This window comes from Cuculus canorus, chromosome 1 (genome assembly GCF_017976375.1).
Source record: "Cuculus canorus isolate bCucCan1 chromosome 1, bCucCan1.pri, whole genome shotgun sequence".
NCBI lineage: Eukaryota > Metazoa > Chordata > Aves > Cuculiformes > Cuculidae > Cuculus > Cuculus canorus.
Window position 1 is genome coordinate 99,423,330 of NC_071401.1, and position 144,179 is coordinate 99,567,508.

The 144,179-nt window shown below is 41.3% G+C and overlaps 1 protein-coding gene and 1 non-coding gene across 3 annotated transcripts; one reads left to right on the forward strand and one right to left on the reverse strand.

Annotated features, from left to right (window-relative positions):
* The first annotated feature begins 33,972 nt into the window (after nucleotides 1-33,972).
* On the forward strand, nucleotides 33,973-98,336 carry CYYR1 (cysteine and tyrosine rich 1). 2 transcript variants are annotated; one of them, XM_054056199.1, is made up of 4 exons: nucleotides 33,973-34,133; nucleotides 36,584-36,689; nucleotides 87,208-87,365; nucleotides 90,433-98,336. In XM_054056199.1, exons 1-4 carry the CDS (start codon nucleotides 34,061-34,063, stop codon nucleotides 90,564-90,566), a joined length of 471 nt encoding a protein of 156 aa, XP_053912174.1. In that variant the 5' UTR covers nucleotides 33,973-34,060; the 3' UTR covers nucleotides 90,567-98,336. The 2 variants fall into 2 exon arrangements, with proteins under 2 accessions (XP_053912174.1, XP_053912175.1); XM_054056200.1 differs by having other exon boundaries at nucleotides 33,976-34,133; nucleotides 36,587-36,689.
* A 1,410-nt stretch (nucleotides 98,337-99,746) lies between these two features.
* Nucleotides 99,747-99,861, reverse strand: LOC128851022 (U5 spliceosomal RNA). Its single transcript, XR_008448313.1, has one exon. It is a non-coding gene; the product is annotated as a U5 spliceosomal RNA (small nuclear RNA).
* Nucleotides 99,862-144,179: the final 44,318 nt, after the last annotated feature.

A 144,179-nucleotide genomic window follows, 5' to 3' on the forward strand; every position in this document is an offset into this window, starting at 1 on the left:
ATAGACACAAAGCAAACTACCCTCCCTCAAGCAAGTGAGAAAGCAAGAAAAAAGGTTTAGGATTAGCTTCAAGAAGATAGTCACCACTCTTCCCACACAATTGTCACTGTGGAAAAAGTGCTGGATGGTAGGACTCCAGGTTTCAGGCATAATCAGGATACTAAAATGAGAAAGACACAGTAAGTTGGAACATATTCTGGGTGAACTATAATATCCTATTTCTCAAAAGACTAATGTTTGTATTTTGGGGGTTATCTATTTTGAAGTTCAAGGCATTATGAAAGAACATTAATTGAGTCCAGAATACTTAATCTCTGCAGGAGGGTACAGGAGTCATGTTTATTTCCAGCTAAGAGAAATGTAGTCTCATTATGACTGAAGATCAACTGGTCTCAGATGTTGTGCAGGAAATATCATTTTATTCCAAGCTTTTTGGACAGGTTAGATTAAAATTTTTTTAATACATAATATTTTTTGAGTATTTGAATGCTCCCGAAGACTATGAGGCATATTCTTGCCTTCTAATTTTCTTTATTCAGATTTCAAAAGAGATTGAACTGTAAACATAATGGATTTATCAAGGCTTATGTTGGACCCTTCAAAAAATTCCACCTGACATTTATTCCTTGTATTGTACTAAGCAGTGACTCAGCTAACATTTAGCAAAACAATTCTTTCCTTTAGATTTATTCTAATTTCAGAATTACAGGCCATCAGCCATTGACTGCTCACGTGTGACAGGCTGAATGTCTTGCTGATGTTTAGTGGCCTGCAGTATCTCCAAAGAGTAAAACATGATGACATCAACATTACTGTGATACAGTTGACTGAGCTGAGCACTTAAGCATCACAAGCTAGAATCAAGGGCACACAGTTTTCACTACAGCAAGGTCAGTTATCACTAATAATCTTTCCTAGAAGTTCACGTGTTATGAACTCTTTCATAGGGATCCTAGGGTTTGATTCAGAAAGATCAAGCTTTATCATCCTGAGACTTTTCTTTTTAAAGTGAGAGTCTAAGACAAGTGCTTTGGGTACCTTCTCTGCTGTGCCACATGTATATGTATATAAGGCCAGTATAAATTATGCCCTTGCTGCAGAAGTGGTACTAAGTAAGGCAGAGGGACTGACGGGGGCATGGGAGATGTATCCAATCCTCTACCGCCTCTGGGGGGCAATCTGTAAAGGAATATAATATTAGCCATGCTCTGGGAGTACAAGAGAGAGGAAGTTCCTCACAGCTTTAATGATTTTTCTCGTGTTCTCTTGAGGAATATGTTGAAAAGTAGAGGGTTGCTGTCCTTCTTGAGAATCTCCCTTGTATTCAAGCAAGTTGTTTGAATTCTTGCCTAAGGAGGAAAGGCGTAGTATTTAGTATTAGGTTCTTCTTTTCCTCTGTGTTTGCCACATTGCCTGGGTATGGATAGGTTATATTTTATTTGGAGTTTTTAAAATATATATTTTTTGATGCAGCCTAGGATACAGTTGGTTTTCTAGGCTGGAAGCACACATTGCTTGGTCGTGTTGAGCTTCTCATCCACCAGAACCCCCAAGTCCTTCTTTTCAGGGTATTATCAATCCATTCTCTGCCCAGCCTGTATTTGTGCTTGTGATTGCCCCAACCCAGGTGCCATACCTTGTATTTGGCCTTGTTGACCTCTAGGGTGTTCGCACAGGAACATTACTCAAGCCTCTCAAGGTCCCTCTGGATGGCACACCTTCCCTCCAGCATGTCAACCATGCTACACAGCTTGGTGTCATCAGCAAACTTGCTGAGGGTGCCCTAAATCCCACTGTCCGTGTCTCTGACAAAGATGTTAAACAACACCGGTCCCAATACCAACCAATGCAGAATGCCACTCGTCTCTACTTGGACATTGACCGCAACTGGAGTGTGACCATCTAGCCAATTCCTTATGCACCAAGTGATCCATCCATTAGATCCATGTCTCTCCAATTTAGAGATCAGAATGCCATGTGGGACAGCATTGAATGCCTTGCACAGGTCCAGGTAGATGATGTCAGTTACTCTTCCCTTATCAACCAGCGCTGTAGCCACATCGTAGAAGGCTACCAATTAGTCAGGCATGATTTGCCCTTAGCAAAACCATATTGGCTGTCACCAATCATCTCCTTATTTCCCATGTGCCTCTGCAGAGTTTGCAGGAGGATCTGCTTCATGATCTTGCTGGGCACAGAGGTGAGGATGGCTGGCCAGCCTGTAGTTCCTTGGGTCTTCCTTTTTCCCCTTTTAACAATGGGAGTTATGTCTCCCCTTTTTCAATGCATGGGAACTTCTCCAGACTGTCATGACTTCTCAGATAAGATGGATAGTGGTTTAGCAACTTCATCTGCCAGTTCCCTCAGGACTCATGGGTGCAGGCAGGTCCCATGGACTTGTGTACCTTCAGGTTCCTTAGATGATCTCAAAACTAATCCTCTATACTGGGCAGTTCTTCAATCTCCCATTCCCCATCTTTGTCTTCTGACTTGGGTGGTGTGGCTTGAGCCCTTGCTGATGAAGGTTGAGGCAAAAAAGTCATTGATTACCGCATCCTTCTCCATATCCTGGGTAACCAGGTCTCCCATTTCCTTCAGGAAGGCACCCACATCATGGCATAAGAAACTGGGGTTTTTTTCTAGGTTTATTTTAAAAGAATAACTAAAGGGGAAAAAAGGTGTTAAAATAATTAATCTAGAACTGTATGTTTCACATGGGATTCATAGAGTTTCAGAACTGAAACCAAAAGCAGCAAGACAAGCTGATTTAATATAATGAATTCCAAACAGCATTATTTTCTCTCTGAATTACAGCTCTATACTTCAGCAGATTAAGAAGAAATCTATAACTGAAAAAGCATCTCAAACATTAAAAATGGATTACGAACTCTTATATCCATAAACTGCAAGGTTTCACATTTTAATCTGACTTGAATTTTGGTGAAAGCCTAGAAACTTTTGCAATTTCCTAAATCTCAAGGGATTTGGGACAATAAGTATGGAAGTAGTCTTCTGTACTCTTAATCTCCTTTCTTATGACAACTAATAAATTTGTTGTGTTTTGATTTGTATTCTGTGAGGGAGTTCAATCATCCAGATGTATAGTGATTCTTTTCTTGTTTTCAACCAGTCAAGGTTGAACCTGTTAAACCAGCAGCAGCGACAAGCGCTATATTCACTATGAGTCAGTAGACATCAGCAGATTTCCCTATGACAGCACATTTATGGGTGTTCTGGAAGGACTGAAGTTTGCATGGTTCTAATTCTGTGAAATATGCCATTCTAGGAATGGAAAAACTGGTAACATATTCTGAACTTTCAACCCAGTACATGCAAAAATAATAGGACAGGAAAGAACATAGGCTCCTCTTCTTCCCTGCTGAAAACTCTTTAGCCCCGGTGTTGTGGAGGAACTGTTGGAACGGGTCCAGAGGAGGGCTACAAAGATGATCAGAGGGCTGGAGCACCTCCCATATGAGGACAGGCTGAGAGAGTTGGGCTTGTTCAGCCTGGAGAAGAGAAGGCTCTGAGGAGATCTTATAGCCACCTTCCAGTACCTGACGGGGCTACAGGAGAGCTGGGGAGGGGCTGTTCACCATGAGAATGGTGAGACTCTGGCACAGGTTGCCCAGGGAAGCTGTGGCTGCTCCATCCCTGGAGGTGTTCAAGGCAGGTTGGATGGGGCCTTGGGCAGCCTGATCTAGTGGGATGTCCCTGCCTGTGGCAGGGGAGTTGGAACTAGATGATCTTTAAGGTCCTTCCAACACAAACTATTCTATGATTCTGTGATTCTATGTTTCTATATTTTTGAGACATTGATTACTCTTATTGTCTCATTTGGCAGGCTGTCAGTGAAGACTTACATTACTCTTGTTATGGACAGAAAGCTAGAACAGGTGATCTTTGTACAGAACATCTATCAGTACCTAATATGGGGTGACATTCACTTAGACTACTTTTTGCTCCAAATGTTGAAAGAGTGCTGCTTGAAGAGTTACATTTTAGAGAGTGCATTGAGAAAGCAAGGTTGGAAGTCACAAACTCTGAGTTCTGTTTCTAGAATGGTCATTAATTTTGCTTATTATCTTAGTCATGTAGTACTTGGTTTGTCTATTTTTCTGAATACTTACTTGTGTAACTCAGAAAGGCAGTATAAGACTAGAGTATTTTTGAGATCTCTGCCTAGGAAGTGATGAAAAACTTGTAGCTATTGTTAAGGCCTACTGGCCTACTCCTGCTTCATTGCTACGATGCTTTGAAATTCCAGTCTGCTCTTTTGTGGTCCAACAATCTGTTATTATAGTGGAGGTACATAATAATTCTTTTGAATCTGTAGGGTTGTATTTACCATTGTGTAGTTGCCATGTCAGTCTCCAAGTAATTAATAAGAAAAAGGAGGAAAAGTAGCTACACTATTATCTACCTGTGTTCCGTACACTACTGTCCATGTGCTTAGATTCAAAGGCACACAAGCCTCTCTGTACTGGTAGGGTGGAGTTATTTGGATCCAAAATAGTAGACTAGTGTTCGATTCCCACCAGCACAGCTTCTGTCCTGTGCATGCCAATATTTTCTCCTATATTTCCCATGAAAAACTCTTTCAGATTTATTGTTTGTCACTACCCGGCAGCCTGTGATGCCTAAGCAAAGCCTACCAGTGACAAGTGCTATTTAAAAGGCAGGCTAAGAGAGTGGCTTCTGATGCTTGTTTGCAATACCCACAATAAAAGCTAGTTAAACTAATTTAAGGCAGAAAAATTTTAAGAGATCTTAAAAGGATTTAAAGAATCATAATTCAACACTATAATTCAATATTATGGTGGCACTTAGGATGAAACATGTTCTGCATATTGGTCATTTTCATTTGCAATACAGCAATGGCTCCAGGTGCGATGCACTAGCTTGCTAGTTGAACATTCTATCTGAATAAAGACCATAGTTACATACAGAACAAATTAACAAATGGGTTTGCACAGTTTCTGATGAGACTGTTGTGAGATATCTTTTGGTTTTCTCTCTCAATCACAAAGCAGACTGTCCTCACACCAACTGCCTCAAAGTCAGCTCATGCTTCCACCTCCCTGTTCAAAAATAACAACTTCCTCCCACTGACAATTTAACACTGCCTTCCCTTTCATACCTAAATAGCCCTGCATGCTTGTGAGTTTTCTCTGTTTTCCTACAGATCCTCTTCCATCCTTGACCATCCTTGTTGAAGTTCTTCATAATAACCTTTTGTAGGCATAATAGGGTATGATCCCTTATTCTAACTATGGGAATTTAGTTAATGGCTTCATAAGTTTTTCTTTAATGAGTAAGGAATTGATTTCATGTTCCCTGAAATGCAACCTGTTAGGAAAGTAATAAGAAACTTATTAATGTGAGCGGAAATGTTGCTATCTATTTCCTCCCTGGACCCACCCTGAAAGATTCAGTGAGTGATGAAGACTGGCAATATGTGGGTGTTCCCTGTCTAACAGAAGGAATCCACCAAGGGGAAAAGGGCGCCATGCCGAGCTCTCAGAATAATAGGGGAGCATATGTGTTTTTAATGTGGAAGCTCCGTTAGGCATTTTCCTCTCCACAGTACCATGTTCCATGCCAAGCACACAATGAGTAAACAAACAAAGCATGAGTGTGACTCAGCACTAAAATCATGCAATGATCCCTTAAGTGAATTTCCCTAAGTTATAGGAAGGGCCTGTATGGAGAAATGTAGTGCAGCTTAGCAAATGTTCTCTTCATGTTTACATGTTTAGGCTTTGCCTGAAGATATTCTCAATTATAACATTTGTGGTTGCTTTCCTCACTCAGACATCTGTGCTGCACTGTGTTTTTCATCCAGCTGAGGTTGCACTTCATTCACTGCAAGTTAGCTATTAGGTCTTTTACTATTTGGATGCTTGTCACTCCCTTAACAAACTTATTGCATTATCAGATTACAGACAATATTCTACCCACACAAAGACTTCACTTTAAACCATTATACACTTATTTGATTCATGGAAAGATTAAAACATAAAGTTAGAAATTGCTGAGCTATTGAAATATGCCCTATGAAAACCTTTTCCTTCTCTCCAAGGAACGATAAATCTGTGGGGAAGGGAGAAGTTATTCTGAAAAGGGTTTAGCTTTTATGAAGATTAATATTCTAATAATAGGCTGTTGCCTGTATAATCACAACTGCAGGAGATTTTCCTTTAGGCATCTCTGCCCTACTGTCAAAGAATTTTATTGATGAATACATTTTATTGTTGGTTTCTGTTGGGGGAAAACCTCTCACATTGCTCTGCAGCACTGATTCCAGGCATGGCTCTGCTGTCCTTACACGCATGCGTGAGCATACACGTCTCAGTGATAAGGCACAAACTTCTGTTTACGTGTTTAATGGCTGAAACATTGGCAAACATGTTGGATTTCTCTTAACATGTGCAGTGTTTGCATGATCTATACAGAAAAAGCACACTTATTAAGATACTGAAAAACAGCCTAGTTGGAATTTCCCTAGACGGTTTGAAGTTAGACATTGAAAGACTACTTTTCTTTCCATATGTATGGTTTCAACAGTTTAATGGCAAAAAAATTTTTTGCAAATCATCCCTAACTTTGAAATTGCTCTTAATATAGAATGTTTATTCAGAAAGTTGGCCCTGGGGAGCCACCAGGGCAGTCTCAGCCTGGGGCATCAGCCACCTCCCTGGGGATGGACGAAAGCATGTGGCTGTGGCTGGGTCCAGACTGGGGCACCCACAGCTGGGCAGGGCAGCACTGTGAAGAGCTGGAGGCTGATCCTGCTGTGGCATCACTGGGGCAGGGGCTGATGGCCCTGGGGGGCTGAGATGGGGTCCTGGGCCATGGGCAGGTGGGGTGACCCAGGGGGCTGGGTAGGGACAGTCAAGCCTAACAGTGTCCGGAGGGCCTGGACATAAACTTCCTGGGTGGCAACCACCAACGTGACTTATCCAGTACCTCTCTGGATTTGTGTTTGAGTGGTTTTAAATGGCAGAAGTGGGAGTGAGCTGTCCAATGGCTTCTTCCTGCAGCAGGCCAGATTTTGAACCATTCGGTAAACTAGTCCAAAAGGCTGTTGTAACCAGCCTATATTAAATGAACAGGCACGATCCTGGCAATCCCAGTTAATTCTAAACTTTTATCAGAAGGAGCAATCTTTTCCTAATCATTGCAGTATGACTCAGTTTTCTGCATTTCATATCCTTTGGAATAATTTTGAAGAGATTTTACTCCCACTAAAAATAGAATTATGGGGCTTTTTCAGCATTATTATTCTCACAATTCTCCTTTTGACATATGCTGATACTGTATTTGATACAACAACAGCTTTGTGATAAAAGAACATAATAGTAGCTCTAGCATTGCATTTCTTCAGCAGCCTATCACAGAGCTCAGGGACCATGCTAAAGCCATAGCACGCAGACCTCTCAGCTGGAAGAAATTGTCATAGCTCCTCTGATTGGCAATTAACTCAAACTGAAAACTCGACTCTCGAGTTTTAGAAATAATGGAAGAAACATCCATCAGCTTTCTTCATCTGTAGAAACACTGATGTCCTGTTCATCTACTGACTTATGATCTTTCATGAATATGCTGCCTGTCCATCTTATTACTAAAGAAAGATGCTGAAAGGCTTTCAGACCTGTTTGAAACCAGGTGTTACAAATGAGATATGTTTAACGAGTTTTCTTAATTTGGTTGTTGGTACTGCGACTGGAGCTTGCTCTGCTTAGTGCACTGCCAATAAGAGAAAGGTAGTATTTCTATCTTAATTACACAGCTGGGAAACCAACGTAAAGGTCCCCAAAGCCTCCAGTGCTGGGGGAAAACAGATAGGAAATCCAACCCTGAATCCAACCCAGAGGCAAAAGAACAGCATGTTGTTACAGTGAGAACTGCGTTTCCTTCTTCCCAACCCCCCTTTTCACAGTTATGGAAGAATCAAGTGAAGAAAATGATTGGGATGGCTCCTGAATTATTCCAGGGTGCTGAGCAGATGTAATAAAACAAACCAGAAACTTTGTGGTCTGATAGTCTAATTTAGATAGATACAGGGATTTGTGTCTGGCTGTCCTGTGCTGTCAGCATGAGGGAAAGGTTTCATATATCTTAGTCTGTAACCCATAAAATACAAAAAGATAATGCAGTAGAAAAGGATAACAGCATGCTGTCAGATTTGAACTGGCTGTTAAAAGTAATTTTGAAATAAGTATTGTACAATCTTTGTGATTAATAGAAATAAGGGGAAAAGACAGCTTAAAAAGGACTTCTCCGGGAAAGTTAGAAATTCAGCTCTAATCCTTCTGGGCTCTGTGGATGACTTGGAACAGCCAAAAGTGTATTTAGCAGTGTGTGTTTTTACTGCTTTTAAGCCAATCAAATAAATATACTGAAACTCAATTAGCAATATTATTCTGTTATTGCTTTGTCATTGTCAGTGTTTTGCACTAATCAGTGTCTCCTCAAAAAAAAATCTTCCTTGAATCTTGGAATAAGTCCTTCCCGTGCCACAGAGACTTGACTCCACTATTTGTCAGATCCAGCACTCTCCTTCATCCTTGACATTAGAGACTGCACAACTGGATCCAAGCAATGCACAACTGGATCCAAGCAATGGAATCCATTACATATATTTCTGAAAACCCCTGCAATGAAAGCAATCCTGTTTATTCCGGTGAGACTATTTACCTGAGCAGGGAGCTAAAGAACAGGACCCTGTTGGGGCAGACGCTTTTCTCAACATAGTTCTTTCTATGTTGTTTACTCTGTGAATGCCCTATTTTCTTCTATTAAAACAACGTACTTCCTAGAAACTAAAAAGATCTGATTGCCAAAGAAAGCAGCAGTTAATAGAGAAATTCACGATGGGAAGAGCAAACATCAGGAGGAAACTCATCTCATTTTTCATTGTGGAAGGTTTTCATTTTAAAACCATAAAATGTGGTGAATTGCTTTGGGAAAACATAAGATCCATATTGCACTTGTGTCTGCCTGTCAGCATTGTTAGCTATTACAAACTGATTTTATCATTATATTTTTTCTAAGAATTATTGTTTCTGCAACCATAAGTGCTTTACTCCTGTCTTTTGAAAATAATTCGACTCTGTTAAAGAAGTCAAGGAGCATTAAGGAATTTGCACTCCTATTTTAAAGCACATGGTGTATAAGCTTCAGCAGATCATTTCAGAATCTGTAAATTCGCCATGAATTCAAGTAAATGCCTGAGGAATTCAAGTGAATGCTTGAGAAATAAAGTGTGAGGGTGACTAAAGATAGCAGATCTGGATTATATTTTTTGAAAAGAACACTCAAAATATCCCAGATTTTTCAGATAGCTACCGCATGCTTGGGAGCTTATTATAGGTATATGCCACAAAATGATGCTGGACAAAATACAAAACCAAATTGTTCAGTAGGAACACTGTCTTTAACCCACATCAGAAAAATGTGGTATATTCGTTATGTCTCCCTGAGGTTCTGACATAGTACACCAGCCTACACGCACTTATTTCTTAAAAAACTTATTGGACATTATATTTTTAATAAATGGAACACACGGAGGTAATGTATTTAGGCTTATGAAGTTTGCCTGAGCGGACACTATTCTGTATTTTGGTCAAGAAATTAGAATTATTCAAAATCAATTCAGTATTCACCTAAAGGATCTACACTGGCTCAAGTGACGTTCTCTCAAAACATAATTGTAAAGAAGGACAAGATATTGCTGGTTCTCTCTGAAGACTTGTCTATCACTAACCTTGGGTTTGTGCTATTTAGCATTTGAAGAGTAACCTGTAACGCTCTATAAAAATCATTGCTAACAAAGTTTGCAGTAAACACAGGTGCTAGGACAGCGGCCAACATAGGAAAGGATGAAATCACTGATTCAGTGTCATTTGGATAAGTGGGAGGCAGGCTGGCAAACCACCTTCCTCTGAGTATGGCATAGTGCAGCCACACATGTGGGAGTGGGGACTGGAGCTCACACTGCTGTGAGAAGGGATTTTCATAGGTAGATTTAGAAGGCCATGGTATTGGATGATCAGCTGAACATCTAATCACGCGACTTACACAGCCAATGAAATCCTTGACTGTATCATTAGGGACAGAAAGGAATACGAGATACGCCTGATTGTTGCTTTTTGCCTTAATGCTCAGTTTTGGTATCAATGATATCTGCAAATCTAAGGTGGTTCTTGCTGATTAGAAGAAAAAAAAACTCAGGCTTTACAGTCAGAGAGCCAATTACCTTGTAGATATTTTTTAGATTTAAAAAAGGGAAAAGCAATGGGTAACTTAATCACAGAATCACAGAATGGTCAGGGCTGGAAGGGGGCTCTGGAGATCATCAAGCCAAACCTCCCTGCTAAAGCAGATTCACTTAGAGCAGGTTGCACAGGAATGCATTCAGGTGGGTTTTGAATATCTCCAGAGAAGGAGGCTCCAAAGCCTCTCTGGGCAGCTTGTTCCAGCCCTCTGTCACGCTCACAGTTAAGTAGGGTTTTTTTCATGTTGAGGTAGAAACTTCTGTTCTCCAATTTGTGCCTTTTGCCCCTTGTCCCGTTACAAGGCACCATTGAAAACAATCTGGCACCATCCTCTTGACATCCACCCCTTATATATTTATAAGCATTGATAAGGTCCCCTCTCAGTCTTCTTCAGGCTAAACAGATGCAGGTCTCTCATCCTGAGAGATGCTTCACTCCCCTAATCAACTTTGTGGCGCTCCACTGGACTCTCTCCGGTAAGTTCCTTGTCTGTCTTGAGATGGGGAGCCCAGAACTAGACAGAGTACAGGGGGAGGATGACCTCCCTCAGTCTGGTAGCCACACCCTTCTTAATGCACCTCAGGATACCATTGGCCTTCTTGGCCACGAGGGCACATCACTGGCTCGTGGTTAACTTTTCCATCAGGACTCCCAGGTCCTTCTCCACAGAGTTGCCTTCCAGCTGGTCTGCCTCAGACCTGTGCTGGTAAATTGGGTTGTTCCTTCCTAGGTGAAGGACTCTACACTTTCCTTTGTTGAAGTTCATTAGGTTCCTCTCCATCCAACTCTCAGTCTGTGCAGGTCTCACTGAATGACAGCACAGCATTCCTGTGTATCAGCCACTCCTCCTACTTTTATACAAGGCTGGGCCCAGTACCGACCCCTGAAGAGCACCACTGGCTACAGGCTTCCAACTCAACCCTGTGCTGCCTATCACAATCCTCCAAGCTCTGCCATCCAGCTAGTTGTCATTCCATCTCACTGTTTACTCATCTAACCACACTTCCCAAGCTTACCCGTGAGGATGTTATGGGAGACAGTGTCAAAAGCCTTGCTGAAGTCAAGGTAGACAACATCTACTGCTCTCCCCTCATCACCCAGCCAGTTACACCATCGGTAATGTCCTACATGGAAAAGTGCAGGGGATGCAGGGTCATTAAGGCAGCGTGGTGCCCTTTTTCTCCAGCCGGGTCACACCCTGCAGGCTCCATCAGGGCAAGCCCAGCCTGGCTCCGACACCAACATCCCCAAGGGCAGAACCAACAAACTGTGCAGTGACTGCACACAGAACCTGGTATTTTCCACTGCAGGACAATTGCAATGGCTAGCAACATTCCCAACTTTCTTTCCAAAATATGATGTGCCAATATATGGAATTGAGCAGGAGAACCTCACTCAGGATTACTGATAGCAGAGTAGAGTTAGGTGTCACACGCATAACATCACATAAGGAACAAAACTGGGCTTAAGGCAAGTCATAGCCTCTCTGCAGTCCTATCTGATACTGACTTTTCGCTGCAGCCCATATGGCAGTTCTGGTTTCTCCTTCACTAGGTAAAATTTGGCTTCTGATGTGGGCTTCCTTTTAAAGTACAGTGGTGTTATCTGGGCATTTGCAGTGTAATTGCTAACAGGCTATTTGAGCACTGGCACAGTAACAGACCTTCCACACAGCAGTGGTAGGCACAAACTCTTGCCTCTCCTTTCTATTCAATTTCTGTAAGCCAACAACGCCGCAGAATGAATTATACCACATAATAATCCCAAATTGAGCTCAACACTTGCAATATTTGGACTACAAATTCTGTTAATAACCTTTCTATCTAAACATATGACAAGAAGATCTGCTTCTATAGACAACATTTTTCTGTATGTGAAAATGAAATCTCAAAACTTATTGTCAGTGAAATACCCTCAGATAGGGAAGTCTGTCCGATCTCCTATTCCATATAGGTCATTTTAATTAATCTCACTAGAGATGTCAGGCACTCTGTGGCTGGCTCTGGCTGTTTATCAGATCATTTTGCATCTCCCAATGAAAATTTTACAAATTAAGAGACAATGACCCTTAGAAATTTACCCAAAGGTGAAATGAAAATACACGGTATTGTACATTTTATATGAGAAGTCGGTTTACAACAAGCTGTGAACAGGTTCCAGAAACGTGAATCTCATGTTCTAAGTTTCTTAATGGCTACATCAGAAGAGCATCAAGAGCAGACACAATCTATATATCTGCTGCCAAATTATGTTTACCTCAACAACACTCCAGTCACAGAGCCACAGTCATGGATGCAGAGACACTCCTCCTCTCCTTCACTTTCTGTCTTTCTCTCGCTTACCATTAAATGTTTCCACAGAGAATATGGCTGTGATACGAGGGTCCAAGACACCTAATACAGCCCTGCGTAGAGAGGTCTGACAGCTTGCATCTCTTAGAATTATTTGTTTACAGAATTTCTGTGCTTTTCCCTTTCCATTGATGCAGCTGACGTAGAGGTCCCACTCAGATGTCATGAGACACCCCACTGAGGCCACCTGGCTCATAAGAACTTCTATGAAGACAAGAAGCAGTAACATGTGTGCCAGCCACATCATCTGTGGGCACATCTTGTCTGCCAAATTATCCATAACATGAAAACAGGTTTTCAATTTAATAAGGAGCTTTGCAAGATATGGAGTAAAAGGATTACTCTTTCAGTCTTAACAGACAGGGTAAACAAAAGGTTGAAAGAAGGATGAGAGCAAATTCACTGATGGACAGGGAATGCCAGCCTAGCACCCTCAAGGTCTTTGAATGCCCTCTGTTCACTGGGTGTCAGGTCCTTGCAAACCGTTTGAGTTCCAGTCCAGCCTCTGCTCAAAAGGCTTCCTGTTAAGGGCCAGCTGTTACAAGGAGCAGATGTAGATGTAAAACTGGACCATGTGTTGAAGGGAAAGCTGAGGTTTGCTTACCTCATTTAGTGTCACAAAAATAAAGTTACAGGGATAGATTTACTTGGCTTTTATCAGTAGCTATTTCTCCTGTATTTCAACTTCAAAAATAGCAAAGACAGTAGAAGTATACAGGTGAAAAACAAATCTTGTGATTGCTGGAAGCTCTACTGAATATCAGATAGAATATCAAAGAGTTTGAAAGGTGATGTTTTCTATGTTTTTTTTTTTACAGTTGTCCTTAAATTCTGCTTGATTTGTACCTTAGCTTATGATTCCATGAAGAAAAAAAGACCAGTAAGTAAGTTCAGCATGAGAGATTATCTTTTCACATTTGAGCCAAGTTAATTAACATGAATTGAGAACACGCATTACTTTCTACTGATAGCATACCCTGGAATATATAAAACCAGAAATAACGTGTTTTTTTGGTTGGGAGACAGTCTAATAGTTGTTTATTTCAAATTCCTAAGTGAAACACTCAGAGTGTAGAAATTTTAATAGAACCTTGCTGATGTATTCAGAACACGAGATGCTGAAATTAAGTAGGTGCTAACAAAAGCAAAACAAAAAATTTGTTGAAATCCTATTTTGCTGTAATAGCTCATTTTCTTGTCTCTCATGCAGTCACAGTTTCATTAGTTCTGCAATGCAAAGAATCATCCAGGCAGGATCTGAATCTGTAATGATAGACAGGATGGAAGGAAAAAACTAAATGTTCTTAATATATAAAGCAGTCTAATTTTGGTCCAGCCTTGGAGACCATCCCAGATGTAAATAAAGAACTATACAGAATTGCAAGAGATTTTTTCCTGTGACTTAAAGCCAATATCCATTTCTTCATCCAAGAGATGTTAAATCTGCAGATTTTTTTTTTTTTTTTTTTTTTTTTTGCAACATGTTGCCTTTGGGTGATATCTCCAAACACCACCACAACTACTTCTGTGGTGTCAGGTAAAGGAAATTTTCCAGGTCAGATTTTTGTATGCAGGGTGACTATTAAGCTACCAATGAATTAAGTAAAGAGGGATTTCCATAGCATACATAACAAATTATTACTGATACTACAAGGAAGAGAAGTGTTGGGGAGAAACTGACATTTTGTCGTTCATGTTTCTGGTTTTCCTTCAGCTTTGCATGTATCCTACTGCTATTAGCTGCTGTTGTGTTGTTGCTGATGGGTTTTTCACACAGGCTGCAATCTTGGTCTTTGCTTGCAGCAGCAGCCATTGTATTTCTATACTTTTTCATTATTTCTGAGGTCAGGAGACTGCAGATTTGCATGCCTTGCACTGTTACACAAAGCATGCATATTGTCTAGAAAAAACAGTTGACACAAAAAAGAAGATATTGTCTTGTAACTCTCATGCAGATAAAAAGAGCTGAATTCTTCTACATTAATTACACCAGTGTTCAAGGATGAGAAGTCTCCATGGCAACCTTATTGTCATATGGCATGCATAAAGCTCCAAGTGTCCTATGAAACTACTTTTTACCTTTTTAAAGTACTGAAGGACAGGTGAAAAGACATACTAAGGTGAGCTTCAGTAAAGATCAATATATAGCCATGTCCATAAATAACCAGTATAAATCTGAAGTCTTGTGGGATTTTTTTTGACCAGTCTTTGCATGTGCAGAACTTTTATTCATGACAGTGATGTTTGGGATCCGCATGAGGACTGCAAGGTGAGCCATGTCCTTGCATAAGGAGCTTCCTCATTCTTCTTATTAACTGCATCTCAGATTATCATTGTAAAAGCAGAATACGTATTGTAGGACCCTACCATACATTATAACAGGGCGCATATCTGTTGGGACACAGAACTTACCAGAGACAAGTCAAAGCAGAAAACTAAACATGGCCACTTATCTTCCCCAACAGCTTTTAGCAGCATCATTTTTATTGTTGCTGGCAAATAAAGTCCTGTGGGCTTGATATCAGTATTGGGCAAACATACGGAAGCTGCACTGAAGAAGTCAAAATCTGCATGAATACTCTGAAGTGCATCGAGCGGACTGAGTACACAGAGAAGCATCACAGGCTCACGGTCTGTTTCCTCTCAGGAACACTTTCAACAAAATTTCCTCTTCTTCCTCCACAAGAAGGAAGCCCTTCTAGAGATTAAATTGCTAAAGTCTTCTTGAAAGAAGAAAGTCCCCTCATGGATTAGTAACATACTAAAAGGCAGGAAACAAAAGTTAAGAGCAAATGACATTTTTGCGAAAGGAGGACGGTTGCAGGAATTGGTGCTAAGACCTATGCTGTCTAACATATCCTGAATTGATCTAAAAATGAGTAGAGTGCAGTGTCAATTTGCAGATGATACTATTTTTTTTTTCTGGGCAAAGGTCAAAGTAAAGGAAAAAAATCAACTGTGATAGACCGCAGAAGGTTCTTAGAGCAACAATGGATAAATAAAACAGCATATAAATTTTACTGTTGGTGATGTGACTCACAAGAGGAAAAACAATCCTCACTTTGCATACAGAATGATGGGCGCTGAACTAGCAATTACCATTCAGAAGAGATCTTGGAATTATAATAAATAGTTCTATGAAAATGTCAGCTCAAAGCCTGGCACTGGTCAAAAAAATAAATAGAACAGAGAACAAAAGAACAAACATCACTAGGCTGCTGTTTAGATCTAAATAGTAGCTGCATCCTCAGTAGGATGCATAGCCTTTGTCTTCTCCAACTCAAGAGAACGCAGTGCTATTTAAAAAGTTGCAGCAAAAGGAGACCAGGATGGTTAAGGTTTGGGGCTTCCGTACAAGAATAGATTAAGCAGACTAGAACACTTTACCCTGGAAGATAAATGATCTTTATGATATCTATAAGGACATGATAATGCAGAGGTAATTAAAGGATGATTATTCACCGTTTCCCAGTATAAGGACAAAGGGGCATCAAACAAATCATAAACCAGATTCAAAGCAAACAAAAGCAGTCACCTTCTTATACAATGCGTACCTCAGGCATAGGATCCCTTACCACTGGGAGCTGGGAGTGCCATAAGTTTTCTTGGGAGTTCAAAAAGAAATTCAGATAAATTCATACAAAAACCCCACATCCTTCAAGGATTATCAAACAAAACAAGTCTGAGTCTCAGACTGAAGAAGCATTGCAGAGTGGGTTTGTCTGCACCCCTTGTTAGCCACAACCAGAGACAGTCCTGAGCAAAGCAGACATCCAACCTGGCCTGAACCAGGCATTTTTATGTTAAAATATTATTCCTCCACATTAGAAGTAGGGGGAAGCTTTCAGCAAGCTTTCAGCAAGCTTTCCTCTGTAGCATAGATCTGTGCTTCCTATACAGACAATCAGGCCATCCCTGTCTCAGTTTTGTGTATGCTTGCCTTTAAGACATACTAGCCTTTCCTAAAGAGTCTTGATCTCTAAGCTGTGAATCCAGTCTATTCCCTTTCTGAATGATGAAGGATATTCTTGATCTCCTTGTGCAGTTCTTGACGAAAACAAGGGAAGAGGTCTTCTCTTTCAACTTCAAAATTCTCAACTTGCAAGCTGAGAAGCCAATCCCTCATCTATTCCCTCTAACTAGTTACTGTTAGTGTTGTACATGCTATTCCATAGCAAACACTTGGGAATAAATAGTCAAAAGCAAGCTGCAAATATACTCTTTGTATTGTCTAAATGTTTCTCTAGATATGACACGATCTAGATTTGGAGAAGCAGATGGATTAAAAAATCTTGTCTTCCTGATCAATATGAAAGGCCGTTTTCATCTTCCCAAGTTTCTTTGCAGGAGCTTACATTCTTGATCATGCAATACTGCACTTAAATAGAGAAATGTACACAATGCATAAGGAGGATGGCAGCTGCATTCTGCAGTTATAGATTGCTACAGAGATCGTTTCTTTTTCTCTCTTCCCATTCAGCATCTGTATGGACTCATAGTGTGGTCTCAGAGTGATAAATTGCAAAAAACATTTATGATTTCTCATTTTTATATTCATTGGAAGACTATGAACTGAGTGACTGAACTGTAAAATGGGTGAAAAGCTGACAAGAACATTGGACTCAAATAATAGTACTCAGTGGTTCAAAATCTGGCTAGGACCTCATTACTGTCACTGTTAATCGGGGCTGAGTACTGAGACCAACTGTTTGACATCTCATCCTGTGACCTGGGCCATATGACAAAATTACACTTCCTGGGTAGCACCCAACCAACGGTATATAGCTCACAAGGCAGAGCTGCATGCAGAGAGATCTCAACAGGCTGAGAGAATGGGCTGAAATGGGCTGAAAAAGTCCTCCTGAAGTTCAATAAAGACAAATGCAGTCTTCACCTGGGAATGAACAATCCCGTGAAGAAGCATGGACTGAGAACTCACCATTCAGAAGGCAGCTTTACAGAGAAGGACCTGAGTGTGCTGGTGGCTGACAGGTTGAATATGAGCAGCAGTGTACCCTTGCAGCAACGTAGGCCCACTGCGCCAGGTTAGAAAAAGTGTGACCAGCAGGTTGAGAGAAGCGATGTTCCCCCTACATACAGCTCATTCAAGACCCCAGCAGGAGAACTGGCACGAGAGACCAACATACAAGTCTGGGGACAGGTTACTAGGATGCTAAAGGGCTGGTGCACGTTATACAAGGAGTGGCTGAGGGATCTTGGTTTGTTCAGGCTGGAGAAGACATGGCTACAAGATTGCCCTCTTTAGATATCTTCTCTGCTTTGTAGAAAAGACAAACTCAGAACAAACAGAGGTGCACAGCAAAATGATGGGAGATAATGTTCACAAGTGACAACAAGGGAATTTCCAGCCTCAAGGCAAAAAGATCACAATTATAGTGTTTACACAGTGGCCCAGGTTGCCCAGCAACTTTTCAGAACCTCCATCCTTGGAAATACTTGAACCTTAACTGTACAAAGACAATCTGATCTGACTTTGAAATTAACCCCACCTAGAGAAGGGTGTTGAATTAGACTTGTGGTACCCAAATACCTGTGTACTGAACAAGTTGGCATGAAGCTGCTTATGCAGCTGCTCAGAGAATCTGTAAGTACTGTCTCCTTAAGGTGTCTTGACATCTACCAAGGCCCCCAAAACATAAAAACCTCACAACTGGCAGACCTATGCATTCTTTGTGGCACAATTTGTCCTGCAAGGAGCAGAATTACTATATGGCTGCTGCCATTTTAAAGATGTAGGGGGAGTTTCCTTCTCACCTGTGGATATTTATAGCTAGAACACTGTATCTGAGGAGAGACTTGAAAAGTTTTATTTTAATGCTTTATTGTCTGTAAAATCTTTTTCATGTAATTATTTTTGTGTAGTCACTCTTTCAGGTAAAAATACCTTATTTTGCCCTTTTTGTGCTTTTAGGTTTCTTTTAATTATTGATCTTTCATGTTTGGGTAGAAACCAACAATTCTTATCTTTCCTTCAGGAGACTAGGAAGGCTCCATCTTTGGTAAATACATATTTATTCATACTTAATAGAACCAAATTACTCCCACTGGAGCTATTAGTCTATCAGCTAAGTATGTAATTAAGATTTTTTAAAGCATATTATGTACTCAGCAGACCAGAATGACAATATAGAAGTTACTCTAGTCTGTCTGGTAAATAGGCAATTATACCTTTTCTTCAAATATTTATTTACTGTTTAAGACAATCATTCAAGTCCATTAAATTTTCTACAGACAGTATTCCTGTTCATCTTTGTGTGTAACAATGTTTCATTTATTCAACTAAATTGAACGTATATTCTGAGTTGTTGTGGGGTGTGCATGAAGAAATTTATGTTCTCTAACATGTTGTGAAAGTCTTGGAAACATAAAAAAAAATTGCATCTTAGGTGCATCACTTACCTTCTGCCTGTTGCTACCCCCTTGGAGCTTCTCCAAGCTTCCCAAATCCCTACCCTGAATCATATATCAGCGTTTTGAGAGTTATTAAATTCACTACAAAAATAAATTGCCTTAACATGACAATGAGATACAAAACCATGGTATTCCCGTCCTGACTAAGAACAGGATAAACGTGCAATACAGCCAATAAGAACCGGATGTGAAAGCTTTACACTATAGGAAACGGAACATCCCAGCTTTTTCATATGTTTTCAGGATCATTCCATGGAAGCTTTTATGAATTAAGCTTATCTTTATTTAGCAAATACTTACACACTTGTTTCCTTCCCCTTAAGTCAACTAACATTAAGGATGGGTTTGAGCACCCTGCTTAAGCAGGTTCTCAGTTTATATAAATCTTGAAAACATCAATATTGAAGAGTGATCTCCTTTAAATAATTTCTAGAGACTTCTGAAATGTGTAATTCATACATTTCTGAGTTATGCATGCAATTTAAAAGGCCTTAAAATGCCACTTAAATAGTGTAATTTTCTATAAAATATGCATTGTAAAAGGACCAGTCCATAAGCAGTGATCTGCAGAAGTAAACAATCATCTGGTAAAACTTACAACTTTTATGTGTCGATCCAGCAATGCTTTTAAGCACAAGGTTAACTTTACCAAACAGGTAGTGTCATACTAGTGGAAGTAATGAAACCATTCTAAAACTATAAAAAAATCAGGCTTTTTCATCGTTTTATTTTTGTACAGAAGAAGAGTATGCCCAAATTGATGAATGCCCAGATTTGTAATATCCTTGATACCTGTAAATGGCATACAACAATTGGACAAGTCATTCACTGTCAGAAGGAAGAAAAGCAGTTATTTTTGACAGACAAGTAAAATACCATTGTAGATTTTTAATATTGCTCTCTCTGAGCTTAATGAACTGCATTTTTACAAGGATTTTTTTAAGGGTTTTTGTGGAATGCAGAATTTGGGCGAGAAGCATTTTTGAAGCTATGGGGATGGTGCTGGTGGTTTTTGTTGTAGAATTTGAAGAAAAGACTGAGCAGGAATCCTTGGGCTCAAAGTAATGTTTTTGGTTTTTTTTTACTCAGCAGAGAGAATGGCAGCTTTTGTAGGAAATAGACCTTTAAAATCCAAGCCCATTAAAATCTGTAAAATGACCTCTGTTCTGGAAAATGTGGATGATGTTGATTCTCTTTCTTCTGCCAAATAACAAATGGCCTTGGATATTTTCAGCTACGTTCCAGCCTTCCAATGTGGATGCTGCCGTGAACTATACAGTCACTTACACAGTATATTAGTAAAGACTTCTTTTATCCTGGTATAATAATGGAGAAAGCAACAAAAGAAGTTTTAAAAGCCTTGTTTTTACATTGTCTGTTGGCAAGAGATCAAGACTTCTCTTCTGTGAATTTTGGTTATGATGTTTCTTACTACAGTACAAGTTCATCAACAATCTTTGTGTTATCAAAAAAGTCTTCCTTTCTTTTACTGCCATGCTGACAACGCAAAAAACATTATACATTTAAATGTATTACTTATTGATTTATTATACCTGGAGGATTTGAACCACAAGATGTAATTCCCTTTCTAGTGTAGATTTTGTTGATGGTTTTCAATGTATCTCACAAAATTATAGTGAACTAAGCACTCTGTGGGTAGCTGTTATTTCCAATTTAATTTATGGTTTGTTAAACAAAGAATATAAAGGTTATGGATCTCACAAAGGAAATCCTTGCCACTGCTGAGAATAACACTCATTTTTAGCTTTCAACCTTCTGTTCCTGTTACTCTTTCTATTTCTCATTATGCCTTCCAAAAAGTAATTGGGATTTGAAGCTCTGGTGCACTCCTCCTAGTTTATGAGTTTGCATTTATGTTTTCCTGTAGTTTGTACCTTCCACAAGCTTTGTGCATAAACATCATGAGCCAGATCCTCATTTGTTGTGTTTGGTCTAACTGCTCAGATTTCAGTCGCTCTGCAGCCATTTACAACCACAGAGGCTCTTGTCATGAATTCCAAACATAAATAGCATGTTTCAAATATCTTTCATGAATTTAAAAGGTTTTTAAAAAATCTTAAAGCTAAAGCAGGATTTACCTAATCCTCGAGAACGTTGCTTTTTTTTATGGGCATTTTCCACTGTTGTTTTTTTTTTTTTATTATCCCAGGTGCCACCATGCCCTGTGAGGAAATCTCTGTCAAACAGGAATTAGAATTTCTTGGTTTCCTGAAGAGGTCACTCCTTGACTGCTTGTCATATGGACATAGACACTGTTGACCAATAGTATTGCCTTTAGGAAGCCAAAACAGTATTTCTTTTTAGAGTTATGGTTATGAACACATGTATTATATGTGCCATCTTATGTTTTAATGTTTTAATAAAACTACCTGTGACCAGCTGGTGTAACACAGTGGTTATAATTAACACATTAACTTTATTTCATAGATAGAAATATTTTCTGTTCTGAATAAAGAAAATATCAATCATTGCATGATAACTGTCTGCAAATCCTAATTTTCATTGACAATCATTTTATTGTAACTAATGATATGTAAACTTGGGCATGGGCTGTGAAACATCTTCCAGATTACTTGTATTCATTACTGCTTTCTTTTTTTTTTTTAAATCATTGTTACAGTACTAGCTGAATATACAACCAAAAGTGCAAGACCTTTGGAGAAGATTTTCAAGAGAGGAATTGATTAAAAATGACTTTTCATAGCTTCAGTTTTCCAAGTGATTTCCCTGAAGTGACCCTCATTGGTCATCAGCCAGCTACAATAATTATCTCTGATCACCATAAACAGGTGAATGGAATTTTAAACTTGTGCTTTATCACAGGAATGTCCAACAGGAAGAGTAATAATGAATACATTGTAGAAGGCTGGCATCTTAGACAGACAAGGACTCCTGACGGAACAAAGGAAATGGATAAGGATATGGTCATTATATATGTTGTGCCTTACATAGACATCTGGCCCAATTTTGTTCTTAGAAAACCATTCAGCCAGAAAAGTTTTCTAAAAAACAGGAAGAAAGTGTTAACTCAGAGCAGTTTCCCAGTCCTCCTCACCAGGCAATCCCACTGATTTCCAAGCCAGGACGAGAGAAGAACAAGAATCAGGAGCAGAATGGGATCATGGGTGCATAACAAGGTGGCTTCTTCCAGAGGAAGTTGTGGTGTAAGGTGTCTGCAGGACTGAGCTCAGTTATAGCTGTGCATATTGACATAATGCCACCGGTTTTCATGGGAATTTCTTCAAGCTAGTACAGCTGCCTAGAGTCTAGGCAGCTCTCTGGTAAGTGAATTGCATTATTGCATTGATATCACAGAATCACAGAATCACCAGGTTGGAAAGGACCCACTGGATCATTGAGTCCAACCATTCCTAACACTCCCTAAACCATGTCCCTCAGCACTTCATCCACCCGTTCCTTAAACACCTCCAGGGAAGGTGACTCGACCACCTCCCTGGGCAGCCTGTTCCAGTGCCCAATGACTCTTTCTGTGAAGAATTTTTTTCTGATATCCAACCTGAACCTCCCCTGGCGGAGCTTCAGGCCATTCCCTCTTGTCCTGTCCCCTGTCACTTGGGAGAAGAGGCCAGCTCCCTCCTCTCCACAACCTCCTTTTAGGTAGTTGTAGAGAGTAATAAGGTCTCCCCTCGGCCTCCTCTTCTCCAGGCTAAACAACCCCAGCTCTCTCAGCTGCTCCTCATAAGACTTGTTCTCCAGCCCCTTTACCAGCTTCGTTGCCCTTCTCTGGACACGCTCCAGAGCCTCAACATCCTACTTGTGGTGAGGGGTCCAGAACTGAACACAGTATTCGAGGTGCGGTCTCACCAGTGCCGAGTACAGAGGGAGAATAACCTCCCTGGACCTGCTGGTGACCCCATTTCTGATACAAGCCAAGATGCCGTTGGCCTTCTTGGCCACCTGGGCACACTGCTGGCTCATGTTCAGCCGGCTGTCAACCAGCAGCCCCAGGTCCTTCTCTTCCGTGCAGCTCTCCAGCCACTCTTCCCCCAGTCTGTAGCACTGCATAGGGTTGTTGTGCCCCAAGTGCAGGACCCAGCATTTGGTCTTGTTAAACCTCATGCCATTATGCTATATGCTTATAGTAAAATCCAATACCTATCAAATCTGGCACATGAACAAGCTAGGCACTCAAGAGCTGTAGAGACACAATTTTCCAACAGATTTTTAGCCATCTAGCATCAATAGATGGATATAGAGTTACCCGATGTCCTTTCCTCCTCCATCACTCACCTTCCTGTGACCCTAAATAAGTCTGCACAGCATGTTACTTTCATGACATGGTGAGGACAAAGTCTTGTGCTGCAACAGTTTTCACAAACTGACCTATTCTGGTGTCTAAATGGGATCTTCAGAAAGATGTCCCTATGGGTGAGGGCTGAAGTATTTAATAAAGCATTGCCCCTGCTGCATCCAGTGCATGTGGATTAATACAGAAGGAAAGACCTCACTTTTTTCCTCACCTTTATAAAAAATAGTTACTAACTGTATACTCAGTAATCCATTGTGTGATCCATTGTAACAAAATCATTCTGGGTAGATGGAGGTAAATCTGAATGTACGTGGAGATGCCTTCTCTTCTGATTACATTAGTAATCTCTTGGCTTAACTCCTACAATCCATTTTACCAAGTCTTTCATCACTCTGAAAGGATATTTTTTTCATTTTCAAAGCAGAATGTATATGGCTTGATTATAACACTCCCCCCCTCCTTATGATTATATGCCTGTGGTGTTCCAGCCCCTTGCTTTTCAGTTCCACATCTTGTGTCACCACATGATTAGCTCTGCAGAGTACAATTAACAGCTGTTGTGCTGCTCACAAGGGTGACATTGCATACAAGCTGTCTCCTAATTCGAAAGAAAAAATCTTAAAAAAATGTTAAGAGATTGAAAACGTTTCACCCCCAAAGTTAAGGCATACCGTGCAAAGTGGGCCATTGAAAATGGATCACCTGAACTGTTACGGTAGCTGGCCATGAAATCTCTAGAAAATGTTTTCCTCCTCAAAAATTATTCCTTACACAAAAGCCCCTGAGCCTTGATCTCTGTAGGAGAGATCAGGACCTCTAAATACTCAAATGTCTGGGAAGAATAAAGAAGGTGCATTTGCCACTTGTTAGACGTGTTGTTATTAATGGTATATTTTATTTAACAGGTCCTTGATTCCAGTAAGATCTTCTTATGGCAGAAATTATTGTGAGGTGTCTTTGGGGCACTTCTCAGAAAGACGAGCTTTAATCTTCCATTTATTAATCATTGGCACTTACTTCTGTCTTTTTTCTCTGTCTGTAGCCCTAGGACTTAGAGACTGTCAGTTCTCAGGGTTTGAGGATGAAGCCTGTGGCTGTCACACATAAGGGCCAAAACAGACTGCCACCACAGAAGACCATGAGGAGAGTCATTGACAACTGCTGTTTCCTTCTTTTAATCCAGTGACTCCTATGAACATTGCCTCCTAGACTTTCTTCATGACGAGCATCTTGTGCAGCTCATGTACTCTGTTACTACTGAAAGGCTTGTGAGGATTGGAAGTGAGGGTTACGTCTCGGGGTTACCCACCATCTACCTAACAGAATAACAATAACATGAAGAGGATAGCATTAGGCTGTCCTTGTCCTCTTTCTGAAATATCCTTCCACTCTTCTGCTTTAATACAGATGATATGTACGAATTCTGCACTGCACTTCAGTTTCCTTCCTCCATCATCGCTACAACTCCAAATGGCTGGGGTTTTCTGTATGCTCGTTTATCAGAACACAGGCTCATTGTCTATTTCTATAAAAACATATGCAAATATATATGTATCTGTGTGCATGTATGAATGTAAAATAAATCACATATACATACACAGAATATATATATATATGCACATATGCATGCATTTAGTGCATTACTGGGAAAAAAGAGCAATATGTTTATAGTTTTTATATGGGGCTATAAAATCTCCCTATTTTAAGACAGAGCAAAGCTGTAGTTCTTGAAGCAGCTTTTTTTTCTTTTATGTGTGTGACCAGAGTGTGATGGTATGGTTTTGTTTTAACTTTTCCACCAGAACCTGTTTTTAAAACCAGTTTTTCTAATATTTCTAGTCTTGTATTCGGGATATCATTCACAGCCGAACTTGAAGGAGCAGCTCAGGATCATTTAGATTCAAACCTTGCTTCTGCCACTGACCTCTCATAGTGGATTAGAAAGCCATGTAGCCTCTCTACCTTATTTCCTTACAGACCAGAAAGCAGAAACCCACTGCAAGAATACTGACAATATTTTTATTCTAATTTCCTCTACTTCATGTGGATCGATACAAAGAACATTTGTATAAAGCATTTAAAATAGGACACACAAGTTGTTCAGCTGAGTTTTTTGGGAAGCTGAGAAACATCTAGTAATTGTGAGGATGTGGTTTTTTTCCCACAGTTTATTAATACAAATCACTTGTTTCTATTGCCAGTTCTGATGAACTAGCAAGCTGCCAAGGTGCTAATGAGCGTACAGTCTGAATAGAAATTCCAGTGCCACTAGCCATGATGATTAGGAACGTTGCTGAATATAGATGGTGATGTCTTGACCCTTATCTGTGCCTCCAACTTGAATGAGTTCTACCCTGCTCCAAAGCATTTGTCATCTTTAACTGAGAAGTTCAGAACATGTTGTTTTTGTTTTTCAATGAAAGCACGTTGCCACTTCTGAAAGCATCCTTATATAAGACAGAGAAATAGCCAATTATTTTCTTCCATATCTTAAAGCTGTTCAAAGAAGAACAACTGCATTTTTACAGTAATTCAAATACTGAAGCTAGTGACAGTGGCTGCCTTCAGACATATAACTTTGAGTCCTTTCATATCAGCAGGATTGTGATTATGGTAGTCGGGTTTCTTTCTTTTCCCCATCTTGCCGACTCCTCATCTGCTATGGCTGTTCACCTTAACAATTTATGTAAGAATTTTGAGTGTATACACATGGGCCAGTAGAATTCTGAAAGACAAGGTGCTGACTCCAGCTAACAGGGACTGGCTTCTTTCTTGTGTGAGAACTAAATAAAACAACGTTCTCAAATACCACTCTCCTGTTTCAATCCATGGAATAGGAAACTGATGGGAATAACCAAGGCCCAGCAGCATAGAGTGTCTGCTGGGCTAGCACGGTTCTGCCACCATTTCCATGAGCAGCATGTCAGACTGCAGTCCTTTCAGACTAGCAATGCCTATATTGCCTTAGGCTTCAAGAGGAAAACTCAAGCTTTCTCCAACGAAATTGTTCCTGTCAAGTTATGCAATGTTTGCAACAGCAAGAGAGCCACATGTATTTTGTTGCAACCATGAGGATTAAAAGCACATAATACAAACTGTGGCCTTTTAAAAATAGCAAATGACTATCTTTGCCAACCAAATAGGTAGGAACATTGCACTGTGTGTTTCAACCCTTATAACTGTAGGCCAGGGACTTAAAGATCAGCAGAATAACTATTTCCTCCCTCCTAAATACAACAAGCTACAGTTCCTACCCAGAGTACTCCTCTTCACTTGCCACCAGTCCTAGCTGGTTTCTGCTACTTGCTATTGCGTCTTTATTCAAGTAAATAAGCGTATGAATTTGCAACCCAGTTTGCCAGCAGACTGAAATGAATAATCTATAGTCTGATGTTTGTTTCTATAAAACGCTTCCCTATATAGATCTGTTTAACAAAGAAGGAAAGTAAATTTAGAGACATATTTTCACAAAGTTCTCTGAAGGTCACAAATACCAGTTGAGCATCAGTAATTACAATGGACACTGAAAAGTGAACATTAGGGTACTCACCCAATGTGCCGGATGCTACAGGAAAAGGTGACATTTGGCTGTTTGCACTGTACATTTTTTAGGGAAAATAATTTCAGCAGGTCCTTCGTATAAGGGAGGAAATATCCCCAAACTCAGAGATCTTCTTACCACCCCTTCATCCTGCTGTTATCATAGGTGCTAAATAGCAAAGATAAACTGAGATAATACATGATATGTTGGGAAAACATAAGAAACAGCAGACTTTGCAAATGTACCACACTAGACAGAGCTGTTCTTCGGATTCTAAAGCATCCTTCACCCTGCTGATCCAATGAATCTTTCATTTACCTATCCCCAGCATGAGCTTTTAAAGTCCCACAGAACTGAATGATAGAGGCATTGTGACTGTGCTCTGAATGATTCTGTTTAAAACTGGAAAAGCATTCTGTTTGGAGCAAAAAATTGAAGTTCATTGAGGTCAATTTTCTTAAGTGCAGGTATTCATCTGCTTCTTGTAGATAATTCTTTAGTGATAGCCTCTGCCATGTCTTCAGAGGTCTTGCTTTGTTCGCATTGAATGAGACAGAGGCCAATGCTTCCTATAAAGTTTACAGGACAGTAATATTTGTAAACAATCAACTTTATTAAAGAGAAGATGATACTTAGTAATTTCTAACTATTTTCCACAAGCATTTCATATAATTTAAAAATTCCAGGCAAAATTCTTAGGTGTAGCATCCCTGAATCAACTTGAGAGAAAGCTCTAAGTCATACTCATGGTTCCCTGAATCCTGGGCTGCTGGATTTTTCGTAAGTCACAAAACTAAGTATTAGAATAATGCTAAATCTTGGCTACTGGTAACAGCCCCTGATGAACTATGGGGATTTACTGCTTTCTAGGGTATATCACTTTTCCTGGCACTGAGATAATTTGGTACTGAGCTCTCCGTACTATCTCAATGCTTTCCAAATGTGATTGAAGGTTTGGCTGATGGTTTAACATGCTCTGTAGAAGGAACATGAAAAATAACAGTAGCCAAGACAACTGTACTACATTTTAGCTTGGTAATCTCCAGCTTGTTGCTCTTTTCCTCAGATACCTTCCTCACTAACTGTCATTCTAAAAAAGGATGTTGTTCTTGAAAACATACCATTGTCCACTAGAACCACGTGCAGGATAAAATCTGCAAAATAATCCTCCTGAAATTTTCTCCAATTAAAAGAAAACAAAATTAGAGGATTACTAGTCAGATGATAAGGTAGCTTTCCTAGTACATTTTACTCTGCTAGTTAACTCGCTTCAACCACTGATTTTATGTCATAGATGAGTTTTTAAAGGAAATAAAAATCTAGTTTGGACGATTTTTATGTTTCTGATTTTGATCCTGTCAAATCATACACTCTCAAAAGCAATATAGACATTTAAGAACAACTATTTCATTTCTCAGATTCTGAACTCTTATACTGGATTATGAAAAGAAAAAAAACATTGTTTAGGAGGGAGGGGGTTTGGAAGAGAAAACAAACAGAAATGCCTAAACCCAAGACTGCTGTGGTTAGTGAATTTTCCCCAGATGTTGTTACTGTTTGCTAAGCTTCACCAAGCACTACTGATTAGTTTATTAAATAAATGTTTCACTAAGGAAACCAATAAAGCACATGAGTGCCTGTATTTTTAAATAGCATTTATGAAGTCTGAATGAAATTCAGCCTCTCAGCAGATGCCTCCTGTCAGCATGAGTTTATAAATCACTGTCTGGTGCTCTACCAGAAAGGATACAATGGTTTTGAAACAATCCTTGCTCTTAAGAGAAGTAATGCCAAAGGTGTTGGACTGTTTTCCTTCCTGTAGGTACATACATGAAGATGGTATTAACAGGGAAATTTCTAACTTGGAAATAATTAAAACATCCACCTATCTTCTCTGCTGCCTCCAGCTTTTCTGTAGGCAAAATACAGGCAAAGATTTCACTAGCTTTTACACAAGGTTACAAAATAATGTATTTCTACATTTCTACCTGTAGAATTATTGTGTTCTGTAGAATATAACCACTATACTGCGGAAATTATATCCACTTTAACATAGTAGATACAACTGAAGTGGCCACAAAGTATGTTGTTTGCTGCCTAAGAATAATGGCATTCCTGCATTATGTTTTTTGTGATCTTTATTTGTCAACAGGCAGGAGCGCTGAGTACATGCCTTATGTGATAGAGACCAGCACACTGTGCAGAGAACAAGACTGTCTCGTGGCCTTCTAGCAGCTCTGTGATAAATTCTTCAGTGTCAAAGATACTGGCAGAAATCAGAAACCCCAAAGGAGATAATAAAGTGGCTTGTAGCAAAGTAATCATACGGCAACATTACTGAAAAAGAAAGCAAGTATGCATTTTTCTGTGTTATAGCCATTAATGGTGTACTTGTAACCCTATGGCAATACTACAATAGATTTAACATGTGCTAATGGAGCAGTCAGGAAAAGACATGGCACTCTGTCAAAGACGGACAGAGTTTGATATTGAAAATCCATTTTAAATATTTCATTTAGTATTCAGGCCATCCTCAGTAAAAGATTTAGCTGAAAGAGCATCCCAAAGTGGCAATGAAACCTATTAGAAGTGCAAAAAGATTTCCATTTAAAGGAGGAGAAAAGCTTAAGTCTTTTTGACTAATGATGAGATAAGTAAAGGGAGATGGGAGGGAATCAGGAATTAAAACCCCAGCCCACCTAAGAGTGGAGTTGTTGGGAAGCCTTCCATTAACTCCAACAGAAGCTGGAGTATGCTCTCTGTCAGCTAATGTTGGTTGTTCTTTCATACTGGAGGAAAAAGATAAGTTACTAACTGAAATGTACAATGAAATTGTATTTGCCGTCTGTAGTACAGTGTATCTGTTTTACTCTCTACTGCTGGACACTGACATCAGGAACCTATAGGAAAATAAGGGTGAGATTCACATTTCCCCCAGGTACCAGAGCAGATACAGCCACCAGTCCTGAGAACCACGGCACCCGAATCTGGCAGAGCCAGGAGGAGAAGGTGGTACTCAGAGGTAGCTAACACTCCGAAGATGAGACTAGCCCTCAGTGTCATCAAAGGATAACATGGGGTAGAGATGAAAAGATACTTTCCCAGTCTTCTCTCTTTCCAGAACCAGTGCTTTGCCCAATTCAACAGTTTCCCTGCTGTCGAGGCTCTTTAGGAGGTGCTCTAAGGTTGGTTCGTTAGTTATATGCTTGAAAACACATAGAAGACTTATCATTGCTCACATTCAACCACTTAGCAACTGGAGTTCAACAAGAGACATCTTTGGTATGTAGACAAGATATCCTGTTAATTGTTTTGAAGTGATTTCTCTAGAGGTAGTCTAGAGGTAAAGAAGTTTAAATGCGTGTCCTAAAGACACGCCTTTTTCTCTATTAAGTTTCCTCTAGTGCTCTATGTGTGGTAATTACTGTTTCTAAACTGCTAATTAAGCTTCTGGAGACAGAGATGTCTCATTATAAGTGAGTTTCAAAACACCAGTGTACCAGGAGTGGGATTTTCTCCTTGAACTGTGCCTGAGGATTAGCACTTGTACACTTAACATAATTTTATCATCCTGCATGCTTTTCAAATCCATCTTTAAAAAAACATTTCTGATAAGATATGATTTTGCCATCATGTGCTGCTGACACAGAGTTTTCCTTAAAGTACTGTTGTGGCTTGAACCTTAGCGGTAATCTTTTTTCTGTTCTTTTCTATGAAGCAGTTTTCCTTTGAAGTCTCATTCCAAGAACAAGAAATAGCTTTTGGTCCCTGGAGGCCCCCACCTCACCCCGGCACCACCAGACGATGCCACTCTGACATTGTTTTCGCTTTTCTCAGCCTTCTACAAATGCCCTCCCTGATGCTAGGAGCAGTGGTGAGAGAACAGAGATATTTCTCTCTGGTAGATGGACCTTTCAATCATTTGTCCAAAGGACAGTATTTGGGAAGTAATTATTAGGGTTGGGACTGTTAGAGACGTTCAAAGGACTTGTCCCCTGCTAACAGTAAAAACTAACAGTTAGAGAAGGTCCAGAAGCTTGTTATGTGCAAGTCAGTACTGAGGTCATATGTGCTACCCTGGCTTACAACTACAGGGCAATTTTACCAGGCATTTTTGGGAAATACTGAAACGTGACTTGCTGAGAGAGCTCTGAAGGGGAGGGGACTGCAAGGGAACAAAAGCGGAAGAACAGAAAATAAATACCTAAAAAGTAAATACCAGCTGTCTTTTTCTAAGACAGTCTGGCCTGGTGATTCAGTGTGATTAATTAAAATTAAAAACCTGGAGATGTCAGAGTTTCTGGGATTCACCTACAATATTTGAGTTTCCATTATCTGGTAAATTCTTTTCCTTTGTTATCCATGCTATCTATTGACAAAACCATATTATTTTTTCAGGGATTTGTTCAGGGGCAAACTGTGGTCTATGACCAGATGAAGACACAGGGAGCAGATGCAATTTCTTTGAAATTAAGTTACTCACCTGGTCCAAGTTCTACTCTCAGCAGATGACATATAACTGAAATTACCTCTGATACATTTAATTCAGGCTGTTGCATAAACTAAGGGATACACACTGCAGCATTAGTTAAAAACACAAGAAGCTGTTTTTCTTTGCTGAGGGTCAGGTTCTGGCCTATATGTGAAAAAAACACTCAGCTGTGCGTTGATAAAACAACTGGCTCTCATGTGATTTGGCATGGTGGTTCAGGGGGTTTCTTGTTGTTGTTGTCAGTGTAGAATAGCTAAATCCTTTAAAAAACATTTAATTGTACACTTTTCTGCGTCAGCCTTCCCCTCTCAGCTGCCAGCAGCAGGAAGCCCTTTATGAGCAGAAACACCTGTGGATGTTTCTCATTTTTGCGTGCATACTTCAGCCTTCCAAAGGGCATTCCTCAACCTGCAACTCCTCATGTGAAGTCAGAGCTAACCCTTTTTGTTTTGTGAGACCAAGGAGAAGTATTCTAGCCTCTGGGCCCTGTGTGTGGGAATTCTTGCACAAGGTTAATTATGAGAGCATTTAAACAGTCTAAACTTCAGTCCAAGTATGGTTCTGGCCTGGCCATGGAAAATCATAGAATCATAGAATGGCTTGGGTTGAAAGGAACCTTTACAGGTCATCTAGTCCACCCTCCCTGCAGTGAGCAGGGACATCTTCAAGTAGATCAGTAGAGCCCCATCCAACCTGACCTTGAATGCTTCCAGAGATGGGGCATCTACCACCCCTCTGGGCAACTTGTTCCTGTGCTTCACCACCCTCAGTGAAAAAAAAAATCTTCTGACTATGTAGTCTAAATCTCTTCTCTTAGTTTGAAACCATTGCCCCTTGTTCTGATGCTACAGACACTGCTAAAAAGTTTTTCTCCATCTTTCGCATAGGTCCCCTTTAAATATTGAAAAGCTGGAATAAGGTCTCCAAGCTTGGAGTCTTCTCTTCTCCAAGCGGAACAACCCCAACTCTCTCAGCCTCTCTTCACAGGAGAGGTGCTCCAGGTCTTTGATCATTTTTGTGGCCCTCCTCTGGACTTGCTCCAGTGGTCCATTTCCCTCCTCTGCTGAGGACTCCAGAGCTGGACGCAGCATTCCAGGTGTGATCTCTCCAGAGCAGAGGGGGAGAATCACATCTCTCGACCCGCTGGCTACATTTCTTTTGATGCAGCCCAGGAATCTTTACTACTGGGCAGCACAGATGATGCCAAAAACGCTAGCAAATAAAGCTCTCTAAGACTCGTTTTGGAGTTTTAGAAAGCAAGTATCCTTTATCAGGCCTGGGCAACATGTGGGAGCAATCTCCTTCCATCGTGGGCAGCAAGACAAGAGCCGGGATAGCATGGATTTCTCACTTACATGCATATGGATAAATTCTCCCAGAAATCTTATGCATATTCTATTACTTTCCAAACACTGGAGGAGAAGGACCTGGGGGTGTTGATTGACAGACAATTGGACATGAGCCAGCAAGGTGCCCAGGTGGCCAAGAAGGCCAATGGCATCTTGGTTTGTATCAGAAACGGCGTGGCCAGCAGGTCCAGGGAAATGATTCTGCCCCTGTACTTGGCACTGGTGAGGCTGCACCTCGAATACTGTGTTAAGTTCTGGGTCCTTCGCTACAAGTAGGATGTTGAGGTTCTGGAGCGTGTCCAGAGAAGAGAACAGAGCTGGTGAAGGGGCTGGAGAACAAGTCTTATGAGGAGCGGCTGAGAGAACTGGGGTTGTTTAGCCTGGAGAAGAAGAGGCTGAGGGGAGACCTTATTGCTCTCCACAACTACCTGAAAGGAGGTTGTAGAGAGGAAGGTGCTGGCCTTTTCTCCCAAGTGACAGGGGACAGGACAAGGGGGAACAGCCTCAAGCCGCACCAGGGGAGGTTCAGACTGGAGATTGGAAAAAAATATTTCACATAAAGGGTTATTGGGCACTGGCAGAGGCTGCCCAGGGAGGGGGTTGAGTCACCATCCCTGGAGGTGTTTAAAAGATGGGTAGACTAGATGCTCAGGGGCATGGTTTAGTGGCAGAGAGGAATGGTTGGACTCGATGATCCAAGAAGTCTTTTCCAACCTGGTGATTCTATGATATAATGAACTTCACAGCAGACTAATCCGTTGCTGATTTGGAGCTGGCTCCAGCTCTGCCTGACCAGGGAGAAAGGCTGCAAACAGAGGGGACTGCAGAAGAGACACAGACTGAACACAGGACATTATCATCTCCAAACGATGAACAGTGTCTGGAAAAAAACAGCCTGAAAGAAAACATGCTATGAGAGAAAGAAAACACACTGACAGAGGGAAGTTCTGTCTAACTTTCAAAGGTCACAATTACTTAGATGAAACTCTGCTTTAGCTTAAATCAAAGACATCCCACTTTTTGTGATCGTATACTTATTTTTGTGATAGCGTCACTTATTGTGATAGCTTCTCGCCTGGCAGAGAAGCTCGATTGCGGGGGTCCCATCCCTGGGCACGGCGAGGCTGCGGCTGGAGCCCCGGGCAGCCAGTCTGGGAGCCGCCGGGACTCGCCGCCCCGATTCACCAGCCGCGGCTCCCCCCGGGCCGCGGGAGGCAGGCGGCGCCGCTCCCCACGCCCCCTGGCCGGTCCCCGGGCGGACAAAGGCGCCGGGAGGCGGGGAAGCGCCACGGGCATCCCGGGAGTGCGGCTCCCGTGGCCCGGCATGGAGCCGGCGGGGCGCCCGGCCGCGGGGAGGCTGCTCCCCGCCGCCCTCCTCTTCCTCCTGCTCCTCGCAGGTCAGCGGGGCCGGGGGAGGGGGGCGGGGGGCCGCGGGGCTGTGCCTTGGGGGGGATCGAACTGGCAGCAGCACGGGGGTCGCTAGTCCACTGGCTCAGCAAAACCTTGGGAGAGGCTCTCGGGGTGTCCCAGACTTGGAAAAGGCTCTCCAGGTATCCTAGACCTGGAAGAGTCTCTCCGGGGTGTCCCAAACTTGGAAGAGGTTCTCTGGGGTGATCCAGACTTCTAAGAGGCTCTCTGGGTGTTCCACACTTGGAAGAGGCTCTCTGAGGTGTCTGAATCTTGGAAGAGGCTCTCCTGGTATCCTGGACCTGGAAGAGGCCCTCTGGGTGCTCCACACTTGAAAGAGGCTCGCTGGGGTGTCCCAAACTTGGACGAGGTTCTCTGGGGTGTCCCGGACTTGGAAGAGACTCTGTGGGGTGTCCCAAACTTCAAGAGGCTCTCTAGGGTGTCCCAGACTTGGAAGGGGCTCTCCTAGTTGTCCCAGCGGATCTTTCCTGGGCAGGTTGCTCTGTGTGCAAGTCCCTGTTGGGCTATGGGAAGGCTAATTGTGCTCTCTTTGGGAGAGGTGCTATGAGGTGTCCTGGCCCCGTGCCCCTGGGCATCGTTGGGGCACCCCTGGGTACCCCCAGCTTTGGTGAGCAAGTAGGAATGCAGCCACAGACCACTGCTGCACTTGGTTCTTGTCGAGTAGCTGTGCTTGGCGGGCACATTAGAGGCACAGTCAGAGATACAAGCACTCCTGCCAAAAATGGGCAACAGTGGGAATGACTGGAGCCACTGGCATGGGGAGTCTTGCAAGGGAAACAGTGCAAAAGCCTCTCCATGGGGAGTCCCACATGCAGGCATGGTGGTCACCCCATGGTGCTGCTCCTTCACAGCAGGGCCCCTGCCAGTCGTGGCTTCCCCTCTCCTGGTGACTGCCACCCGTCTGGCTGCCCAGGTTCACTTCAGACTGATGAGTCAGTTGTTCCACTTTTTCTGTGCATGTGTGTTTCTTTAGTTCAGGGTTAATTGCACAGGTTTAAGGCACAACTGCTTGAGCTGACCCATGTGCTGCTTTGCACAGCCCTCTCCAACCCTCACCCTCAGCTGGTGCTTGTCTTCAAGCAGAGACCAAGCATGAGCAGGCTAAGAGAGCTCACCTGCTAAAATCTGATTAACAAGATTGAGGTTTTAGGATGGAGCAGCAGCAGGAGCCTCTCACTCTTCAATAAGCATCCAAAGGAGCCTCAGTATGAGATGGGAAGTTGCAGCTAGAGGTAGGGCAGGAATGGGAGCCTGGCAACAGCTGATATGCAGTAGAGTTGCCTGGATCTTAACACACCAAAAGCTGAGGCACCACAGATGAAGGGCAGTAATTGGAATGAGAGAGTGGGAACCCCTTAGTGTAATGTGCTGCCAGGGGAACAAGCCACAGTGTATTGAGAATGTAGAAGCATACTTTACCATCTTCGTTTTCAGGTCTCTGCCGTGGAAAAGAGGTCATCAAGGGTGATGGTGTGTGGGACAGGCTGTCTGTTTGGATTCATCCAGGCTGCAGCTGAGATCCTGGCAGTGGGGAAGGAGAGCCTGGGATGAGATGCAGGAAGCATGGGATCCCCAAGGACATTTTTACAGTGCAGTGGCAGTATCCAGAGACTGTCCTGTATTATTTATTTCGTTGGGAGGAACTGGCATAGGGGTTTGGAAACACATGAGTTGCAGCACCACAGGAGGTCGATAGCTTTAAAATAGCTTCTCACAGCAATAAAAGGATACATGTTCTTTCATGCCTCTTAATTCTAAAGAGCTTTCTTACTGTTGTTTAACTGTTTGCACTGTTGCTCAGTCCAGCGGAGCATTGTGGCTGGAAATGTTTGTGTCCCTGGCTGGGCAGGTCTTTGGCAGAGAGAGCACCACTGGCCCCTGTGCTGGGTGCTGCCATGTCATGCTGGCCATGGCACTGGAGCAGAGTGAGGCAAAATGCTGCCAGCTGGCAAGGGATGAGGGAGCCCCAGGCAGCTCTAATTTATACCCTGGGTTGGGCAGGCACTGGGGTAGGTAGCCGGTAGCCAGTTGCAGGACAGCTTCTTTCTCTCTTGCAGCTCAGTGAGGCAGGCAGCCTGGCTACAGATGTCCATCTGGACTTTTTGCTGGAATGGAGAAAGGTGATCTGTGGTGTCTTGACATTTCAAAATGCTCTTTTTTATTTTAAATGATTAAATATGAGAAGGAACTGGTGTGACCAGCTACAAAATACCCATACACAAAGCGCCTAACTCTGACATTCTTACCAAAATACAAAGGGAGTGGGAATGGGCTGTCATTTGGGTTACAGGGTCAGGTTGTGCCTCGAGTAAAGTCCTGTGGTTGTATGAAACTGTTAGATTGCATTTTCTTTAAAGCTGTGCAGTACAGCATTTTGTTGTTGCTGCCATTTGACCGCATGAATGTTATTTTTATTCAGCAGAAGATTGTCTGGCTCAGTGTGATAATGACTGCAAAGCTTACTGCTGTGATGGGACTACTCCCTACTGCTGTTCGTATTATGCCTACATTGGGAATGTCCTTTCGTAAGTATGTTTGTGCTTGGGGAAAAAAAACTGATGTCGTGTATTCATGGACTTGATGTAAAATTGAGTTGTGGGAAACTGTTTGGGCAATAAACAGTGGCAGCGTTTGTGGTTTTGGGGATTTGGTTTGGTTTTTTGCTTGCTGGTAACAAACATTGGTATTCCTCTGAAGTGTCATGTTGCGTATGTTTTTGAAGCATACCAGACAGCCTGCTAAAATTGAGGTTTATGTCCTTAGCTTGTGTACAATTACATAACTTGTGGACATAAGCTTTAGAGCTGGTGAGAACTTTGTTTCAAGCTTTTCAGATGGAAAGGACTGTGAATAGAAATTGTGTGGGTTTTGTTGAAACACTTTGTTACAATACCTGAGTGAAACCACTATTCAAATGAATTCAGTTTGAGATTCATTTTACCTTGACTACTTTTTTTTTTTTTTTCCTTTTTATTGGCTTGTTTGGTTTTGTCAAATGGCATTTTGGTTGTTGGAAGAATTTGTTGAATGGATTCTAGGTGAGGGTAGTCTGACCCTGTAACACTGCAATATGAATAGCATGTTTCACAGTGCTTAAAAAAACACAGCAGGTGAAATGCAGTGGGTATGACTACTGTTCTATTTTTCTATACATGGTAAATAAACTGTTGATTTAGAACATAGGCTCTGCGTCAGTGAGGAAGAAGAGAAGCGTGCATGTTAATGGGCCTGACTCTAGGTTCCAGACTTAAATTAAGTGACAATCTGTAAGTGTTACATTCACGTGCAAGGACAAACCTAAACAAAGTATAAAATGTTGTTCTTCAAGATAGGGCATTTTGCCATCTGTTTCACCAACCTCACTGATAATTTCCTTAACCTTTAACATGCAGGCTGGGATGTATTTTTGGTTTGTATTCTTGACTAAAACCAGGAAAGGAAAAAGAGATATGTCATATGGACTACTCAGTGCTTGGGGAGGAGTGAGTGGGAAGGTGGTAGTTGCTCTTTCTAAAAAGTCTTCTCTGTTGCAGGTTTTGGTTTAGCCGTGGTACCTGGGGAACATGCCAGTGTTCCTTTCAGCATATTTTGTGGTACTTTGAAGGATTAAGCAGAGGAATGGTATTTTAACACAGAATTGATCCACAGTTTTTAAAGCTGATCAGACACTTCCTAGGCTAGAGTAAATAAAATTATAATAAGGCATCAGAATCCTTCGTCTGGAAATAAAAAGGCATGTACCTAAGATTGATTACTGTTAGAGAATGACAAGTGATTTTTTTTCCCCACTCACTTAGGGGATGTCTGCTTTGATATTTTTTTTTTCTCATTCCAAAATTGCTTTCCCATTTACATGCGTGGAAGGAGGTGCAATTTTTTAATATCTTATTCCAGATCACATCATGTGGTTAGGAATGATACACACAATAGCATAGGATGTCAAGTCTTCCCATAGAGCAGCAAAGCAAGTGGATTTCATGTCCTACTTCCGTGTGAACATTCGTGACATTTCTCTTAGCCTAATGTCTGTTTTGGAAAAGAGGGATCAGGGGATTCTTTAGAGTGACTGCTAAAATGTTCAAACCATGCCTTCAGCGCCAGGTTGACACCTAGTCTTTTGTGTGTTTATTTAAGAAATGTAAATGGCTGTTGAATTAGAGGTGAGTGCAAGAAGCTCTGACACATTGGAAGGGTTTGTTGGTATCTGGATGGTTTTGAATACTGGAAAGACTCTTACAAGTGCTGTTTGCCACAACATGTCTTGAAGGAGTCATTTGATTCTCCTAATTTTTTATGGTTAGGTACTCCAATTCATGTACTCGGAAGACCAGTCAGGAGTCATTATACTCCCCTGACTTGACATTTTGCATGATTGAACCACAGATTTTTTTTTTTTTTTTTTTTCCCTAAAAGCTGTTTTGGGCATGTCATCTTTAAACATGTGTAATCTCATTTTGAAACCTTCAACCCTTAATGAGTTGACCATCTGTGCTGGTAAACTGTTCTCTAAGTTCATTTACTAACATTGCTGGGAAATTTTGCTGGGAAATGAAGGTTGAAATTCCTACTGTCAGCTCTTAACTTATCTGCAAGTTTGAAACGTGGCCCTAAATAGTTATCATGACAGCTCTCAACCTTATCACTGAGCTGGGTGAACTCTGTCAGCCTGACATGTAAAATTTGGTTTGTTTTGCTTTGCCCTGCTCAGGGGTCAATTCTTTGGCCTTCCTTTGAGATCCCTCTAGTATTTTCATTTCCTTCTTGGAAGTGCGGCTAGCAGGGCTGAGCACAAGGTTTTGACAGAAGCCCTGCTAGCATTATTTTTTCCTGTATCTTTCTTTGAGTATCTATTATGAAGCAACTATCTGAGATGATCACAGAAGACGTAAATGAACTTCACAGTTTGTGCCAGCTCTAAGTTCTCAAGTTGTGGTCTTCAAAGGCATGTCTGCTGCTTTAAGCCTTTAAACTGTTCTTTGCTAGAGGTGCTACCTTGCTGTTTAGTTGCGTTGCAAAAGATTTTATAGTGACTTTAACTATAATCCATAAAAATTACCTTCCCTTTTCATTATTTGGCACTCCGTTGGTCTTTTTTTAATGTCTGAGCTTTTCCTGCAGAAGTTACATGTTGCCTCACCCCAAAATGACAAACTGAGGAAATTGCATTGGAAAAAGACACAATCCCTGGAATCTGGAAATGGCCACTGGTGACCTATCTGTTCATGTCTTTATATTAACAAATGTGTATTGAAATCTTTTAAATAACCATTTTTAATCCAACAAACTGTGTCCTGATAAGTCCACATAATGCTGTTCTTTAAATATACTTCTTTTCCTATGTCGTCATTTTTTATCCTACTGTCTGCACCAAACAGTGGACTTATCTGTATAAGAGCTTTCAGAAGTGCCTTTTTACTATCTCAAACACTATTAGTAAATCTCAGTATTGTATTGGCTCCTCTGCTTCTTTAGAGGTGGCCTCTGCTTCTTCATTTGTTTGCCACTGATTTCTCTCCTCTCTCCATTCTTTACAAATCCACATGTCATTCTGAAGTTTCTGCTCTTTATCTACTCTGAGGTGTTTTTTTTCACAAGTGTAACTCTTTCTTGCAGTTTTGGAAAAGCCTTTTTGGCGTGCAGTTTGTTCTTTTTAAACAGTTCTTTATTTTGTTTCATGCCTCTCACTCTTGTCTTTCTAGACCCATACGCCAGCAGTTGTGCAAACAGACTCTAAACACCAGACAATAATGTATATACTGATGTTAAAACAAAGTCAGTGTGACTAGATGATAATCATTGATGCTTAAGTTGCTTGTAGCTTTTAGGTGATTAATTAACTCTCTTCACTCATTTAAATGAGACTCAGCATTGAGATATTCCATGTAGGGTTTTAGAATTTTCTATTTTAAGAAATCATCATCTTTTTAGGACACCAGGGAACATTTTACTTTAGTCAGATGAGGTTTTCAGCAAACATCCTCCAGGCTGTGTGCATCTGTGATTAGCCTGTTTTTCTTTCCACACATGAAGAACAGATGCAGATGCTCACTCTAGTGGTAGGATTCCAGGGCCTATAAGAGAGGTTCCAATAATGCCATCTTTAGTTAGACAACAGGTACAACCTGTAAGCATTCAAGGTTTGTGACTGAGTCATCTGTAATCCCATGAGCATCTCTAATGTGAAGTAACACATCCTTCCTACTCCTTGCCCCCTTCATGATACTCTTTCAGAGCAAGTCATTACAGCGTTAATGTTCCAGCAATATTTTCCTTCCTACTAGTTTTCAGTAGCTACAGCCTGTCATTATGTCCTCTGATGCATATGCATTTCCTCCTGTTTATTTGCTCAGCATCTAGTGCTTAATAGTTAGCTCTTCTAAAAATGTTTTTTTCTTAGACAAATTTATGTTTGGACTTGTGGCACATAATGGAGCTGTGTCTGTTGGATGAACGAAAAGGTGCAGGGATGCTTGAGTGCTCAGACTATTCCTCCTGCCCACCTTTTCACTCACCACCAAAAGTAAGCTTGGAGGTGCCCTTCCCAGCCTACAGCATCATCCTAGCCCTTTAAGTCAAGAAACTCAAACTGCCCTCCTCCTCAGAATTTATTTTCTCAGCAATTGTGACTGACCTTTTATCATGTTCCCTGTACTGCATCTACTTCTTCAGCTTGCTACCAGGCTAGGGACTGCGAGAACTGCAGCGTGTTTTCTCTGTGACAGATGTTCCAGGTTTGCCCATAACAACAGTATCTCCCTAACTAACCAGCCAGAGGCATTTTGCCCTCTGTCACTCAGAGGAGTTGGAGACATCTGGTTATTGCCTTCAGCTGCAGCCTCAAACCCCAGAACTCCTCAGAGGAGGGAGTTGATACAAAAGGAGTTTCTTCTGCAGAACCCAAATTTGTGTGGTTTTGACAGTGTTCTTTATGTTCACTTCTGAGAGGCCCCAAATTGCCTGGCCCTCATTCTTATCCTGGTGGATTTTCTGTGAGCTAATTTCCAGCTTAGTCTTCACCACCACATTGTATCTAGTGTTTATTGTGGCCCACAGGTAACTTTTGAGCCACAAAGCTACCTGGAATGCTGAGATGTCAGTAGTCGCATGCTGTCAGGGGCAGGTCTGCATGCTACCTTTTCTCTTTCATGTTACTTCATGGCCAGCAGCTCTGAATAGATGTGAAATGATCCCAGATGAATAATGGAGCAAAGAAGACAAATAGTTCAGCTGTAATTTCAAATTAATACTGCTGGGCCAGTTGAATATTCAATAGAAATGAAGGGACTTGCACTCAGATTTGGCCCACAGTGTTTAAGAAAACTCGCTGATAAAACATGCAGCCCTGGTGGTTAGTCCATATTTTCCTGGGTAGATCTTTAAAGGGCCATAAACTGGAATATTGGCTTAAGCAGAAGAAGAAAGGTAGGATGTTGTGGTGCTATATTGCATTGCAGAGTGTATGAAGTTTCTTGGTAAATGTCTTCAGCATGACTTACTCTAAGGAAACTTGTATTTAGAAATAAAACAAAACGTGATTCTAAGGACTTCAAAAGTAACTGGAGGAAAAGGTAAATAAAAACTTCAGAGACCTGGGTTCTCATTACAGGTAGTGCATGGTGATTTGCAAGAGAATAAGTTCAATCTTACCAGAAGTAGTGAGGAAGCAACAGCCTGTTCAGTGACTGCTGAAACATCAGGCGTTATTTACATGAACTTAGTGTATTTTGGAGGGGGTGAGATTTTTTGGTGTTTTTTTTGTTTTGTTTTAAGTCTAGAGGTTGCACAATGTGTCCAGGAAGGAAGGAAGGCAGATAAAGAGAATGGGAGGAAAAGAGGCAGAGAATATTTCTAGCATAAAAATCACATCCGTATCTCAGCCTGCAAAACTGAAGAAAAAGCTCCATATAGTGTATCTAAGTGTGGCATTTCATATGAAGTACTTTATATCCCGTAGTACTTTTGATAAAAGCAGCTGACCTCAGAGAATCCCTTTCATGAACAAAAATGGCAGCGTCCCTTAAGCTGATTTACTTGATATGAGAATATTGGATGGAGGGTGGGTATGGAGGAGGAGTGCACCCAAGGACACAATGAACATTTTAAGAGTTAGGAATATGGAGATGTAGCCTCTGGAGTTGTTGGTGAATCACAAAAAAAGAAAAAAAAAAAAAAAAATCAGGAAGTTTGACATTCGCTGTAGATTCCAAATGGTTAAAATTAGATACTTCAGGCATCCTACAGTAAATATGTAAATATGTAAAGCAGCATATGGGTTTGAGCTGAGTTCTGTGTCTGCTCTACAGTTGTATGGTAATCTTAAAATAAAGTTCTATTCCTTCAAAATTTCCCATGATTGAAGCACTTTGGGAGAAAAATGCAATTTACCTGGTAGTTGCCATTTTGCGTCTCTGGCTCTGTGACTTCTGATATGATGCCAGAGGTGAGCCAAATGCCTGGTTCAGTAATTTTTCCATTTGGCTTGAGCTGTGGCTTCTGTTCAGGAGAATCTCCCTGAATGAGCAGAGGGAGCAGAGCCTGAGAATCCTTGTGCTGAGTGCTGGGAGCTGGCTATAAACGTGTCATCGGCAAGGACAAGACTCTGCTAATTAGACTGAAACCATTTCCCTTTCATTCTGTCTAAGAGGTGAACAGCAGTTCAGCCTTTTAATCCATGATTTTCAACATCTGGGCTACCTGTGGAAGCATGCTGCCTGCTTCAGCCTGGGAAAACCTCCACAAAAGAGGTATCCAACTCTCTGTGCAGGGGGTTGATTGACTACAGCTTAGAGAAAGATCTAGGACCATGTTTTCATTGCAAGATCTGCTGGAGAGAGTACTAGTATTCAAAATGTGACCTTTGCGAAGTGTTTGAACTTCCATTTGCTTTTTTTTTCCATGCCTATTGTCCCAGTTTATATCCTTCAGCAGTGAATGTGTGATCAGATTTATGACCAGAGCAGTATCTGCTCTTGAGAATGGCTGTAGAGGAAACCCTTGTCAGCACCAGAATTAAAACACAAGTTGCCTGTTCTGTAGTCCTTTGTGTTTTCATTTCTAACCCTGTGTTGTGACAAACAGTTCAAAATGCGAAAAAACTGTTTTGCTTGCCAAACAGCAGCTCTCAAAAGATGGCTACTGCTTCAAGTCTCCCACCTCTTTTTTGGGAAGTGTCTGATTAACTGTTTTGAAAAATTTGGGACTGTAATAGGACTGAGTTCTTTTGTTTGTTTGATTGTTTTTGAAGTTCAAGGGGTTTTATTTTAGTATGTAGCCATAAGAACTAGAATACTTTTTTAGTGAAAACTGGAAATCTTTGAAAACATGCAAGTTCAGTTGTTTGTAATTAGAAAGGCTTGCGAGGTTTTTTTGCTAAAACTTGAGTTGTTGACATCTCTGTGGATCATCTGTTCATCATTTGGAAGATAGAATTTTGCCTGAAAATGGAAGCATTAAGGTATAAATCACTGAAATGCTGTCTGTGGCTTGCAGAATACTCTTAAGGGGGAAAAATAAACATTCATAAAGAATTCATTGAAATTAGCTTGCTTATATTGCACTGTTTATTTTGAAAGGGGGTTTCAGTGAAAATTAGAGATAATTTTGTGTTTATCACTTGCTGTGGTCTGTTTTGGAAGGATTTTCCCATAAGGTTCAGACATGTATAAGATAAATGTTTTCTTAACGCTTTATAAGACTGATGTGAAGACTGAGCCTGTGTTGATCACAAAAATACTGTCCTTTCTTCATAGAAGTTTACCTTTTATCTGTTATATTATACCAACATCCTCCCCTTTCCCTTTTTTGAGTGGGGGAAGGGTCTGACTCTGAATTTCATGAGAATCTGTAACTTTGTTCAGTTGTCTGAGAAAATTCAGATAGTCTGCTAGGCAGCAGTTCAGCAAAGTAGATAAATGCATTTGTAACTTCAAGATGGTGAGTAGATGCAATGGATAGAGTCCTCATCCTGTTGAAATCAATAAGCTAATTACTTCAGTGGGTACTGCATGCACTTTGCTCTAATGGGTCAAGTTATAAGCTCGAGTACTTTGTTGAATCAAAATGTTGAAGAACCTCAGTTTTTTCTTTCTTCTTTTTTTTTTTTTTTATCACTGTGGTACCTCCCACGTTCACTGCCATTTTGTGCTCCCTTGCTTCCAGTTCAACCACTGGATAATAAGGTGTATCAGTCTTAGAGGGTCAGGAGATACACTGGATGAATCCCAACTCAGCTGGCTCATCCACTCCTTGCACATCCAGTGCATACATGCCTCACCTACCTCCAGCTGCAGAATTTCTGTTTTATTTACTAATTCTGAGGTTTCACTGAACTGGTGGGATTCTTGGAGGGTTAGTCTGTTGCATTTTATACTGGTTGCTCTGAAGTAACATCCCAGCAAGTCAGAGCAGGGTTATTAACAAAGCTACTTCTGGGTCAAAAGCTGTGCAAGAAGACCATTTGATGCTGTGCATAGTGTAATTGCAGCCAGTCCAAATAAAACCCATAGCACTAATTCAACATTTGAACAATATTGTCATAGAAAGATAAACTCTTATTCTTATCTTAATGCATCTCTTTAAGGGACAGAAACAAAGTTTGGCATATAGAAGTGAGTTATTAAAAATTAAGGGAAATTAACTATTCACAGGGCAGCCACAAGTTCCTTTGAGATTTATAACCACAACTAGATGGAAATTCTTTGGTTAATATAATCTTCAGACATTCAATTAAGTTTTCTCAATGATTTGTCTCTATTTAAAAAAGGAAAAAGTTGCGACATTTACTTTCAGAATCACTTCTGCTGTCATAACTCCCCCTTTTTTTCCCCTTATAATGGATTATTTTTGTAAAATACAGGATTCCTCCTGGGACTTACTCCACGTGTAAGTATTTAGTATGGGATAGGAAGGCACTAATACCAGAAATTGGGCAGGTATGTTTCATCATCTTTTCTCCCTCTGTTGGCTCATCCACACAGATAAGCGATTTTTACTGCTGTCATTAAACGGAGTTATTCCTTTAGCTCACAAGGGAGGCTTGGTTTAATGCTGAATGTTCTGGCTTTTCTCTTTTTATTGAGGCCCATGGTACTGTTTGTCACAAGCAGAAGGTACTAAGGATCTGCAGCTATTGTTGAAACATCTGTTCATCAGCCAAGATGCAGTGAACCTTATTTTTAGATGCGTTGTGGAGTTGTTACACTTCTGTTGAAGCATAAAGGGACTGTACAAACTACCTCTACTCCAGTCCTTCATACAGTTCATGGTCAAGGTGATCTAATGAAGGTATAATCGGGGTACTTCTGCCCTGTAGCTATTCCCAGCTGCTAAGAAACCCATAGGGCAACGGTGTTAGTAAACCAGGAATAGCATATAAAATGCAGTTCCGAATATGTGTGCTTATATTATCACATTAACTGCAGTTTTGATGTCTGATACTCAGTACTATTTATTCCTGTTGTGCCTGTGCATTTGACTTTTTCTTGCCAGCAGCCGTAAGAGAGAGCCTGGGATGTAAGTAGTCTCCTTTTCCCTTTCCCCTTCCGCTTCCTTCATCACTGGAAGTCCTCCCTGTAAAAGGAACAGAAGAGAAATAATACTTTTGAGTAGGAGGGAAGTACTTAGCTTTGGAGAGCAGCATGTCCCACCATAGAGAGGGAGGCATCACCTTCTCCAGTAGATGCCTTGCTCTTCAGAGGACAGAGCCCCCCAAGTGCAGTTTGCAGCCCTCTGAGTAAGGTAAGAACAACTGGGGAGAACAGAGACGTTGTCAAGGAGAGGGCAAGGGACTGAGCTGCTGCCTGCTCTCATACACATTATGTATATACATGTGTATATATGCTTGTAGCTGTATATATACACATAATTATTATCTTACAAGTAATTTTCTTTTGAAATTCTACTTTGCTGTTTTCCTACAACACTAAAATTATCTAGAGGACCAGCTGTCATTACAATCGTGTTCTACTATCTGTTTTGTTGGAACACCATGTCAGTGGTGTCTGTCAGCAGCTCTTGGTATTCAGAGTTCAAGGCACCGTGGAGCCTGCAAGACCCCTGTGCCAGGCATGCTCCAGGCCACTCAGCCTCTGCAACTTTGGCTGGGGTGGTGAATGGGGAGAAGGGAGAAGTGCGGCAGAGTACTTGTTACTGCATCACATCACCTCTGCAATAGACCTGTAGAGAAAAAGAGAGGCAGAAATATTCTGATAGCAGGCTGAGGAGAATTCAGAAATGGAAGACAAGCTGCAGAGAGACCCAAAATTAATTACTTGTGTATAAGTAGCACTTATAATATGATGCTGTTTAAACGGTACATGACAGCAGCTCTTAGTTCTTTTGTCTGGATCAAATCCTTCAAGTCCCTAAGCTTTTGGGCCTCTTCTCACCTTCTGCTTTGGAAATGTAAACCAAGAGGACAGAAAATAAGCAGCCAGCATAAATATAACACAATTTTTTACTGTTGGGACTAATGCAATTGTAGTACTATTTTGTACAAGACCTTGTCAAAATATATCTCTTGGAATCTCTAAGATTTTCCTGGAAAAGTGACAAGAATTTTGTTAGTGCGTTACTTTGTATAAAGAGTAGAGCTTCTTTGTAGTCATCTTTGCTTTCCACTTGTGTAGCATATTATCTTCCAAAGGTTTCAGAACACTTGAGACTGTCACTTGTTTCAGCCTTATACTCACAATACTCTGTCAGTCAAGGCAACATTTTCTATGCATCCTGTTTGCCACATAGTTTGTACTCCTGCTTGTGATGGCTCCTCAGTTCTAAAACCAGTACAAACTACCACAAATAAAGATTAATGAGGTTCAACAAGGCTGAGTGTAAGGTCCTGCACCTGGGTCAGGGCAATCCCCGTTTTCAGTACAAGATGGGAGATGATGTGATTGAGAGCAGCCCTGCAGAGAAGGACTTGGGGGTGCTGGTGGATGAGAAGCTCAACATGAGCCGGCAATGTGTGCTCGCAGCCCAGAAGGCCAACCGTGTCCTGGGCCGCATCAAAAGAAGCGTGGCCAGCAGGGCGAGGGAGGAGATTCTGCCCCTCTATTCCTCTCTTGCGAGACCTCATCTGGAATACTGTGTCTAGTTCTGGAATCATCAACGTAAGAAGGATATGGAGCTGTTGGAACGGGTCCAGACGAGGGCTACGAAGATGATTGGAGGGCTGGAGCACCCTCCCTACGAGGACAGGCTGAGAGAGCTGGGGTTGTTCGGCCTAGAGAAGAGAAGACTCTGAGGAGATCTTATAGCGACCTTCCAGTACCTGAAGGGAGCCTACAGAAAAGCTGGAGAGGGACTATCCATAAAGGCTTGTGGTGATAGGATGAGGAAGAATGGGTACAAACTGGAGAGGGACAGATTTAAACTGGACATTAGGAAGAATTTCTTCACCACCAGAGTGGTGAGACACTGGAACAGGTTGCCCAGAGATGTTGTGGATGCTCCGTCCCTGGAGGTATTCAAGGCCAGGTGGGATGGGGCCTTGGGCAGCCTGATCTAGTGGGATGTCCCTGCCCATGGCAGGGGTGTTGGAACTAGGTGATCTTTAAGGTCCTTTCCAACCCTAGCTATTCTATCGTTCTATGATTAGTTATTTGGATTATGGGTAGAATGTTGATTAGTTGGAGCCAAAGTTTGATGTCTGAATATAGACACTGAGTAGTCCATGGATAAGTATATTCAGATGAAAACCTCTTGGGATGGAGAATGACCTTGCATGTGAGGAGTCCTTGTGTGCCATGTCAAGCACAAAGGCATTCTCAGCTGTGAGTGAGAAGCCTTACTGTTAATCTAACCTAAGTAACTAGTGAGCTTCCCACAAACCTGTTTTGTCGGAACATCACGTGCAAATGTTGCAGTCTTTTAAGACAACAGTTATTTTTCTCTGTCTTTCTGTTAGCTGACATCTCTGCTCTGGGGCACAGCTTCTTTGGCACTGCAGTGTGCAACCACTTGCTAAGCTACACGGTCCTAGTCCCCAAAGACCTCAGTGAGACCATGTCTTATGATAGCTAATATATTTACGTGGCTGAAAGCTAATATTGTTTGTTCAGTCCAAGTGGTAGCCCTGTGTTTGGCTTGGAAATAGATGGTCTGTTTACATAAACTGAGATTATGAAAATGGATGACAGGATCGGCAATCTCCTTACCTTGCATTGCTTTCCTCCAGTGGCTCCTTTCAGGGATAATTTGATATTAAATTCCAGTGAAGAGTGAAAGAATACACCTTCAAGGGGATGGATGAAAAGTTATGGTTCTCATTCTACGTTTCAACAACATTTAAAATTGTCTGAAGTAAAGCACAATACATCTTTGTTCCTGAGCCTTCACAATTGTTGAACGAAACTTAATGATTGAATTAGCATATTTTCAGAAATGTAATATAATGTCAGCTTGACAATAATGGTTTCAAAATTACTATATGACGGGGTGCTGTAAACATAGTGGCATGTCTGCTGTACGTTTGGAGTAATATGCTACATTATGATAATGTGCTGAGATTGGGAGTGGAGCTATGGTATTCACTGTCTGTATTTGGTAAGCCTATGTTGTTGCTATCTTCTAACATAATTTATTTTTCATTAAAATTCCATATTCTCCTTAAGGAAAAGAAATTTTCCAGCATGTTCCTTGTGCCTCTCCTCAGCCATCCTTTTTTCTGAAGTAGTTGTGTTATGAAGCGTGATCGGCTTGTGCAATAGCCTCTATAGCACGGCTGCCTGTGCTAGCAGGGTATGTATATGGTGACCTGGGAAGGTCCTTTCACATTAGCCACAGAAATAAGAAATTGTTCTTGTTTGGGCATGAGATGATCAAATATTTTGAAGCTCTCAGCAGGCTGGTAGGTACAGAGTTTCTCTCCTGTATTCCTCTGTAGCTGCAGACTGTCAGCAGCTACTCACAAGCTGACCTCCAGGCTGGTGTCTATGCAGCAGATGGTGATCAGTATTTTTATCTAGTGGAGAGAGTCACCTCTGCATGTGAACCGGCCCCTGCACTGCTAGGAAAACAGCCCTGGCTTACAACCCTCCAATCTGGCAAGTTACAAAGCAACTTTGGGATTTTGAGCCTGAATCCTTGTTTAAAGGAGAGCGGGGTTTTAACCTCCTACAGAGGAGGTTCTGTTCTGTCTATCTTTGAGTAGTTATCCAGAAGGATTCCCTAGCAGGCATCTGAAGAGCCCTGCAGAGGGCTGGGAAGCCATGCTTGGGGATCCCACTTAGGCCTCCCACAAGAGAGTCTATTGTGATTGCCAGCCTGAGACTTCTCCCTGGGCTCTGTGCTGAGTGTCCACTAGATCATGAGGTATTTTTAGAGTCCAGAAAAATGATGCCTGTAGTTTATTTCCAGATCACTTGAAATCTGTTAGGCACAGGTACATTCAGGTATCAGTTAGGTTTCTGTATACTGGTTTATTTTCCTTCCAGAGTTTTGTTGTCATAGCAGAACTACTTGTAATCCCAAACTTGAAACGACTAGGGTATACTCTTATTAAAGGTTGAGTCATCTCTTTCCTTCTTTATTTGGAAGTTGTCATTGCTTAAAAGGTGGGGAGGTTAATCCCCAGAGGGAGGCTTGCTAACTCATCCAGAAAATCACCAGGACTCCTTCTCAGGAGCTTCCAGCTGCCCAAACTGCATTGGGAAGAAAAGGGCTCTGTTAAGATGGGAAAACTGCTGCTTGATACTCTATTGCTATGCCTTGTCCTATACTGGGGTTTAGAGGATGATTGTTCATGGCATTTGTGCTGCATAGTTGAAGGAAAAGGGCAGGTTTCACCTTGGTAGCTATGAACTCTTCCCCTGAGTGCGCTAACTCAGTGGGCCCCAACACTGCTGCCCATTACTGGTGGACACCTGCATTTCATCCTCCGTTTTTTTTTCCCAATGTGCTATGCACCAGGGAGGGCACTGTTTCAAGTGCATTGGTCCAGCCTGGTGCTCAGCCTTTGACGGGCAAGGAGAGGGTGGCTGGATGAGCCCCCCAGGAAAGGCTGAAACCTCGACAGGGAGGATGTGGAGGCCTTGCAGGTGGTGAGAACGTTTTTGCTGCACCACTGCCCTTTGGACCTTCCTAGTAGGCTCCCAATGCCACCCCACTGGGATACAGACCTTTTGTTGGGGGAAAATGCAGTCTCTCTTTTAGCTAATATAAAAGCAATTAACTGTTCTGAGACCAGTAACTGGAAAGCAAGTTACCAGTTCGCAGCCAGTGTTTAAATCTGAAGGATATATGCCTCAAGTGAGGATTTTCACTTTGGCTTCATTACGTGTCAGTAATTTAATGTATGGTGCAGTTGCTCATAGGGCTTTGTAATGAGATGTGGTTATTTTCCAGGCTGAATTCTTACTGTGCTCACAAAGAACACTGGATGTGTGGATATGTGAACTCAGCTGATTTATTACTGTTATCTGTCACTTGCATTGAATGGTTTTATAACTGCCAGGTCTGACAGCTCTTTCGTAACCACCAGTAGCACCACTATAGCTGTTGTGATATCACTCTCATTTTTTTGTCAGCTTGTGTCAGAAGTTACAAACTGTCAGTTAATTGGGCAAAATCCTTAAGTCCCTTGATTTGTACTGACATGCGCTAGCTGAAAATATGGTCCAGCCTGAGAACTATGAGATTTTCCTCCAAAACTGGCAAACAAAATCTTTCAGGCTCTCTGGCTCATCCAGAACAGTGTTGCATCAGCTCTGCCACTGCAGGGATTCCCTGTGCTCCATTGGGTATGTTCAGGTGTGAGAAGTATCTTTTTCTTTAGTATTGGCAACAAAATCCTCATATTGGCTTAGCAAGAGCAGCACAAACCTTTCTGTCCACATGCTTGTGCCATAAAACAGGCATTGGAGGTTTCTCACCCTGTAAATTTAAACCTTCGGCTTTGGGTTTTGTGCTCTGACCTACTTAAGACTTGCTTGAGTCTCAATTTCAAACTGGCCCTTGTTTTGTAGCCAAGTGTTTCCAATCCTATTTTATTCTTGTGGTTTTAGCTGCTTCTTCCTCAGATCATAGCCAGTTGGTTTTACTTGTTGTCTCTGTCTGATGGGGGACTTGGAAAGCCCTTGTGAAGACTGCAGCAGCAAATAAGCCTCAGCCACGAGCACATTGCTTGGAAGAACTCCCATCACTAGGCAGTTGCTTTTCCACTGTAGCAGCTCCAAACAGGCCAGGAACCAAAATAAAAACAGTTTGTGCTAGAAAGTGCAGCTAGTCCACCACAGGACCATAAGGGTTCAGAAGGAAAAGCTCTCCTTTCCGTTCTTTGCACAGACTCAGCGTCATTACTGCTGTTCCTGGAGGTGTCTCTTGTGCTGCAGGGGTATGTGGAGGCAGAGATCAGCCATCCCAAAGCAGGTTGGGCTGCAGCCCCTGAGTGGGGGCTGTCATTGCTTCTATCCAGAATGCTAAGCTGCAAGTAAGACGTCTCTTCAGAAGAAATTGTGCACTGCAGCAGTGTTGCATCTCAGCTTTAAATGCCTGCTGCTACTTCTCCTGGGCTGGGAGCCCCATTCTTGCAGGTGATACGTGTCCCAGAGCTGTCTGTCCCTGTGAGCAGGTTGCCAGCCCTTTTTTCCACCCCATGTTCCAGGGAAGCACTCTCAAGGTACAGATTGATGACCTTCCATTGGACACTACCGTTGTGTAACTACTCCTTCATTAAGAAGTTAAAAGGATTAAGAGCAGGCTGATGTGTCAAAAAGCGGAGGCAGCAAAGAATTATCGTGTGATGAGGGTTGTTTGCAGTGAGGTTCTTTGGGGATTAGTACTAGCACTGAAAATTTTCCAATGCCAGTCAGGACCTAGGATGCAAATGCATAATGCCTAATAAGTCCTAAATGGGTGTGTATGAGAAAGATACATTTTAAAGTAATGCACTTTGGAAGTTCTGCGATGACAGATTTAAGGGGTTTCTGTGACCTTAACTTGTTCCTCTTTTGTATACTTCATGGTGCAGACTTTGATTATGGGCTTATCACAGAGGAGTGGGATTACGACATTCATATAAGTCTTCCAAGCAGATGTTTTCAGTGTGTAAGGCATGTATATCTATATACAAATTTAAACTTGGCCCATTGACGTGTATTGCATGCGGTGGTGCAAAAGATCCCCTCTCTGATCGTGAGGTTTCAGACCTGTAAGTGGTTTGGGCCTTTGGTGGCCAAAATTCTTTACCAGGTCATATGAAATATGTTGCTGGCCTTATTCCAGCTGTTACTGATTCATTGCAGATGATGCCACATGAAATATTAGTTGGATATTTCAAACCAGGAGTACAGGAGGCAGAGAATTGAGCGTGCCCTGTCCTTTCAGAGGCAGTACCTCCTGGCCAGGACAAACAATAACTAGCAAAAGGGCAGAGATTCTTTTTTTCCTTGTTTTCTGCATCATAACTTTTCTGAACACAAACAAAATATGTTCTCCTGTGATGCTGGCACGTTAAGAAAAGGCAATGAAAACTTCAGCATTCTAATTAAGTGTCATTTTTATTGTGGCGTTTCAGGAATTCAGTGGCAGTACAAGAAGAAATGATCTATGCAACCTAATTAAAAACATAACAAAGTGCTTTCTAGTTCATGTGTTCAAATTGGTTAGGGATCCCATATCCCATTTTCACGTATTCAGCAAGAGGTTTGTTTCTAGAGGAAAGGATCTGGGAGGCCTCAAAAGCCCCAGACTTTCTGCATGTCATCTCCTGCGGAGTTCCCTAGCGTTTGGGATGCTTGCTTTCCGTGACCAGAATTTTACCCCCTGTATTGGAAAACTGCGTGTCTTTGTGTACACTGACTTCAGTGCACTTACTTCCTGACTTTTTAGTCTCGGCACCATGGGTCTTTCCTGTTCCTTTTTTTAAAAAAGAAAATAGAAAAAGCACACATGCATCTCAAAAAGCCCTTGTGTTTTCTGCTTGCTAAATTACTCTAATTCTTGGTCCTTCCATACTTTCCAATACCTTGTTTATGTTATTTCTGCTAAACGATGAAATATAATACATAAACTCTTAATCAGATGTGACTACGTTCTTATTTTTGAAAGCTGTCCAAGACGGTGAATTGAATGAGGGGAAAAAGGGGGAGTCTGGATTGTGCTGTGATCTCTGGTAACTGAATATAGGTTGAAAACTCCTTTGAATTAGTGCCATCAGATGTAATAAAAAATACCTATAGTTTCAGGGCATCTTCTCAAAAAAAGGTCAAGAAGAGAGTAAAAATAAGATCTATCCTGTTTGAAATAGATTTCAGTAACAATATGTTCAGTCTCTTAAGCTACTTAGCGTGTTTTTCATAGCAGTGTTATATTTAAGCTATGAAACAGGAGGGGTTTTATTTTATTTTTAGCAAAATATTTTCAAAACTGTCTTTTTAAAAAAATTAAAAATCTGCCTTTATGTGTCTGTCTCAGGCTTAACTTCTGCAGTCTCAAAAAATATTTCCAGGGGTCATGAAAATGCCAGCTTGATTTGTCTTGAAGTCTTGTTGAAGCTGTAGAGTTGGGCTGGCAATAAATGCCTCTAGTCCATATGCACTGCGATCATTGATGCAATGTTCATGTGTGCCATTTTAATCTCTGAAATAAAATAGATGGAAATGATGGTTGGAGCCTGATCATCATAGTGATTCATTATCAGTGTGGTATCTTAGTAGCATTCTTCCACCTCTTCGTGATCCAGGATGTTGTACCATCCAACTTCATAGAGTAAATGGGCTCTAGAAATTTGTCCAGAGACTGACTGCTGAAAGGAACTACCTTCTCCATCGTTCACTGCACAGACGTCACAACTTTAAGAAGGTGGTGTCCTGGTTTCAAGCCTCTCCCACTCAAAGTCAAGGTGAATTTCCTGTTCTGCTTCTTTTTAAGTTCTTAAAGTGTTTGATTATTCCCTGGCAAATTACTTGTTGCCTGCATCTTGTCAAGTGATGGGTTTGGTTTATTTTATATAATTGTATTAGTTTATGGTAAGCCATCAGTCCAGAGGAGCTCACAAAGGTGGCAGCAGGGCTCAGGAGACAGGTATGAGAAATGAGGGGTGATGGTGGAGCATATCTGCCAACTCAAGGGGTGCTTCATGTTCAAGGAGAGGCAGGAGAGGGGAAGCAGAGGTTGTGCTCTTCCATATGTAAGTTCCAGTTCTCAGGGATATTTCTTCTTTCTTGCAAACAAATGATTGTGCTGACAGTTTACGGATTTTCTGTAGCCTGTGTAGGTGGTTTGTATTTTGTTTGTTTGTTTCATTTGTGATGAACTACTTTTGAAATTTACTTGGTTTGTAACCTGGGTCCCAGTTCAGATCCCAGAGGATCAGCACAAAGTTTCACACTGTATATATTGGGTTGTGGGGGAAGAGACTGGAGAATTGTCACCTTCCTAGTGGTAATCCTGTCCTCTCTGCCTCCACCCGCACAGCATGGTGTTTGCTTTTCAGTCCTAATGCTGAGTCGACCAGTCAGCATCATGACTGGCACTGGTTATGGAGGCTTCATAGCCAGTTATAGTTATTTTTCAGTTGAAAATGATGTTTCAGTTGAAAAATGGACTGAAGCTATCAAATTATTTTGCTGCTGATCTTACAGCAGTATTTCTGAGCTGATCACGTGGATATAAATTTTATTATAGCTCCCCTGGATGTCTCAAGCTCTCAAGCAGCACATTTAAAAATCAGTGTAATCTCCATTTAGAACCTGAAGCAAAGTTGCGTGCTAAAAAAAAAAACCTGCAGAATTTGCTTCCAGGAGAGGTGCTTTGATGTAAGGCTGATACATTTTGAATCTATTTGCTTAATGCCAGTAAGCAGGACAGTGAATATTGCAATATACAGTCTGTCTGGCACTGTCCGGTGGATTAGTTACATTGCCATGAAGAAGGCAGTGTGTAACAGAGACAGTGCCTGCAAAAATAGCTAATGTGCTGTCGGCTTTAAGGCTCCATTTAAAAAGCAGGGTGATAATGGAAGCACATAATATTGCTCAGACATGGATATCTATTGCTGTGGTCTGCAGGTCATGCTGTAACTGCACTCTAAATTTAAATAAGTACTTACTGTGTATGCCTGCACCAGATGGCATAGGTTTAGCACAGCCTGTGCTGCACTGAGGGAAAGAGGGTTTTTTTTCTTGTGGTGGTGGTAAGGATATGTCCAGCAGGATAAATTAGGTACCGACTTCAGTTCCTACAGGGTGCCTTTCATTGCAGTGTCTGTCAGTAAAGCAGACGATGCTCTGTAGGAATTAATAACCAGAGGGGAGTGATGACCCAAGGTGGGAAAAAAGGTATCAACTTGAGCAAATGTTTGATTTTGTGGAAGATTCCTTATACTAAGATATGTGGTCGTAACCAGACCAGCTACCTTTAATAAAGCAAAAGCATAATCTTTTCAGGAGCTACTGTAGTACTCTCCTATTATCCCTTTAATAAGGAGTATGCAAATGTCTTAAGAGGATATGCAGCTGGTAACTTAGCTGTGATGCACTTGTCCTGATGTTTAAACAATGCAATACCAAACCAGGAATTTAAAAGTCCACAGATAATCAAATTTTAAACTAACTCTTAGTGAACTTAAGCTTTTTTGTGGTCTGTTTAAACAGGGTGCTTAGAAATTGCCCATTCCCTCTAAAAGCTGTGCTTCCCTTAGCCAGGATAGGTTGCATGGTGTGTTTGGGCACTGAGCTCCATACACGTTTCAGCTCCCTGTGCTGGATTCACATTGGTCCTGGCATTTATAAGAATCTCTGCATACACAGTATGTCTGTAGAAGTCTATTTATAGTGCAGACTTGAAGGAAATATAAATTAAGGCATACATTAGCAGGTGACAGAGATAGGACATGTTAAGGGCTGAGTGGAAGGCAGGTTTTAAGAACTGAATGGAAGACATGTCAGTTAACCTTTGCTTTGCTGAATAAAAAGTACAGGGGGAAAAAAAGGAAATCAGTCCATGTTTCGTAAGAAATAAAAGTAATTATTCTTTAATGAAATTACTTCAGAAAGGCTAGGTAATAACAACTTATGTATTTATTCCTACTTGCAAGGTGCTGGAATTATTTTCCTGATGTTTCAAAGGAAGTAAAATTGGGTTTGTTCTCCTGAGAGTCAATTAGTTCTCTGCTGGTAAATATTTCTAAATCTGTAGGTAAAAAAAGAGTAAAGCTTCTTCAGTGCTACAGAGAACAGGTCAATTGTGTAACTGCTGCTTCAGGATTCGTTAGCAGAGTAACACGTCAAAGCAGAAGGTTAATTTGCAGAGATCTGTGTTCTTCCACCCCAAGTCCTCCATTCTGTCTGACTGCTGCGCTCACTGAGGACCCCTGTGCCCACAGGGGGCCAATTTACCTACAGCCTTTTTGAAGTTTCACCTTCTGATTTCCAGCTAAAACCGGAGTTACGTTTTATAGGTCTAATCTGATAGAGTGAGGAAGTCTACCTGTCAATGGCTTTTTCCACTGGCTGTTATGTATAGTAGAAGTACTAGTTTGGCCCTTAAGTTGTCTGATTTGCCTCTGTCAGTCCCCGTTGGCTCACCAAGGACCATTTTTTTTGACAGTGTGTCACTGTAGACTGTGACCACCATTTTAATTCCAGAATACAGACTGCTGCCAGGGGAAAGATAATTTTGATACAAATGCTGTTATTTTTTCTTTTATACAAAAAATATACAGGTGTGGTGTTGTAAGCTAATGTCAAGAAGAGCAAAATTAGCCCTAAGATATAAAAATACTTGCTTAGTCTAAGTTCAGTTTTTAAAGAGAAATCATTTACAAGGTGAAATCTTGGCTGCTTTTGTATGGATGGGGAGTGGGGACTGGACTATTAAAGCCAAGATGTCAAACAAGTTGCAGATTCTTACAAATTGTGCTCATACATATAAAAAAAAATTCATTACGTTTTTTTAAAGAAGGAGCCTGCCCCTGTTCTCCAGTTCATAAATATTTCATGCTGAAATAATGCATGAGGTAGCAGAGCTTACACCACGCTGCAGGGCTGGTATCGCTCATTTTGGATTCTGATTGAAGTGTATCACTGGGGAACTGCACATATGCTGAAGCCAGCGTACCCAAATCTGCCACTGCAGGATTTGCTTCTCAGCAAAAGTGTATGAGGGGAACAATTTGGCTAGCATGGACTGAATTCGGTCTGTGTTTCTTGCTCTCTAGGTTGGCACCGAGGTAAAGGTTTAAGAAAACGGGAAGAAAAATGTAATATAATGTTATTCTATAATGCAATTACAAATGCATTACCCTTTTCACCAGACAGTGGCTACATGAAATCAGTGCATAACTCATTAAGAAAAAAGCTGCCTTTTTCTCCTCCTTCTTCCCCTGCTTCCACCTTTTCTGGCCCAGTGGTTCAGATTTTGGGCTGCTCGTTGTTAAATACCATAATTAGAGACTTGCTCTCGGAGGACAGTTATGGGAAAGAAGGAGAAAACCACCTATAGTTTTCTTGGCTTTGAGGTGGAAAAGTAGATTCCCTGAGCCTCAAGTCAGGTGTACTTCATGGAAATGGATTTTGGCTGCAGCAGCATGTGGTGATGGACACCACAGGTGGGTGAGCAGCACCCACTGCAAGCATTGTGGTGTTCAGCCCGATAGCTGGTGCTATCACAGTGCTTCACAGTGCTGCCCCTGGACACCTCGGAGACAGCAGCTGCCAGCCTCTAAGTAGGATTTTGGGAGAGGCAAAATGAAGTTCTGGAGATGCCGTGCACGGAATGCATTAATGCCCATTACAACTTGCCATTTATGATGGAAATTAGGTATATAGGGCAGAGTATATGGTGTAATTTAGTACTATTGGTATTCCCCAAGTCAGCTCATTTTATCTTCATAAAGCACTTCGTTTTCTGTACTCTGTCTCTCCTAATACTTATTTTGTCATGAGCCCCACAGAATATGGGGATTCCTGGAGTTCATATGTTTCTAGTTATCTGAGAGGTAAGATGTAAAAGAACTGAAGCTGAAATCAACACTGTCAATTAAAATATTATATGCTTCCTTTTCTGAATCACTAATAATTTGCATGATCTGGTGAGAACTACAGGGGAAAAGCCCTTAGAGAAATATTACAAAGTGCCCAGATGATTTGCATATTTAAACAATTTATTCAGCAATCTGTTAAATCTTAAATGATCTGTTGAAGCACAAAATATAAATCACCCAATATTTTAATACAAATGAGGTTTCTTTGTTGAGAGATAAACCTTAATTGTACATTGTGCTGTTCTGTTAGCAGGATTTTTATCCTGTTAAACCTTTATAAGGTCAGTAATTAATTGTTTTACCAAACCTGTGGTTTGTTGGGGATTATCTATATCATCCCTGTTTCTGATGTGTGGGAGAGAAATACATGTTCCAGCCATTCTATAGTTTTTATGATTCATCAGAATTATCTCAGCTAATACTGGGATTTCCTCCCACTTCATTCATTTATTGAAAGTATCAAGGAGAGAATTAAGGTTGCGGTACTAGATTAGGACTACTGAAAGTCACAGGTAAATTCTTGGTTCTGGCATTGATGTCCTGGGCAGCTTTGGGCAAGTGTCATCAGCTTGACCGATAAATGCATTGAAGGAATGAACTATTCTTAAATATGTGACCGTCTGTGTGGTCTTTTTTCTTTTTTTTTTTTTTTTTTTTCCTAGTTGAGTATGTTCAAAGTCTTGGTTGAAACCCTGTGGTACTGTTAGTCACAATAAAGGGTATTCCCTGTTTACTGTATGCTCTTTGACAGAATTTAAGAGTGAAATTAAATCAGAATTACCTCCACATTTTATACTGCCCACAATCCCAAAGCTGCTCGGAGCCAGATAGTGTTTTACAGCTCCTTTTGTAAGAAGCAGAAAATCATTCCTTCCCCCACGTTGTGTTTGCAGTGCTGTGCCATGAGATGAAGTTAGTTGTCTAAACATTTTAAATAAGCTAGGGCTGGAATTATATCACCACTCGAACCCCATTTCTCCTGGTATCTCATCCTTTGCTCCACTAACTGCTGTCTGTGCAGATCTTTCCCCAATGCTGACTGGCAGGGCCTGGCATAGCTAGTGCACTTGATTCCTGATCTCACTTCGCAGACGGTTGGCCCTAAAGTTGGGATATGATTTCTTTAGAAGTCATTCTCATTGTTTGAAAAGAAACAGGATGTTCTAGCTGCTGACATGGGAGACTTAGAAACTGATTGGCGAACCTGAATGCAGAAAACAGACTCTGGTTAAAATCCAAATGTATATGTGATACTGGTTGTTTTTAACATTACTGTAATCAACTAATTTCTTGTGCATAATTAAGTACTTGGAATTCTTTTGTCTTGCATTAGCAGTTTCAGACATCGGGAACAGTGTGATGGTTGTTTTTCTCTAAAATGTAAACTCCTGATTGGATTAGCAAGTGAAGTAAAAATACTGACAAACTGGCAAGTAAGAGTTACAAAATGTGAAACTTTAGTCACCGAAAATGGATAGCATTGGTGCTGCTACTTCAGCAGCCTCAATTGTGGCAAGATCTCTTGTTTCTGTTGTGGGTTGACCTTGGCGGACTGCCTGACACTCACCCAAAGGAGGAGGTGGTCTCCTGTCAGCCTCTTTGGGGCTAAGAGCCCCAGATGTTTCCCTACTGTAGCTCAGGAGAGGTAGTGGTAAGCAAGCAAGGAAGGTACTGAGAAACAGTTGAAGACCCCTGTGCCATCAAATGTTTTTCTGTTCCAGCACCCATCTGGCTGGAAGCCATGCTCCTTGTCTCCTCTGTCTCTGTGGTAGGCAGCCGAGGCTTTTCCAGACAACCTTGCTTAATGGCAGGGCACCCTTACTATTCAAGTGGCTCTCACTGATGAAGATGTTACATGGTTCAAAATTTGGGGAGCGGGGTTGCCTGATTTTTAATCATGACATTAAAATTACATTAATTAGATTTACCACACAAAAATCCTCAAAATCTTTTGTAAGTGAGAAATTAAATTTACAAGTCATTCCATACCTTTACCATACAAACCCTGCCAATAAATCCTAAGTACAGTTTTAAATAAAAATCCTTTCTTTACCATCAGGACAGAAATCACCGATTTATGAATCAGAACAATAAAATTCCTGAAGTTGTATCATGTTTACAAATCCTGGCATAATTTTTAAATGGAAAATTCTGGTCTTGAATTTCTGGGTTCTGTGTCACTTTATCCCTGGAATGCAAGGTTTGCATCTGCTTGTACCTCTGCAAACGCTGGCATAGGTCCTGAAGTTTTATTTCAGCCTGGGTCGGCAGTGAGAAATGTCCTACTGGACATGGTAGGAAGAAGAAGGTTTTTCCTCTCTCTGGAACTTTAGACAGTGGCATGTGAGAGGCAACAGTGTGATTTGTTGCTGGCCCTTCTTGGCAGTAGCATGGCTGCCTTTGGTTGGTGCATGCAGAGGTCTGCTTTTGACAGGGCTGACTGTCGAGGTTACGCTGATCGTGCTCCTGATCCTGAGATGGGAAGCAGCACTGGTAGAGGTCCTGTGAGGATCAGAGGGGTGGGGAGCTCATCAGCAGCCCTTGGCAGGAGATCAGCCTGGCCAAATGCAGAAACCAGCAGGACGAAAATAATCCTGAAAGGCTACTCAGAAGGAAAAGTCACTTTTGCCAAAACAGTAGCAGAGACTGTCTGGTATTTAAAGTGATTTCTGATACAGGACTAAATTTACCTCTGAATTGAATGGAAAATAACTTTTCTGCTCATCTGGCAATCATGTTTGTGTCTTCCTGCAGACTGCCCTAGTCTCCATCTTCTCCACTATTTTCCTTCACCCTTGCTCCCCAAAGTAGATTGTTTAGGTCCTGACAAAGAGAGAAGAAAACATTACTGTACCGTACAGCTACAACCACGTGTTCACTCTGCAGTGATGCAGAGCTGTTGCTCAGGGCTGCCTTCTCCACCAATCCACTGCACTTGACTGTTTTCCTTTGACAAGTTTGCTCCCCGCAGCCACAGCTTGGGTAAGATGACTATAGGGGTACTGAGTTGGCAGTAGCAGCACTTGCTTTGTTGCTTCACACTTTGGAAAACGAAGTAACTTTCTGGAACGGCTCCAGAAGCTCTCCACATGAAACTGCATTTTCAGAGGTGTTGCAGAGGTGTCAGGCTCCTCAGTCAGCAATGCCTTTTATTGCAGCCCATCCCTATTTGGGAACAGACACTTTCAGGTGCTGAAACTGAGCACAGGAGCTGCCAGGGCGTGCAGCACTGTTGCAGCCACTGAACTCACCTTCTGTGCTGCTGCTCTTGTGCAGACATGGCCCTCCGTAGCTCTGATATGTGGACCTAAGATTGCCCTCACTGAGTAGTTCCCATGAAATAGCCATATCATCTTTCTGTCTTTGGCCTTAACTGAGCAAACACCTATTCACAGGAATATAAATCGGGAGGTAGTGAAAGGACTAAAAACTTAAACAAAGCAACAAGGAAATCTTTGAGCCCTGTTGTTTAAGTTTCTGAAGTGATGGCAATTGCTTTCAATGGATTTTGACAATTACTCTTTTCAAAAAATCACAACGGTGAGATGGGAGAACCAAATACTACCCTCCATCAGTGGGCATATTGTCACTAATGGAAAGCTACCATAAAGATCTCTTAGCTCTATTTTCTTTTTGAAGCTGTCAAGAAATTCTGACATGATATTTTGCATAATTTGATAGTACAAATGTTGTCATTGTACTCCTTGTACTACCATTGTGCTCCATATAATCCTTGAAAGAAATACTGATTCAGATGTGATTAATAATGGGGGGGAGAACCTAATACAGCTGGGTCAGAGGCTTAAATGGTTGGTAGGTCCATGCCAGGAGCCATTGCCAGCTTAAGTTCTGTTCCACAATTTAATTTGCATATTTATCATGTTCACTCTACTGTTATCTAGTACAAAGAGTTTAAATTATACTAACTTCCTAAAAAAAGACTTTCTTGGAAACACCTTAAAAATTACTTTGCATGGAAGTTCACACACCCAAGAGGCCAGTGAGACAACTTAGAAGAACGTGATTAGGTGCTGGCTTTAAGTGGCCAGAGGCTGAATTTCTTTTGCATTTGACCCACTGCTAGCCCCTAGAAATTATATGAATGATTTTAAACTAAAAGAGTATAGATTCAGACCAGATATAAGGAAGAAATTTTTTAAGCTGAGGGCAGTTAAACACTGGAACAGGTTGTCCAGAGAGGTGGTAGATGGCCCATCCCTAGAAACATTCAAGGACAGGTTGGATGGGGCTTTGAGCAACCTAATCTAGTTGAAGATAACCTTGCTTTCTGCAGGGGGTAGACTAGGTGAACTGTAAATGTCCCTTCCAATTTAAACTGTTCTATGATTCTATGATCTGTAAAAGCCATCTTTGGCCTTTCTTCTGTCATTCCTATAGAGATCAGAGGTAATGGTGGCCATCTTAGTGGAGACCTGATGCAAGGTCCTTGGGCTTCCCATAACCAGGAGAGTTTCCACAGTGAACACCTTGGGGTCAGACTGTGATTGTCTGTGTCCAGATGTAAGAACTGCACACAGCAAGGCCAAAATTTCCATAGCCTGCAAACCTCATGGGCAGGGATTATACCATTGGCACAGAGACAGTTAGTCTGGCATGGCTTGAAGTTGTTTTCCATGAATAAGTCTCTTGTGAGACCTCATCTGGAATACTGTGTCCAGTTCTGGAATCCTCAACATACGAAGGATATGAGCTGTTGGAACGGGTCCAGAGGAGAGCTACAAAGTTGATGGGAGGTCTGGAGCACCTTCCCTGCTTGGACAAGCTGTGAGAGTTGGGGTTGTTCAGCCTGGAGAAGAGAAAGCTCAGAAGAGACCTTATAGCGACCTTTGAGTACCTGAAGGGCCTACAGGAAAGCTGGGGAGGGACTGTTCACAAAGGCTTGTGGTGATAGGACGAGGGGGAACGGGTGCAAACTGGAGAGGGGCAGATTTAGACTGGACATTAGAAAGAATTTCTCCACCATGAGAGTGGTGAGACACTGGAACAGGTTGCCCAGGGAAGCTGTGGATGCTCCATCCCTGGAGGCATTCAAGGCCAGATTGGATGGGGCCTTGGACAGCCTGATCTAGTTAGTGTGATGTCCCTGCCCATGGCAAGGGCGTTGGAACTAGGTGATCTTTAAGGTTCCTTCCAACCCAAACTATTCTATGAATCTATGATTCTATGAATATCTGCAGCCCTGTTGTGTCCAGGAGGCACTGCCTTTACTGCGTGTGTGCAGCACAGTGCATATGCACATATTTCTTCCTGGGAACAATGAGAAGCTTAGGTTCAAAAGGATGACAAAGCAAAGCTCAAATGTGACACTGTTGCCTTATGAAAGCATGAGGAATATTAGCAGAATGGAGGCTTAGGGCTTTCAGAAGAAAATTACAGACTTACTTCAGAGTTCCTTCAGTTTTTTATTTTGTTACAGCTAGAATTACCCCAAGAATGACTGATGCATAGCTTCCTTATAACACATGCTGTTACTTGTACTGTGGCTGCGCTTGTTGTAAAGCATGCTCTCTCTTAATGTCATTTTGAAGGTAGTTTATGAACAAAGCAAACAATTTCAAAATTTTATGAAAAGGAAAAACATGAGTAACTCTTATACTGGTGCCAAACTTTGAGTCAGTTCTCAGAAATGGTAAATAAAAACATAGTTGAGAAGTCCTTCTTTATGAGAGATGTAAATTTTTTTTTTCCTGTTTGCCAGGAATGCAGAGCTTCCGTGGCAAAGGAAATAGGGAGTAAAATAATGTCAGTAATATCTTGTCCAAGATATGTATTATGCATGAATAGTTTTACCTGGTGGGCAATGAATTTCAAAAAAGGTTGGATTTACACTCAGTAGATAACTTTGAAAGAATTATGTTGCCAATGCCATCGTGGCTTCCAAAGCATTTTGTGTTCATGCAGACTTAGTGCTGAGGCAAAATAACAGTTTGCAATCACCAAGTCCTGAGCCAAGAGCCTGTCTGGTTCCTCAAGTGAAAGAAAATGCATTAATAGTTCCTGGTTTATTTGAAACATGGGGAAGTTGACATGAAGATTAAAAGAACTGAAACGTCTAAGAGGGGGAAACACATTGCGGCAGGGGCAGCAAGGTGTTGATGAAACTTGTTCTACAAAAACTCGCTTATATTTTATTACGTACTTTCTTGATTTTTCTGCCTGGTTCAAGAGCACACAGCGGTGACATTAAGAGTCCCTGGGAAGTGGGTACTCTCTTCTTGTATTACATTTATGCCACCATTTCACTCGTGAGTTTTAGGGTAATAATGTAATAATGATCTGAGAAATGCACATTTCTTGTCAAATAACTCACTTACTCCTACAGCCCTGAGTTGCGTTAAAGAAGGAGTGCCCTAGAGACTGACAGGGACTCAGACCCCTGCATAGTCTGTAGGGCATGACAGGGTCCCGGCATAGTGAGGTCTCAGTGTTTTACTTAAAAAACTCTCCTACAATCTACCAGGATAATGTCATGGAAGCATTACAGTCTCCTTTCTCCTACCACTTCTACCATCAATGCCCGGTTTACTTCCCCCACACACCGCTTTTCATCTTGCGTGTTCATACAGGAGCAAAGTAAGTGTAACTCCTACCCTTCTAGTTTGCAGACTTTCTACTGTCATTTCACATGAAGGTAAATGGCCACACTAAAATGCAAAATACTGTGAAGAATGGGATGTGCTACCAGATTTTTTTCCTGTTTATTAACAAATAGGTGAAAAGGGCTATGTCATTTCTCCCTGAAACTGACTCCATTTTAAGCAGTTTCTTGCCTCCTGATTTAGGGCCTAGTAAAAGAAGTATTCTGAATTTACCTTAACCTCAGGAAAGCTGGAGGCCTTTCCTCCCCTTCTGCACAACAAGCAAACCTACAAGACTCTTTGCCTTGGATTCAATCTTTCCATTCAATTCTCCAATCAAAAGGGGAGAAGTAGTGTCAGGGTTACTGTTCAAAAAGGGGGAAATGCCTGAAATTGACTACTTCCATCAGCTGTGTACAGCTTATCTGCAGCCCTCGCTGCTTATGTGTTGAGAACATCAGGAATTAATGTTTCGTTAAGCCTTCTGTTTGCCACTGTGCCTGAGGCGGAAGAAGCACCCAATAAACCCAAAGTGTGGGTTTGAGTTGAGATGCCTGGATGAGATTGAAACTACCTATAGTATGATCTGGTGCTGAACTTCTCTGTTTATAGTCAGCCTTGCTTATACATCAGTGCCCTGACCTGTAACTTCTTCAGCTTTGGTTCATCTTTAGCCCAGGTCCAAACTAGCAGATCATGGAAACTTGCTGGTATCCACAAGCCGCTGTACGTTTATTTATAACTGCCAGCTGCTTTAAGTGAGAACTCCTTGCAAGTAGTGTGAGAAATTCAAGCCTGGAGTCAAATTGAATCGTTGGAAGTTTCTAGCTCAGCACCAATTTCTGGAGCACATTTTTCATATATTAAACACTTTGAGTACATATACTAGAGGAAAGGATCCTATAGCCTGCATCAAACTCTGCATTTCTGTGCAGATCTTTGTGCTCTGACTGTTGAGAAAGCCTCTAGCACTGCTTTTCAGTATCTCCACATCAATGCAGTAGAACACTTGGAAATTATGAAGCTTTATTTTGCAATGAGATGAATGCCTGTGGGAAGCTAATATTCACAAAGCCTGGAAATCCTGGCTTCTTTTTCAGGATCTGCTGCAGCTCAGCCTCTTGTACCTCCTCTTATTTTGTAAAATAGGGTTGTTGTTTACTCACCTTACAGGAGTACTTTTATGAAGCTAATTTGATGTCCTAAACAAGATTTGTAAAACCCAGTTAGGGACATCAGTATTAACTTCCACAGCATTAGAAGATGTTATTTCTTGTGTTTATCTTAGCAAAGTAAAGCTGCTACAAAGGGGTATATATGTAAAGGATCCGTTTGTCTTTTCAGATAGTGAAGACAGGGACCAGAGGCAAAATCCAGCCTGTGACCTCTAGTTTGTCCAGCCATGCTATCCCTTCCAGCATGGCATCTCCATTTTATTTGATTGCTTCCGTCAAACTTGCTCAGATCCTTTCCCTGGGGCCAGACTGGTAGGGTGGGAAAGGACTAAATATCATCCACTTCTCCCTGTCAGCCCCAGGACAGCAGCAAATCTTCTTTCTGCTACCACGGTAACTTCTAGGCAATGATTTTTTTGGCTGCGTTTCCCAGCTTTGCCCTTCTAGCACTGACTAATTTTTTTACAGCTTCACATAATAGGATGCTTCACACATCCTAAAAAAAGCACCTAAGGTTTTCCTGTGGAAGGTTAGTGGGGTGGGCACCTCTTCTGAGAGGTGTCATCTACCTTTATCTTCATAAATTTTGATGATACACAGGTGTTTGCTTAATTTAGCCCTAAAGACATAGAATGTGTTTCCTTTTCTTTTATAGTGTTAGAGTTGTCTTTATTTCTTTCCTCATTAAATCATGCAGATTTTTGAGTTTTTTCTGGAAATGATGGTTAACCAGCTACTATCAAGTCTTTTTAAATGTGATTGGGCTGCTAAATAGGGAAAAATTTCCCCTCCTTCTATTTTTTGCTTTCTATTTAAACTGTTGTCACTTATCTCCAGTTTTCCAGTGTGACATTTTAATGAATGGCCTGTTCCCTCAGCTCGGTTCACAAAAGCTGTTCTACCTCTGATTTTATGTCATGTCAGCTTGAGACCAGAATAGGTGAGCTTAACCTCTGAGTACCTGTATGTTACATTTTTAAATATAATCTATTCTTTGCCCGTCTGTGCCAGTTCTGATATCTCTGTAGTGAATTGTTTTGTATTTGCTTTTACCAAGCAAAAAATTTTGGAAGAGGCAGAACTTCTAGGGCCCTGCTTTGGAGGTCACATTAACGTTACCAAAATTAAAACAAACGAGAAAAAAAAAAGCCCAGACATTCAAAGAAATACTCTGCCTCTGCCCTAAAATGGCAGTCAAGCTTTATGCAACTAAGGTAAACTCCCTCCAGTTTTGTGTTTTCTTACTACATTATACTGTAATTTGTGCCAGCGGACTAAGTATTTAGCAGAAACCTGAACAGTCCCTGCAGTATGGATGGGAATCTATGGGGAGAAGGTGGAGTGGGCAGCTAAGGGCCAGTCCTGAGGGTTTCTAAGACAGATCTTCCCTTCTAATCAGCTAAAAATCTGACTCTACCTGCCATAGATGCTGAGTACTTGAATATCTTGGAACATCCCTCTCTGAGAGCCAGAATCATTGAAGAAAATTGTATTTAGGGCTCTAGATAATTTATCTGCTTGTGGTGGTTTGACCTTGGATGGCTGCCAGATGCCTACCCAGCCGCTCTCTCACTCCCTCTCTTCAGCAGGACAGGTGGAAGGAAAAAAGGTGAAAGAGCTTTTGGGTCAGGATAAGGACAGAGAGACCACATATCAATTACCACCATAAGCAAAACAGATTTGACCAGGGGAAAATTAATTTAATTTTTTGCCAGTTAAATATAGAGTTTGATGATAAGAAACAAAGACAAAACCTAAACCACCTTTCCCTTAACTCGCCCTCACCAGGCTTCATGCTAGGATCAACTTTATTCCTTCATCCCAACTCCTCTGCCTCCCTGTCCTGAGTGGTACAGGGAGGATGGACAATGGAGGGTGTGGTCTGTCCATAACAGCTGCTCTCTTTCGTTCCTTTCTCATTGTGCTTTTCCCCTGCTCCAGCAAGCGCTCCTTGGTCAAATACAGAGTGGATGTTTGCTCAATACAGTGCTGGAGGAGCTGGAAAAACTGTTTCTTCTGTCATTGACTGTAGTTTTATACGGACAAAGTACAGAAAGGGTCATTTGAATGCTACTCAGGAGAGATTATTCTAAAACCCTCTGAGCTAGGTCCTTGGCTGGTGAATATCTGCATTAATATTTGTCATCTTTCATAGACCTACATCCTCCCAAGCCAGCTGGGGATTTGAAACAACTTTTTTGTCCTCTGGAAGGAAAGGAGAAGCTATTTTCCATATTGTGAATATTGTCACACATACATGATGTCAATTAATTAAAAATAAGTGAGGCTCTTTAGGAAGTTGGAAGGAGATATCTCTCCCCACCTCCTGCTTTCCCTCACCCTGAGATGGCTTGTTCACCTGAAGCTGAAGGTTGAGTAGTAGGACCAGAAGCACGGTGCAAAACATCAGTCAAAGTCAGTCTGAACCCGTATCTTGATGTGCAGCTCTGAAAATCCAGCCCAGATGTAAGGCTAGGAAAAGCAGAGTATTTGATCACGACTTCTGAATCGAAGATGCATTTAAACTCTCTCTTACTTCAGACCTAACTGCTTGCCAGTAGTGTAAACTGTCAGTGGTGGAGCATGATTTACATTTTAGGTTTGTAGAGTTTAATTCTGTAAGGAACTAAATAAGCTAAATGAAACAGCTTTCTGTGCAATTACTAAATGAGAAAAAAGGCAAAATTTAAACATGACTGTTCCCTTTGACAATTAAATAGGAAGAAAGGAATGCCATGGTTTAAATTGTATGAGCTTTCAGCTAAGCCTGTCATTAGTGGTAAAAACCTTTTTCTTTGAAATCTCCCAAATCTCTTTTTTGAGGGAGGAAAAAGCACTTTATCAAATTGTTGTTTTGAAATTGAAGGATTTAATTTATCTCTTTCTCTGCTTCCCAAAAGTTAGTGTTTACAACAGGGTCTCCAGACCACTGGTAATCTGGAAATGGGCCTTGCATAACCTTGAGTCTCGAAACAGATGTTTATCTGAGCATTATCAGATTCCCTTGTGGTGGGAGGGTCTGTTCATAATCCTCAAACCCATTAAAGAAATTAGGGGGTTGTAAGAACATTTTGAAACAGATGAAACACCTTTCAGGATAAATTGCTGATAAAGGAAAGCAAAAGCACAGTGAGACTGAAATGATTCCTTGGATACTTTGTGCTACTTCTTTGGCAGCTGCAATATTTATATCTTACTAAAGTGATTGTACTATGAGGCATGTGCTGAACAGTAGTTCTGAAATAAATATTTTAGATGTTAGAAGTGTAAAGAGACAACTTTTTTATTTTACTTTCTAATAATCACTTTAAAAATGCAAATTGTTTCTTAAAAATAACAGTTGTTTGTCATTGATGCAGTCTCCTTAGAAGCTTTGTCATCTTTGGTCAGTGCAGGACATGAAGGCTGAAAATCAAGTGATATCCTGGTGTTTGAAATTAAAGTCTTATAAAATATGCAAGCATGTATGTTACTTTATCTACATGAGTTATCCAGTTAGAAAAAAAGAAGCTGTAAATCTCTTTCTTTGTCATTATCTATGTGATAAAGCAGAGTAGAAAGACAATGTGGAAAAAAGTATTATTAAATAATTCCGAAGCAAAACCAAAATACAGAAACATTACAGTAATTAAGTAGCTAGAAGATCACATACTTCATTAGTCACAGAATGGCAGGTCATAAGAGAGGTGCAAGTGCATTTTTATGGCAGGAAATATGTCCATTAAGTTACACCATTAATTCATACACAGCGGTCATTGTATCCTCTTTCTTTATGGGTTTCGTATCGACTTTGCCTTCTATTTAGTGTTATAAACAAGAGGGTAGCATTAGAGATGGACAGATAAAAATGCATTTACCTGATTAGTAAGTCATGTTTTTTGTTCAGGCAAACATACATAGCTGAAGAATGAAATAGTGAAACTGCAAAATAGCCTCTCAAAATATAAGCTGTCCATTGCAAAAGCCTGAAAATGTGAACTGTATGATAAAATAGCTTCTCTTTTCCAATTCTTTCATTATACCCACTATTGTTTTGCTTTCCTCCTTTTTTTTTAAGTTTTAAAATATTTATTTAGTGTTCCTGGGTGCTTTTCTTTAGTGTACTGATTAAATAACTTCAAATTTGAGAGCGCCCAATTTGCTAATTAATGTAGCTGACATCTTACTCAACTGCTGTTCTCATTCTCCTTGGCCCTCTCTGTAATCTGTCACTGGATGTATCTTCATCATGTGGCCAAACTGTAGTGGCTTCCCATGATGGGACCTCATTCTGTGGTGGGAGTATGTATGCGGGAGGTGATGCAGCCGTGGGTTTCTAGTGTATTTCTTGTACTTCTGGAAGCTCTCGTGTAAGGCAGTCAGAATTTGGGCTCTACCATCACCCTTACTCTTGCTCACTCCCATGATCTGTGTGTGCCATTGTTGTCCCACTCCTCAAGCATGTCTGTCCCAAACCTTCAGTCCAGTTAACAGTCCAGTTAAAATGTTCATTATTCACCTGAAAGGTGAGAAGCATCAAGGCCATTGTTTGGAAAGCAAGGCGCAGTCCAAAGGTAGAGCACGACTGCTCATAAAACTCTGATAAATTTTAGAGAAATAAGCGTGCCTCATTATCTTCTCTTAACTTCAGGATTCGACCTTCTCAGCCATTGTGTCATCTAAGCTGTTGGTACTTAAAACGCTGTTAATTCCTAACTGTTCCCAGCACATTCCATTTCAGCTCATGTCATGTATTAGATACAGTGCATTCTGCTGCTTTTGCCAAGTCCAACATACTGCCACTTATTTTTCTGTTCCTGCTTTCCTCATTCCCCTTCAGCACTGGAGTCCCAGTGCCTCAAAGCATTTAAGCATATGTTCAACTCTAAATGATGAAGTGTTTTGTTGAGTCAGGACCTTTGCATTCAACTCGGCATGTTTGAGTGCAAATAAGCCTTTGAAGTTTGAAAGGCACAAGGAGGGATCCTCAGCAGCACAGAAAGGACCAATTATTTTTTTCTTTTATTAGTCTCTTTGGTTCTTCAGTGTAATTGCTCTTAGATTCCTATTTTTTTTACTTTCTTTGCCTGACTGTACCATCTGCCGTTTCGCTTTACTTCACTCCGTTCTTTCATTTACCACATATCTTTTCCAGACTTGGGAAGCATTATTCTACTTTGTACCTCAGCAAATTTGATGTACGGTACAATCAGTTTAATTGAGTTGGCAATTCAGATAGACTGGTCCGTAACGTGCTCCTGACGCCATCAGGCAGGTGGACCAAGAATGCCACTCCCATGCCATGATGAGACTTGTCTGAGGGTACTCTCTCACCTCCATTTTTCCTGGTGGGATAAAACTAGCTAATCTGAACTAAATGTTTGCTTAATACAAGAGTGTTCCTGTGTTTTGTGTGGGAACAGTTGCTGCATGCAGCTGCTTCAGAAAGAAAAGAATGGAAAATTTGGAAGAGTTGGAATGAAGGCTGCTAATTAGATCCTTCTCTCAATCTCTGAGCCCAGAGCTTTCACAGAGCTTTGGTGACTTAGCTCTGACTCAGAGAGACGTGAATCCTTTTGATGTCTTTACATGTTTTTTTTTCAAACCTACTGCCGCTTAGCTTTGAATTTAGAACTTTTGCTTGCTTTGCACTCCTGGGTCACTGCGACTGGGCTTCCTCTATGACAGGCAACTGTCACACGATTGCTGTCTTAAATATGCTAAGCTCAATATTCACACCTCTCAAGTAGCTAGCCAACCCCTGCCACATCTTCTGTAAAGTTGTTTCACAGCCATACTCTCCCAATCGCTGAAAATCTTTTAGTTTTCAAGCATCCTCTGTGAGTGTGTTAATTCTAGTAGTAAATTTCTAAATTGATGCTGCATATTCTGATATAAAACTGTGAAACAGTTTTTTTGATCCCTTCTTAAGTGATGGTGTTTCCATACTGGTGTTTTTTTGGAGAGATGCTGTGAGGCAGAGTATATGTCATTGCATGTGTCAGAGCATTCCTATCAATTTTGTAAGTTAAAGTGTGTGTCTTGATTCAAGAGTATAATTCTTGTTTAATCAGTGGGGTAAACGGTTCACACCAAGGGACAGAATTCCCTCTGTTTTCCTGTGGGAACTTTTTTCTGTGTTACTTCACTGCACATTGACTGACTGTCCACTCTTTCCAGCAGCTGCACGTATGTCTGAAGTGACTGTAATGAACTGTGACACTTGGGAGAAAAATTGACCCTGTAAGCATAGATCTTCATGAAAACTGTATTAATGTGGGATTTGGTGGTTGCGCATGCTTTTGAAGTTGAATATTTTGTAAACCAAGTAACTGAATTCAGTCACTTCCTTCACACTGTTGCAAAATGGTGTAAAGTTTAGATGAGTAACAGGTTGTGACATGCCAGCAGTACTTAAAGCCTCAAGGAAACCTTCACAAAATGTTATGTTTACAGATTGTTCTGTCAGAATAGCTCAGATCATCGCTACATCTCTTATTTTTGCTGCCGGAGATATTTGTATGGATATGAGCTCTTCTGGCTTGCAGATGCCATTGCTTCACAGAGCCATGATGAATGCTCAGCCCTGTTGAAAAAGCACAAACTTACTAGAGCGTGCAGCATGGCAAAGGACACCTGAAGGCTGGCTGCGCTTTGGTGTTCCCGGTAGTGTTTAACTACTGTCAAATGTGGTTTTCACAGCATGGGAGAGCCTTCTGCCAGGCTTCCTTGGATTTCGAGAGAATAGAGCAGGGCATTTCTTTTCAAATAGTTGAGCAAGCGTCAAAACTGTTACCTTAAGCAAAAACAAAAATAGAAGGTTAACATTTTAATTGTCTAAGAGACAGTGGATTTAGACTTTTTTTTTCAGCAAAGCACGTGGACTCTGTAGACTTCATTGGGAGTGTGATATTTAAGCCTAAGCATACTTTTAAGTTCCTTCTTGAGGTTTCCAAGTGAGGCCCTAGGGGAGAGGCTTCTTACCTTTCCTGCGTGGGAGGGGAAAAGACATTGGGCTTTGTGCCTAAAGAAATCAGGACACTTTATTTACCACATCTCATTAGCATAAAAGAGCAAAGCAAAGTGACACTGAAACTGTGACAGAAAGTCGAGAGCAAAGGGGTTCCTCTTCAAACATCTCTGCAGGAATAGGCAATGTCTTGTCTCTTGGGAAAGGAGAGAAAGGGACTGGGTCCTCCGTCTGCTCTCCCTCACTGCTCAGTGGGATTTCCCTGTCCTGCAGGCAGATGAGCAAGGATTTCATGCACTTGCAAAAGGACTTTATTGCTGATTCATTGGTGACCAGCTCTTCTCTAGCCCCCAAAACAGCTTCTGAGGTGGAAAAGGTCAAATCTAGCTCAACATTATTTAATGTAGCATGTGCAAATGTTTTTATCGTGTGGTGGCTTCTGCATCCTCAGCATAGCTGCCTTCAGATAAAGCCACTTTCATCATTTTATGGAATCTGAAAGAGCCACAGCATGTTTTTGTAACTACAGTTTAATTTTCAGGGTTTTTTTTAGTTTCCTGACTCATAGTCCTTTTCTCCAGAAACATAAAATGATTCATATAACCAAGCACTTAACTCCTTTTATATTTGTAAATGGCACTTCATGCATGCTAACAAGGGTATTCCAAACCACTAAAACCATAATTTGCTTATTCAACATCAGGTTTGAATCCTGCAAAGCCTTATGTAAATACTTCCAAGTTCATTGCAGGTTTTTGAAAATGGTGACTTTGAGCCAGAATGTCCACTGCCTTAGATTCAATGGGTCTTTGTGGTCCTCATAAACTCTGACTCAGCACCTGAGAAGCGAGAAGAAGAAAGAAAAATGGAATTGGTGCTATAGACCTGATGCAGAAAAAAAATGCAGAAGAGGCTGTTTTATTGCTTTCATAGGGATAAGAGTTGAATATTAAAGGACATTAGGAAAGGAGATGGAAAGAGAAGATGAAAAACTTTTTTTTTTCACTCTGCTCTAGAATTTCTAAAATTAAACTCCTTGTGTCTTATTATTTTTATTGGAAGATATAAGGGAAAAATCCCTATGCTGGATAATTCAAAGCCTGGATAGGTTTATTTAGATTCAAAATATACAGTACTAGCTAGCACTGCCTTTTTAAAAAGCCATTGCACTGTTACTTAGGCAATGCACATAATTCATTATTTTCTTTTTAAAATGGAATCAAATAATTTATGACACTGGGTTTTTAATCTTTTAATCTAGACATTTTCTCCCAGATCTTCCAGGAACCACTTCAGATTATTCAATGTCCAAAAAAATCCCACATCTTTTTCATTTGCCTGTCTAATAGTCAGAATCCTAAGAGCCAATTTTGAGTTGAAATTTAATAAATCATAAATGCAAGCTAGGGCCACAGTTTGTGTTCTGAGAATCAGATTTCTGAAAAAGTCAAACCCTTTTTTTCGAAATCCATCGAGTAGTATTATTTGCAGGTATCTGTTAATTTTCAGGTATTCTGTTGCTTTGTCTTGTAATATGTTATTTTCACTTTGTTACTGTTGTGAAAAAAAAGATCTTCGGTTATAATCTTCCTTTTCTTGTTGCATAAAAAGGAAAAAAACATTCTCATTCTTCCTCCCTCAATCTCCAGCCAGAAAAGAAATAAAAAAAGAAGAGTTCATAAGCTTCTGCTCTGGCAGTAATTTATAGCTCACTAATGTCAGTAAGAGAATACAAATGAAACAATGCTGTTAGTTAGGAAAGGGCCATGAATTGCATGTCACTTGCATTGAGCTTTGCAGGAACTGGAAGGGGCTTGGCTTTTTGCCACCAAAGTTGTTTTCTAATTTCAGATATAGTCACCAGGTAACTCGCACCAGCCCTGACACTGCTTCAGTAAGTGGGTCCCAATCCTCCCTCCCTCGTGGTGCTGGTGCCTGCACGACATTCCGTTAAAAGGAGCAGAAGCATTGCTGGTCCTTGCAGAAGGTGCAGGGTGGACCCAAAGCCTCCAATTTGTTTATACTCTTTGGATGCTTTTCAGTGACGTCGTGGATAAATATGGTTTGCACTCTTGGCATTACTGAGTATACTCTTGGTATACTGATCTCTCCCAAGAAAGTAATTATTTCAGAGAGGCAATTTATGAAGAACCAGTGTGTTACTGAAAGGAAGTTAGTCTGTATAATCTGAGGTCCAATGTAACTGTTAAGTAGGTGATGGGGATACATTCAGGGATGTCAGAGGAACATCTGCAATCTCCTTTCAGGGAGAATGATAGACTCCTGAGAAATGGGCTAAATGAGCAGGGAGCATTTCAGGGCTGAGGGTCTCTGTGATGCTCTTCCAGTTCAGTTCACTCAAGAAAAAGCTGCAATTGGTCTTGTAATATCTGGTCAGTGGCATTTGCTTGCTGGATTCTTGCTCTGCACTCTGTGGTCTTCATTCCTCTGAAAGCTCCTATTTAGCTTGTGCTCTCTGTCGGGAGCTGAGAGTGCACTTCTTTGCAGTGATTCACCAAGTGTTTATTTAGGGGCTATGCTGCGTCTAGGCAGAAATCTTTCTTTATTAAATATATCTTACTTAGCAATTTACAGAAGCTACTAGATTGGCATCTATGTTACTTTTGTCTTCAGAGCTGACCACCGAGAAGGAAAGAAATATTTCTGTTGGCCTCAACTTTTCCATAATTGGGAAGGAGATCTTGAGTCAGCAACGTGCAATTTTATATGAAGCATGGGCCGAAGGCAAGATACCGCGTTTGGGCGTTTGTCTCCATTAGAGTATTTTGAGAGTGAATGCTTGAACCATGGCCTTCTTTGGGAGCCCCTGAGGGGAACCTAGAAAATCCAGGATCGCAACCTGGAAGAAAAACATTTACATAATACAAATAGGAATCTCATTAGCAAACCAAATAATAATATTGTCTTATAGTCAGTGGCATTTTACTTCTCGAAGACATCTCTGTCACGGAAAGGGCGTAACCGGAAGGGGTATAACGTTGTGACTTTGTTTCATTCAGTCATAGAACTATAGAATCATAGAATAGTTTGAGTCAGATGGGACCTTAAAGATCATCCAATTCCAACTTCCCTGCCATGGGCAGAGACGCTTTCCCTTACATTGGGTTGCTCAAAGCCTCATCCAATCTGGCCTTGAATGCCTCTAGGAAGGAAGGGCTGTTCCAGTGCCTCACCACCCTCACAGTAAAAAAAAACACCTTCTTTATATCTGACCTAAATCTGCCCTCTTTCAGCTTAAAACTGTTACCCCTCATCCTGTCACTGCACTCCTTGACGACGAGCCCCTCGTCAGGTTTCTTGTAGGCCCCTTTAAGTACTGGAAAGCTGCTGTAAGGTCTCCCTGGATCCTTCTCTTCTCTAGGCTAAACAAGCCAAACTCCCTCAGCCTGTCCTCATATGAGAGGTGTTCTAGCCCTCTTAATCATCTTTGTGGTACTCCTGTGGAGCCAATTCAGCAAATCATGTCCTTCCTGTGCTGAGGACTCCAGAACTGAAAGCAGTACTTGGGTGAGGTCTCACGAGAGTAGAGTAGAGTAGAGTAGAGTAGAGTAGAGTAGAGTAGAGTAGAGTAGAGTAGAGAGTGAGAATCACCTCCCTCGACCTGCTGTTCATCGAGTATCAGCCAGAGATACATGGGCAGTTAAGTCTGGAATGAGTTTGTGCTGCCACTGGGAATGGGCAAGGGAAGTCTTTTCCAGCACTGCCCTACTGAGCCACCTGATTCTGGTCTCTGCTGTGCCAGTGCAAGCGCTTGTAGGAAAGCCTGAAGGTTGCCTTGTCGAAGAATCAAATCTCAGGTCTCAACAGCTGAGGAAGGTCATCCTGCTGCCTATCTTGCACCTGTTCCACTCAAATGAAACACAGAGGGGCTGCTGATGCTATCTTTTTGTCATTGTTTTTGTTGTTATTTTTCAGAAACTTCAATCAACAGGTGTGATTATTATGTTAAGGAGTAGAGGGTTTTCTGCAAACGACCAGTTCATTTTCTTTCATTGATTTGTTTCAGCCACAGGAAATGAGGCAGAAGAAGATGGTTAGCTCACAGCTTTGCCAGCAACTACAACTGTGCTGCAATGCTTGGATTAGTGGCTAGATGGCACACACAAGGCTGTTGAGAAGGAGACAGTCTTACATGGAGAAAATTAATTACAGCAAAGACCAGCCTTCACTGTGCTTTCACCATGCACCACTTTGTAGGTGAAGTCGATCGGAACAGGCAGAGTGGTGTGAAACTGTGAAGATGGACAAGGCCAACAGCAAAAAAACATGAAGAGAGAACACAGAAGACATCATAGAGTGTGGCAGAGCTCTCTTTTCGAGATCTAGTATTTACTTCTTTGTTTACCCAATTGTCTTGGCAATCATGAGGAGCTATGCTTTTTAATCACAGTCATCACAGCCCTTTCTCTTTCAAAATTAATTAATCTGTGGGTCACCTCTATCCTGCCTTGGTGCTCCTCTGCCTCACTGAGCAAGATTTAAGAGCCTGATCTTTTGACTCTCCCTCAGTTCCTGCTCGTTTGTTTCACTGACCAAAAACCAGTTAGCCCTGTCCAGAATGTTCACTGGCACATCAAAATCGCATCACAGGTGGCTGGCTTCAAGGTTCATTACAGGTGCAAAGCAAGCAGCAGGCATGCTGAAACATCCTTAACTATCATTATGGCAACCAAAACTTTACAGGCTTGGCTTCAGGCTGGGTCAAAATACACTCTATATGCATGTCTGGGTAATACTAGGCAGGCTGGACTATTGATAGCTCAGAGATTTCAGGATTCAACTGGCAAGAGGTCGAGGAATCGCAATAGTAATTTAGGGTCCCTACAGCAGGAGCTTCCCGGAAGGGGAGCTGCAGGATTCTCCTGCACTAGCCTTATGGAGTATGCAAAGTCAAACATTAGCAGAAGCTGATATAAATAAAATGATTGTCAGAAAGAATATGTAAAGAATTACCAGAAAGATAATAGTCCTGGGATTCTTGTAAGTGTTTATACCCAGTAACCCAACTGCCAAAACCAAGCCATTACTGGGGGTTACTAACTTTGTGGTCTTCTTGAAAGCCCACTGTATCATCTTGACCTCTTACACTTCGATGCTGAAAGGGCTGGAAGTTATGCAGCAAATTCAGCCTCTCCCAAGCTGTTGATTCAGAAAGTGTTTCAAATGGCAGGCTCAGCCAGCAATGCAAACTGTAGGCATAAAAAGGATAAAAATCCCTAAATGAAAGCAAAAGATACATTGGGTACAATTGTGCTATCATTTTCTATTTCAGTCAGCGTCAGGTTGGGCCTTGGATTCGTGAGCACAATGAGGAATATTTTGGAAAGTGGAAATTGCATTATGGCTTCTATTTCCTTTCCAGGGAAGCATGTGAAGTCCATTACAGTGAGGCAAGGTCATGAGCACAGGGAACAGCACAGGATGTCTGAGAAGGAAACGTGGAGTGAGAGGAGCTGCTGCAAAACAAGGACAGAGAAGCAGTAGGAGAGCATGAGGGTCAAAAGTGGTATCTGGAAACCTTGTGATATCTTAATCAGAATTCTTTCATGTAAAAGGTCAAAAGAAAGCTTGTCCCCATTACTTGTGTATTTCTGACTTTTTTCCCCAATCTCTTGTTTTAATTTAAATATGCATTGTTAGGTTTTTTTCCATATTCTGGCAATGTTCTGAAATTTTTGAACTGCCAAACATAGACTCAGTGTTTCAAAACCAGCATCTGCATATGTGCACGTATTAGTCTGATGAAAATGCTGGACAGGCTGGGTCTGATCAAAATGTATTTGCTCAGCCGTGAGCAGTTAATAGCACCATTGTGTATTAAGTGTTGTGCTTGCTATATTGCGGCTTGCACCTCCCAGCTGTATTTCATGCATCATTCCCTCTGTCTATAAAATTATTTCCAAGCCAGCCTTGCACTGAGTCTTAAGTAGGGTGGAAGCAATGCTATCCCTCCCTCCACGCCCTCTGTGTAGGGTAGCTGGAGGGTCTCAGGCCTGTTGTTCACAGGCAGGGAAAGTAATTTGGGTGCTAGCTAGAGGAAGAGCTTGCGTTCTCTGGTCTCTCTTTACCGTAGCAGCTATATTGGCCTTTCCAGGATTGCTTATTGAAAGCACTTTGCAGCACTGCTGGCCAAGCAGCACCTCCGGCATTAGGGTGGAGAGAAAAATGTATGGTTTGGTGTAAAGGAAGTGAGCATAAAATGTCTACGTATTTCTCAAAAGGCAAATTGTCTGAGAAGTCTGTCCAACAATAGCCCAAACCAGAACAAGCTGTAATTACATGTCCTTTTGGTTTGCAGTTTATATGATTTTCTTTCTAGTTTTGCAAGTGTGGCACAATTATGCTTCAGTGGCTCAGCAGCCTTTTAACAAGCTGTGGAAGGTACCCTATTGCTCAGCTACTGGCAATACTAAAAGACAGAATGGACTATCCTTTAACTCTTTGCAGGATTATGTAGCTTAACAATATGAGACAGTCTTAAAGTGATAACCTGCCCACAAGGCGCTGGGAGGAAGGAGACTTGGAATTGGCATGATTACCAACTACCTTTTCATTGTACAGCTGCAACTCAGGATATTTTGGTGTTTGAGTTAATAATCTTGCAAATATAACAAGGTAGACAGGGAACACCATGGAGGAAACTATTTGGAAGGAATTAAACATTAACAACACAGCTTAAATACAACTGAGTAGGAGCAAAAGAAGGGAAATACTGTCCAAGTACAGTCTGTACCCACTTTTAATAGGCAGGTGGGATTTGTTTGCGGAAGCAAACAATCATCTGCTTCCTTCCTGCAGTAAAACATGAATTTAAAGCAAGTACTAGTCAGAATGTTATCTTAAGTACAATTTGCAAAGTAGAGCCTCAAAGGCAAGCCTGCTCCTTTTAAGTCACTACTCTGTGAACTAATTATTTCATTTAAAATAGAAGGCAGCAGCTAGCTGAGTATTAAACTGACACGTGAATTGGATGGCTTTTTGGTCCACGCTGCCCTGATGTCTGTATTCCAGGGCTGTAAAATTTCGCGGTGAGAAGGCTGCTGGTAGCAGGGGTACAATTCAGTCACTCCTCCCATCAGCTTTTGCCGTAGGGTTCTCAAGGTACACCAGCCATAAAACCAAAATATCCTGGACAGCAAAGCCAGTCTCCTAGGGGATCACTTGCTATGTGGGTTTTGTCCTTATGAAAATAAAGTGACAGCTGTGGAGAGTGGCAAACACCCCAGAACAGATCTGCCTGCTCTGATGGAGGAAAGAGAAAACAGCGCATGACCCCGCTGCACTTCTGCTGTCAGTCCAAGTAAACTAGGGTTTGCCAACCAAATTAAATAAATAGCCCAACACCCCCTCCCTCAAAGTAACATCAGGCGTGATTAAGAATCCAAGGAGTACATTTTTCAAAATGTCAATGGCTGGATCAGAAGATCAAAGATCATTGATTTTTTTTGTATTTTATTTTGTCTCAGAGAATGAGTTTTAAAAAAATCCATTATTAGCTTCTTTTTGAATGCCTGAAAGGGGAAAAAAAAAGTAAAGGGTGTTTATTAGTATTAGCAGTAGAATTCCAAACTGCATTTCATGTCTTGTTATTAATGTTATTCTAGAGATGCAGTGCCAGCAAATCATAGATACAGAGAGTTGGCAATAAATTAATTGGAGAACTAATAAAGTACTGGAAATTAGGAAAGATGATGAGAGAAGAGATTAGGAAGAGATCAGCTGCTCAAAGTGAAGACTGAGAATGGCTTATCTTTCTTGCACTAATATGGTAATGAAATATAGGAAAGGCAGAGTGGGAATACTGATCTTCACATGCGACTAACATAGTCTTTCCATACTTGGTCAAATTTCTGTAAAATTGCTACCATGAACTATTACAGGACAAAAAGACCTTTATGGAAATATAAATGCATCGCTGGTGTGGAGCTCTGTCGCTTCTGCAGTGCTGGTTTCTGAATTGATAAGAGTGTTACAGAGTGAGCTGGTGGCCTAAGTTCACCTGTGCTGTAGCTTTACCCTTTGTCTTCCAGTAGAAGACACAAGTCCAGGCAGGAGATCCAGGGTCCATAAATACTATGTAATACATACAGGGAAAAACAACCTGAACTCCCACATGAATTGATAGGCTCTGGGCTTACATTACCTCTCAGAAGTGAGACTTGGTATTATGGTAAATAGTGCCATAAAACCTTGGTTCCCGACTGTTTGACAGTTAGGGAAAAAAACCCAGATCTAATACTGTGGACTCTTTAAGAGATGAAAACAAACAACAAACATGATTATGCCTCTGTTATACATGCTTCTGCTGCGGCTCTCAGAAAGCAGCAGAGGAGGGTGAGGAAAAGTGCAAGAAGGGGAACGCGATCAAAGGCCTGAAATGGTCCCTGTATGCAGAACAGCCAATGGTGCACCTGCAGGATGGAGAATAGTTACCTGCCAGGTGTAATGCTAAGGGTCTGTAAAATCACAGACTGTGTGGAAAGGGTGCCTTGTCACTGATGAGCTGAGAGCTGGGAGGCTTGGGTGAAACTCCCAGGAGTTCAGTTCAGAACAGAGCAGAGAAGACAGTTCTTCAGACACGTAATTAAGCTGGAGAGCTCTTTGTCACATGAGGCTGTGGATGCTAAAATTTACATGAACTCAGGGTGAGGCTGGGCAGGTTTTTGGAGGAGAAATCCATTGAGTGATAAAAACATTGTGTTAAAAAACAAACCAACCTGTCTGGGTCAGAAAGTTGCTGAACTGCAAAATATTGAAGGAGGCCAGAAGAGAAAGTTTCCTCCCTTTCCTTCTGCTCTTCCCAAGGCATCTTTTTGGCTGCTTGCCTCTAGTCGCTTCTCCAGTTTAAGAGAGCATGTTCCAGGGAAGGGGAGGACTAATGGAAACAGGAATCAAGAGAAAACATCTGCCTGTGAAGGACAACAAATATAAAAAAAGGCAAGGGTGTGAGGACTGCACAACCCAAAGCTGAAGATCTGGGGGCACAGAGACAGTGAGCAAGAGTGCTGGGCAGACCCCCACTTCCTCCAAAGCACCCGCGGGCAAAGGGTGCTGCCAGGTGGGGATGTGGGAAGATGTGCAAATGGAAACTGTTCCCGTGGTGTACTTGGAGGAGAATAGCACCAGCAGCTCTGGCTGTCGTGGCACACTGAGAAGGTGCAGCTGTGGAGGCATGAGTGCAAACGTGAGTGGAGGAGGGCAACCCAAGCCTCATCAGGAGGATTTTGGGGTGCAAGGACATGGCTGGAGGTCTTCAGTGCAGCAAGGCTGGGCTGGTTGGCATCTATTCCCCTGTGCTTCACCTGGTTTGCCCTGATCCATAACTGGTGCCAGACCTGTTTGTGCCCCCATGCTGAGGACACCTTAGAGGCAGGAGAAGGTCACGGGGACATGTGCCATCTGTTGGCTGCAGTGACGTGGGGAGATTTTGGGCCATGCATTTTGCTGGGGATCCCTGGGTGGGAAGCAGGGGTAGAGGGGACAGACTGAGGAAGGACTGTCTTGGTGCGGCTAGGATTAAAACATTTTGCATTATTTCTTGCACAGGGGTCTGCTGGGCCAGAAGTGTTAAGCTGTGAATGAAATTTATATTCTGCCCAGGGGGATGTTATTAAAAGCAGGTAGAAAGCTGCTTCTTTGAATATCTGATTTTTACCCTTACAATTTATCTTGACATTCACATGGCTTTAAATTTATTTAGAATCATAGAATAGTTTGGGTTGGAAGGAACTTAAAGATCATCCAGTCCCAGACCCCTGCCATGAGCAGGGACACCTCCCACCAGATCAGGCTGCCCAAGGCCCCATCCAACCTGGCCTTAAACACCTCCAGGGATGGGGCAGCCACAGCTTCCCTGGGCAACCTGTGCCGGTGCCTCACCACTCTCATGGTGAAGAAATTCTTCCTTATGTCTAGTCTAAATCTGCCCCTCTCCACATCATACCCGTTCCCCCTCATCCTATCACCACAAGCCTTTGTGAACAGTCCCTCTCCAGCTTTCTTGTAACCCCTTCAGGGACTGGAAGGTCACTATAGGGTCTCCTCGGAGCCTTCTCTTCTCCAGGCTGAACAAGCCAAATTCTCTCAGCCTGTCCTCATCTGGAAGGTGATTCAGCCCTCTGATCATCTTTGTAGCCTTCTCTGGACCTGTTCCAACAGTTCCATGTCCTTCTTATGTTGAGGGTTCCAGAACTGGAATCTTCATCTTTACTTTTCTGTGTGCTTCGTTCCAGAACTGGAATCTTCATCTTTACTTTTCTGTGCATTGTTTTTCTGTATTTTTCTCCTCATTGGTTTTGGTCCTGTAAATTGTTCTATTTCAAAGTTTTCTCTTTATTTTAAACTTTCTAGTTCCTATGTGACTCTACATCTTCTTTACAGTGTCTTTTTTTCCCTCTAAGGCAGTTTCCCTTGAACAGCTCTACAGTGGTGACAGCATGAAAAATCTCTGTACCACTCCATGTCTCTATACAGAAATCTAAATTATCAATGAGGGAAAGAGAAGCAAAGCAGACATTTTTTTTTTAATATAAAACGAGTGGTATTTATTTATAGGATATTTATTTTCAAAAATTTCCTAACAGCATGAAGAGAAACGTGACCCTTTTCTAAAAAACACATGCTTATTTTTCTTCGTACAGTCTAGTCATACCACAGGCTGTCCACGAAAAGAACAAGCATTTATTTTTGTGCTGTGCACCTAGAACAGCTACTGCATGAGCGTCATCCTGCCAGGATTTGATGCTGAGAAGGTGTAGCCTGGTGTTCAGAGGCAGAGTGCTCGTAGTTTTACTGAGGGCCACTGGGAGTGATAGGGGCTGCAGGTCTTGGAAGCGGGAGGTGTTTATGCTTTAACTGCCTATCGGAGAGGGGTATAGCATTACACATATTCTGTTATATGTATTTGGGAGAATACATCTGAAGTTCTCTCAAACAGATCCTTTTTCACTCAAACACTCGATTCCTGGAACACTTTTATGTATGTGGCACTGGGTCTGATTTGAAGCCCACCGAGACTGAGCACCTTTCTGCTGGTGTTCAGTCAGGCTGTAACCAGATTTAAAGCATGACCTACATATTTTGCTCCATATCCCAGGCTTTCTTTGCATAACCATCCATAGGTGGCCTAAATTTACCACTGCAGTATGAAAACCTGAATCCACGAGCAGCGGTGGGTCTAGCTATTTAAACCACTTTTTGTCCTGATTTCAGAACCATGAGCAAGACTTGCACTTACCTGTTTTGTCAGCAGGACTAAGCTGGTAAATATTTTTTTTGGTGACCATTTTGACTTCTGGTTCATGGCTAAACCAGCAGAAGCTATGGTGGGGACCAACAAAACAACGCTTTACCAGATATTCCTTATGGACCTGGGGTTGCTGGTGTGACGGAAGTAGGTTTTGCTTTCTAGTGTATTTGTGTTTAGACTGAGAGGCCTTTTCCAGCTTGGAGGTTTTGCCAGTACATTTCATCCCTTTTTTGACTTTCAGATGCAGGCTGATACCGAGGGGCTTTCTACAGCTGTGTCTTGCCCTGCCAATGTTTCTTTACCGAGGCAAGATATTGCCAGTCAGTCAACACCACCAAAGGATCACTAGGAAAAGCTATAGGACTGCAAATGAGCCCTCGGATCTCAGTTGTCTCTCCCAAAACAAGCTGGCAGGTATAAGTAGCTGCTTAGTATCTCAGGAAAGGTAGAAACTCCTTTTGAAGATGGTATTGGAACCTTTGTCATCTTTTTTCCTCTTCCTTATGGACACGCTTCTTCTGTAAAGTAGCGTGTAATCATCACTTGAATTAGTGGAGTGGTATTGCTTTGGAGCAGTTGCTGTGCATGCAGAAAGGGAGAGTGAGCTTTGAGTGTGAGGCTGGGGTGTCCAGTAGGCACCGGTGCACGGAAGGTGCAACCTATTGCTCAAGGCAGGTGACCAAATATCGCCTGACTGACCACTTCTGGAACATAATGAGACACTTTTGCCTTTGAAGACAGCTGAGACAAACGCTATTTAAACTGTGTTTAAAATGGTGTTTATTAATACAGAACTTTTTTAATCTAGCACTGGAAAGGTAATGTGTGCTGTGTGTTGCCCGCTTTTGTCTGCCTTTAAGATGGAGGTTGAGTTTTCCTCAGGGGTGCAGCTGGTTAGAAGTGCAGGGCACTCTTTTGGTTTCTGGGATTTGAGCAGATCAGCCAGGCAGAACATACCTGAGATGCAAGAGCTGGGCAGCAGTGAACCATGTACAAAGCAGAAGTGTGGTGCAGGACCTAAGGCCAGTAGGCAGTGGCTGGTTCTGCATCTTCCACCTGGGAGAGAGGTTATTTCAGTGTAGCAGAGTTCCCCGTGATGTTGCGATGCAGTGCTCACAGCGAAGGGCACAGTGATTCATCTGCTAAATGGATGTAGCAAAAGCAGTTGCAGTTCACTGTTGTTCTTAACAGTGGTAACAAGCATTATGCCTGATTTTTCAATTGTAGTATAAGGTACCGTAAAGCAATGTCCTGGAACTAAGAGAGTGTTGTGTTAAAGGGTTTCCCAAATCAAGCTGTATTCTTATACAGCAGTTTCTCTCAAGGTAGTGATAATGTTCTCAGAGAGAACAGGATGGCAAAACTGAAAGTCTCTTGGTCACATCTTCCAAGAGCATCAGACTACCTTTTTCTTAGATGCAAGCTATCGGGGATGCAGCAGGGGTGGGGATTTTTTTTCTCAGTTACTTCTGGTGGTTAATAGCAAAGCATTTGATCACATGAGTGTTTTGAGCTCCTGGTTTTATGGCCAGGTGCTTGCTGCCATGAGTTAAGGTTTCATGAATTCGGTCATTATATATTCTGCAAAATATTAAGAGGTTCACTCTACCTGCACCCTGTTTATTTGTTGCTACATAACAGTGGAGAGCAATTTAGCTCTCTGGCAGTGTACTTTAGTGAGACAGCAAACTATCTGTGTTTTACTTACGCTACATAATTCCATAATTGTACTACAAATCTGGGCCAAGTTCCTGAATAGTTAGAGCCTAAAAACAAGCTCTTAAATTCATATTTAGGTTCCTAAATAGAAGGTCTGATTTTTCAAGTACTGAGTCCATACTGACTCTTGCTGATTTTTTGCAAGCCAGTAGGCTATCAGCATTTTGCAAATCAGGCATGCTCCTTATTCCGACACTGGTACAGGGAAGCCAAACTTGTTTTAGACTCCTTTTAATATTTATCTTTGTAGTATTGCAGTGCCTGGTTTATTCCCTCCATTGCACTAATTCCTAGTGGAGCTTATTCATGTTGACGACCTCTCAGTTTGGATTGATTAAAATGCCCAGTAAAAAAGTTGCCAGCAAGGTTGCTATTTGAAATCTTTGCTGGAAGATGAAGAGATGCACTGAGTAGGAATATTTCTGGCAAATCACTGGGTTTTTTTCATAAAAGGACAGGCTATAAATACCATCTTTCATATAACATATGCTTCACTGCCTGCGCCTGACAACAAACCTGAGTGAACTAGGGTTTGCCAGAAAGGCTGATTTTGTCCTCAATAATATCAGGAGCTCTTCAGTGCCTCTCGGTGAGGTTTTTTCCCGTGTGTCAGTGCAATAAGGTTTCCTTTCCTTTCCTTTCTCTATATAATTTCATGGAAAGTCTGATTCATTGCTTCGGGGGCTGAACTAAATTCTTTCCTCTGGACTGTTTTAAAAGAAATCGTTTAAGCCTTAAATACTTGTGCTGGCTGCAGCAGGAGGTGTGTGAAAGAGTGGGCATTTGCTTTGCTTCTTGCTGCTCATCCTCAAGAAGAGGGGGCTTTCCTTAATCTGTGGGCTCAGAAGCACAGCAGGACTTTTTGACCTGAGATAAAACAATGACAAATCTATTCCTGTAGAAGCACAGCATGCAGGCGCTTTGGGATGTTTCTGGAATATATTATTGGGAATAACTTACTCTTTCTTTTCAAAAGAAAATCATACCAATGCCTTTAGGAAAAAAAAAAAAAAAAAGTCCTGTGTCATGATGGGAGAGGGAAGAAATTATTCTTGGTAATATTTAAAAGTTGTTCAATTCAGAAGGCCCTGGAATGGAAGGATTTAACACAGGTGAAATCAGCAGAGTGATTTGGTACAATTGCAAAGGCAACTCTTTCAGAGTTTCTCATTTTGGTCTTGGAGATCTTTCATTTTTTCTATTCAGATGCCCTGATGGATCAAAATTGGCAGCATTTTTAATAATCAATACACACTTTTTTTGCTCAAATGGGAGCTGCTCCTCAGAAAATTTTGTGTTCTAAACACTGTTTGGCTAAGACTGACTGCATGTTTCCATTCCCCTTGCAGAGGCACAGCGATAGCTGGAATTGTTTTTGGTATAGTATTTATAATGGGAGTGATTGCTGGGGTTGCCATCTGTATCTGCATGTGCATGAAGAACAACCGTGGGACTCGAGTAGGGGTCATCCAAACTACGCATATCAACACTATCAGCACATACCCAGGTAAGGAAGCAAAACTGCACCCCTGCAAGAATGCCTGCATTCATGGTATGAGTATATCTTTGGATAGCGATGGCTCTGCAGTAAATAGGGCATGTGAATATAGCAGGCAGCTCTTCTTACTCCAAAGGGGAACAGCACAACTCCCTGCTGAGAAACGTAAGGCAGCTCAGCGGGCGCAGTGTTTGTCAGTGCAGCGCTCTCCCTGGGCTAATTTATTCAGCTTCTCAGTGGGCTAATGAGGTCTGGCCAGGTGCCATACTCACACAGCTGTGTGGCTTGCAGTGCCTGCAGTAGCACATTGAGACCTCACTCAGGACGGTGCTGCATTGTGCAGGATAGACCTTCTCCCTGTGCCAGAGGCTTTCTGGCAACGGATCAGTTGTTCCTCTTTTGTGTTCTGGTTCTTGTATTTGCTCTTGTTCACATGGAGTCAGTTTCTTTTTATTGTCCAATATAATGGGGCCTAGCATACCACAGAGAGGGCAAAACCTGGACAATAAGGTCTGTGGATCATAGCACAAAGGCTTCAAGAGGTGCCGTGTGGAGTCCAATGCAGCCTGAGCTGGCTGGTATTCAGCCAGAGCTCACAAGCCCTGCTGGGTGCTGCAGTATCCCAGATGACTTCTACAAAGGCACACAGACATCTTTGCAGTGTGTTACCTGCTCTGTGTCCCAGGAGGGATTGCTGGCTGGTCTGTGATGCTGGAACTGAGCTAGCTCTGCATCCGCCTGCCACTGTGGCTGAACTGGTAGAAACTTGGAGCACAGTGCAGAGATGCCCACTGTGCCTTAGTTAAAGTTAGCTGAGATCTGGCAGTGCTTCTTAGCTCTTGCTTAGTGTTGGACGTGTTGAATGCAGGCTTCTCTGTGGGTTTACATTGTTTTGGCGTAATGAGGTTTGAGGTGTAGGGGATCACCAGGGCAGACACAGAACCTAAGTCAGGTCTGACACTGAGCTAATAAGCTGTTAGAGGCTCTGGGGCACCCCAGGGGACAGTAGGGACCCCTTATGGGTCTGCTCCTGTGCAGTTGTGCCCATAATGAGTGGGAACCAGTACATCGGGGTGTATCTGAGCTAGCTCTGTGCAGAGCCACTCTCTGTACCACAGTTGTCAACTTGTGCAGGTCTAGGATTGGAAAGCACCAAAGGTGGATCTGCATCGAGCTGGCTGGGGTCTGCAAGGCTCATTTGTCTGGGCTCCTCACCACGTGAAAGTGGCCACATAGTTGAAGAACCAAGCTGACCCTGGAAGCAGCATAGTGGTGTTTATGCAGCGTGGCTATGTCTCTGCTTCAGTGACATTTTTAATTACAAATCCAGGAGCCATTGCCTGGGGATGTCTTGGGAGCTCACTGTAATAAAAGGCAATAGTGTTTCATGGATGAAGTCCCTTCATCCCACTCTTAGAGATCCCCTGCCTTTATCTTCTCGCCTGTTGCAAAGGTTGCAGCAAACCCCAGGTGCATTATGTATGCTTATAGGCAAGCTGTGCAGTATTTATTTTGTGTTCTTTTATCACATTCACTGCTCTGAGAGTCTGTTTTCTCACTTATGCTCTTACTTTTCAGTGAAACTAAAACCATCTATAATCGTCCTTATCATTGCAACATTGTTTTGCATAGAGAGATGAGTAATGAAAGAAAACCGCAATATTCTCAACCATGAATTGCTGAAGAGCTACTTTAGAATCTACTAGTCACTGCAAGCTGTAAAAACAAGAGCAAAATGAAGATTCTGTGGATGTAGCCTTTTCCTCCCCAAGCCTGCTCCTGCAGTGACTCACCCCTATCTCTCCACCTCCAGGCAGTTTGAGTCTGCACAATCCCTGTTCCTGGTGCAAACATTAGTTCGAGCAGTTCTTCCTCTCAGCAGCAGCATTTTTGTGTTTGAGGATGGGATTTCTGTGTTCCCTGCTGTCATGAACGCTTCTGGAGTAATAACTGACCTAGCTTTGACTGCAGGGTTTATGATCAACCCTTCCTCCTGCCATTACCTGTTTTGGACAGGAACTGCAAGTGAGGGGTTCCCTTCCTTTGGTCTCAGCCACAGTAGCGGCCAAAGTTTCAGAGACCAGGGAGTGCTTTTCATGACATACTGGGATTTGAGTCTCTTGCCCCCATCACAGACATCCTAGGTTTCTGTTTGCCCCCTATTCAAGTGCTGTTTCCCTACCAGTCTGCCTGAGACATCTAGGGAGGGGATAAGAAAGCATCCATGGTGGCATAAACAGAGAAGAAGCAGACTCTGGACATGAGCATTTGTTGAGACTACTGTAATGGGGTCTTGATATGGACCCTTTGGTTCCTTCCATGCTATCATTCTGCAGCTTTAACTGTCTTTATGATTACTGAAATAATCCTTCTTCTGTAAGGTTATTAGAAGTAGTTGAGGAAATGTTTTCAGCTGTTTGTGAATATGTTTGTTGTTTTCGAAATGCCTGACATAGTTTGCAAATGCAGGGCTCCCCTCTCTGTTGGGGTGAACAAGGCAAAAGCTTTGTTATTGCTCAGTCTGGGAACATCCTGGGAAAATGTGTGGCATTTGCCTTGGAAGGTGTGAAGCTGCTGGGCAGTCAGGAGCTTTCATCTGTTTGGTGTGGCATGGCAGGGCACACATCTCCAGGGGATCCAAAAGATGGTTGAGAGGTCTGCAGAAGTCAGCAAAAGCCCTAGCTATGCCATCAATTTTAGATAATGTAAGTCCCATGTGGCTGCTGAAGGAGATGAAATGGAATGGATATGATAAAACCCCAGCCCTCCTCCCATGAAAAAGTTTAGCTGTGCCGCATTACTGGTGTGGCCACTAAAAACATATGGCCTCTCAAACACTGCTACCAGCACAGCATGGCAGTGGGCACACAGATAAGCAGTGAAGGAAAGGGCAATAAGCAAGGACTTTCATTGATAGAAAGTGACTGTGTAATGGCAGTCTGAAAAAAGAGTGAGTGCATTGCCAGGAGACTTTACATCTGTTGTATGGAAGTCTGAATGGCAGCTAGAAAATACTTGGGGACCTGTATCTGAAAAGAGATTTTTAACTATGTCATCTTTTTTTCTCCCATTTCAGTGGCTCCACCACCGTACAGTTATGAATATGAAATGGAGTACCCAGCTGACCTACCTCCACCTTATACTCCAACTCCACAGACTTCGATACAGTATCCCCCACCCCCTCCTTACCCTGGAAATTCAGGGAAATAATTACATGGCTTCACACGGATATTAACTTCTTGTTGAAACAGCCAGCATGACTGGAACAAATACTCAGCTCAGGGACAAATAGGATAGGCTCTACATCAACAGTTATGGCCAGACGTTTAAACAATGTGGGAAGGTTGCCGTGGCTCAGGATGAAGAAGAATACTATCCACTCCAGACCACGACATTTCATGATTAAACAACATGGGACCAAAGAAACATTTCCAGTAAGTTACTGCCTGATGAGTATTGCTTAGCATCAGCGCAGAGCTTCGCGCAGCCTGTTACAGCACATGGGAGTGGGGTTCTTCCCATGTAAGACTGTGCAAGTGGTGCAAATGATTCTGCAAGCTATTTTGAAGCACAAGAGGCAGCTGCTGGGGCTTATTTTTGGGGGAGAACTCCAACTGTTGTCTTCAAGCATGTGCTATGCCTTTTCTTGAAGCAAGGGAAGTAAGGAAGAGCAAGGAAGACTGAAGCTATTTCCAGTTTCTGCTTCATGTTGATAATACTCGATGATCAGCTGTGCATATTGGTCTGAGAAGAATATTATCAAGAGAAGTGCTGTTGGAGTTATTCTGTAACCAAAACCGATGGATATTATTTTTGGCCAAGTGCAGGTTGTTCTAAGTGCCTACTTTTAAACAGTTTAAAACTAGGCTGTGGCCTAGAATGTAAACATAAAGAGTGTTTTTATATGTGAAATACACTAATTTATGGTTGATTTACTTGGACTTAAATACTGTAGACATTGGATATACGCTATAATGCCTTTTTTATCAGCAAATGATACTTTGATTTTTTTAAAAATCACTGAATTGGGGAAACTCACAAGTGGAAGAAGAAATACAGTTCAAATATTAAAGCATCATAGATTTGTCTTCAACTGGGTTGATTAAAGATTTTTTTAATCGTATTGTATTTACCAGTAATAATGATATTCAGCTAAACCAAAGAGGTGAGCAGAGAGACTGTGAGCATCAGATTACTTTTGAATATTGTCTTGAATATTTTAAAACTGTAAGTCACCGAATAATATTTTTGCATTTGTCACACATGTTGTTCAAAATTACTTAATCTCTACTCTGTAAAGTATAGGCCTTAATAATTTAGCGTTGCATATACTTATGAGGCTAACTGTGATTCAGCAGCAGCTATTTAACTTCGCAGTAGAGCATTCCATAACCTAAGGCATCCTCCTTCAATGGTAAGACTAGTATATTTCTTAGTTTTATATGTGAACCACAAAGACAGTGGTTCTCTTTGGGGATTTAAAAGTGCTGAATACCCTTAGTTTGAGTTGGGTGACTGTGCAATTTGAAAATGCTACAGCCAATAGCAGAAGGTGACAAAAATATGGTGCCTATAGTTCGGGATGTGGTATTAGGTCCATTTCAGAGGGAGAGACTATAGCTTACTGCTGATTCCTGGAGATGAGAATGCATTTAAATGTTTTTCAGTGTAACCCTCATCTTCTTCTCTGGTCTATCACTGTACCAATGAATAAAATTCTGTATCCAAAGAAGGGCAATGAAGCTCATGGGGGATCTAGAGAACAAGTCTAACGAGGAGCGGCTGAGAGAACTGGGGTTATTTAGCCTGAAGAAGAGGAAGCTGAAAGGAGACCTTACCACTGTCTACAACTACCTGAAAGGAGGTTGTATCAAGGGAGGTGTTGATCTCTTCTTACAAGTGACAAGCAATAGGACAAGAGGAAATGGCCCAGGTTGTGCCAGGGGAGATTTAGATTGGGTATTAGGAAAAATTTCTTCAGTGAAAGGGTTATCAAGCATTGGAACAGGCTGCCCAGGGAGGTGGTCGAGTCAACATCCCTGGGTGTATTTAAGAGGTGTAGGTTTGGTAAAGTTAGCAGCATTAGGTTTACAGTTGGACTCAATGGTCTTAAAGGTCTTTTGCAACGTAAACAATCCTATGAAAAAACTTCTTGCAAAATGTGGTACCATATCCAAGTGAGGTCAACTGACAACCTCTCATTACCCTCCAAGTCTGATATTTTTGGCATTCAGTCTTGATTGAGAGAAGAACTCAAGCAACCTTTTAACTTTGAGCACAAACATTATTCAAGACTTTCTTGTAAAAAAGACCTTATTGGCTTCTCTTGCTCAGATTTTGTAATTGTATTTGTCCTTTCCAGGCTGACTAAGCTTATCCTCTTGAAACCTCTCTTGAAAATGCAAATGGCCTCAGTTCTTGCCACTGTAAGTTCAGAAGATCTGTGTTGTGGCTCTTTGCCAAGGTGAGACTTGAGTTGCAGGCCCATTAGCTATGTAGGCATTTGTAACCCAGTCAGAGGAAAACTGAGCTGCATCAAAGGTTTTGGTTGCTACTGATTCCTTGGAGGAAGGAAAGTTGTATTCTCGTTTCTGTTCTGACTGTATTATCTTTATAATTATTTCTGCTCTGAGCTGTGACCTGCAACATTTGAGCTGGTACCATGACCTCTCAAGAGACAGATGTTCCTCAATTAAAATCCTCCCACGAAGGGCAGCCTTCTTCATGCAGTGTTTTGGCAATCCCTACTCAAAACCATCTGCTGGGGTATTGATGTGCCTGCCGATGGAATGGCCAGTGTAAAGAACAGAATAAGCACAGTTTGCAGGAAATTCTGTTTCTGCCACATTGTTCTACACTAGTTCCTCAACATTTTCCAGCTGATCGCACCAGATGATATTTCTGTGCCAGAAAGTTACCTATAGATAAAGGGTATTGTCATTTTCTCCACTCCTGTATTTCATTTCTTTGTGCTGAACATGCATTCACACAAATCAAAGAGCAGTTTGTATTTGATGAATCCAGTCCCCTGAAAAATACAGAGAAAGAAAACTATCCTATAGATCATAAATCTTCCCTTAGAGGAAGAATTTCTTCAGCTCTGACATTTGTCAGAACAAGTTATAAAGCAGATTTCTTAAATAAAAAGACATCTGGAAAATAACTACAAGTCTTTGATCATGGAGTCCTCTAGTTTTCAGCTTTGCAAGTGTGGGTTGCCTCTGATGGGACTGCTTAAAAGTCATAATGACCGAAGTACCTACAATGTATACATGGTTTATTCCAGGGGGAAAATATGGCAATAGGAAATTGAAAATTTCACAGTGGTTGAAAACTATTTGCTTGCTATGAAAACACTAGTGGGGATGTTGATTTTAGTGTGTTAATTAATGTTCTGCAGATCCACATATGTTTGGCCATACCAGAAAATTATTTTTATTGCAAAGGACACCACATCTCTTGTCCTGGCTAAGGGCATAAAGCTCGGAGGTGTTGCCTTTCCATCAAATCAGGTAAAACTAGTACAGAGTAGCCTGTTTTCAGAAGGAGGTGATGATTGCATTGAAAATAGGCAGGCAAACTGAGACAGCCAAAGGGGGGGGGAGTCAGAGAGATCTATAAAAGTAAAGGGATAGAACAAAGAAGTTGCTGCATAAACAAATAGGAGTATTTGCTAATACTAAAGGTTTATTAGTTGAATTTAGTTGAAAAAGTTAAGTGTTTTTATACCTTAAGTGTTATTTTCTTTGTGTGGAAATATGTAATTTGTTCAACACCTCCATATTCAAAGTACCTGCAGTGCAAATACTGCCGACCAGTAAGCATTTATTCTGTATCACATGAATAGCTTGCAGATGAGTGGGTTAGTACAAAGAGTTTTCACTTAGTCACACTGGCTTATTTCAGTCTCATGCCCTGCATCATAGTGTAAAGTAAGAAAAAACCAAAGTAATCTATGGCTGGGAAAAGCCGAACGATCTTTGGCTTTTCTCGCTTGGCAGTGGACATTATCACTGATTTGATTGGGGAGTTTAGCATTGCCCTAGGCAGTTCATATTCTTGGACCAAATGCTACTGCTTTTCTTGTGGCCTCAGGTTGCCCTGTTTTGGCTTACGATTTCTATGAGGCAGAGAGGGAAGGTCACCGAGAACAGGACCCGGGCCCATGAGCCTTTCTCCTTCGTTTCCTAGTTTAGCACATTAGATGACTGCCTGGTTGCACAAGTGCTGTTATGGATTTGAAGCAGCAGGAGCTGCAGGTGCCTCCAAGGGCACATATGCTTGCATACGCTCTGATGCCGGTCCTTTGTAGAAAAAAATAAATTCTGTGTGATGTCTTAGTTAACCATGTATCGGGGATATTTCAAGCCATGATTCATTTTACAAACTTAATTTAATCTGACATTTCTTTACTTTTTTTTTTTTTTCCCAGAAAGAGCTACTTCCAAACCAGTTATCTCTCTGACAGCCTACTGTTTCTCTGGTATATACCAAACAGCAGGAGAAATGTATTTAAGGGCTAATGACCCATTTGGGAGACTTTACAAATTAGGTAATAATCAGTTGGAGGAGTTAAAGGCCAAGGCAAAGCCAAGGGAAGTTAATGTGCTAGTCTGCCATTACCTAAATGATACACTCCTGTGAAAGGATCATTAATGCTATTATAAGCCTTTTTTAATTAATGAAAAATGTAATTATTTGCTTTTTTAATATTGGTAACTTTGAAAGATGCCATTTTACCCATGTATTAGACCAGATTTTTAATAGTTCGACAATGAAAAGAGTAGATTGCTCCATAGAGCACCTGGATCGATATTAACAGTGTTCTTGGTATAGTACAAATAGAGTCATTTAATTTAAAGCAAATGTTCTCAAGACCCTTTGTGAAAACCACAATGATATTTTTTTGATGTAATGGGATAGTTCATAAAGCATTGATGGCTATCTATTAGAATAGGAAATGTTTGGCATTTCTGTATTCACTTTCATCCTGGAAGGTCTCCAAATGTTGTTGTAACTGGAAAAATAATTATTTTAGTCACCTTGGAATAAAAGGCAACAGGTGTTTCACAGCACACAGTAATAGTCTGTAACACCCTGCAGCAAAAGAATTAAGGGAAATTGAATATATTTCTTCAGTGTCAGTAAAACATCAGTGATTGGACAAAACACCTTGAGAAAATAACCACCAAGACCTTTTATCATGTGGTCCCTGTTATTATTTTCTAATGGGTACACCCTGTCTCATGGTGGTTTTTATATTGCAGCAATGTCTGAGGTCCAAAAAGCAGAGCCCCAGCCCAAGCCTGGATTGCAGCACACCCATTCTAAACCCCACACACACACTCTGTCATGATTTTGGTGTGCAGTTGAAAGAGATGAACAGAGGACTAAAGAAAGGAGGGGTGATGGTCCCTCGCTTTACAAAAGGGAAAGAGAGATGACCGTATCACAAAATGGTCAAGACTTTTTGATTTTGTATGACCCACCGAGGTGGACTTTCTGGTGCTGGTGCTGGTGACTGTCACTGTAGGGCAAGAAAAAGCAATGACCATGGAGTGTGCTGAAGAGCTGGTACACAGTCAGGACAACAGCACAAAGAGGGATCCAGGAAGCTCTGGCTTGGGTATCATGTAACTCAAGGTGCTGGAGGCAACAACTAGAGCAGAAATGTTTGTCTGTCTGTTGTACTGTGAAGATAAGATGGACAATATTTGCACAGCAATTGAAAATGTTAATTATTTTTGTTATGCTATGCACCATAAATATTTTGCATCCGTAGTGGAGGCTAGGAAAGGGCAGGCTTTGGATGCCATTGCTATCACAGTGATGACTAAGAATGGACTAAAGCCAACAGAAACAAAAGGAGAGCCAAAGACTTAGGTGTTTCTGAAGAAAGTGGGGGTTCTTGTCAGCCTAACATATGGAGCTGGTTCCTTCACAGAGTCAAGCTGGTCTCCTGCCAGTGAAGGCAGCTGATTTTAAACTGCTGAAGCCTGCAGGAGGGAGACTGAAGTGGGAACTCTGTGGTGCTGTTTTTCCCCAGGCCTGAGTCTTCAGCTGAGCCCTCTGCTCACTCACAGGAAACCTACTGGGGGGAAGGCTTCAAGGCAGTTATCGTTCAGGCTGGCTGTCTTGGCCCATAAACTTTGCAACACATGTATGATATGTTCATTTTCAGGATCATGGGCAAAAAACATTTTTTCATGGCTAGTAAGCAGTCCCCAATTTTCTCTCGATAGATCCCATGTTGCATTGACGGAAAGTCCTCCATTACAGGAACTAATCTGGAGAGTAGTACAGCCTTTTGTCAGTTTATCTAACTTGCCCAGAATTTTTATATTACAGCATATTTACCAGTGACTCATCTCATTGCCCTTTATTTTACATGCTCCTTCAAGATCTCTCAGGGCTGCGTCCTTATTTTACTGCTGCTTGCCAAAGAGCTTTTCCAAAGAGTGCTGATCACAGGATAACATTTTCCAAGCAGACCCTTACCCTGACCCCTGCATCGCCACCGCTAGAAGCTGCCTGGGGAGGCTGAGTTCTGCAAGAGTCAGGGTACTGCAAGGCTACCCTGATTTTAAACATCACCTCCTCTGCAGGGGAGGAAGGCCAGCTGTTCTGCATCTATCCTGAGATCACCCTCAGCTCAGGCTTTACTTGTGACTGAACTCCTCTCTTTCTCTCTGTTTCCAAAAATTCAAGTGTGGCCAGTAAGCTTAGAAAGAGGAAAGGAAAATGGAAAAAGAAGTCATGCCCACATCTGCTTTTTGGTTTAGCTCGGCTCTGAGGGATGTTTTTTTCTCTTTGTATGGCCAGCTATCAAGTTGATAGGATGTCTTCTCTTTTCTGAATATTTCTGGTTTTTTACAGCATCTTTAACAGGAGGGGAGGATGTGTTGTGGGTATCTGTGCAACTGCAAAGCCCAAACGTTCCCTGGGGCTGCCCTGTGATTTTGGTACCTAAAGGCCCCTGCTTTGTGTCTGGACCTTTATGAACAATTGATCAACTAGGAAATTGTTTTTACCCATTTTGCTGAAGTAGAACACACTTCCTGGCTTAATTTTTAGATATCTAATGTCCCTTGGTCTTATACAAGTGGTAAATTGTTGGTGACTTATTTAAACAAAATGGTAATCTACAGCTGGGAATCCAGTGAATCCACATAATAGGACTCAAACTCTTTCATTATATGCTGAAACTTGAACAATAATTTGACAACTACAGATCTATATAGATTGTACAACAGGATGTACAGAATATACATGTGGAATAAATCTGAATACTTGCAGCTGGCACGTGTTTTAGACTGAGTATCATAGCAGTGAGCTGCTTTGTTATGGTATGGGCATGGGGTGGTTAATTACTTGCCAAGGCATAAAGGGATACCAGGGTATCTGCCATTTATTGACAGCTAATAGACAAGGTTGCTTCTGTACCTGCTGCCTCACATACCAAGAGTTTATGAAATCATCTGAGGCTGCCCTTGTCAATTATCATCATCATTATTTCCATGTTTAGAAAACAAGACAGAGTTCTTGTGGGCATTCATCAAAGAAGTGCTGTGGTAGTGCAGTCTCTACTACTGTGCCTCAGCTGAGACCTCATCTTGAGATTTAGGAATGAAAATAAATACATACGTGCTGCATTGCTATTCCTCATTTGGTGGTGCATTTCCTCTGAGGTGGAGTGTGGGGGATCAGCCATCTGATTCAGGATTGGGAAATCAGGTGATACATGTGTGTGCGCATAGTGATGAACTTGGACAGGGACCATCTCAGCTGGATCATAGATTTGTGCTCGTTACCGACAAACTGTAAACGTATGTTTAAGATGTCTGCCACGGCTACACTATCACTGTTTATCCATCTTCATAATCCACAAGAGTCCATAACAGGGTATAAATGGTCCTTGACACAGCTGAAAGACTGGTAGAATAAAACAGATTTTCCACTAGTTTTCACTACGTGGTACAATCAAACTAGGGCAGTTTTGTGAACCTTCCCTTCTAGGGGAGCTCTCTCTCCCCAGCTGTGAGTCCTCACACGCCCTTGTACAGGGGGCAGTTCCCTGGTTCTGCAGGGGTTGGTGTGTGACACCCACAGGGTGGCAAAACAAATGGGGGACACAGCAGTAAGTCAGCTTGGCAAGAGACGATACTTACTTTCATTGAAAAGTCTATCGTTAAAATCCTTCTGGTTGATAGTGTTTATTGCTGATTAAAATTTCTGGTCAGCCTCAGTGACTGAAATTGAGGGCAAGCTGTGACTAGTGATGTGGTGCAGAGAGGTGACGCTGTATGTCTGAAGGATTAAAGTCCCACAGAAAGGTAAGACTGATAGGTTTACTGATGCCTATCTTTAAAGCCAGAAGAATAGCCTCATGATGTTCCTATCCCTTCCACATCTGCCAGGAGCCCAACCTACATTCTCTCTCTAGCTGATGAACACTTAGAATTTCCTATATAAGCATGATCTGCTCATTGATAAGCTTGGATAGTGATCATTTTGACACTTGTAAGGATAATAAGAGGAATTGATTGAGATCTTAGATCTTGGCTTGTGGGAAGGGTGGAAAAACAAAGCATCCCACTAGTTGCAGCTCAAGTTTCAATGAAGTTTTAAAGCGCTTCTCCATCCATGAACAGTAGACGTTTTGATCATGATAGTCAAGGTATCTGATAAGAGTTTTCCTAAATGATGTAAGACAACAGTGTTAAGTTCTGTCTATGACAGAAGAATAATTCTGGTCTAGGCAGAGCAGAATGCCTGGTTTCCCTGTGCCCTGTTCACCATGACCTTCACGTGAGACTTGCACGATGAAGTTGGATTAAGCAACATATATACAATATACCTCTAGAATTATAGAATAGTTAGGATTGGAAGGCACCTTAAAGATCATCTAGTTCCAACCTCCCTGCCATGGGGAGGGACATCCCACTAGATCAGGCTGCCCAAGACCCCATCCAACCTGGCCTTGAACACCTCCAGGGATGGGGCATCACAACTTCCCTTGGCAACCTGTTCCAGTGTCTCACCACTCTTGTGGTGAAGAAATTCTTCCTAATGTCTAGTCTGAATCTGCCCCTCTCCAGCTTATACCCGTTCCCCCTTGTCCTATCACCACAAGCCTTTATGAATAGCTCCTTCCCAGCTTTCCTGTAGCCCCTTCAGGTACCGGAAGGTCGCTATAAGATCTCCTCAGAGCCTTCTCTTCTCAAGGCTGAATAAGCCCAACACTCTCAGCCTGTCCTCATATGGGAGGTGCTCCAGCCCTCCAATCATCTTTGTAGCCCTCCTCTGGACCCATTCCAACAGCTGCATATCCTTATGTTGAGGGTTCCAGAACTGGACACAGTATTCCAGATGAGATCTCAATAAAAAAAAAATTCCACCGAAGTGGAGCCTCAAAAAATTCCTTGACACTCGTAACTCTTCCTCTCCATGGAAATCTTTAGTAAAAGGAGAAAGATTTATATGATCCGAAGAGAAACCAGAGTATAACCAGAAATACACTTACTCATTTTATATCAATTTGATGAGCTCGTACTTTCAACTTTTGCAATTCAAAAGGGAATTTAAGTCTCTGCCATTTGTTTCTTCCGTGCCTCAGGGGTAAGAAAGTGGAATGCAGGCTGACCTCTGGCAGTAGCTCTGTCCAATGGCAGTGCAGGTGGATGGACTGGGCACAGGTCTGAGCATCTGCATCCAGCCTTAGGAACTATTGGGCAATTATATGGCAAACTCTGCAATCTCAAGACTGTTAATATTTGAGACAGTATAGGGGCTTTTTTGTGCAAGTGGCCTTCACATCTGGGTGCCTACCCAAGGGCTGAGGATATTTTGTTTGAATTTCCAGCTTCTGGGGAAAAAAAAAAAAAGTCCTCCTTCTTGTACTAATGATGTGTTGCTATAGAAGGCCAATTCCAGTGGATCGCTGGGTTAAACAAACAAAATGATAAATCTTACCTGGGCTTCACCCAAAGACTTCCTAATTTCAGTTCATTAGCTCCAGTCCACTCTGGGTACTAGGGCTGGAAAATGACAGTCAACAATTTCTGCTAAGGGGAATTTCTCATGCTGAGCAGTGAGAGTGACTTTGGTGCCGCTTCTTTAAAATATGCATAATGCAATCTTTAAATTAGAAATATTTCATTTATCCTGGATATGAGAAAGAAACAGAACAACAGGAGGTAGGGGAGATTTTCAACTGCAAATAAATCTTTCTCTTCTTCATATCTTGGAGGGCAGCCTTTAAGAAGCTGTAGATAAAGATCTTCACCAGTTTTCAGTTTTCTCTTGCCTATGTATTTCCCAAGTGGCTGTCAAGTATTATTTCTTGGTGTTGTCAACTTCTATTGCCTGGTAAATGATATATATTTTAATTGACAGCCAGTAACAGCCATTCCAATCAAAGTGAAAGTGGTATTTTATAGCCAGAATGAATGGAAGTCGTAGCTTGAGGATGTGTCGGTTACTTCTTGGAAATATGAATAATTGATACTGAACATAATACCTTTGCACAGTCTCTATTTATTAGTGACAATGCAATAGAAAAATAGCTTTTTTTTTTTAACAGTTTCCTTTATGTATGATTTGCTAGTTTATATAATTCAGAAAGAAAATTACTCCACATCTAGTTAAGGTTTGAGTGAAGGCTTGAACTTAAAAATGTAATCAGGCACGACAAAATATTCAATTTTCCTAATGGAAATAATTGAATACAAGGTACAGAGTAAAGTATCTTGCTAGCATCATTCATTGAAATATGCTGGCAAGACTTCAGGCTAGATCTGTGTGGTGACATGGGGGTGTTATTTTCACACATTATACACCTGGGAGGGCAGCAGAGAGGACACAACAGTGAGACCCACGATGAAGAGCTGTTCAGAGGCTCTGGGGAGACTGTACCACATTCCAAAACTGCTGCGGTGAGCCTCTTGCCTTGGTGTCTTTGCTGCTGTTGTTACTGGTAAATTTGAGTTGAGTGTATTGTGTTGAATGAGATCTCAATCAGGAGCAGGAGGCTCCTGAGATAGTAGATGCCAGGAAAGAAACTTCCACAGAACACCTTAAAGGAAATAAGGGGTCTTCCACTAAGAAGGTGACTTGACCAACAGCCCAGCTGAAATGCCTCTGTACAAACACGTGAAGCCTGGGCAACAAACAGGAGGAACTGGACTAGGAAGCTATGACCTGGTTGCCATCACTGAAATTTGGTGGGACAAGTCCCATGACTGGAGGGTGGCAATTGATAGCTACAGGCTGTTCAGAAGGATTGCCGTCTATATAAGGAAATGGATAGAGTGTGAAGAGCTGTCTTTGAAAAGCAGCCACAAACAGGTTGAAAGTGTGTGGGTCTCAATAAAAGACTGAGGCAGCAAAAAGGAACCTTGTGGTTGGTGTGTACTGCAGGCCACCTGATCAAGGAGAGCCTACTGATGAAGCCTCCTTCCTCCAGCTACAGGAGACTTCACATTCACAAGTTCTCATCATACTGGGGGACTTCAACCATCCTGACATCTGCTGGAAAAGGAGCACAGCAAGCTGCAGGCAATCCAGGAGACTTCTAGAGCGCACTGAAGATGATTTCTTAATCCAGGTAATAGACATCCCCACCCGAGGGGATGCAATACTGGACCTGATGGTCACCAGTGCAAATGAGCTCATCAGCGACATCAAGATCGGAGGCAGCCTGGGCTGCAGTGATCATGCACTGGTAGAGTTCAAGGTCCTGAGGGATATGGAACAGGCTTGGGTTATAGTCAGGACCCTAAAGTTCAGGAAAGCAGAATTCCAGCTCTTCGAGGATTTACTTGGTAGGACCCTCTGGGACACAGTCCTCAGGGACAAGAGAGCAGAACAGAGCTGCCAAGTATTTAATGATGCTTTCTATAAAGTGCAAGAGCACTTGGTCCTCAGATGTAGGAAATCAGGCAAGGAAAGGAAGAGACCAGTGTGTCTGAGTCGAGACCTGCGGGTCAAACTGAAGAGTAAGAGGGAACTGCACAGGCAGTGCAAACAGGGGCAGGGAAACTGGGAAGAATACAGAGATGCTGCCCAGTCGTGTAGGGATGGGATCAGGAAGGCCAAGGCACAGCTGGAGCTGAACTTGGCAAGGGATGTGAAGACTAAAATGAAGGGCTTCTATAGGTATGTCAATCAGAAAAGGAAGGTTAGAGAGGGCATACCCCAACTGATGGATGAAAATGGTGACCTCTTATCAAGAGACGAGGAGAAGGTTGAGGTACTCAACAACTTTTCTGCCTCAGTCTTCACTGACAATCGCTCTCCTCACCCCTCCTGGGTCATGGGACAGCAAGATGGTGACAAGGGGAGTAAAGCCCCACCCACTGTAGAGGAGTGTCAGGTTCATGACCACCTGAGGAACCTGAACGTATATGAGTCTTTATGAGATGCATCCCAGAGTCCTGAGGGAATTGGCTGATGTTGTTGCCAAGCCACTCTCCATGATATTTGAAAAGTCATGGCAGTCAGGAGAAGTCCCTGGTGACTGGAAGAAGCATAACGTTGTCCCCATTTTTAAAAAAGGGTAGAAAAGATGACCCTGGGAACTACCAACCTCTCCACCTTGTCTCTGTGCCTGGGAAGATCATGGAATAGATCCTCCTAGAAGCCATGCTAAAGCACGTGGAGGACAGGGAGGTGATTAGTGGCAGCCAGCATGGCTTTACCAAGGGTAAGTCCTCAATGATCAGCTTAGTGCCTTTCTGTGATGGGGTAACCACAGCAGCAGACATGGGAAAACCAATGGATGGGATCTATCTGGAATTCTGTAAAGCCTTTGACATGGTCTCCCACAACATCCTCTTCTCTAAATTGGAGAGATGTGGATTTGATGGATGGACTGTTCAGTGGATAAGAAACTGGTTGGATGGTCATATTCAGAGAGTAGTGGTCAATGGCTCAATGTCCAGATGGAGATCCATAACGAGTGGTGTCGCTAAGGGGTCCATATTGGGACAAGTGCTGTTTAATATCTTCATCAGTGATATAGACAGCAAGATCAAGTGCAACCTCAGCAAGTCTGCAGATGACACCAAGCTGAGTGGTGCAGTTGCCACGCCAGAAGGATGGAATCTACTCTAGACGGACCTGGACAAGCTGAAGAAGGGGGCCTGTGTGAATCTCATGAGGTTCAACAAGGGCAAGTGCAAGGTCCTACACCTAGGTCAGGGCAATCTGCGGTTTCGATACAGGATGGGGGATGATGTGATTGAGGGAAGCTTTGTGGAGAAGAACTTGGGGGTGCTAATTGATGAGAAGCTTAACATGAGTTGGCAACGCACACTTGCAGCCCAGAAGACCAACTGTAGGGTGACCTGCATCAAAAGAAGTGTGGCCAGCAGATCTAGGGAGGTGATTCTGCCCTGTTATTCTGCTCTTATGAGACCACCTTATGAGACTCCCACAGAACGGGGAGTACTGTGCCCCGTTCTGGAATTGTCAACATAAGAGGGATATGGAACTGTTGGGACAGGTCCAGAGGAGGGCTAAAAGGTTCTGAGGATAACTTGTAGTGACCTTCCAGTACCTGAAGGGGCTACAAGAAAGCTGAGAAGGGACTTTTTACAAAGGTTTGTAGTGATAGGACTAGGGGAATGGCTATAAATTGGAGAGGAGCACATGTAGACTAGACATAAGGAGGAAATTCTTCACAATGAGGGTGGTGAGGCACTGGCACAGGTTGCCCAGGGAAGCTGTAGATGCCCCATCTCTGGAAGTGTTCAAGGCCAGGCTGGATGGGGTCTTGAGAAGCCTGATCTGGTGGGAGATGTCCCTGCCCATGGCAGGGGGGTTGGAACTAGATTATCTTTAAGGTCCTTTCCAACTCAAACTTATGATTGTATGATCTGATATCCCACCAAAGGCAGTATGAGAATGGAGTACAGTAGGAGAGGTAATGCCTTTTAAAAAACTTTTTGGTCTGAGCATCCATTCACATGGAAGATGAAGCTGCCATGGTGTATTTTGTTTCACTGGTCATTAACATTTTTTTCTATTATCTGTGTGGTGTTTCTGAGCTTAGCTAAGGCTCAGCAGTGGTTCTGTCACTGCTCTTGAAATTTATTTTTTCATGGAATGGAGTGTGATACAAAGACTTCACTATCTAAACATTTTGCTGAGACCATGCTGCTGACATCAGTTCTTGTGATGGCTGCAGGCTACCAAACCTGCCCAAAGCCCTTTAGTGAAAGGAAAAAATCATTACCCTTGACCAGAAGGAACTTAAACCACCTAAGTGGATTGGGAGATGTCCTTTTTTAAATGCTGTTCGTGATGCAGTAGATTATACAACAGACATCCTACAGGAAGGTTGTCTTTTAATAAATGAAGAGGGAATGCCAGTTGGATAGGACTGTTTTCTTTAATTTGGTTTATTTAACCTGAAATGAGCAGCTGGCTTGTGGTTTTGGGAAATGAAGCTGTTTCCTCCCTCCCCTTTGTTTTCGATGATTGTTGAATGCTGAATAAACTTTCAAGACCTGGAGACAGAAGTAATAAAATCACCATAATAAAGAAAACATCGCACCTTCTCTGGATTTGTAGCCCGCTTAAGCTAAGATGACCTCATTTCCAAGTTTTCATGTTTTTTTTCTTGTGTTTTCTTTATCTTCCCAGAGGATTATTCTTGGCAGATTTTGAGGACTTTGCAGAGTTTTGCTGGGAGTGTGCCCCAGACCCACTGAGGCCACCACTGCAAGAGTCACAGTCAGGAAGGCCATGTGGCTGCCTGCACACCTCGCAGGCCTCATGGGGAGGGGCAGAGAGGTCTTCAGCTCAGAAGTTGCCGACTGCTTGCTCCTTGTGGTAAATTAATTTTGTCTGCATCTTCACAGAGCTTTCCAGAAAATACAGATTTATTGTGTGTGCATTCATATTTATGTCCAGGAAATCTCCAGACTCTAAGTAAAGATTGCTGAAAAAATGGAAGAAAAAAAAGATGTTTTACCACAGGCTAAGCTAATAACTAGCCCTGGTTATCTTAATACGAAATCAAGTGGAGATAAAAGTCAGGGTTGTTTTCATTTTAATATTGACAGCAACTTTCCTTTACTCAACCACACTCCGCAAACAACAGGAGTCACTCCCACACAGACAATTTTTCAGTGAGATAATTAGCTGTCTCATAGCCTCAAAAAATAGGCTAATACCCATCTTTCACATAGGGAAGATACAGTCTTTTAAGAACCTCAAGTGAGCTGAAGAAAGGAAGTGCTTCCTTCCCATTTAAACATGAACCTAAGGTGTTAAGTTCAATTTTTGTGCACCAAGCAGGATGGATCCTGCTGGCTGCTTGGTGCGACAAAGGCACAGTTCCACAGTGCCTTGCTGTCTGTGATGGTGCCGTTGGCATCTGTGTTTTGTGGGCACTCTGCGGTTGGGACTCAGGAACAGGGGGAGATTGTGGAGCTGGTCTGCACTGCCACTGCACAGGCGTGGGGTGAGCTGGGTGTGCCCGTCAGTCCCTCTCCTTGGACTGCCTCCATCCCTGGCGGCTGCCACTTCATATCCAGCTGGGATATGCCAGCTTCTTCACAAAACATTGCTGGAGATGTGAGTTTAATGAGACTAAAGTCAGCAGGTAGTTTGGCAAATTATCTTTTTATGTCCGTAGTTGATTTTCACACATCAGTTCCCTCTCCCTTTCCTCTGAAAGCCGCCTGTTGAGCAAAAGTATGAGTACATGAGTAAAAGTTCCTTGGCTCCAACTCTTCTGATCTTGAGTGTGATTCCTCCTCTCAGTAGCATGAGCAGCTTTGAGCCCTCGTTTTTGAGAGAGGACAGTAAAATGCGCTAACAGGTGAAATCCCAACACGGAATGTCTGGACCATGCACAGATACAGTCCTTCATTGTCTCACATCAAAGCAAGCACAATAAATAAAAATAAAACAAAACCACAAAAGCAAACAACAAACCTTGCAGGTAGAAATATTGTACAGAAAGATCTGTTCTTTTTTGCTATCACCAGTGACAGCAGTGACCACTGCAGTCTGCTTATGGGAGCTCAAGCTCAAATTGTTGACAATCTCCAGAAGAAATGACAGCCAATATGTTTTCCCTGGAACAGAGCTCTCCTCTCATACAGAGCAGGGACCACTGGTCTGTGATTTGAGGGCTACCTGTCATCTAGCATTCAGTTCTCTCTGACGTCCAATATTTTCTTTCTGACTTCATGCTTCATCCTCAGCTGAAACATCCCTATTTTATTTTAATAACTGCTAGTATAACTGAGATTTTTTTTTCTCCCTCTTTCTCTGCTCCCCAGCATATAATTAGGATTTCCGTTGGCATGGGGATGCCTCCTTTGGCTATATCACACTGTTCTTCCTGGGTAGGAGTAACTGTGTGGCTATTGTATACCTTATATTGTAGTTGCAACAAAGGAAAATTGTACTCCTTCACCTGGTCCATCTACCATTTGCTTTTGAATGTTTCTCAGAGGCAAGGAAACTTTATACATCCCTCTTAAGTTACTCTCCAAGGCACAGCCCTTTCACATCTCGGGGACCTTGCAGATACAAACCTAAAAATCCCCAAACTAACACAAAAGTTATCTCATCGCCTCAGAAGTTGTTTGACTCATCTAGTGAAAACAGTGAAGAAATAACTGGGAGTTACTATAGAATTTCAGAAATGAAGACCGTATTTGTTACTTCTAATAGCAATTTGTTGTGGTGTGTTGGGGTTTTTTTCTGTAAGCTCCCTATTCTTAAAGAGTGCTGTGAGAGGAGTTTGATGCGGCACAGAGGTCAAGGGGGACAAGGCAAGCAGTGAAGTTTAGCAGATGAAGAGCTTCTCTCATGCTTGACTCCATCCTTGTCACCAAATAACAATAGTGCATTTTAGAGTCTCTGCAGAACTCAGCAAAGCAACAAGTTATTCAGCTGACGAAAAGGAGAGACATTTCTGTGAATGCCATGTAGGTATGAGGTGTTAACCTTAGCCTTAACTCCCACTGCATTTTAAGGAGAAAGTTAGTGTTTCAGAACCTTTGGGTTTTTTTTTAATACGGACTCCCCACAGGGCTTCTAGGATAGAAGAGATTCAAACAAATAAAGTGGTAATGACAGGTTTCCTTCACACAGCACATGTGGGCAAGTGTTTTTTGGCATCCAGGGTAGGATGACAGTGTGGTACTGGTATCTTCAACCCTGACATGCAATAGCTCTGAAGCATGCATTTCTGCTCCATGTCACTGATCTTGCCTTTCAGCTGGGGCTGTGTGCCTGCTCGTGCTTCTGTCGACACCTCCACACCCGAGCAGTACCCCATTCCCTGAAAGCAGCCTGTGGAGGGGTCCTTCATCTCTTCCGCCTCCCAGCACCAGCAGTCCTTCAGGTGCTCCAGCCTACGTGGGCACTTCTCTGCAGCGTGAACCCCTCTGAGGGTTTCTAATCTATTCTTTGCTCTCCTCAGCAGGCTGGGGAAAAGTATTAAGTCAAGGTTGAGGCAATTAGAAGGCATGAATCTGGAGTATCTATAGGGTTGCTGGTGACTTCAGGAGAGGCACAGAAAGATCCACACACACTGGCAGGCTCCAGCACCATGGGCATTATTAGTTTTCTTGTCACCTCAGCAGGAAAAGAGCTTTCTTCAGAAGCAGACTGCAACAAATTCCTCCAGAGCCCAAGGACTCTGCAAACTTTGTTTCCTTGAGGGAAACAAACATATATATTAACTAAAAAATGGCTCCTAAAAGGCAGCATTAGCTGAAAAACGGAACAGCCCAGCTCCAGCCACACTGATTTGTGCTGCCCTGGGGAAGCTGCGTGGCCAAGGGCAGCAGCTTGGTCTGCATGGGAGAATGGCGAAATCTACCACAGTGGAAATACTCTCACTGTAACATGTAAAGTGCATGCCTTCATATTTCGTGTGTGAGAATCTGCAGTTATTACATTGCTTTCTTGATGTCAATCTTATTTTACATCCATTATTTGAAATTTATCATTCCTCCAGCAGTAATACATGAAGCCCTTTCTCTTCTGCATGCCGTTTCTCATAGTTTCAAATCAAAAAACTTTTGTGATAAGCAATTATTTGTAACATGCACATCACATGCTGATGTGAAGCCTAATTTCTCTGCAGCACAGAGAAGAGGTGGAATAGTTAATATTCCCTCGCTCTGAGAAAGGCTGCAGAATAACAACACGAGAATCTGAAATAATCATTCTGCCATCAGTTGTTCTCCCCTGGGCCTGCCCACAAGAAGTCATACGGAGAACTGTTAGAGGCAGGCATTGCTGAAGATTCCCTGCTAATTTCACTCCCTGTAACATAATCTGTTTATTCAGAAGATGCACTCTGTCTTCTCTGCTGTGATTCAAAAGAATCTTAATCTGACATGATTTCTTTCATTCTCTCTCCTTAGCAATTAATATTGCTGTACAAAATCTGAGGCTTATTCTTTATTGCGAGCCATATATTATGAAATGATTCTTTTTGCTCAAGAAAACATGATCTGTACTTTATTATTAACTCTCTAAATCTGCTTTTTCTTTTATAATAATAGCATTGTCTTGGAAGATGGTAGTTAAATGTCTAGAATTTTCTTTTTATTGCAAAAGAAAGCTTGATTAAAATGGGAGCAGGAATAGTCTAGAAAAGTATAGTTTATGTAATTACTTAAATACAGCCTTTGTTTGTGTTTCAAACAGCTTCCCATAGGTGAGTATCTGTTGCTGACCTTATTTATGAGATACTCAAGGGACAGTGGCTCTAAATTACTTTGCAGAGTGATTGACTTGCCTTTGCTTATTTTTCTGTTCTTTTTTTTTTCTATTCAAACTGAGTTTGGCCTGACTTTCTGAAACTTCAGTGCCTGATGCACTGAGCCATTCCCTCAGAACAAAAATCTGACTCTAAGGGCCACAGTTCGAGTAAGCAGCACCCAGAGCTGCATACGCTTGCAGTGGTTAGAAGTAGTTGGCCAGTGATCAGTGTTTAACCTATTTACAGGACGTGTTCTCAAATCACTGACCACAGGTTTTCTTCTTGCTGTCCTGCTTTTCTCTTTCCTACTTTGTCCTGGGTCAAAGCAGCCTCAGCTGCTCCCTCGGCCAATGGCCCTTCTTGTTCCCAGATATCTCGTACTTGCAGCAGCAGTAAATTAAATATGAAAACTTGCCCCATATACCATTTTAGTTATGCAACAGGGGATAATCACTAGCAGTCAAAATGGAGAGCAATTGCCTGATTATGTAGTAAGAGCAGTTGATGATAAATCTTTCTTTCCTGCAGTCCCTTACTTGCTATCAATGTCTCCTTTCCTCATTATTTTACCCCGATTTTCCTCTCCAAATGCCTAACTGCTAATAGAATAGTTGAACGAATAGGACATTCACCTTGGATGGACTTGGCTTTTGCTCATAAGTCCGCTGCAGCAGTGATTTTCAATATCTAATCTTTCCTGTGCTTCAGTTCCCTTTCTGTAAGGTAAGGATGGCGTTTCTCTGTTACAGAGAGGCGTTATAAACCAGAACCACTTATCTGCAAGTGGTTCAGGTAAGGTTCTGGTGAGGCCATTCAAGAACTTGAACAGATTAATGGAGTGGTGCGCCACTGTCTGCTAGCCAAAAAGCTTTTAGGAAACTGCCACCCACGCCGTCTACACCACCTGTAACAAGCAGAGAAACAGGACTGTGGAGTACTGTATGTGTACATTCATGAAAGACAGACCACACAGAGATCTTTGCCAGCAGAAATGATCTGTATCTTTATGGTGGATAGCATTCTGTAGAAATCTTCCTGTGGGTACAAATGAAGGCAGAATGATTGCAACAATTTAAAAAAATTGCTTTTGACAAAAAAATAATTATGAATTCCCCAGCCCTGGCTTAAGGATGGTGAAGGAGTTCTACAAAGGAAATAATGTAGCCTAGAGAAAACTGAATGACACACTACAAGCTCCCTTGAAGCCCCCTAGAAGCCTTAAAACACTCCCTCTGGGATGGACACTTCTTGCCCAAAGGCCAGGAGAATCTGGGTCTGAAATGGGCTTGCCTGGGCTATCCGTGCTGAGAGTAAAATGAAAGATTTGAGAATCAGTCTTGGAAGAAATAACTGAGACTCCCTACAGCGCAGAACTGAATTGAGCTGGTAGCTTAAGGAACCCCGTCACCAGCAAAGCCGATTCATGGGTCAGCTCCCTGGGCCAGGTAAATCCCTGTCGTGGTGAGTTGCCTCTGCTTCACTTGAGATCAGTACGGTCACACACCTCCTCAAAATGCCCTTCTGACATGTAACTGCACACGCAAGCAGTTGTCCTACATTTGTGGTGTGCTCTGCCTAAGCATCGTATCGGCAACATCAGGGACCTAAATCTTCAGCCAATCCAGGAATATAAAAAGGACAAACAGGTGGTTTAATGAAAGATGATACAGCTCTGTGGGCCTTTTGAGAGAATCACTTGACCAGAGATATCCTTGTTTTGATGACCGTAAGAGTCCTGCTGAGGCAACTAATTTCCTCCTTCCTTTAGTTCTATGTGGTTGTTTTAGTTTTCTTTTTGTCCTTAATTTTCCTTCAGAACCAAAGCATTCTGCATAAATGATGGCAGGGCAAATAATAATAAAGCTGTATTTTGTGGGACACACACTCTAATGAGCTAGGGACTACTCTCTGTGTACCAGCACTGTAAAATGGTTTGCCACATGACTATGTTAGCTTAAATCACCCAAAAAGTCTGAGGAAACAGGCAGGAAGGGGGGGGAAATGGCCCTTAGATTTGAATTCAGTCTTCCTTTGAACCTACAGGAATACAATAATTGATGGTCCAGAGAAAAGAAGCAGGGAAAAATAGGAGGGCTCTGCCACATGCTAAAAATTCATCTTCCCTCAAGGAAGGTGATCAGCTAAATGTAAGAGTACAATTCATGTGGATGGTTTATTCTCACATCCTTTCCTGTATCAAAATGCATGAAGTCACAGGGCCTGATCAACAGGCCTGAAACAAAATAAGAGACCCATGAATGACTCGTATTGCATTGCTATGTGTACTGTTCTCAACAAAAAAATCTGAAGTTCATGGAAAGCAAGCAGAAAGGGTGTAACCAGATGAAGTCTTAGAAAATATGTATGAATATTCATACAAAAATGTTTTCATTGTTTGACTGGGCCAAAAATCTTGCTCTGACGTTTTTGTTCTCCTTGTTGACAAAAATGGGTTGCAGTAAGTACAGCTTTTCAGACTACGGTTTCTTACATTTGTGTCATTCTTTGGTCTTGTAATTAAATATTGAAGAGACAAAGGAGACTTGGCAGGCAGTCATACTCACAGCAGTCTAATGTCATACGGTTTCCCTGAAAGAACAGTGTTCTGAAACAGATGAGATAATGTACTTAACTTTGAAAAAAAACAAAAGCCACTAAGCACTCACTGGATAAATACTCTCATAACATTTTATCATCAGTACAAGAAAATCAACACTTCTAAAACATCTGACTGTGGCAATGGCAGCTGAAAGTCCATGTTAACATTAAACCACATTTTTGCAGTGCAATGTTGAGTTTTCAAGGGACACTCTTTTTCTGTTTCTCTCCAATCAAATTAGGTTCCAAACAGTGGTAGGCCCACTTGCAGTTTTTTCTTGAACATTATATTCCTTTTATCCAGCGATAAGTAAGAGATTTTCTTCAGATTCTCCTAGCTTTTGGGGAAAGGTCATCTTTTCTTCTCCTTCCTATTACAATTTTCAAAAGAATTTCCAATAAAACTGTAAAAAGAGAACTGCAATAATTATATCTGTCTTGGTAAAAATAAAGGGTTTCTCTCTGCTTTTCCCAGAAGGAGAGGTAAACTCATGCTTTCCTAGAAGCTTTTGATTATTATGCAGCCATGTATTCCTGACCTCCCGTTTGCCTTCAACTGAAGATTGCTGAGACTGAAATAATGAATAAATAAACAGAAATTTTTAATAAGTTTGCAACTACTTGAAATGCTTCTGCCACAAGCAGCTCTCAGATAAAACACTGTGACAGGAAAATTCTCTCTTTCGGTCTATTCCACTTAATTGGCCTAATTCTTCACACAGCTTAATCAGGGATTGAATTACTCCAGAAGATTTATTCTAAGTAAAACATGACATATTTGCATAAAACTTTTTTCTCTGGGATTCAACAAGTTTACATTCCTCCTAGTTTTATGGTTTTCTCAGAACTGGTTTCCTTTAAAAGAAAAAAATGTGCTTCCTCATTCCTGACACAGGAACCAGAGTCAGACCTGCACAATCACGCACAGCTCAGCTGACATCCATACAGATGAACAACTTTCCAGTACAGCTGTGCCCCATCCTTTCCGTGCTAAAGGCTACCTTCCAGATAACACCAGGGAAGAAGCCAACTTCTTCCTCCTCTTTTAGATCCTGAACATCATTTAATGGCTTATTTGCATGTTTACTAGATGCTGCACGAAAGGTAAACCACTGAAAAACACAGCTGAGTGGGACATTGCTTATAATGAAGCTACTTCTGCAACTTTTTGATGACTAGAAGGTAGGTTTCTTGTGTTGACAAGATTAATTGATAGCACAGGTGCCAGTGGAATTTGCTATGGCTGATGATGTTCCCCTCATTTTTTTTCTGATTATCAAACCTGAAAGTCTTTTATTTTTCTTTATATTATGGAAATTTAATATCTGGACTCTCTGAAATCGCATTAATCTGACTCCTGCATTATGAGTTCAAACACAAAAAAAATAAGACTAACCCTATAGCTGAGAAAGAAGAGTGGGAGGACAGAGACAGAGACAGAGAGATGGTTACAGAACGTGTTCCAAATGATCACAGTGAGACAAGCCTCAGCTTGATCACTTCACTCACTACAAGGGGATAGCAGTTCAAATATAGACATTTTCTTACCCTCGATCAGAAAAATATGGATTTGCAAGAGTGAACACTGAGTTAACATCAAGTTTCTTGTGAAACTGAAGAAATCCATAATGGAAGCTTTTCAGCTATTGACTGAATCTTATGGTGAAGATAACCCTAAAACCAATTCGGTGCTCAAAGGAACCCATTTTCTGTCATTAGAAGATGTGAAAGCAAAAATGACAGACATCCTCAACAACCTTTTAGAAAATAGTCTGCAGAATTGCTTTGAACATTGGCAGCATCGTATGCATCCGTGTGTCAACTCAGGAGGGATGTGTTTTGAAGGTGATTATAGTTGATTCTCTGAATTTATTAAATAAAAAGAGTTACAGAGGCAGTCTCAGAGTGGGGGTTGTCGGACCTTGTCAGTCTTTTCATTAAGAGAAGGTTGCTTCTTTGGGGAACCAGGCACAGCCATGGCGCTTGACATCTCTACAGAAAGAAAGACAGACAGACAACAAGTTCCTAGTTCTCACTAAACCAGAGACAAAAGCCAGGTCTCAGATTTATCTCCGTGTGTCCAGAGGACACACACTTCCTTAGAACAACTCTGCAACCTTGACTCTGTACGATTCCTCTTATAGAGCTGGTGTGTTATGTGAATTATTTTCTTATCAACCAAATCTAAACTTGAGCTTCTTATATCCTGTCATCATAACTGTCATCTGAGAAGAACACAGCATTTGTGTGAATTCTATGCTCTGCCGTAAATTAGAACGAGACAAAACTCAGATTCCCACAAGACAATTACATACAGTATTTGTAGCACTTACCAGTAAAGAAAACTTTATTTCCTCATTTTCTCCCATCTTCTCTGACTCAGTAATTCCATTTTGGAAGCTAATCATATTAAGAAGCTTAAATTATTATAGACATGATGGCGGGCAAGCACACAGAAGTCTAATATCCAAATTATTCTCAGGGAGACAATCCATTGTGTCAGCTAGTGATCAACGTGTCCATTTATACTCACAGTGCTGTATACAAAGTGATTTAATTTTACCATCTAATTTTTTCTTAAGCCATGAATGATTATGTGATAAACAAATCCTTTGGAACCTAAAAGAGTGGTGTCATTGTAAATATCTCTCCATATCTCAATTTACTCAATAAGGGGTGTTGAAAATCTTAGAAGCTATGACCCGAAATGTTTCTTTTAAGATACTCAAGAAAGAGAGAGGATACAGGACAGAATACCTTTACTGCATTTTCAAATAAAGAGGGAACACTGACGGAAGTGATCCTGCTGGTTTCTGTCCTCCCTAAAGTTGCACTCCAAACATAGGTAAATAAAATAAATAACTGCACCTCTTTTCTAAATAAGTTTTCACATTTAGAGCAGAAGAAGGCATCCTCTTCGCAGGATGCCATGGAATTTATTGATATTTTGGAAGTAAAGAAGACAGGTTTTGTGAATTCTAGGATAAAACATTTACATAGGTAAAATAACACTAACGGTTTCTTAGCCATTTCTCGGCTAAGTAAAACATCATCTGTGCTAAATACTTACAGCACTTCTTTAGTATAATAGTCAGCATTTGCCCCAAATCCCAGTCTCAATGAGAAAAAGATCAGTGAGTACAGCTCACACATAGGAAAATCTTTTGTGGCTTTGATTAGTATCCTCATTTTTGCATATAGCAAGTGTTCAACATCCTTTGGATTATTAATGTTGAACAGGGGAAGGAGCTATAGAAAGACTCATGAAAAGGCTTAAAACAACCTAAGGTGTTCTTAAGATAGTAGCACTTCTAGAAAATATTGAAGAGAAACATGTGGGTCTTTCTTTAGCCCAGTCACAGATTTCATTCAAAACTTCATTTACTTTATTTCATCATCCCTGAGCACAGGCAGTATCTGTTGTCTTTTTAGCTGGCTCTCCTTCAGTTACAGCCACGCTGAATGTCTGAATACCGATACAGATTTCAGGTAGCAGGCAGCTGAGTCTCAGGGCATGAAGAACCTCTTGTTTCCCCAGCATACAACTCTCTGTGATTTGCAGAACTGGTGCCTCATCTTCCTCAGGAAAATCTCACTTTCCCTCTGTTTCCAGATGATCCTGGAACAGCTCCTGCTGCAGATCCCTGGCTCTCCTAGGGGCAGCCCTGCCAGCACCAGGGCTCAGTGAGGTCGGTTTGGGTCCTTGTTCACTTCCACAGCCTTCTCTTCAATGTGATGGCCAGAATAGCACTGTGCTTCACACCAGCCCCAGTCTAGTCTGAGGTTTAGTCCCCGAGGCTGCTATTAAAGCCACTCTCAAAAAAGAGGTTTGGCACCAGTGCTACAGTCAAGAGGAATGTGTCTACACAACTGGTTTAAAGACTTCTGGGTGCTAGGACATGATATCATATGGATTTTATATATATATATATATATATATATATATATATATTTTTTTTTTACAGTTTTGGTGCAAAAGAACTAGTACATTGCCAAACAGTTCCTGGGTAGGACTATGGGAGTTAGCATGGAACAGGGAGACCACAGAGAGCCTGCCCATAGCTCAGCTACACAGGGGAGCCAAGGCTCAGGATGCTGCATGACTCCTAGACCCAGAGCCAGGGAACAGTCATGAATAGGTTTGATTTACTAACATGCCTTCAAGATATGTGTATTGGATTTGACTCAAAAACTGCTATAGATTTTGGAGCTGTGGCAGGTCCTTTATCTGGTATATATATGTGCACTGAAGCAAACAGGGTTTTTTTGTTTCTATGCTTTGTTTGAAAATCTCCACAACAGTTGAGGTTTATGTACCCAAGGACATATGATAACAAAAACATAAATTGATACTTGATAACAGAATAATTGGTTCCTGCCTGTTGTTCAGAATATTTTGCTTTAGTGCCACAGAGGGAAGATCTGCTTTGTGTGTAAGAATGTATTTTCACATACTTACATGCATGTAAGCAAGCACTTACCTTTGTGTATGAGCGTATAAATATCCCAGAGGAGGGAGTGGAAGGCACAGAAATAAATTACTCTAAGTCAGAGCCGCACAGCAGTTCAAATGGACAGGAAAATCCTACAGCTGGGAGGTGAATCACTTGCCAGCACACTTCCCAGCCTGTAAGACCCAGAAGGTAATATGAAGTCTAGTCCCTCCCCAGTATGCGTGTGGAAGGAAAAGTTCAAGGAATAGGAAAAGTTTTTTGTTGTCAGTACCATTTTGTATGACTTCTTTTTCATGCTTCTGCATTTTTGATGTAAGCAATGCTAGTAGTAAAAATGAGCGCAATCAAAACCAGAAGGAGGGATGACTATGGAAGAAATCCAGTAGTATCTCACAAAACACATAGCAGGAAGATGTATGCTTATGAAGTGAAAGTCTTCCTCTTCCTTCTTCCCTAGTTCTTCAACTGCCTAGTATTGTCCATGAATATTCTTAATACGCTCGCAGCTCATTTTTTTTGTCAGCAAATATCTAACATGTGACAAACCTCTGACAACTTCCACGGAGCTTCCGTGTTGTATCCCATTGCGGATAGCTTCGTGGGCTGCAACAGGGAGCTGTGTGTCTAAATGGGAACAAGTCCTCAGCCAATGCCAGCTTCTGCCTTATGGATCTCTGAAGTGCTGGGTAATTCTGCTCCCTGTCTGACAATCATATTTTGTTTGATATAACTTCTTAATTATACTAGGAGTACGTGAGGAAACTGCTCATCTGTTTAGAGTGTGGAGATTAAAATTAAAACAGTCTCGGGATTCTCTTTTATTGTGTGGGTGTCAGTACAACAAACTAGTATGGAACAGACAACTATCAACTGAGATGTCAAAAAAGGCAGTCGTTACAGCAGCTGGAAAGGCTGCTATTGACTTCAGTGCTGAAGGAAATGTCTGCTTAGTCTGTGTTTGTAGGTAACAATGAGTCTATTAAAATAAACTCTGGATTCATTTCCTGGCACTTCACATTTCTTGAATGCCTAATCTGTCCTTTGTAAATGGAATTGTTGTTTGTGTTTCAAGGATGAAACTTGTATGAGTCTCCAAAGAGATATCTTTTTAAATATTATTTTTATTAACAGTGGCAATGAGGGAGCCCTTGCCTCTTTCATTTGTTATTCCTCTGATCAGCCAGGAGCTGATGTGAAGATTTCCTGTGTTTCAGGAAGCCAGTTATTGCGTGATGACTACAGTTTTGGTGTTTCTGGTATGCATCAAGTTAAGACGAACAATCACTTCTTTGGTTTAATCCTTCAACTTTATCATTCTTGAGGCAATAGCACATTGATTCGAACAGAAAAGTTATGGATAATAATTTTTTTTCACCTGCTCTGTGGAGGAAAAATTGCTGTTCTGCAGTGAGGCTTACCTATGAATAAGAAAGAAAAGGGCAATACAGGAATTGTAAGTGTATTTTGGGGCATCACCTGGAAGGCAAATAAGACATATCTTTCTGTCAGCTGGCATTCAGAAGGATTGATTTCATTTACACTTACTGGTTAGTGATATGAATTTCATTTCATGTAAGAATGAGATCTAATTATATAACTAGTTAGGAGAAATAACAAGTATTTCATAAGATATGCCAGGTGTTCTCAGGTTGTCTTATAACTAGCCAAACCTCCTACTGTTAAAACACCTCCAAGGTACCACACAGTGCTTGCTACAGTGCACTTTAAGGCCATATCTTTACTTCACTCTTGACAAACTGTTTGTCTAGGGAGTTCTTCTAAATGACTACTGGAATACATGAGTTTGGAATGTAGTTTCTGTTACCAAGAGGCAAATCTTCCAGATATATGAAATTCATAGTGATTGAACTTTCTGTACTGGTCAGGAATGAGTGGCTGTTCTGGAAAATGTGCAAGCAGGCAAAAGTATCCCTCTTACCTTGTTATTGTTGAAGAGCTGCCAGCATCTTGAAGTGCACACATGTGGGGGTCACAGTCCTGTGGATTGGGGAGAAGGAGGAGGCAGCCCTCACAGAGGCACCATGACTCATTAGAGCCCTGTCAGGAGTCATCCCTGCTGCTTGATGAAGAACCAGCAAGAAGTGAGACTGAGGTCCTGCAGGGTTTTTCCTTTGGCTGCATCTTCTACCTCTTCTGTCAGGTCTGCTGCTGATCTCTGGCACCAGCCCTAGCTGCCTGCTGCTCCCCAGCATATGGGGGTTGCAGGAGACAGGCAAAGTGAATCATCACTTACCTGGCTGTCTTGAACTGCTGGAGGATGTTCTCTGAGGTGCCTCTGCTGCTTTCTGGTCATCATTTTGGGTTGCTTTCTGGTTAAAGGTGTCCTTTTACTTCAATGCCCCTGTGTTTAGCATTTCCCTGTTTCAGCCCTTGATAATGACTTGTCTGGTACTAAATCAGCAGTGAAAAACTGTATTAAATGAATTAAAAACTGTCCAAATTAATTTCTTTATAACCAGAAATCATAATCATCTTGAAGTGGGATCTGGTGCCCAGTTCATTAACCAGCTTTAATCACATGAGGCCCAGTCCATCCTCTTACTTACTGTGGGATGTCTCTTGTACACACTGTAATTTAATCCCAGCCAGCAATAAAGCACCACTCAATTTCTCACTCATTCCCCTGATGGGATCAAGGAAAGAGTCAGAAAAGTGTAAAAACTCATGGGTTGAGATACAGATAGTTTAATAGATAAAGCAAAAGCCACGCATGAAAACAAAGCAAAACAAGGAATTCAGTCACTGTTTCCCATCAGAAAGCAAGCATTGAGCCATCTGCAGGAAGTTGCAGACTTTAATGAGACTTAAGCATCTACTGAAATTACATGCCTGGATCTTGAACTGGCACTGTTAACGTTTCCCTAATTTTTGTCCCCTGCAACCACCAAGGCTTTGAATCTGAACTTGGCATTTACCTGCCCAGTGCAAATGAGGCTTTGGAAAAAGAGGAAATATTGGATTAAGCTGAAAGTACCATTAAATAGCGAAGAAAACTTGGAACTGAAAGTGCCTAGAGGAAAGACCAACCCTCTAGTAGGATAGTCATTAAAGAAAATGACACTTAAATCCAAGACAAGAAATTAGTCAAAATAATCTTAGAGACTGGATCTTCTAGCAGCAGATTTAATGCAGGAGTTGGATTTAGACAATCTGAGTTCATCTTGGAGGACGTATGTATTTGTAGATCTAAAAGTTGGCCTTTGAGTGTTCTCAAGATCAGGCTTTGGAGATGTTTTGATCATATCCCTTAACCTAGGTATAATTCTTCACTCAGGAATGAATGCTTCTGTTTTATTCTCTGCCAAGCTTCCAGTTGTTGGAAGCTGCTGGTGAAGTTTGCTATTATAACATCTGAATTCTAAGTTGAAGTGTTCAGCAAATGGGACAGAAATTGATCATGGCATATGTGATGCTTATTTTGATATACTATTCAGCCATTACCTCAGGCTTTGACTAATGCTAGATGCTGTCTTCAGGAATGATAAAAAAAAAATATTTAGTGGCTGATTTGCCTTCTCTTTCATTATGTGCACCAGGGTGCTATGTTAAATGTACTTCAGTTTCATGTCTCTCCAGCACTATGACCTTTTCTTATTTTATTTTGATCTACCTTTTTTGTTGGACGTGAAAGAGAAGGAGATTCTGTGACTCTGATGTGTTAATATGTTTTTAACTAGAGGCAGATTAAAACTAGGTTGATATGGTGGTACAGCTATGCTCTGCAGTTCACCCTCAAGCCTTACTCCCTGAGCAAAATGGAGGGTTCATGGGAGATGAGGGACCACAGAGAGTTTGCTCTTCTTGTTTTCATGAACACACTAGACTTTCCTCAATGACCTGCGCTGAAGTCTCCTACACCTGATGAAGATGGGATGCAAGTGGGTTGTGCATCCAAATCTAGAGCTCAGCAGATGCTTCTGGTCCCTCCAAGCTGGATGTAGTTCCAGTCAGTAGGGTCTGTAGATTTATGGGTTCAGGGAATTCCACATGCATGTCAGTGTATTAAATGCTGTTTTGAGACATAATTCTCTTGAGATGCAGAATTATCTCCTCCCCACTGTTGGGTTAGTGCTATGTGGTCTCCCACATGGACTGTGTGGGTGATGTTAAAAGGCACAAAATATAGGTAATGCACTTGTTACTCTATGAAAGCCAAATACTGATTAGCCAAATATAGCCTGGAAAGTGAATGAAGGATAATCTCAAGCTAGAATAACTTGCTCATAATCGTTAGGTTGACATTATACAGTGAATTGGTCAATCCTTGCTTCTTACCTTAGGTGTTTCTCGGCCTTTCTGCAAGATTCTTATGATCTTCCAGGGAATCCTAAGCCAGTCTGGCTCTTAGTGAATCTTGCCCCCATCCAAATGAAATCCTCTATGTGTGTCCAAATCCTGCCAAGTGGAAATGCAGTATTGCTAGCAACAGGCCGTAAAGTTCCCCGTTGCCTCTGTTTCATGGGCCACTTGAAATGTCTTGCTACGTTTGCTGCTGTCCCTTTGGCTGATACCATGAAGAGCAGCTCTAGTAAAATAGCCATAAACAACTACAAATTGACTTTCAAGTGGCTGTCAAACACCTAAAACCCCACAGCTTTTGCTTAATGGAAGCACAAAGCCAACTCTGTGAAGCCCTAAAGGCAGCCAGAGTTACAAATGTGACCGATGTAGCTATTCCACTGAGATACAAAAACACTGTTTTCAGAGCCAAGCTTGCCATCAAACTCACAGCAGAGCTCAGTGCTTCTGAGTTATAATTCAGAGGCTTTAATCCTTCTGAAGGAATATTTGTATGATCACAGGCAAGGGAACCTCTTGCCTTCATTATAAGATGTTATAAATAGCTCCCAAGAAAAATGAACCTTTGCTGCATCCATGAAATCTAATAAATGTAATATTTTAGTCTTTTTGACACCGCATGACTTCAGCCACTGATTAGATCTGTGCCCTGTATATGCACGCATAGAATACAATGACAGAGATGGATATGCTTTCCCAGTTGAAATAATATCAACTTTTCTTAACACCAAAGCATTGATTTTAAGCATATGGTACAGTAAGGTTTTATTTGGTTTATCTTAATTATTAAATCAAACAGATACAAAATGTATGCCAATATCTTGCCTTATCCCTTTTTAAAAATAAAGTCTCTTGGAACATTAATCTTCCCACTGACCGTGCCTGCAGCTTCCTGAGCTCAGCAGGGAAGTGAGATGCCTGCTGAGGGCCTGGTAGGATCCAAACCTGCATGTTTTGAAAATGTCAGTTTTACTGAGAGCTTCTTCTCATGAATTCTCATTGCAAATAAAACAATCCTGGGGAAAAGAGGAAACACTGAGGGGTTAGAAAATAGCAAAACTGTGATCCTACTTTCCAGCAGTACTCATAAAACTGAGGAGAGGAGGAAGTATATAAAACAAAACCTAAAAGAAGTATTTAATAACTGCATTGAGCCTTCTTACACATTTTTTAAATTATTAGATTTTTTCCCAAAGATAATAATGTAAAAAAAAAAAAAGGCTCAGAATGCCAAACTGTCTTAAACCAGCTGTTGTGATTTTATATACCACTTTATACTTGATATGTTGCACAGAAAACCTACTTTATAAATTCAAGGAAATGCTTTGCATTTAGCATACCTGTGTTGTTGATACCTCCTTGCTAAGGAGTAAAGACTTTTTGACCTGTTGTGTTTAAAAACTGTCACTTTAATGCAGAATGATGGTGAAAATATATATCCTTTTCACTAGTCTAGCTGGACCAGTTTCAAATCCTGCTTTAACTTGATCTGTAGCAATTTGCTGTGATAGCCTCAGATATCGTCTATTTCTAGAAGTGATCAGGCAAGAATGTTTTCTTCAGGAAGGCATGGTTCTTAATGATCTGACAATTATTCCTTCAAACATACTCAACCTCCTAAAATAGTATGTTAAAGGATGTAATGTAGCCATAACAGTGTTATTCTTTCCCAGCGTTTGTTTCTCTTGGTTTAACTGCTAACTAACTCTTTATAAGCTGCAACAAGGAAAAATCCAATCTGCACGGAATTAGGGGTGACACAAGCTGAGTAGAGTTGCTGGGTTCTTTTGAGGGAGGAAAATGTCTGTTTTCAGCTTGCATGAGCTGACTTGCCATTCATGCGTTCTGTTCTGTGACCAACGCATGCCTGAAAACCAGTTTAGTTTCTCAGTGTGCTTGTGAGATGGGGATTCTTCACAGCTTGTAATGAGGAGAGCAGAAGAACCAAGAAGATATATGACTTTAAGTTCCTGGAAATCTGTACTTTTCAGCTATCAAAAGGAGGATCTCCTCTCTTGTAATCCTGTACTTTAAGAGAAACCTGACTGGACTTTTATGACTGCTACTACAGCAACTTTGTGGCAACTCAGTAAAATATTTTTTCCTTTCCGTTCAGTTCTATGGGATGTTCCTATTGGTATGATGCTTTCATAGGGGAGGCCTGAATTAATACATGAGGTCTGACACAAAAAAACCCCTGAGACTAACTCTATAGTTTGGGAATCAAGAGTGGGAGAGAAGAGACAAAAAGAAGGTTATGAAACATGTTATAGCCTGCCACAGTGAGACAAGCCTCAACTTGATTACTTCACTCAGTATAAGCGGATGCCTGTTCAAATATGGATGTTTTCTTACCCTCCATCAGAAAATGTTGGTGTATAAGAATGAACAGTGAATTAGTATCAAGTTTCTTGTGAAACTGACGAAATCTGTGGAGACTTTTCAGTTATTGACGGAGGTTTGCAGTGAAGAGATCCCTAGGATTAAGTCAGTGCTCACAGGAATTCATTTTTTATCAGCAGAAGATGTGAAAGCAAAACTGATGGAAATCGTCAACAGCCTTTCAGCAAATGATATGCAGAATTGCTTTGAACGTTGGCAGCACTGTATGCATCTGTGTGTCGACTCGGAAGGGATGTATTTTGAAGGTGATCACAGCTGATTTTCTGAACTTCTTAAATAAAAGAGTTACAGGCACAGTCTCAAATTTTTTTTGTGTTGGACCTTGCATGAGCATGGATTTAGGCTGGTTCTATTTAGTCTATACTAATGGGAGTACAAAGTGGGGTGAAATTTTGACTGTTCAAAAATCTTCCGATACATTCCAAAAGTTTGCTTTCCATTCAGCTCCTGATGCACTGCTTACTTCTCTCATGCTGAAATCTAGGCAAAATTTCTAGGCAAACTGTCGAGCACATTTCCTTAAGTGCCCTTTGTTAATCAAAGGTAATTGCAAAGTTACTAGGGTTTCACTGATAATCCATTAAATGCTTTTTGCAGTGAGTTGGTGTTCTGCAGGCTCATTCTGGTGATGTTGAAGAAAGCTCACTAAAAGTGGAAATACTAGACTTCTTGCAACATTTATTTTTTCTTTTTTTTTTTTTTCCAAAAAACATTTTATCCTAATCCCACAGCAGAAAACCCAACTTTTATGCAGAAGGAAGGTAATTTATGTTGAACCTCTGACTTTGGGTAATCAGATCATTGATATTTCATGATGACATTATGTAACAAGGGTATTTCAAGTTAGAACAAGAAATTTTCAAGTGGTGAATTTCCTTTTCTTCAGCTAACATTTTTGTCATAACAATTGATTACAGTATATCTGACTGCACAAAGGAAATAAGACAATTCCATAACTATTTTAGCCAATTATTTAAACCATGTAAAAAGGTTTTAATCAGAGTTTACTGGATTAAACCAAAAAATTGCAAAGTTATCATGTTTGTACTTATTCTTGGATTAACATATGTAGCTTTGAGAGACTTTTTGTAATCTGCCAACTTTTAAGACCACTGTTTTAATAATTTTCAAATTAAAAAAAATGGTAGCACTAGGAAAAATTGGAAGATTAAAGGGGTGTTTTTCTTACTGCATAAAGAGCTAGCATATGTTTTTAACTTTTAGAAAGTAATTAGGAAAAAAAATAAAAAAACCTTTTCAACTCACCTTTAAACCACCAGGCTGCTAAGGTTCTCTTTGGGATGAATGTTTCTGCGACAGCAGAATAGTGACACGGGCCTAAGGGAATATTTGACATCAGAGCCCACGTAGGATGACAGAGTACACTTGTTTTCACAATGTGAAAAATCACACATACTTCATAAGTGAATCTCATTAAATCGTGGTTTTCCTCTTTTTTTTTCATGAAACGTAGGCATACATCTCTTCAAAAAGAAACTGCTTGCTTGAATGAATTCAAGTGAACTATTTTTCTTTTTTAAATTCCATTGAGTGTTTGCAGACTGCAGGCTGCGGGGGATTGTTGTTCAGTGCTTTAAACTTGAGCTGTGGGGGTTAGCTGCAACTGATCTCAAAACTTTCCCCTTGATTCCTCACTGACCAGACAATGCCATTTTGTTTCTTTTGCCAGGTGCTTGCATAGTAATTCCTCTAATCACAACAAGGGTGCTGCATTGTGTTTCTGTTGAGAAGAGCATCAGATGGTTAGAAATTCCTTTAAAATTGAAAATCACCTCCTTTTAACTCTCCCAGGTCTTGTTTCTGTGCAGATTAGGCTGCTTCAAGACTTCCTAGCTACAGTAAAAGTTTAAAATGTAAGCAAGGGTGTCATCACATTTTGATAAAAATCTTGGCAGGTGTGCATGGGTGCCTGGACAAATCCCTGGCTGTTTGATGGGTTCTAGCTGCTGTGGGGTTCTAGCAGGAAGCCTGGGACAAGTGTCTCCTCATCACCATGGTCCTCCTCTGTTGAGAAACCGCTGCCTTTCGAGGTTCGCTTTGATTATTTTTGCAAGCATAATTGGCAATTTATTCATAACTAAACTGATCACTTTGCACTGTTTAGGGGGGATAAATCAGGAGGAGAGAAGCAGCAAAAAGTCAATTTATGCTCAGATTCTTGGACTCACCTAACTTAGTTGAAGTCCACAATGAAAAGCTGGCAAGCATTTTTTCATACACCTGATCACAAGTACTCATCAGTAGAGATAAGTGTCCACAACTATTCCTGATACTGGAATTACATTGACTAGATTAAAGGCAACCTCAATCATCTATTCTTACTCAATGCAGTGAGTGAAGACAGAATCAAGCACAGTGACTTACACTTACAGCACAGTCAGGAGTCTGTAACTCTAGAAACTCCCAGACAGGAATATGATCCTCCATCTCAGGAACAAAGGCTACCAAGTACTAGAATCAAAACAGTGAAACGAGGACTACAATATCTCAGTTTCAGTGCCAGGTTTGTACTCTAAAAACCAGCAACTTGCTTCTGCCTTCTAAAATCAGGCTTTTGTCCTTCAAAAACTTTGATTTAAATGGTAGATAACTGACACAATGCTCTTCTAACAGGTAAAGTACTAAGAACTATGTATTTCATCTGTCAGCAAGATTTGAGTACTTCTGATTTTACAACAGAAAACAGTTGTCTCAACTTCAATTGATCCTGGTGATCTTTGCTAGTATTTCTGCAAGTTTATATGTTTAGGAAAACATTTTGTGAGGCATGACTTAGCTTAACACTACCAAGACCTTCTACGAGTATATTTCATATCGACATGGTTTTTAAGTCTTTATTGTAAAGTTGTTACTGGTTTACTGGTTTGGACTGCTTGGATAGCTCTGTTTTCTTTTAGAGAAAACACTCAATGGAATTGAAAAGCTAATAAACATAAGTATCACGCATCAGGCATTCTCATAAAACCACTCCAAACTGGTTCTGCCTGCTAACCAAACAAAGGAGCGTCTCAATTACTTCCTCTTAACACACTAGATTTTCTTGTGAGGTTTACCTATCTTATTGTACCCTCACACAGATACAGATTATCAAGATTTATTCCAAGCTGTATTGCTTTGCAAAGCAGAGTAGTGGTCTATCCACATTTGAACTGTCACCCCTCGAAAAACTGCTGTATTTGATAATATGATGTCGGTGTTATGCAGTGGTGAGAAATCTAAAGAGGAAGGAAACAGCCATGAGAACAAAGTCTTACAAACCTGTTATATATAGTTACAGCTTCTGGTTTCATTAGTGTTGTTAGACACTGCTGACCTCCTCTATAGTCACCAGCTATTCAGCTGAGAAAGCTGGGCATGCACGACAGCACAGCTGAGGTCACATTGTAGGCTTACATTGATGCAAATTCACTGACTTAACTAGATATGACTGAGAACAGCATGTGGCTGGCTAGAGGACTCAGAAGACAGGTCAGGCCTGTTCTTTCAATGGATAATTGTGGACCTGCCCCTTGAGAAGCTATTTGTGGGTTATAAACAGAACAGCGGAAGGTGTGATACTACCTCTCTGTAGTCACAATTCAAGAACATGAAATCCAGAGGGGGAAAGGGCCCAGGCACACAAGGGTTTTCAGTTCTAATCTTTAGACCACTATTTAAAGCTCAGAGTTGCAAACAGGGCATCTTATACTGGGTCAGCAGACAATGCATCTACCCTTACTTCATGGAGGCTGTGCAGGCCTAAAGCAGTTTGTGTGAAAGTTTTGTCTGAACACATCATGTTGCTATCTGCAGTAAAGAAATTTCAGAAGCTTCATAAGCAACTTGTCCTTCCCTGTACAAAGGAAAAAGTGGAAACCTATAAGAGAAGGGTGTTGTGTGCAGTGGAGGGCACCCATGTCACCCACCATTGCAACATGAGATAGCCCCTCCTTGCAAGGCAGCGTTCCCTTCTACCATGGGTAGATTTGGTGCTGAGCTTTGAATCCTACTCTGAATAATAAGTCCCTAAAATCACAGAATCACAGAATCACAAGGTTGGAAAGGACCCATTGGATCATCGAGTCCAACCATTTCTAACACTCCCTAAACCATGTCCCTCAGCACTTCATCCACCCGTTCCTTAAACACCTCCAGGGAAGGCGACTCGACCACCTCCCTGGGCAGCCTGTTCCAGTGCCCAATGACCCTTTCTGTGAAGAATTTTTTTCTGATATCCAACCTGAACCTCCCCTGACGGAGCTTCAGGTCATTCCCTCTTGTCCTGTCCCCTGTCACTTGGGAGAAGAGGCCAGCTCCCTCCTCTCCACAACCTCCTTTCAGGTAGTTGTAGAGAGTAAAATCTGTGGTAATGGACATAGATGCTGGGTTTAGCAGGTGACAGAAGATTCATTTTTATTTTTTTTAAAAAAGGCAATATAGCCCAGTAGCATATTAGAGATTTCTGGTCCTGTAGCTGGGATAATGGAATGGCTTGTGAAATAATTCAGAGTTACAACCTGGGTATTACAGTGCAGCGAAACCGGTGTTGGGTTAGGGTAAAAATCCAAGGATGCTGAAAACCAGATATTTTTATATAGAAGTGTAAGGGTATAGAATGACATATACAAAGCCTGTGTGTGAAAATTTGTTTGTAGCACTGTGGTGTTCATATACCTTCTTGGGTTGTCAGTTTAAGCTTTCCAAGTTAAAGATGCCACAGCGATTGTAAAAGACATGCTGTGTTTTGTATTATCATTTATGGTTGTGGATCTCCTTCTATCTCCAAACTGCAATTAAATATATTCCTATCATCCTGTAAATTAGCCTTTCTCTTTTAAACATCACATTTGCAGCTCTATGTTCGTGTAATTATATAACTATTTTCATTTCAGCACTGATTCAGCAATGTACTTAAGCATATGAATAATCTCTTTGAACCCAATGGGACTCCTCAGATGCTTAAAATTAGGCATGGTTTAATTACTTTGCTAAATCAGCAGCTATACTGGAATATAGAAATGGGGATAAAGGAGGTGGTTTATGTCTTCTGTAAACACCATTATTGAACTGGACATTTCTAAACTCTAATTTTACCTTCCTTCTTTAAATGCTTTCAGCTGAATCATAGTATTGGGAACATCATATGTGAGGTATTCAAATTGAATCACATCTCTTAAAACTGTATTTTCTCTGGAGGTAAAGCAGTTTTAAGCTCTCCCTTGCTCTGTGTGCTCTCGTGAGGTTGACTGACCTTTCAGTCATGTCATTGCAACAGGGTGCAAATCACCACAAGAAGGGGCTTTTTTCCATAAAAAAAAATGGATAGCTGTGCTTATCAAGATTACAACATAATCTCATATTGCATAGATATATCTGAGATGGTGATAAACTATGATGCATGAATAGGAACTGATAGTGGAGGTGGAGAGAATTGGGGCCACTTCAGTCCACTACATTACTGAAAAAAAACCAGAGAGAGAGAGTGAGCAAGAGAGAGATCCAGAGAAATCTCAGTGTTGGTCATTTATGGCAAAATTGCATATTGTATAGGACCTAAAACATCAGTAGTTTTAAGCTCACAAGGTCTCTGATGTTTACCTTATGCTATGTGAACTAGGAAACTTGAAGCACAGCCATTGAGTTGGAATTACAGTTCCGTGTTCTGAAGAACTCTGGAAGAAAGTAAGAACATAAAAGAATGAAACAAAACATTGCAGACTGGCTTATGAATGTCTGTAGCAAGTACTCAAGTTTTTACATTAGGAAACAGAGGCTAACAGGCTGTGTTAGTCAGAGTTATGTGCAAATTGAATATTTCTATGATGCCCAATGTTGTGATAATTTTAAATAATACTTCTTACTGTTATAATGTCTCATCCTCACATAGAAGAATTTTCTGAGAGTATTCATTATGAGAATGGTCATACCCTGAGTCAGAACAGGACTGATGGGTTTGGTATCTTTGGTACTTACATAATGATTATTTTATAGAAATAGAATGACACAAGCAAAATTCTCTACAACAGGGGAGGCAAAGACAGAATTCTGTCCCAAAGTCTGAATTCAATCTTAGCACACAAAGAGCACCAAAAGAGTGCCAAAATATGCTTAAATATTATTTTAAATATGCTTGCAGACTATTTTAGAGGCACCAAAACCATACGACAGTCATTAAAGTTCCTGTTTATGGCTAAATATCTGCAAATGGAAGTGAACTTACCAGAAGCTGTGAATAATGAGAGGCTGCCCAGAGAGGCATTAATGGAACAAGGTGGCAGCCTGCAGGGAGCCTGGATGTCAATTAAAAAGCCAGCATACAGCTCTACAAAAAGAGTAGAGAATGGATATTTGTACTCCTTGGCTAGGAGATCTATTTGGAGATGTTCACAGAGTGAACAGGAATAGACTCCCTAAGAGAAAAAGAGCCTATAGAAAGGATCAAACACGAGGGTATTTGATCTTTTTGTTTCACAGATTAGGTTCTGAAAAACAGATCAGTCTGTGGAAAAAAGGTCTGATTATTAGTTTCTAGCTAAAGTTCTGTTTCATGAAGGTTTTAATGATAGTGGCCTGGTGGTGTTAACACTGCTGCTAGCAAAATGACTAATGCCCTGGAAGACATTACTAGAATAATTTGCCATCTTGTAGAGCTCAGTCCATAACTTTACCAACTCTTTGGGGGTTTTTTGCATCAAACCCTTACCTTCTGCTTGAACATATCTTCTAAGCATTTAATGTTGATTTACAGATTTGCTTGGACGGAGAATAAATACCCTTTATCTACTGAGATATCCTTTTTTGCCTGAATTTCTCTAGCTTCAGCTATCAGACATCATATGAGTCAGTTAGATAGGTCTTTTTATATCTCATTCCACCAAAAAGATCACTAAAGTACTATATATTATATAGAAAAACCTGCTTTACCTTCTGATGTTCTAATAGCAGTCCCCTCTGACTTCAAAGCTAGGCTACTGTAGTACAGGAAATCCAACTAAACAGCTTCTGTATAAGAAAAACATAGCACTGTTTAGCACTTCAGAATGTAATTTAGCTACCTAAAAGCCATTTTATGCTTCCTAAAATTTGGATTATAAAGCTCCTATTCATATTTACCTGTGCAGACTAGACATGAAAGCCGTTTTGCAAAAAAAAAAAAAAAAAAGAGTTTTGAAAGTAAAAGAAAGGAACATAGTTTTTTTTTCATCTTTGTTTTGTTTTCAAGCACTGAGACTGCAGTGTCTCCACAATTTATAAAGTGCCACAGCAAATTTCTAGGCACTTGGTCTCAGTGGAGTAGTGGTATGTGCTGGCTTCTCACATGCTGCAATAGGAAGAGCTAGGTACCACAGGTGAGATCCAAAAATTATGCAGCTTCTCAGTCTGTGTTCTGTCTGAATGTAATCTTAATGAAAATGAGGATAATGGTGTCTCACAAAAACTATCTCCTAAGGCCTCTGGAGTCTACTTATGTCTCCATGTCTTCCGACAGTTAGGATCCCCAGTCCAACAACTGTGTTTAATAGCAGTTTTCTATGTTTCCTTGAAAGAATAGAGCAAGGGTTGTTTTCTCCTTTAAACATGGCTCAAGAGAAGTTTTTTGTGTATTCTGTTGCAAGTTTTAACTGCCAAGTGTGGACAGTCTTTGGTAATGTACTTTGGAACATGGGCACTCCTCATTTTCTGTGAGATGACTATTTTGGACATATAAGTACCTGTATTGCTTTCTCAGATCTTTCACAGTTTCAGCAAAGGGATAGAGATTATGGCTCCTTGTTCTCGTGCTTCCTTTTTTATGGAATCCCTTGGGTGGGAAGCACTCCCAGGAGGTCTCTGGTTCAACCTCCTGCCCAAAGCAGGACCAGTTCTGGGATCAGGTCAAGCTGTTCAGGGCTTTCTGCAGCCAGGTCTTGAAAATCCCTATGGATAGATGTTTCTTTTCCTCTCTTCCCCCCTGGATGACAGCCATTATCCTCACGGTCAGATCATTGCCTTAAAGTAAACGGGCTGAACAGGCCATAGTTGAATGGGAGTTTTGATATTACGTGCAACAAAGGGTAATAGCAGCATCCACCTTTTCTACCAACTCTACAGCTACTACTGCAGTCTTTAAACGCATCCAGATCCGCAAGTGGTTGTTAGAGGACTTCTGAGAGTGTCTACAGGATTATGGGTTTCACGAGGTGCAGATAAGTATTGACTTGATTTAATGGCAGTAGTTAAAATAACTTCTATTGGATTTTAACTGTGTGCTTTTATTTACAAACATAGAGATGCATCTTCTCTGTAACATTCTCTTCCTTTGTCAATGGTCTTCTGTTTCAGCTCCCTGATGTTCTCCAAACTTCCTTCAAAAACTGTACTCAACTTCTGTTGCAGGCAAAACTCTTTATCAAAATTAAAGGACAAAAGGTTTATTAATATTGATGAATAATGAATGATAGGATGTTGCCCTTAGATAAACCAGCTATAAACATTAATACAAGTGGCCATTTAATGTAAACACAAGTACAATGTTCTAGTTTATTTTCTGTTTCCTTCTGTTTGCTAATTCGGTCATGTATTAAATTGCTTAACTGGAAAAAAGACTTTGCAAATAACCATTTCATTTGTCACACACTTATAAATGTTTAATATTAATAGTTTAAGAATTGAAGAGGGGGGGGGGGGTCTTTTGGAATGATGCTACTACCTGTGCAACATGTTTTTCCCAACTTGCCCTTATCTTCCCATTGCTCAAGAATTGGATCAGCACGAGGCTGATAATAATCTGACTTGTGTGTGCTCTATCTGTGCAGGACAAGGATGACACAGCTCAGAAGAGCCTCCTACCTACCATGTGTCCTACCATCTATGTGAGTAACCAGCATACTGAAGGAAGAACAAAAATGCCTCAGACCCCCATGTATGCTTTTGTACTATCAGATGGGTTGAGACATAATAGATTTAAGGACTGTATACATCAGAATCTCTTTGTTCTGCTGAATTGTACGCCGTGCAAGGTACAGAAATTTTATGCTTGATGCAGTTGTTGGATTATTACTGGTATTGCTCTGATTTCTCACTACTTATTAAGAAATTATTCACACTTGTCATCAGTATCATACAATGATGAGTCATACAATAGGTTTTTGATGGTACGTCTTTCCAGCATTCACAAAGCTCTTTGGTTTTGCTTTAAGAAAGGAAAATGGTCCAAGTAGCTGCTCAGCTTATGCTTCTTCCACTTTATTATTACTTCATGTTTTCGTGATCTGAGTTTTCAGATGTTGAGCATAGAATTATTATGATGTAGCTCATGATCAGTAACTCATAATCGCATTGCTGAAATGATTCTTTAAGGGTTACAACCTTTTACAACAGGAAAGTGGTTTCTAATGGAGTAGCTTCAGTCTAGCTAGACTTCAAGCAACCACCTCTGTTTTGTGTTGCTCATGGAATATACTGGAATGGAGAAGCTGCCTAAAGCAAGCTTATCAAGGATCTTTTGGATGCAGGGTTTGTGAAAACTAAACAAGCAGGTGGTATTGTGACCTGCTGCTAGAATTAAGGTTTCCTATTAATTCAATAAAAAAGAAAGAATAAGCTTTTCCCACTCTTAAAATCTTTATTCTGCTCATTCTTTACTTAAGATAACCTGCTTTTTCTTTTAGTTAAAAGAAGAGAGAAACCTAAATTTTCTTATAATTCTTGTTCAATTAACCACTCCATTCATTATATCACTCCATTCATCTTAATGAAGTTATATCAGTGAGTTTTGAAGCAGTATACTGTTTCCTTATTTTCACCCACATGCACTCGTTTCTTTAATCTTTTTCCTTACAACTTATCAGGTGTTAACATTGGTATTTTATATTATAAATAAATGGATATTTGTCCTCAATGGTTTGAGGATGGTTTGTTTACTACATCCTAATAAGCACCCTCATTACCATGAGGCCCTGATTATAACCCATAAGCAGCACATTATCTTCAATATTCTGAGTAATAGTTTTCTTTAATTTCACAATAGTAGTCAGTAAAAAAAAGTAAATCATAGAATCATAGAATGGTTTGGGTTGGACGAGACCTCAAAGATCACCCAGTTTCAACTACCCAGCAGTGGGCAGAGACATCTTCCTCTAGACCAGGTTGCTCAAAATACCATTCAGCCTAGCCTTGAAAACAGATTTAACTGTGTCACAAATCCATTGAGGCAAATTATAGCTGCCACAGAGCATGGACAATGACTGCTAACAGGACAAAACACAGAAGAAAACAGCATTTAAGGAAACCTTGACACACTTGAGAGATGGGTCCATGCAAACCTCATGTGGTTCAAGAAGGCCGAGTGCGAGGTTCTGCACCTGCTTTGGGGTAATCCCCTGTATCAATACGGGCTAGGGGATGAAGTGATTGAGAACAGCCAGATCGAGAAAGGCCTAGGGAGACTGGTGCATGAAAAGCCGGGCACGAGCCACTGATGTGCACTCACAGCCCAAATGGCCAACTGTATCCTGAGCTGCATCAAATAAGCACGGACAGCAGGTTGAGGGAGGTGATTCTGCCCCTCTATCCTGCTCTGGTGAGACCCCACCTAGAGTGCTACAGCTCTGGAGCCACCAACACAAGAAGTATGTGGTTGGAGCAGCTCCAGGGGAGGGCCACAAAAGTGGTCAGACAGCTAGAACACCTCCTGCAGTAAGAAAGGCTGAGTGAGTTGGAATTGTCCAATCTGTAGAAGAGAAGGCACTGGGGAGACCTTATTGTGGCCTTTCAGTACTTAAAGGGGGCTTATAAGATCGGGACAGACTTTTTATCAGCTCCTGCTGTGACAGTGTAGTATAACAGACTTAGCTAGGTCTTGTGGATGGCAAATACCAAATTTTGCAAAAGGGAGCGGTTCAACTTGAACAACAAACAACTTTATCTGGTGAGAGAGATGGATGAGGTGGTGGTCTAATGCTCAAATCTAACACTCAAATCAAGTGACACTCGGGGTGAGGTGGAGGTCTCACGGCCTGATAGTGCTTTAGTTAAGAGCAGAAATATCCCCAAAAAACATGTACTGAGCTCCCTGCTCCGAGGGCATAGCAAACTGCTGAGTCTCCACTTCTCATGACACAAGCAGCCTTGCAAAGAGTCAATCAACACATACTATATTGACTTAGTGTCACCTCACCAAGAGGCAACAAAGGGTTTTAAAATGTATAAAATTGGCCCCTGAAAACCCTTTGGTTGGAGAGGAAAAGTTAGCACCTTACCTAAAAGATGAATCGACAGGCCTTCACCTCTTCACACCCAAGAAGGGATGCCTTTTTGGTAAAAATCACACACCTCTGACTTTGTCAGATGTTCCTCCAGGAAAAGTAATTACTAACTTGAATTCAATTGTTACTTCATACATATGTATATATGTGAATGTGTTACTTCACATATATATACATATATATATATGTATGATCATTGTTATAATCTTTTAGTGCTCACTCAGCAAGTGAATTCATCAACGGCAATCTCAAGCTTCTTTTTATCTGTCACTTAAAATGAATTACACTCATTCCAACTTATGGCTAGCATATATCATAAAGAAGTGACCAAGCCTGGGACTAGAGACAGATCCAGCCTCACCTAGGCTTCTCTCTGATGGGAAGCTTAGAAAGCAGTCTGTCTTGAACCTCATGTCTTGACAGAAGGACATCCCTCAGCCACCAGTCAGAGCCTTACCTATGTAACGCAGTGGACAGGAGAAGGGGTACCCATTTCAGGATAAAAGAGAGTTGATTCAGATCAAATAGAAGGAACATTTTTTTTACAGTGGGAGTGATGAGACACTGGAACATGTTGCCCAGAGAAGCTGGGGATGCCTCATCATTGGAAGCGTTCAACCTCAGATTGGGTGGGGCTTTGAGCAACCCGATCTAGTTGAAGATGTCCCTGCCTATTGCAAGGGAGATGGAACTCGGTGATTTTTAAAGGTCCTTTCCTACCCAAACTAATCTATGCTGTTATGAAAAGAGTAAATTAATGAATTTTATATTGCCTTCAAGGAAAAGGAATGACTCTGTCATTTATATGCACTGATATATGAAATAAAGAAAAATGTGACTGTTGACTTTTGTTCTTATGTACCTTTTAATTCTCAATCTAAGAAAAACTTTTGGAAAACTATATACCAGTTAGCAGCTGCAAAATTTACTTTTCTACTTAAAATTTTGTTTCAGTGAATCGAAACTTGCCTTTGCAATGCTATGGTTGCTGCTCAGGCCTTGTAGGCAACTTTCTATGTACCATCAGCATTCCACCAAAGTTCAAGTCTACTGCCTTATAGCATAGCTATGGGGTTTAGGTTTTCAGACAAGGTGTGCCATACGTTTTCTGTGGAAAATAATGGAAGATTAGGATGTGTCATCTCGAAAACCTTAGCCAGGGCATTTATTTCATAGACATACTTGGCAAAGCATTTTAGGCATGTAATCATTTGAGATGTCTCATAGACAAGAGATAAGTACTGTTACAGACAGATGTGTTGCTAATATTGATGGGCAGATACTAATCGCTTTGCAATTGCTGGCAGTGTGATATATACTTAGATACTTAGAGCAGAAAGCAGGGAATGATGGATTTAGAAAGATGGTTTTGCTAACATCTTTGCTGTTCTATTAAATCATTAAGGGCTACCTCAGCTTGAGCACTCCTGGTGTCTATCACAAAGACTCCAGGCACCAGCTGCACTCCAGCAAAGCATCCCTGCCCTAAAGCCCCCCCCCATTGCCTCCAGGGAGTGCTCCCCTCTCCCTGTGCTGCTGCTCAGCGGTTTATTCTTTCCCTTCAGCCTTGCAACCTCACACCGAGGGCCCTGGGATCTGGCTGTACCCCACTGCCATCGCAAACCTTTCCTGCCCTCTTTCCTCACCTCCAGGCAGTGGGGACTGAGGAGCAGTGCCCAGGCTTGTGCTGTGGTATGTGTCCTGTACTGGCAGCCACATGTTCTAAGCATCTGGGATCCCAAGAGAAAAAGCAGGTATTCAGTCCTTCAAAGCTGGGACTCCACAGTTGGCCTCCAAACAGAGACACGGATCCAGAGAAGAGCTTGCTCTTGCCTTTGCCCAGTCTGTGATCCCCAGGTGCCAGCTCATGGGCCATTTAAAGCCCCACATCTCACCAGGATGGGTATTAGAAAGGAAATTAGGCTGGACCAGGATAGCCCTCCCTGTGGTGAGTGTGTTTCCCCCTCCAGTATGGCACAGCCCTGGAGCTGCTGGGCCATGTGGCCACTGAGGGTATTAAGGTCCCATGTCTCCATCTAAGCACGATGATCACCGCTGCCATTGTCACACTGCAGGGTAGAGGGGAGATCCGAGCTGCCAAAGAGAAGTCTAGAGCTGCCACATCTGTTCTCTGGTGGGCCCAGACAGCAAGCAGGGACGAGGTGAAGCAGACAGGATTGTCCTGGGGAAGGGTGTTCAAAAACAGTGAAGGTGGAGCTGCCCAGCAGCCCTGCAAGCAGCATTTCCCCATCCATTGTAGACTGTTTCCAGAAAGAGCGCACTGAACTCCCCGGGGAAACTCCTTTCTGAATTGGACTCCCATCATAAAAATGTCAAGAACCTTCTTAAAAGTGTACAGTTCACGTGAGAGAGGACAAGTTTTTCTACACAAGCCTTTGTGCCCTTCTCCAGGCAGGGGATTGCCATTCTTCCCATCTGCATAACGTTGTGCCGCTTCTTTCCCTCAGCAAGAACCTCAGCCTGGATAAACCACCCCATGAGCACTTGCTGGTAAGCTGGCTGCCACACAGCTGCCGTGATCGCTATTTTTTCTTTTTCTTTTAGCCAGTATTAGGAATACAAACTGAGGCATATGCTGCATCTACAGTATCCTGATCCTTAAGCTGATCCATAACCATAAAATCAGAACATTTAGTATTTTTATTTCTGTATTCAAGTATACCATGCTGAGTCCAACAAGGAGTCCCCTCTTGACACATACTCTGATTTTCCAGTTAAGAACTAATCTGGTGAAATACTTGGTTTTTGTTACCCCAAATGAGCGGTGCATTATGGCCAAATCAAAATAGTTTGCTTGGGCAGGGTGGGAGGAGGGAGACGTAGAAAGGGAAAACTGCAGAACTAAATTCACGTGCCTGGAAGAAACAGTACTGTTGCCTTTCCCTCCAGTGCCTCGAATTTCCCTCTGAATGCTCTAACCCCATGTTTTGGGGTAATACAGAGTGTTTTGTACTATCCTCTGCCATCAAGGGATCCAAACAGAGTCAAGTGGCATGCTTCGAATGAAATTAAATGTACTATGGAAGATTTTCATTCCTGTAAAGCAAAGATTTAAAGATCTTAAAATTTATCTGAATTATATGTGTATGCAACTCCTTGCTTCTCTCACTGTTCAATTCAAAATAACCCTAGCTTTTGCACATCTCTGTTATGGATCAAACAGAAGTGAGGGAAGTTGCCAGAAAGGCCTTAGATCCTCAGGCATTTTCCACATATGGTTTTACAATACCAGACTCATGGTCTGCCTCTTCATGCAAATGTTTATGAAATGTTTAATATATGTCTAAAACGGGTAGCAGAGAGAGATGCAGTTCTTCATTAATATGACTTCATTAGGGCTTCTATAAATGTTTGACTGAGAGGAAATCTTGTTGAACAAGGTTGCCTTCAAGCAGCATGCTAGGCGCGCTTCTGCATGTGAGAGAAATGAGGAAATTGATAACAGGAAAAACAAAAAAGAAGTCTAGTACAAACACAGAGCTGTTGAGATCAGGATAAAAGCACTAAGAAGGCATTTTTATGCTTAAATGCTTTTTAATTTAATAATTTTTAATTTAAATGCTTAAATGTGATGCTTTTTGAACATCACACTAGAGCTTTCCGAAAACTTGTCCCTCTCTTCCTGATCAGGTTCTGTTCAAAAAGAAAGAGGATTTAGTCTGTTCTTTGAAAAATAAACTAAAAATGTTAGTCAGGTGTCCCATCTCAGTAAGGATGGACACAAACTGTGTGCATCAGGCACCACACAGATGTGAGCAATGTTGCCCCTGTTCTAGAAACATGAAGATTTGTAGAAGACTTCAATGTTAGCCTTACCCACCCCCTTGAAAACAAGCCAGTGTAGAATTTTCAAACTGCAGCTATAAAAGCTAAACAACCAAATTGTGGTAAAAGTGAATAACTTTAGAGTATCATTGACATGCAATCAAAAGCCTAAGTGAAATTCAGGAGTAAAAGCTCTGCCATCCCTTTTAAAAATAGCATAAAATATTTCTTTTCACTTAAATGAATGGTTATGATCATTGCGGGTGCTACCTATTCCTAGGTGTTGTGCCTTTCTTGAAATACACCTTTCTAACCTAACCTTGAAGCTCTGGAGATCAGGCAGCAGGAGACTAAGCATTGAGTATACTTCTAAATACACACACACAAACATGCTAGGACTGAACTGGCCGAAAATGTTATTTCTCCATGTGAAACATTGAGGGAGAAAAGATTGCTTTTCAAATAGATTTATTTTCTCCTTTGGGATCATTCTAACAAATTGTTTTCAGTTTGAGTGGAAAAAAATATCTGCCTTTCATTCCAGTTGGTTTTAATTCCCCCATCACCTGCCACTGTGAAAGTGGCAGATACGGAGGGAGTGGTTAGAAATGGGAAGCAGAGGGTAAGGAAAACACTGATTTTATCTAATACTACAATTGTTTCCCTAACCCTGTGTGTGTATGGTTGGTTGGTTTGGAAGGCACACCAGAGGGAAGATAAATCAATAAAAGCTGTACCACAAGTTTGAAATAAAACATTTATAAAGCACAGATATAACGCAGGTTTTGTCTTTACATTTTTTCACCAATGGAAATTCAGAGGAAATTTTTATGAGAATACTTTCAGCTTACAACAAAAATTACTTTTTAAAAAGAAATTCTTTATAGTTCTAGATGTGACTTTCAAAATTGACCAATGATTGTGATTGGGGAAAGATTTCGATGAGCCTTCAGGGTAACAGTTAAGGAATGATAAATTCCCATACTGTAAACATCCAGATTTTTATTGCTGCCACAAGGCAGGTAATTTGATGACTGGTCTTTCTGCAGGACAGGAAAACAAATGCAGTCAATATAGCCTTGAAATGCACTTCCTTTAACATCTGTCAAATGCCAATTAAAATGTTTTCCGTAATGCAGTAATATGTCTTTTGTCATGTAAACTGTATTAAGTCTACCTCTGATTAACTTAATTAAATATGTTCATTAACTAGATATCTGAGGGACTGCGTGTGAGAAAAACATTATTTGATGAGCTGTCCTTTGAGTCAATCTGCATTTTTCCATTGGCAAAAGATGTTGTAAACCAGCAAGAAACAAATGAATGTCTAAAAGCCAAAGAAATGGATGATGTCATAATTACATTTAATAAATCTGGACAAAAGCCCAGTTCCACAACTGCCTCAGGTCTCTGCTGTGGCTCACCTCTGCATGACATGAGGGAAGAGGTATAATTTCAGGCAATGCTACCACAGCCAGAATAACTTCCCTAAACCAGACCAAATTAAGAAAGCAGGGATTTAAAGATGATCCCACCTCTCAGGGCATGAACTCCAAGTAGTGCAGGAGAGGATTTGTACCCTGTACATGTCTGGCCAGCAAAAATTTCTCTGAAGACCCAGCACTGAGCTTTCCTCTGCCCACCAGGTGTTACACTGGTGCTCGGTAAAGATGCATGAGGTGGAGTTGCCAGATGTGGTCCTGAGCAAGAAAGCTGCAGGAGGGGAAGGATTAGTACCCCAAGTCCCAGAGAGGCAGGGTACCAAGTTGTCTGACTTTCCCTTGCTCTCCTGTTCCCGGGTATGGTGTTCCTGTACTGTACTACCTGGACTTCCTGTTTTTGTTGTTCTTGGCACTTGTAGCTCTTAGCTGATCATCTGCATGCTGAGCATTTCTTCAAACTAGCCAAGGATGAGGGAGAAAGCACTAATAAGAGAAGCAAAGGAAGAAAAGTATGCTTCAGAGATGCTGCCTACTAAATATGCTAAGGAAGTATCCTAAATCAAAGGATGTACAGCATAAACTGCTCTTGTCATCCAGTGCACTACTCACTGCCTCAAGGAGCAGAGTTGCTTTTGTTTTGTTAGTTTGTTACAGAAAATATGGTGTTCACTATGCCAAACTTAATTTGGGAGAGCTTGGGCTGTTGTTTTCTCAAAAAAAAAAACCCTCCAATTTTATTTATTGAAGTTGAACTATCACTCTAAACTTCTGAGGACAAATGGCTGAAGAATGAGCATTTGAAAGGGGGATATTCTAAGGCTGCCTTGGCAAAGAAAATAAATGTCTCAGAGAAAGGAAGTTTGTGCTTCTTGTTTTCATGAAAGGTTCTTTAAATATATGGTAGATGGCTAATACTACAGGTTCTTGTAAGGAGATCTCATATGTCTCATCAGTTGATTTAATTCAAATCAAACGTAGCATTTTCATTTTCTTCTGTTTATCCCAGCTGAAGACCAGGTCTCCTGACCTTGCTAAGTGGATATGAATATATGTCTGCACAGCAGCAATGCTTTAGATTTTATTTTGAAAGCAGAAGTTAGAAGTTATATCAAGATTAGCAGCCTACTAAGGCTTGTTGATAAAAAAAAATTCATTGGATACTAAAGTAAAAGATGAATCCTTGAGGCATCTGGTTATACATACAAAACTAACATCCTGTGATTCAATTCCTTTGACTTTCAAATATGCACACCGTTAAAAAGCATATCCAAGTTTATTATACTTTCATTGGCTCTGCTCCTCGTGATGTTCTGACTATAACACTGTATATGCATTCTTCTAAATATTGTATCTCCCTCATTTAAAATTCAGCCCTGGGTTTAGATGCATACAGGTTGAAATACACTTACATTCATGATACAGAAAACAGCTGTGGTAATAGATCTATTATCGTGTCTAAGATAAACCGCATAGACAAGTGAAGAAGAGCATAGTAGATGAAGGGTTAAGTAATGATGTGAGCAGAAACTGAACTTGAAATTGGAGCTGTAATAAATTGAGAAAACAACACTGCTCCAAGGTGTTTTATGATTTGAAAAGCTATTCATTCTTTACATAACATTACTGTTACTTACCTATGTAGGTTGTATTAAAGTAAAGTCGAGAGTTAACTGAACCTTACATTTTATAGGTGCACATTTAATTAAATTGTATGTTTTATCTGTAGCAATAAAATACAAGACTCATCTGAGTTAACACACAATGTTACAGTTTTAAGGTCTGAAACACCTCCAGCATCTCTATTCAGGGCTGCTTAGTATATGAGCCATAACACCCATTGGGGGAAAGTGCTAATCTCCAAACCTTTTCATTTGCAGCTAGCAAGCTATCCTGCTCATCATGCTGATGCTGTAATAAGCAAGTAAATAAAACGGCTTCCTGTTCTGGAATGAAGTGAACCTACAAACTCAAAAGAAAATCCTCCTAATCATCATTGAGCATTCAACTTTGCATATGATTTAAATCTAAAAGCACCAACATAGGAGAGTACTATAAAAATGTATTCAAGCCCTGCTGAAGGACAAGCAACTATGTCCTGTTGACACTGGAGGACAGAGGAGGACACTTTTACATAAGGAAACATTACATGAGAAACTCTTATTTAACCATCTGCAGTGTTCTTGTACTGTTTTGTTTCTAGCCTTTGCTGACAGTGAATAATCTTTCATATTCACCACTATTACAATAGGCTTATAAGCACTTTATTTCAGGTATAACCCAGGAAAAAGCCTGATCCAGTAGATCCTGCTGCTTCAGTTTTGTCTACAGAAGAACTGAACTTGCTGGATGTGTACTTTTAGATTACGATTTTGCAAACCGAATTTCCAAAACTTTAGAAGGAAAACTGATGACTTAATCTGTCACTGCTGCCTTACTGTAGTGCAGGCATTTGCCTCCTACTCTTTTTGGAAATTAAAAAGGCTTCAAGCCAGCTCCTACTCAAACCAACACAGAGTCCCCCTCCAGAAAGTTGCTAATGAGGTTGTCTCTGGTTGGCAAAGATCCACATTCAGCTCTAAAAGCAGTCCAGTGATATTGTCATGTTTAAAAGGTGGAGGCTGTGAAGTCCTGTGTAGTATCACTGTCATCTTCATCCTGCACATTGGAGAAGCCCAAGTTAGGTAGACACCTGCCAGGCCCTGTCTACCACTCCTCTTGCTGCAGCTCAGATACAACTCCAGCTTTCATCTCCAAGAAAAGTTTAAAGCTAGAACATCCACTAGTGAACAGTTATATGATGTGGAGGCCAGTGCTATGCCTCATTTGTCCAGACTGCATCACATATTGCCAGGATGCACCAAGTATACCTGAATGTCTCAGTTTTAAGAATGCACTAGAGTTTGGCCTATTTTTGTTTGTGCATAAATCAGTCAGGATTGATGAATGGATTCAGATCACCATCAGTCCTTCCTGGCAGATGATTCTATGTGATGCACCTCTAGAGCTTTGGCAAAAGAAACTGTATGGAACTTCTAAGGTAGAATTGGATATGACTGAAAGTTATTTATGTTTGACTTAGACAAACTTGTGTGAATAATGAATGATCTGGACAAAACAGACCAAGAAACATTTCTGCTGACATTGGGCATGAAGTTTCTTTGCAGTACTTTAGTCCATGAAAAGTCAGAATGATTTTCACGTCCATTTCTGTTGTTGAGATCCAAGATTACTTATAGGGACAAGTAATCTGAAAACAATTTATCTAATTTTCTTTCTCTACAGTGTTTGCTGTATTTTGGATGTTCTCAGACTGAGCTAGGAGAGAAAGAAGGAAATAACATTTTTGGTTTTATTGCTATTCTACAATGAATTTTCCAACTATGATGGATTTGCAGTGGATTCTCAGCACTCATATAACTGCTGAGTACTCCAAAAGCCAATGGAGCCAACAAAAAACTGCAGAAAGGAACTGGTACCTGTACCCTGGAGATCTCCCTTGATTAGTTGGGCAGAACCCATCTATCATACAGATAAACAATCCATTCTTCTCTAAAACATGGCTTGTTGGTGTGAAATAGAGTGTTGAAGATTCTGTGTTTAGGAAAGCCCAGACAAGCATCTCTAGCAGAAGCATGTTTTTTCATACCTAAGTTGCCTTTGCTTAACAATGTTTGCTGCCTAGGTATGCAAAATTGTATAACATATAACTCTACCCTTTGATTGCAATAAACAGTGGAAATGTAGCTTTTTGATAATTCTTTCTATATTTACTAGCTTTGTGAATTCTTAGATAAATAAAATTGTAAGCTGACTCTTGAACAACTACCTTTTGTTAGCAAGCAATGCTTTGCACAGTCATTCCCAAGGGAAATAGTATTACACCGGTAACAAGAAATCATGAGTCATTTATATTAAGGTTTAGTCCTTGGCTGTAAATTCTTTCTGAACAAAGATAGTATTCTTTCATGTCTCTGTAATAGTACTCTGGCTTTGAATTTGAAACTTTGGGTGTTGCAGTAATGTATGCTTGTAATAATGGCATTGTATACAAATTTACTGGGCAAATTTACATCTAGGATTTGCATGTTTTTCTGTTTATTTACACCCCAGAAGAAGAGAGGAAGCAAGGATTATTTGAAGAAGAAATATTTTGTTGTTATGCCTGACCAGCCTGCTTGCTCTCTATGATGAGATCACTGGCTGTGTGATGAAAGGGAGAGCAGTGAGTGTTGTATACCTTGACTTTAGCAGGCCTTTGACATCATTTCCTGCAGTGTTCTTGCTGCGAAATTGATGAGATCTGGACTGGTTAAGTGGAAAGGTGGGTGGAAAACTGGTTAAGGTGGGTGGAAATTTGGCTGGACCGCTGGGCTCAAAGGGTGGTGATCAGCAGTACAAAGTCCAGCTGGCAGCTGATTACTAGTGGCATGCCTCAGGGATCAATACCACAGCCAAGACTGTTAATAGCTTTATTCACAATGTGGGCAATTCAACTGAGTGTGTGCTCAACATGTCCCTCCCAGCATAAATTAATTTATTGTTATTTTCATTTGGGGATTCACAAATAGGTAGGGTTGAACACAAGTAGATGTAAGGCACAGTGAATGTGCTAGCTCTCCTTGCTTGCAAGGAACACTCATTTCAGAATAGTGCTTGACAGAGTGTAAATGTGGATTCAGTAACACACTGACTTCATCTATACCATACAACAAAGGAAGTGGCCTAGGACTAGGCTGGGAAAATCTGTCCTAAACTGGTATCACTCCTGTCAGCTGAGTTACTACTCCTGGGACTGCTTCTTACATGTAAAAAGAATAATGCTATTTTCTCTTTAA

Coding starts and splice junctions, on each gene's coding strand:
- CYYR1 (XM_054056199.1), top strand. CDS start 34,061: ATGGAGCCGGCGGGGCGCCCGGCCGCGGGGAGGCTGCTCCCCGCCGCC. Junction 36,690..87,207: donor TACATTGGGAATGTCCTTTC/GTAAGTATGTTT, acceptor TTCCCCTTGCAG/AGGCACAGCGATAGCTGGAA. Junction 87,366..90,432: donor CACTATCAGCACATACCCAG/GTAAGGAAGCAA, acceptor CTCCCATTTCAG/TGGCTCCACCACCGTACAGT.